This window comes from Magnolia sinica, chromosome 12 (assembly GCF_029962835.1).
Source record: "Magnolia sinica isolate HGM2019 chromosome 12, MsV1, whole genome shotgun sequence".
Classification (NCBI taxonomy): Eukaryota; Viridiplantae; Streptophyta; class Magnoliopsida; order Magnoliales; family Magnoliaceae; genus Magnolia; species Magnolia sinica.
The window spans coordinates 49,483,134-49,627,312 of NC_080584.1; the positions used below are offsets into that span (position 1 = coordinate 49,483,134).

Genomic DNA, 144,179 nt, shown 5'->3' on the forward strand with positions numbered 1-144,179 from the left:
AGGAGAGATGTAGATATGGAATCGACAGAAGCATTTTAAATCCCCTAGTTTTGAGGATGGACTGAAAGATTGTAAGAGCTTGGAATTAGTTACCCATATGCGAGCCCCAACTCTCTCTCTAGGCCGTTCATCATCATTTGATGAATTCCAAGTCCCACACTGGCTAAGGTTGAGCTCTTGGAACTCAGTACTGATATCATCCCAGTTGATTTTGCAATTTTGATTCATGTGTAGCATGTTTAGGCACCATAGAAGAGGTGCACTGGGCATACTCTAGGGCAGTGTTTTGAGTTTGGTACCTAAAAGATCAAGCACTTCAAGACTTGTGCGATTAGACAACAATACATGCTCTAAGATTTTGCAACCTTTCAAGGAAAGGTGTCGAAGGGCCTTGTTTCTGGAAATATAAAGCCCATGGAGTTTTGGTAGGATCACTACAAGAAATAGGGCTTTTATTGACGATATTTTTGCTGACGAAACTTTTTTAGTCGGTAAAAGTAGAGTTTTACCAACGAAAGTTTTTTTTTGTCACTAAAACAGTACTTTTACTGACGAAAAAAAAATTCGTCGATAAAACACTACTTTTAGCAATGAATTCTTTTTCGTCAGTAAAAGTTTTCACGACGGCTGAAAACTGTCCGTAATAATGTTTTTACCGACGTAAAATTTCGTCAGAAATAATGCTAGAATTTTTAAGATAGAAAATTTTCGCGCCATCTTAAAAACTTTCATGGTAGAAGTTTTACTGACGAACCAAAATCGTCGAGAATATTATTTTTCTTTTTCATCTGTAAAAAACACTACTTTCATCGACGAAATTTTTTTCATCGATAAAAGTTTTCCCGATGGTTGAAAACCGTCGGTAATAAGTTTTTACCGATGAAAAATTTCATCAGGAAAAATGTTAAAATTTTTAAGATAGAAAATTTTCGTGTCATCTTGAAAACTTTCGCAGTAAAAGTTTTATCGGCAAACCAAAACAATCAGGAATAATGTTTTTCTTGACGAAAAAAATTTCGTCGATAAAACACTACTATCGAAGAATTTTTTTTTCGTCGGCAAAAGTTTTCCCGACAGCTGAAAACCATCAGTAATAATGTTTCTCTAGATGAAAATTTTCATCAAGAACAATGTTATTATTTTTAACATAGAAAAATTTCGCGGTAAAAGTTTTACCGACGAACCAAAACCGTCGGGAATAATGTTTTTACCAACGAAAAAAATTTCGATGAAAAAAAAATAATGCTTTTCTATGTTAAAAATTATAACACTATTTTCGAAGAATTCTTTTTTTACGTTGGTAAAACTTTTCCCAATGGCTGAAAACCATCAGTAATAATGTTTTTACCGACGAAAAATTTTTTCGGGAATAATGTCATAATTTTTAACATAGAAAACTTTTACGCCATTGTGGAAACTTTCGCAGTAAGAGTTTTACTGACAAACCAAAATGGTCGGGAATGATATTTTTACCGACAAACCAAAACGGTTGGGAATGATGTTTTTACCGACGAAAAAAAATTTCGTTGGTAAAACACTACTTTTACCGATGAAATTTTTTTCGTCGGTAAAAGTTTTCCCGACGGGTTGAAAACCGTCGGTAATAATGTTTTTAACGACGAAACATTTCGTCGGGAATAATGTTTTAATTTTTAACATAGAAAATTTTCGCGCTATCTTGAAAAAATTTCGCGGTAAGAGTTTTACCGATGAATCAAAACCGTCAGGAATAATGTTTTTCCCGACGAAAAAAAATTTCATCCGTAAAACACTTCTTTTACTGACGAATTTTTTTTCATCGGTAAAAGTTTTCCCGACAGCTGAAAACCATCGGTAATAATGTTTTTACCGACGAAAAATTTCGTTGGGAATAATGTTATAATTTTTAAGATTGAAAATTTTTGCATTATTTTGAAAACTTTTAATGGCTGGTGGTTGGTGCCTTGTGGGCCCTACCATGATGTATGTGTTTAATCTATGTCGTCTATCTATTTTTAAAGATCATCTTACGATTTAAGATCCAAAATGAGGCACATCCCAATATAAAATGGACCACATTACAGGAAACAATGTTGAATGAGCGTAAACCATTTAAAACATTTTGGGGGCCATAACAGTTTTAGATCGAGATGATTTTTGTTTTTCCCCTTCATCTAGGCCTGTATGACCTAATAAATAGATTGGATGTCAAGTAAACAGTACATTGGGCCGATGATTTTAATGATGGATATCCAATCACTATTATTTTCATGTGGTGTGGTCCACTTGATATTTATATACTCTCTCATTCTACCATGATGTATGTTTTATATCCACACCTTCCATCCATTTGGAGTGATCATTTTAGGGCAATATCCAAAGAACGAGTTAAATCGTAAGCTCCAGTGGACCCCAGCAGAGACAGTGGGACAATGACGCCCACCATTAAAAACTTCTAAAGGCCACAAAAGTTTAATATCAAGATGATATTTTTATTTTCCCTTATTTCATGTATTTTTTAAACTTTTCAACAGGTTGGATTTCAAATAAACATTACGATGGGCCTTAAGATAGTTCCAACGATGGGAATCACTCTCCCCGCTGTTTTCAATGGTGGGGTCAGATTTATATCTTCCTCATTCTTTAGCTCATGACGTAAAATGATATCTCAAAATGGATGGACAGTGTGGATATAACAAATACATCATAGTGGGGCCCACAGAAATTGTGAGGTGTACGTGAGTGAAAGTAGGGTGTCCAAGAGACGCCCTACAGATACGGAAATGGATTGGCTACCCACCTTGACACCAGCCAATGGCTGGTGGTCGATGCTACTCCCCCTGACACCAGCCATTTGTATTTTAATTTTTTTTGAAATATTTTATAATAAAAATGATATTTTATTAAAAGTTTTCAAAGAAAAATTAAGAGTAAAAAAATATACATTTTGAAAAAAAATTGTTATTTTTAAATGGAAATTGAAATTTTTCTGTGAAAAAAATTACTAAATTAATAGGCACATCCACTAATTGAACCTTTAATCATTTTTGGACAATATAATCAGTCCAGATTGAAGAGTAAATAACTTCAGATGATTAAATCAAATTTCACTGAAATTGTTGATCAATCTTGTATGCCTAATATCTTTCTCATATGTAGCTTGATTGAGGCTAGTAACTAGTCAAATTGAGGGTATTGATCAGTAAAATAGAGTGAATGGACCAGACATGTAAAATGGGCCAAATATTCTAGTCAAAATTGTGACCCAACTTACTGACCTTGTGAGAACCTAAGAATTGATGTTAGTAAGTTTTGTGGGCCCCATCATGATGTGTGTCGAACATCAACATCGTGGATTTGATGTGTCCCCTTTAGGTTATGAGATATCTCAAAAATCATTTGTATACGAGACTCAAGTGGGCCATACCATCTAAAACTATGTGAAGACATCTTAAAAAATATAAAAGCACTTGGTGGGGCCCACATGAGTTTTGGATGTGGCTGAAAATTGGTCTAACCCCTCATCCAAGTGGGACACACATAATGAGGGGGTTGGATATGTGAATCACATTTAGGCAGGCCCAATATATGATTATGAATGTTTTAAGGAAACCCCTCTCCATTATATTATGTGGTGTGGCCCACCCAAGTCATGGATTGACTTTATTCTTAAGCTCTTGGCCCACCTAAGTCATGGATTGACTTTCTCCATACCGTTCAACGCTTTTCTCGGATCATTTTAAGATATTAACCAAAAAATGGGGCGGGTTCAAAGCTTAAGTGGACTATAAAGTGGGGACTGAACGTCCATCATTAAAAATAACATTCATAGAAGTTTTGGATCAAGTTGATGTTTGTGTTCTCTTTATTTATATCTTTTTGATATTATGAACATGCTGGATCAACCCACACCGTTCATCCATTTTTCGAGATCATTTTATAGAATTATCTAAAAAATAAATCATATCCAAAGATTAAATGGACCACACCACAAATAAGGGGAACGGATTGGCTACTCCCCCTACACCATCCAATGGCTGGTGGTTGGTGCTGTGTGGGCCCCACCATAATGTATGTGTTTAATCCATGCTGTCCATCTATTTTTAAAGATCATCTTATGGCATGAGACCAAAAATGAGGCATATCATAATCTGAAATGAACCACATTACAGGAAACAATGTTGGATGAGCGTCAACCATTTAAAACATTTTGGGGGCCATAAAAGTTTTAGATCGAGATGATTTTTGTTTTTCCCCTTTATTTAGGCTTGTATGACCTAATAAACAGATTGGATGCCAAATAAACAGTATAGTGGGCCTTACGAGGATTTTAATGATGGATATCCCAATCACTATTGTTTTCATGTGGTGTGGTCCACCTGATAATTATATACCTCTCATTTTTGGGCCCCACCATGATGTATGTTTTATATCCACACCTTCCATCCATTTGGAGAGATCATTTTAGGGCAATATCCAAAGAACGAGTTAAATCCAAAGCTCCAGTGGACCCCGGCACAGAAAACAGTGGGACAGTCACGCTCACCATTAAAAACTTTTACAGGCAACAAAAGTTTGTTGGGCCCATTGTCAATTCATGTGGTATATCCACACTGTCCATCTATTTTTGTAGATCATTTTATGGGTTGAGCCCAAAATTGAAGTATAGTCAAGTAGACCATACTAAAGCAAACAGTGGAAGGATTGATTTCCACCATTGGAAACCTTTTTAAGGCACCTAGTGATGTTTATTTGTCATCCAAATTGTTCATAAGATCACATAGACATGGATGAAGGGAAAACACAAATATCATCTCAATATAAAACTTTTGTGGGCCCCCAAGAACTTTTCAACGGTAGACTTCAATTCACGCTGTTTCAAGTGGTGTGGTCTGCTTGAACTTTGAATATGATTAATTTTTAGTTTAAAACCCTAAAATTATATGATCAAATAGATGAACGGAGTTGATATAACTCATGAATGACAGTGGGCCCCACAGAGTTTACTTGGTACACTAACGTACTGAGTTACTCAGTATGCAATCCACTTCCGTCTAAGAGGCCCTACGCTACTCTCTCTCTCTCATTCTTCTCTCTGTCTCTCACACATCCTCTCCCTCCTCTCTCTCTTTCTCTCTCTTCCTCTCTCTCTGATCTCTCCACCTCCTCTCTCAGTCTCTCTCTCTCTCTCTCTCTCTCTCTCTCTCTCTCTCTCCCCCCTCTCTCTCTCCTCAGAGCTCGGAAACCTGATTGGAGATCCTACTCGTGATCTCGCATCTCAACGCTCTCAATTTGTCTCCTCAAAGCTTGAAAATTGGACTAGGGCTCCAACTCAAACCCTCCTCTCGTTCTCTTCCTCTCACCTCGAAAGGTAAAAACCCTAACCCATTTATAAGGTCAGTTTGCACATGTAGGGCCCTAATCCCATTTTGAATTTGGGAATTTTGGTACCCTAATCCCAAATCGAATTTGGTGGTTTTGAAATTAGGGATTTGGGTACCCAACTCCCACTTTGAATTTGGGGATTATGGTACCCTAATCACATTTCAAAATTGGGGGTTTTAAAATTGGGGATTTTGGTACACCTGGTCTGTTCCAATAGAGCGTGAGGCACACATTGCATGGCCCACCAATTCGTCCATCCTGTGTACAATTGGAAAAGATGTGGGCCCACTATGATGCGTGTATTTCATCCACACCCACCATGAGCGTGTATTTCAGCAATCCTAGCCTCTGCTTTGGGACACTTGATTGATGAATAAGATGGATGGCTGGATTTTTTATTTTTTATTTCGATGGGCAGAGAGTGCTGTAATGTTTTTTTTATTTTGTTGTGCCATTTTCGGGAATGCATTGCATGGATAGTAAGCTGTTGAAGTGTGTAAGTACTGGCAATTTCTATAGGGTCCATGCATTAGGGTTGGATTATTGGATGATCTGTAAGGCCCGTATCCTAGCTCCTATCATTCCTTAGACCTCCGCAGTCCTTCGGTCGAATTCTGGTGACCCACGATCTATTATCAGCGTTTGTGCGCGATCGTGAGTCATGTCCCGTATATCAGAGTCGACTCAACTAAATACTTGTATCCTTGCGACCGTACCGTCACCGCAGTTCCAACGTCGCGTATTATGCACCGATGTGATACCTAGGCCAGGAGATGTGGGCCCACGTTCAGTTCGAGCAAAACATTGCATGTTACGAATACCGAGAAAATCTCTACAACACATCACATTAATCCATCAATCATAAGTCCAGTACAACCCATCACTCCCCCATACCTCTCTCTTCACCAAGTCAACAACACCCATACCTAACCATTCCCTTCTTACCAAAAGTCAAAAGAAACAATATCCTCCATCCCATCTCCCTTACAACAACCCATCCTCTCTTTCATTTCTCACTCCATCACAAGCACCAAGGGAGAGCCAACGTCCAAGCCTCCTATGGGAGAGTCAAGGGTGGCCCACTCCCTACCACCTTCCTACCTCTCATCTCCACCATCCAAAGTTCATCTCGACCGTTGAAATGCATTACATGGAGCTATAGATCGCATTGGTGAAAGGAGTCCAAGATCTAAATGTGGGTGCTCATATCAAGTGGTGATATCTTCTTTCTTGTTAGATCCTTTATTCCTTCATGTGTGGGACATGTGGGACCCACCAATCCATGGTAGGGATCCCATTTGACCCCTTAGATATGGTCATCGGCCCATCTTTCATGCATGTGCTAGCCATGATGGGGCCATTCTCCATGGACCCCATCGTGATGTATTTTGTGATCTAATCCTTTCAAGGGTCATTTAGACCCATGTTTTCATGGTGGGGATGGCATCCCCACCTTAGATTTTGATTGTAGGGTCCATGCATTGCATGGGACCCTTGTGATGCTCATGTACGATTGGGATTTTTCCTTGAGGGATTTATAGTGGCGAAATCCCTCTTTGATTGGCCGATTCTTCTCCCTCTCTCTCTCTACTCTTCTCTCCCTAATTATCTGATGATTGTTGCCCACCTAATGTGCACGGCACATCCAACCGTCCAAGCTAGGTGGGACGTTTTGGAGTCCTAATTTCTAGATGTGTGAAAGCCCACCTTGCTGTCCTTTCTTACATGCAAGGTCCGGATCTAATATGAGGCACCTGTCCTGGATGTGTGTGGCCCTACCTTAATGTGTGGACGGTGTCCACACTATCCAGCCCGATAGGGGTAGCGGCCCAGCAGGCCCACAAATTTCATCCAGGTCATCCATTTGAATGACATCTAGCAGGCCTGGATGACTGGGGTAACACAAATATTAGATTGATGTAAAGCAAGTGAGCCATACGTGTGGACCCACTTGATGTATGCTCTTTATCCATGCTATCCACGTCCATTGGATGGACGGTGGAGCTTAACTTGATGATGTATTAGTTATCGTCACCGTCTAATCTGCTAAATGGTGGGACACCCCTATGATGCAAGTGATTTATCTAGACCATCCAGGTCACGAATGGTGGGCCACGTACATGTGGACCCACCTCTAATTTATGCGTTTCATCCAAGCCGTCCAAAGGTGGGGACCATCTTTGGGTTACATACAGCTGTGTGTAGGCATCATCAAGGTCTGTGGGTTCCATAAGATATGGGTTATATCAAATACCCTCAGCCATCTTCATTGCTACGTGGGACCCACCTACACGTGTTACACGTGTGGGGTGGGGCCCACCTTAATGCATGTATTCTGCATCCCCACCATCCAGAGATCTCTAGACGGTGCTGTAGGATCCCACCATAATGTATCTGTACGCCCATGCCGTCCACCTATTTGGGCAGGCCATGGGGCCCACCACATGGATCCACCTTGAAATATGTATTTTGTATCCACACCGTCCATCTGGATGGTGTGCTGGATGGAGCCCAACCATGATGTATCTGTTATTTCATGCCCGTCCACTGGGCAAGACGGTGGACCCCACCTCTGATGTATGTTTTATATCCACAACGTCCGTCCCCGGACAGTGTGCGTGGGACGCACCATGTTGTATGCTTTGTATCCCGCCGTCCATCCGTTTCTACTGGTGGAACCCACCTCCCATGATGGATGTGTTCCATCCATTTGGCAAGCTTGTTTTAAGGATTGAGACTAAAACTGAGGCAGATTCAAACTTCTGGTGGGCCACCATGATGTATTTATTTCATCCACACCATCCAGATTATGCTGGACGGTGCTGGACAATGTTTGGGCGGTGCTGCCCAATGTTTGGATGTGCATGGACAATGTTTGGACAGTGCTGATTTGCATGGGAAATGTTTGGGTGGTGCTGATCGTCATAATGCTTGGTGCACCCAATATAATGATAGTGTACAGTGAGACACATATTACACCTACAACTATTGAAATGATTTTTGCTGTGGTTCAAGCTTACTTGAGGTCCATTGGTGCGGCCCATCTATGAGGCCCATCATGATGTATATTTGAGGCCTATGTGACAGGGCTCACCTACCTTGTATTTAAGGCCCATATGATGGGGCCCACCTGCTTGAATCTGAGGCCCATGTGCATGGCCCATTGTGATGTATTTGAGGCCTATGGGCAAGGCCCATTGTGATATGTTTAGGCCCATGATACATGGCCCATTTAATGTATTCGAGGCCTAGATATGTGGCCCATTTGATGCATATGAGACTCATGTGTAGGGTACACATGTTATGCATTTGAGGCCCCTGAGCAGGGCCCATCTGTTGTGTATATGAGTTCCATTGGTGTGGCCCATTGATGTGGCTCACTTGTTGTATTTGAGGCCCATGGGTTGCGGCCCATCATGATGCGTATTAGGCCCATGTGATGTGGCCCACCGTAATGTGTATTAGGCCCATGTGGTGCGGCCCATTGTGACGTGTATTAGGACCATGTGATGCGACCCATAGTGATGTGTATGTAGCCGTTGTACGAGGCCCATTGTGATGTACATTAGGCCTTTGTATGAGGCCATGGGCCCACTTTATGTTTAGCTCTATGTGGGCCACTCCTTGAGAGCAATCTTGGTTAAATGTCCACATTGGTGGGCAATGATGGTTAAATGTCCACATTGTGACCTTCCATCGGGCCCTTTGTTAGGCCGATTACCGTTTCTGATTATCGAGGCTGATTCTGAGGCCAATTTCGATTATTGAGGCCGATTTTGATTGTCGAGGCCGATTTTGATTGTCGAGGCCAATTCCAATTATCGAAGTTGATTTTGATTGTCGAGACTGATTCCGATTGTCAATGCCAATTGTTGAGGCCGATTCCGATTGTCGAGGCTAGTTTCGATTGTCGAGGCTGATTTTGATTATTGAGGTCGATTCTGATTGTCGAGGCCTAATGTGATGTGTATGCGGTCCGTATTTAAGGCCCATTATGGTGCATTTAAGGGTCAGGTGATGGAGCCCATTGTGATGTATATTAGGCCCATGTGAGAGGCTCATCATGATGTGTATTAAGCTCTTGAGTAAGGCCCATGGTGTTATATATTAGGCCTTTGTACGAGGCCATGGGTCCATTATATGTTAGGCTTTATGTGGGACATTCCTTGGGGGCAATGTTGGTTAAATGTCCACATTGTCAAGGCCGATTGTTGATACTGGTTATTGATATCGATTATGAGTATGTGACAATATAGCATCATGATACATGCCCATAAGCATCATCTGCATGTTTGTTATGAGATGTGGTTGACCATTGCATATGTCATTGGGCAGGTTGTTATGAGACTCTCTAATAGGCAGAGGTTATCTCACATGAGCACACGATATGCGTAGGATTGATGCATGATTGGATTGTATGACTCATGCATCTTGCATCATGTGTTGTGATTACTGTACGCCCTAGCGACATCAGGGCTGTAGCCTCCACAAGCATATCATGGATGGCCAGATGGGACACTGACAATATATTATTAGCATCGGGCTGCCATAAATGGCCCTGGGTAAAAATCTCTAAACTTTCGAGCTAGGAGACGCCCCAACATCGAGACCGAGTAGATATATGAGCGCATGAGGGCCGTATACCAGTAAGACATGTCTCCCACTGTATTGAGGTCGATTAGGAGGGGGTGTGGCCTTACCTGTTTGAGGGTAAGGGGCATAACTAGGCTGAGTTTGACCAGCTCATGATTTGGTCTGTTATCGACGTGCCGGGTAGATATTGGCTGACTACTGGCCAGGTGGATAGTGAGGTCTCTTCCACTTGCATAGTTGCGTCTCTAGTAGGTGGCGATTGCATGTAGAGTGTACTAGACCCTGGTGATGATCCCAGAGATGTACAATACTGATTTGTGGAGCACGAGTTGCAAACTCATTCATTCATTCATTCACTATCCACTCGGGCTGGTGGTGCGTAACTATTTGTTACGTGTACCTTCGCAATGGCCAGGATTTTGGTTGGGGCATGCGACTAACCTAAGATCAGGAGTTTACCACATTGAGTCTGATTATCCAAATTAGGTATGTGACTGGTTTGGATAGAAGTCCCTTGTGATGGACCCCATAGCCTGCGATACTACGTACTATCATCCCGACTTCACACTCCAACGTGGTCATTCCATTCGCACTGCATATTGTATTACATCCGCGGCATATGGCATTTTGGGTTACTGTGTCTCTATATTTATATGGTCTAGATACGGCTGACGGTATTTGTGAACTCATCAGGAATTGTATATTGCATTGCATCCTCGGCATCTGGTATTTGACTCTTTATGACTCCTCATTTGCATAGCTGATCTATATTGCATACTCTGATATTGTTTGACTCATGGACTGGTCAGTATTTCCACTTACTCTGATATCATATGATTCATGATCTTACCAGTATTTTCGATATTGTATAATTATGGCATTGTATTGAATACTTGACACTTACCTTGTGCACACACTTACACTACCCCCTAAGCTTTCTATAAGCTTATACATGATAGATGCATGCAGGTGATGTTAGGTTGCAGCAGCGTAGAGCTTGGAGCATGTAGCTGACTTCTGGAGCTTTGATTTTGGCATATGTATTTCCCTTTTAGCATTGTATTCAAATGTTTATATTAGTGGATATGTGATGATGATGTTGCCTTTGTGATTTGGGTAAACTTGTGGTTATGCTTATTATGAGTAAATGTACATTAGAAAATCCTCCTTGTAAGATCCCAGGATTGGAATCTGGCATATGGACGTTAGGAGCCGAGAATGGGGTACTATGGAGGCTGTCGGCACCGGATTCAGTGATCAGAAAATTTGTGAGCCTGGTTTCTGAGTTTGGGGCATGACAAAGCCTGTACTGCGTATGTCGAGATTCTGACCCAACGTGCTTTGAAATGAATGAATTAATATGTTGGAGATTTACTGTCTACATCTATTATGTACTCCGTGATAATTTGAGCTGTTGTTTGCACAGAACCGATAATAGTGTCAGCATGGTGCTTTTTCGTTAACTATCACTGGTAGATCATAGCATTCCCCCTTTTGAAATCACGTTGAATTTCTTGACTGTTTAAATTAAAGTGAATCCCAACAGTTTACGATTTACATATCAAGTTTTTGGGTTGTTTGAACTGTGTACTTCTAAATTCTATTTCCTTTCAGATGAAATGTGTAGCCTTTGGTACCCCTGGTTTGATAGACATGCCTGCCTCCAAACAGATGTGAAGCATCTCTTAGTTTAAATGTAGGCAATGTCTTTATTGTTTTGGTTGGGTTTACAAGTGATGGAGTTTAAATTCAACTATTTCCTATAATGAAAGAGGATGACTTTGATACTTTCAGCAGACTTTGATGAATGATAGGAATGTATTTAAAAATTACTTAGGATTTGCATGCGTATTGGAAGGCAACCCAAATTAAACCGACTAAATTGTAAGTCTTAGTTTTGATGTATCACACTACAACAAAAGCCAGCTTAGCTGACAATGTGTGTCGCTGGTTTACTAGCACTAATTAAAATTAGGCGTCGGTCAATGATCGGGTATAAATACCATACTTACCAAAAACCTAACCCTTTTTTCTCCCCTCTCGATGCTCTCTCTCTCCGTCCCGACTCTCTCTCTCTCTCCTTGCCTCTCCCTCTCCACGCTCTTACTCTCCCTCTTGCTCTCCCTTTCCCTCTCCCTCCCTCTCTCGATCTCTCTCTGCCTCTCCCTCTCCGCTCTCTCTCTCTCTCTCTCTCTCTCTCTCTCCCTCTCTCTCTCTCTGCTTCTCCCTCTTTGCTCACTCTTCCTCTCTCTCTCTCTCTCTCTCTCTCTCTCTCTCTCTCTCTCCATCTTCTCGGCCCTCTGCTGCACTTCAGCCTTCTGCTGCTCATAAATCTTGGATTCTCAGGTATGATGTAAGGTTTTTCCCTTCTCGTTGTTGCTTTTTGCAATTTATAATACCTAATTAGGGATATGCATTATCGAATCCCTAATTAGAGATTTGTATAAGAAATCCCTAATTGGGGATGTGTACTGTCGAATCCCTAGTTGGGGATTTACATTGTCGAATCCCTTTTTAGGGATTTGTATTGTCAAATTCCTCATTAAGGATTTGTCTTGTCCAATCCCTAATTAGTTGGGGATTTTCTGATTTTACAAATTGGGGTTTTTAGGAATCGGGGATGTGAGGATTTTAAGATTAAAGAAAATAAGTTTTTAATCTTGGGTTTGAAGGTTAAGCATTGGCTAATTGATGTGGGTGTTTGACATAAATGGTTGGCCCCATTGTAGATATGGCATACTTCATTTGTTCCATTGTTTATTGGAGATGCAGTGGCTTAAGATTGGTAGCTAGAATTCTACCCACCTGCATAAGGTTGGCAACGGGTTGTGTCGACTCCTTGAAAATTTCAGGTTCAACACCATACCGCAAATTTCAGGTAACTCTTTAGAACATCTTACACTTGCACATCATATGTTTGATTAAATTCCTTAAAGAATGTTTAGTAGTATTTCTTACACGCATGCACATCCACTTGGGCACATGTATTGGGATGTGAGATCTTAGCTTGGCATCAAGTGATCTTTTGACATAAAAATCTGATTTGAGCTTGCCATCAATTGCAGAGTATGATGCTTGATATGTATGCATTCAAAGCTTGTACACGAGGCATGCATTAACTCGAAATAAACTGATTAAATAAGTGTAGTTTTTGGTTCACGGTGCATCTAAAATGCGACCTTACAATTTGGACTATTTCATTTGAAGTGCTTGCATGCCGCATGCAATGTCCAAGTATTTTCAAATAAGTTTTTGGTTCATGATGCATCCGCATTCTGAGCCGCAATCATATTCTGCCACATGTAGCCAAACACTGTGAGAAGGTTGTTGACCATGCCTTCTTTGAAACCTTCCATTTTTATGAATTATGTCTTGAGATGATGGCACATAGTTTGGGTATTTAAATAAACAATCATTGATGCACTCTTATGATGAAATTTTATCTGCATTTTGTTTACTTTCAGGCAATAGGAGGAGATGGACAAGTTAGAAATTCTTCTAGTTACTAGTCATTCTCTTTTAGACTCTTTTTCCTGCCCTTCGGCATTATGTGGCAAGACATTCTCTTGTTTTTTCTTTTTATATTGATATTATATATATATATATATATATATATACATAATGTAGTTTAGTTTTCCTCTGGCATTTGGGAACCTCTAAGCATCTAAAAGGGCATTTTTTTTCCTAGCACAGGCAGTTATAATCTTCATTGTATTGTCACCAACAGATAACGTTCTGGTTTTGCCCTTCATTACCATGGTCCCTTGCATTTGGGTGCAGTCAACTGAATCATGAAATACTCCAAAGGTTCTTTCTATCTACCAAGGTGTCATCTAGCTGATTATTTTACCAGGTATGGATGTTTTAACGAGTGGGGAATATCATGTTGCAGTGCCTAGAGGGCTTCAAGCATCTATTTGCTTTCCTGCTTAGGTGTTGTGATTTTACCAAAAAAAAAAACTGAAATTCAAAATCGGAATCGATTTTGATTTCACTATCTATGCCTTGAAATCCATTTTATTTTTGATTTGAGATTTCAATCGATTCCTCTCTCTCAGCTGGAAGAAGAAGAGCTACTAGCTTGGCTAGAAACATCAGATTCTTATCTACTTAGGCATCAGTTGATGAATTGCCCGGCTTTGCTTCCTAAATTCTTTTCCTTAAATTAATTCCTGTGAGTAATGTTGAGTGAGCTTTGCCCTGAATTAGGCAACTTGCATCAGTTTCCCTACATATAGGCAAATGGATTAAAAATTGGTTTTGACATACGTTATCACTCACCACCAAAACTCATGACAGTTGATATAGGGCTAATATAGAGTGAGCTCTGTTTAGTCCAAATCAGATAGTTAGGTTTTTTTTAATAACTGTTTTCTTAGAGATATGGTTCATCCTGCAAAAAGATGGTTCTGATGGCTGTATTTAAGTGCCTCATTTGAGATGGATGAATGTGAAACTCCTCTTCCATGTCATCAAGAGGGAGTTTAGGACCACTCGATTGGTGCCATTTAGAGTTATGTCACTAGTGTGAAAACTAGTGTAGGGAGTCAACCATTTCTTTGGCTCATTTAATAGACTTAGAGTGTGTTTGCAGAGACATTTGAAATAATATACAGTTTTATAGAGAAGGTTAGAGAATTGTAGAGTGGTCCACACTACATGGTAATATGCATAGCTTAGAATATTTTGAATGGTTGCAGAGTTCTGTAGTAAATTTTGTTCCTTAGGCCTAAGCCAAAGTAGAGCATTCAAATGGTTATAGAACTATCAAGTAACAATATGAGATCAATTCTATCCTTTGGTTTTCATAATCACCACCACCACCATTAGCCCTAATATATCAGAACTATAAGTAGGGATGCAGCATGGCATTCAGTTTCTGTTTGTGAATTTTATAGATGCTTTGTGGAGAGATTTTGTTTTGGGTAGTGGGCTGGCCTTTTTCGAGATTGTTTAGAGATATAATAGTAGTTAAAAACATTATGGCTCATGTGTTTTAAGTATGGGATCTTTTTTTCCAACTGCTAGATTGACGATTTATTCTTGATTTTTTTATCTTTGTTTGATCAATTAATAATGCATGGTTTTCTTTGTGAAGGAAATATAGGCAATGCTTAGCCAGCGATCATATGCACAGTTTCCAGTTTGTTCAAGTGCAGCCTAGGGGTTTAACTTTCTTGACCCTTGGACTATTAGGACAGATCATGGATGGGTCATGCCCTGTTTTGGCTCTACTAATTTTCATTTGATGCGCTCTTTAAAGAAAGCAACGCATCAATGGTAGAATTGAATGCAACATAAGTATGTGCACACTAAAGATTTGAGGCAGGGTGAATTATCAATCAGGTCCAACTATCTATTTTCTGTATATTAGGTGGCAGATTCAAAATACATCAATGCTAATGCTCATCAGGTAACTAGTGTAAAGCATTCCTTAATAGAATTGGTGGACAATTATTAGATGGTTAAATGAAGTTGTCCATGAGGTGGGTCCCACCATGTACATGCCTCGGCCTGAGAATAGGCCGGTCCAATCATCAGGCCGGTTATACTTTCTCTTAGCAATCAATTGGTTCTTTAAGCCATTTATCTTGTGGTGCGTTATACCCTATGCTTCATTGTCTTATTTCAATATATTCCTAGGTTGTGATTTGGAAACAGTTGATGCCACATACTATTAGCTGTGGTATATGCTTTCTAGTCATGTAGGTATCACTCTTACTAGGTCTTGCTATGCTTTTTCTATGTGGTATATTATTTATTTGATTGATATTTTTCTGTTTTATAACACGGACTCTTTTCAAGTGAAGTTTGGAGTAGCACCAATAGGTAGGTGGTTTGGCCATGTGCAATGGAGACAAACCTGTACATGTCAATAGATCAACCTACTAAACCTAAACCTTAAACCTAAACCTAAACTTGAACCCAAACCTGATCCAGAATTCCTAAACCTATAACCTATAATCTAAACCTAAACCTATAACCTATAACTTAAACCTAAACCTAAACCTAAAGTCAAACCCGAACTTGAATCCGAATCAGAATTCCTAAACCTATAACCTAAACCTAAACCCAAACCCAAACCTAAACCTAAACCTATAACCTAAACCTAAACTTATAACCTATAACCTAAACCTAAACCTATAACCTATAACTTAAACCTAAACCTAAACTCGAACCCGAACCCGAACCCGAACCAGAATTCCTAAACCTATAACCTAAACCTAAACCCAAACCAAAACCAAAACCTATAACCTAACCTATAACCCATAAGCTAAACCTATAACCTATAACCTAAACCTAAACCTATAACCTATAACTTAAACCTAAACTCGAACACGAACCCGAACCTGATCCAGAATTCCTAAACCTATAACCTATAACCTAAACCTAAACCTGAACCTATAACCTAAACCTAAACCTAAACCTATAACCTATAGCTATAACTATAACCTAAACTTATAATCTATAACCTATAACCTAAACCTAAACCTATAACCTATAACTTAAACCTAAACCTAAACTTGAACCCGAACCAGAATTCCTAAGCCTAAACCCAAACCTAAACCTAAACCTATAACCTAAACCTATAACCTATTACCTAACCTATAACCTACAACCTGTAAGTGCCATAGTTTATGGTCCTTTGTGTTGTCAAATTTGTGGTGCCAAAGACACTGTTATGAAGCTTGCATCTGTGAAGAACAATACTCTACTCAAAGATCAACTTAGGTTAACAAGCATTGTTCACAAGTCATGAATCTCAAGAAGCTTTCAAGTTCAACCTCAAGATCTCGAGAAGCTTTCAAGTTCAATCTCAAGATCTCAAAAAGCTCTCAAGTTTAAACGACATCAAGGCTTTAAGCTCTATTACTTTCAAAGGTCACTCGTCTCTAAAGTTTCAATGTCCTTACTTCACTATTGAGGTATGACTGACCTTTGGTTGACCTTTAGAGTAGGCCATTTTGGATACATAATTCATATGTTTTATATAAGTGAGTTTGGTTTGTTCTAAGACTAGTCCTGGACTTTGTTCGACTAGTCATAGCACTGCTTCGACTTGTCTAAACATTTCCTGGATTAGTCGTAAGTTTGTTATAAAAATCGATAATTTCCTATTAGGCTTTGACTAGTCCTGGAGACTATTCGACCAATCGTAGGAACAGTGTCGATTGCATCTTTGACGAGTCATAGACTTACGCCTCAAAGAATAGCGTTGAAATTCGGCCACCAATGACTAGTCGAAGGAAACCTACGACCAGTCGTGAAACTGCCAAATCTTATTGCGCCCGAATTTTCAAATATCTGTTGGTTCTACGACCAGTCGTAGAGGTCCTTATACCAGTCGAAGGCGTGATTTTCTCACCTATAAATAGAGCACGAATCTTAGAATTATATATGAAAATTAAAGAACTTCAAGCTAAATTAATTCGGCCTTCTGAGAGATAAATCGGTGCTCCATATAAGCTAAGTGTGCATATTTAATATTCTCTTTCTTTACCTTTCTTAATTGATTTTATTTCTTGTATTCCAATCTAATCTGAAAAGAGGAATTGTTGTTTTCCTTTTTCTGGAATCAAAATCAATTAGAACTAGCCCTTTTGTTTTAATTTAAAATCTATTAGAACCTAGAACCATTATAAAGTGAGTATTGGATATTGAACTTTGACATTCAAATACTCCGACTTGGTTCTTCTGGGCTGCTACAACGAAGGAAAAAATCAGGTATTTTACAATTTGTGTAATTTATATTATTTGGTTTTATTTGAGGTTAAGCTAGAAAAATCTCAAAATTGTTGGTTATCTGAGGAGAACCAGAAAACTCAGAAGTGAGGGTTTTTGAATTGTGTAAGCCCTTTGAAAAAGACACAATTGTGAAGGTTTTAGGTGAACCTGTGAAAACCTATTTGATAGTGAATGCTAATATCCCCTGTGTGAGGATATTAGGAGTGGAGTAGCATTCTGTGTGGCTATTGTTTAACAGTTGGTGAACACACAGGCAAACCACTATAATTCTTTGTGTTGTGGATGTGTGATTTATATTTCCTATCTTTTATCATTCAGAATTATGGAATGTATGTGTGGATGTGAATGTTGTAAATTTTACATTTCAAGCACAGTAGGGAATGTTGTAATAATTTAGATTTACATTTCAGCATTATATTTTTGCTATCTCTTTATTACTTTGAGCTTCAGTTTCTTTATTTGTTCTAGTAAGGTTGCCTTGCCATTTTTATGGTGCATGGCTGTCCTTAGAACAATCATTATTTTGAGCTAGCATTTAGCAGTGTGAATTGATTTATTTATTCAGTTATGTCTTTCAATATTTCTGCTGTATTTATCTTAAAATTTGGCATAGTCCTATTCACCCCCCCTCTAGGACATATAGCTTGGCCATTTCAAGTGGTATCAGAGCCTAATAGCTCGCTCTTATTGCTTTTTATTTGGATTTAATCTTGAGCTAACGATCTCAGCTATATAAAATATGTCAAATTTTGATAGCCTATCAGTCACTAGGCCTCCACCCTTTGATGGCTCCAACTATGCCTATTGGAAAGCCAGGATGAGGATCTTCCTCAAATCCATGGATGAAAGTGTGTGGCTATCCACAGTGAATGAATGGACCCCTCCTACCACTGAAGTAACCGGGATTGATGGTTCAAAATCTATGAAAATTACACCGTATTTCTCTTGGACCACACTTCAGAAAACTGAGAGTAGTGCAAATGCTAAAGCACTAAATGCAATTACTTGTTCACTATCACCGGATGAATTCAAAAGAATTATATCCTATAATTTTGCAAAACATGCTTGGGATATATTGGAAATGACACATGAGGGTACTTCAATTGTTAAGAAATCTAAGATACAAATCCTCACAACTAAATTTGAGGAAATACGTATGGAAGAAAATGAAATGTTCATGGACTTTTATACCAGATTACATGACATTGTAAACTCTATGTGGGGTCTAGGTGATAAAATTTCTGAAAGCAAGATATGTACTAAAATACTACGCTCACTTCCTGAACGGTTCAATTCTAAAGTAACCACAATCCAGGAACTTCGTGATACGGACAATATGAGGGTTGAGGAATTAGTTGGCTCATTACAGACTTATGAGTTAACCTTTAAAGCTCCAAAAGGTAAATCTATTGCTTTAAAAATTTCTAAAAATGGTTTTTATGAAAATGATTTAAACTCTGATTTAGAAAACTCTGAGGATGATATGGCTCTTTTGGCAAAGAGATTTTATAAAAATTTTAAAAGTAAAAAGAGGGTTGATTTTCAAAAAGTTTTGATAAAAAGAGACCTAAACCTAAAACTAGAAAATCATTAAAACATAGTCAATGTTACAACTGCCATGAGTATGGGCATTTGGCTAACAAATGTCCTAATAAGGGCAAGTCAAAAAAGAAAAGTATGATGTCTACTTGGGATGAGTCCTCTGATTCTGAAGTCTCTTCTGAATTAGAAGATTCTGAAACTGAGTCAGGGTGTGATGTTAAAGGCCCTTATGACTCTATCCAAATTCACTTTTTCAGATAATGATGACTCGACTAATGAAGAAAATATGAATAGTGAATATGAAAATGAACATGATCTTCAAGATGCTTACAATGTCCTATACAAGGAAAGTTGTAAAATTGCTGTGAAATTGAAACTTCAAAAAGGGAAATTTCTAAACTCAAAGAAATTTATGAATCTCTTGTTTTAGAAAAGTCCCATATTTCAGACTATTTTGAAAAGACAAAATGCAATTTAGATTTTAAAACCTCCTAGTTTGAAAATCTTAAATTTGAAAACGAACAACTAAAACATGAAGTCTCTCCTCTCTTGAGTTTAAAGGAAACCTGGAAATATGCCCAAGGTGATCCTAAATTAGAAAAACTCTTATCTGGATCAAGAAAATGTGGTGATCGATCTGGTCTAGGCTATAACAAGAGTGTTCCTCCTAAACCGAAGAATACTTCTCCCACGTTTGTAAAGGGCGAGATCTTAAACTCAAAAGGGAAAGATCAAATGTTTTCTAAAAACTTTAAATCTTTTCAAAAATCGAAAAGACATATCAACTATAAAAAGTAAAACCAAAGTCCTTTGCCAGAAAAGATAGTTGATTTACTTAAGGAGCTTCTAAAGTCTAACTCACTAGGTCATACTTATAACTCTTATAATCGAAAGAAAACCTGCTATCCTCCTAAACCCAAAATGGTTATGAAATGGGTTCCAAAGGTCACTTGCTTGGTTGCCCACACCGCTTTCAAAGCAACAAGCCATTCTAAGTGGTACCTAGATAGTGGATGCTCTAGGCATATGACAGGCGACAAGGCTTTATTCACCGATCTCAAAGACATGACTGACGGTTCAGTCACATTTGGTGATGGCAGCAACTGCAAGATTATGGGCCAAGGTACGGTTCAATTCTATAACCTTCCTTTGATTAAAAATGTGTTGTATGTTGAAGGACTGAAACATAATCTTCTAAGCATATCTCAGATTTGTGATAATAACCATAGTGTACGATTTTCTAATTAAAGCTGTGAGATTCTAAACAACAAGGGTTCAGTAATACTAACTGGACGTAGAACGTCTGAAAACTACTATATTGTTAGCGAATCCAGCTTATCTAATCAATCATGTTACATGGTCCAAACAGACGAGACTGATTTGTGGCACAAACGTCTTGGACATGTACACTACCGAAATTTACATAGATTGAGCAGATGGGAACTTATAAGAGGTCTACCCAAACTACAAAAATTAGATAAAATATGTGGTGAATTTCAGATTGGCAAACAAACAAGGAACTCACACAAAAAGGTGAATTCCAATACCACATCAAGACCACTCGAGCTTCTCCATATGGATCTAGTAGGACCTACCAGGACGGAAAGTCGAGGAGGCAAAAGATATATTTTGGTAATAGTAGATGATTTTATTAGATATACATGGGTTGTCTTCTTAAGGGACAAATCAAAAACCATTGAAGAAGTAAAAAAGGTTCTCAAAAGGATTCAAACTGAAAAAGATTCTCAAGTCAGTAAGATTCGTAGTGATCATGGATCTGAATTTGAGAATAGCGGTTTTGAGAAGTTCTGTAGTGACCAGGGAATATTACATGAATTCTCAGCGCCCAAAACTCCACAACAAAATGGTATAGTTGAAAGGAAAAATAGAGTGCTTCAAGAAATGACTAATGTCATGTTGAATAGTATGAAGCTCTCTAAGAATCTTTGGGCTGAAGCAGTCAATACAGCTTGCTATATTATTAACCGGGTTTACACAAGTAAAGGTAATAATAAAACGGCTTACGAAATGTAGTTCGATAAAAAGTCTACTGTCAAATACTATCGAGTTTTTGGCAGCAAGTGCTATATTTTACGAGATCATGAACATCTGGGAAAGTTTGATACGAAGAGTGATGAAGGGATCTTTTTAGGATACTCTTTAAACAGTCGAGCTTATAGGGTTCTGAACAAAAGGACCGGTGTGATACAAGAATCCATTAATGTGGTCATTGATGATCACTTAAACACACCAGTCTCAAATTCAGATAATGATGAGGTACTAGTAATTGATAAATCTGATATTTCATCTAATCAGACTGATTCTGAACTGAGGACTATTAAAGATCATCTAACCACACAGATTCTTGGAAACCCTCTCACTGGTGTTCGTATCCATAGACAACTTGAGGATATATGCAATTACATATGTTTCACATCCCAGATAGAACCATCTAACGTAAAAGAAGCTCTTGCTGATGAAAACTGGATTGTTGCAATGCAAGAAGAACTTAACCAATTTGTGAGAAATGATGTTTGGTATCTCGTACCTAGACCTAAAGATAAACACATCATTGGAACCAAATGGATTTTCAAAAATAAGTCTGACGAACTTGGCAATATAATTAGAAACAAGGCTAGACTAGTGGTACAAGGTTACACTCAAATTGAAGGTATTGACTATGATGAAACCTTTACACCAGTAGCACGTCTTAAATCAATCAGACTCTTTATATCCATTGCGTGTTTTAGAAAGTTTAAGTTTTACCAAATGGATGTGAAAAGTGCAATTTTAAATGGCGATCTGCTTGAGGAAGTTTATGTTGAACAACCAATGGGTTTTGAAGACCTCAAAAATGCTGATAATGTGTATCATCTTAAAAAGACACTTTATGATTTAAAACAAGCTCCTAGGGCATGGTATGAGAAACTAACAAAGTTTCTATTAAGCCATTATTTTCAAATGGGATGTGTTGATAAAACTCTATTTATTAAAAAACATAAGGATCACATCTTATTAGTACAAATCTATGTTGATGATATCATTTATGGATCTACCTGTACTGACATGACTATTGAGTTTACAAATTTGATGAAATCTCAGTTTGAAATGAGCTTGGTTGGGGAATTGAATTATTTCCTCGGGTTGCAAGTAAAACAAAAACCTGATAGAATGTTCATTTCTAAATCTAAATATGCTATGAACTTGATTAAGAGATTTGTATTTGAGAATGATAAGAACTTTGATACTCCTATGAGTACAACCTTGAAACTCTCAAAAGATTCTGCAGGTAAAAATGTGGATCCGAAATTATATCGGAGTATGATTGGTAGTCTATTGTATTTAATTGCTAGTAGACCGATATCACTCTAAGTGTTAGTATTTGTGCTAGATATCAGTCTGAACCTAAAGAGTCGCACTTGACTGCTATCAAGCGGATTATACGATATGTCGCAAGTACTGTTAATCTCGGTCTCTGGTATCCTCATGAGACTAGTGTTCAATTAGCTGGGTACTCGGATGTTGACGAGGCTAGTAATCATGATGATAGAAAATCAACCAGTGGTGGTTGCTTCTATATTGGAAACTGTTTAGTTTCTTGGTTTAGCAAGAAACAAAGTTTTATATCACTTTCAATAACTGAAGCTGAATATATCGCAGCTGGTAATGCGTGTACTCAGCTAGTTTAGATGAAACGTATGCTAAGTGATTATGGAATTAAACAGGATTCTATGTTATTATATTGTAATAATTCCAGTGCCATAAATATTTTGAAAAATCTAATTCAGCATTCTCGTACTAAGCACATTGATATTAGATTTCATTATATTTGGGAATTAGTTGAAGAAAGGGTTATATCTTTGGAATATATCCCTACCGAGAATCAACGTGCTGATATTTTCACTAAACCGCTCGACAAAAGTAGGTTTAACAAACATGTGCATTTTAAAATGATTAATTATGCCTATTTGTATCATATTGTATATATTTGTTAGTTTAGTTTTCAAATCTTGAAAAATATGCAAAAATCAGATTTTTTTGGCTTATACTCGACTAGTTGTGAGTATCCACGACCAGTCGTGTTATAACTGGTCGTGTATATCCACAACCAGTCATGAATCGCATGGATTCACTTAAAATTTAGGGGAAATCATCTTCTTCTTTATTTCAACTTTACTCTCCAACGAGCCGACACATGGCTAGTCGAACCCATCTTCCAAAATCTTCAAAGTTAGTGCTCCATTTGTATTTTTCTTATAGATTTGTGTCTAGATTGCTTCTACTTCTCTCTTGGAGTTGTCTATTTCGAATTTAGTTGAGATTTGGGGTTTTTCTTTTGAAAAATCTGATTTGAGAAAACCCTTTTCTTAATCCTTTGCAACTCTTTATATTCTTAAAATCCTTATTATATATGGCTTCTAGAGGAAGAAAATCAACGTCCCATGGTCTGTCTTCTTCTTCCAGATCGGCCCCTATCACTAAGCATTATCTTAGGGCTCTTGAGGACGATCCATCTTATGTTCGGGACATCAAATTGCGTAATATTATTGTTGAGCATCCAGTTGATATTAATCATGTTGCTCCTTTTGATATTTTTCCTATGCTCCAATCTGTAGGTTGGAATAACTTTTTGCTTTGGGGTGGGATAGCATACCAGTCCATTGCCCAATCCATGTTTGCATGCATATGTGCTTTCTCACTGGAAAATTTAACTTTTTCTATCTCCACAAGAGAAGGGTCATTTGAAGTTGATCGTCATTTGATTTCAGCCCTTATGGATATTCCAGTGAATGATAAGGGTATTCCCATCAATACTTTATCTGATAAACCCCCTGTCACTGAAAAATGTATGCTGACTAAGGACTTATGCAATTTGAATGTATAATGGACGTATATAGGGAATGTGCTTCCCTCAAGGTATTTGTTACCTAAATACAGAGTTCTTCACAAAATCTTTGTATCTAATTTGTATCCTCGGTCAAGTAATAAATATGAATTGACGTCCTTCATGGTTCGTATTCTTCATTCTGTTGTCAGAGGTGTTAACATTTGTTTACCATCCTTGATTTGTCACTTTATCATTCAGTTTCGACTCCATCCTGGTCACAGTGACATTCCTTTTGGATATTTGATGACTGTGTTAGCTACACATATGTCAGTCGACATATCGGTTGGAGAGGCCCCTATCCATCATTTGATATTTAACAATTCCAATACCAATAAGATGAAGCTGGATTTCCTTCCTAGCCAAGGTGATGGTGTTGGCAGTGCTGAAGCTGAACATGAGGAAGAAGCTAGTGATCTTCCTCCTGATGATATTAACATGGATGATATTTTTGAAAAACTTGAGTCTGATTCTATAAATGATCTAGATTATGAGCCTTTTTCATTTGATGCATGTCTGAGTGCATTGGAAGATAAAGTTGAGAATCTAAATGTTAAGATGGAAAACATGTCTGTTGCCCATGATTTACAGTTCAAACATATGCACAAATATCTTAGGCGCTTGAACAAAGGCATGCATCAACTTGATCCTTCCATTCCTGCTCCTTCATTTGGGTCAGATTAGTATTTTTAAGATTACTGGTTTGTAATAACTTTAGTACTTTTAACTAGTTTTGAGTTTGTCACTCTCTTTAACTTAGCATAGTCTATGAATTACGTGTGTTGCTTATGATATGTTCTAATATCTTGACTAGTTACGTGTGCTTCCTTTGTCCTATTGTGATAAAAAGGGGGAGTATGGATATGTTATGGATATTATGGATTTGTATATGGATATGGATGTTCTCATGAGGAGGGAGTAGCATTGTATTGTATGGTGTTTTATGAGTATGTTACTCAGGGGGAGTATGTTACTCAGGGGGAGTATGTGCAAAGGTGTGAGTAGAGGTGGACTGTATATTGAATAATATTGATTTACAAGTCTGCAAGATGCCGGTTGATAACAACTGGTGCATGATTCTTTAATCAGATATTCTGTGTTATGTAACATATCTTGAAAGTGTGTTTTGTCGCTAATTTGACAAAGGGAGAGATTGTAAGTGCCATAGTTTATAGCCCTTTGTGTTGTCAAATTTGTGGTGCCAAAGACACTGTTATGAAGCTTGCATCTGTGAAGAACAATGCTCTACTCAAAGATCAACTTAGGTTGACAAGCACTGTTCACAAGTCAAGAATCTCAAAAATCTTTCAAGTTCAACCTCAAGATCTTAAGAAACTTTCAAGTTCAATCTCAAGTTCTCAAAAAGCTCTTAAGTTTAAACGACATCAAGGCTTCAAGCTCCATTACTTTCAAAGGTCACTCGTCTCTAAAGTTTTAATGTCCTTACTTCACTATTGAGGTATGACTGACCTTAGGTTGACCTTTAGAGTAGGTCATTTTAGATACATAATTCATATATTTTATATAAGTGAGTTTGGTCTGTTCTAAGACTAGTCTCGGACTTTGTTCGACTAGTCCTAGCACTGCTTCGACCTGTCTAAACATTTCTTGGATCAGTCGTAAGTTTGTTACAAAAATCAGAAATTTTCTGTTAGGCTTCGACTAGTCCTTGAGACTGTTCGACCAGTCGTAGGAACAGTGTCGACTGCATCTTTGACAAGTTGTAAACCTACGACTCAAAGAACAACGTTAAAATTCAGCCACCTACAACCAGTCGAAGGGATCCTATGACCAGTCGAAGGGATCCTATGACCAGTCGAAGGAGACCTACGACCAGTTGAAGGAAACCTACGACCAGTCGTGAAACTGCCAAATCTTATCGCGCCTGAATTTTCAAATATCTGTTGGTTCTACGACCAGTTGTAGAGGTCCTTAGACCAGTCGAAAGCATGATTTTCTCACTTATAAATAGAGCACGAATCTCAGAATAAAAGAAGAACTTCAAGCTAAATTAATTCGGCCTTCTGAGAGATAAGTCGGTGCTCCATATAAGCTAAGTGTGCATATTTAATATTCTCTTTCTTTAACTTTCTTAATTGATTTTGTTTCTTGTATTCTAATCTAATCTGAAAAGAGGAATTGTTGTTTTCCTTTTTCTGGAATCAAAATCAATTAGAACTAGCCCTTTTATTTTAATTTAAAATCTATTAGAACCTAGAACCATTATAAAGTAAGTATTGGACATTGAACTTTGACATTCAAATACTCCGACTTGGTTCTTCTGGGCTGCTACAACGAAGGAGAAAATCAGGTATTTTACAATTTATGTAATTTACATTATTTGGTTTTATTTGAGGTTAAGCTAGAAAAATCTCAAAGTTGTTGGTTATCTGAGGAGAGCTAGAAAACTCAAAAGTGAGGGTTTTTGAATTGTGTAAGCCCTTTGAAAAAGACACAATTGTGAAGGTTTTGGGTGAACCTGTGAAAACCTATTTGATAGTGAATGCTAATATCCCCTATGTGAGGATATTAGGAGTGGAGTAGCATTCTGTGTGGCTGTTGTTTAACAGTTGGTGAACACACAGGCAAACCACTATAATTCTTTGTGTTGTGGATGTGTGATTTATATTTCCTATCTTTTATCATTCAGAATTGTGGAATGTATGTGTGGATGTGAATGTTGTAAATTTTACATTTCAAGCACAGTGGGGAATGTTGTAATAATTTAGATTTACATTTCAGCATTATATTTTTGCTATCTCTTTATTACTTTGAGCTTCTGTTTCTCTATTTGTTCTAGTAAGGTTGCCCTGTCATTTTTATGGTGCATGGTTGTCCTTAGAACAATAAATATTTTGAGCTAGCATTCAGCAATGTGAATTGATTTATTTATTCAGTTCTATCTTTCTGTATTTTCATTGTATTTATCTTAAAATTTGACATAGTCCTATTCACCCCCCCTCTAGGACATATAGCTTGGCCATCTCACAACCTATAACCTATAACCTAAACCTAAACTTAAACCTATAACCTATAACCTAAACCTAAACCCGAACCTCAAACTAAACCTATAACCTATAACCTAACCTAAACCTAAACCTAAACCTAAAACCTATAACCTAAACCTAAACTTATAACCTATAACTTAAACCTAAACCTAAAATCGAACCCAAACCCAAACCCGATCCAGAATTCCTAAACCTATAACCTATAACCTATAACCTATATCCTAAACCTAAACTCGAACCTAAACCTAAACCTATAACCTAAACTTATAACCTAAAACCTATAACTTAAACCTAAACCTAAACTCGAACCCAAACCCGAACCCAAACTAGAATTCCTAAACCTATACCCTAAACCTAAACCCAAACCCAAACCTAAACCTATAAATTAACCTATAACCTATAACCTAAACCTAAACCTATAACCTAAACCTATAACCTTAAACCTATAACCTAAACCTAAAACTAAACCTAAACCTAAACCTATAACCTTAAACCTATAACCTAAACCTAAACCTAAACCTAAACCTAAACCTATAACCTAACCTAAACCTAAACCTATAACCTGTAACCTAAACCTAAACCTAAACTCGAACCCGATCTAGAATTCCTAAACCTATAACCTAGAACCTAAACCTGAACCTATAACCTAAACCTAAACCTGAACCTATAACCTATAACCTATAACCTAAACCTAAACCTAAACCTAAACTTGAACCCGATCCAGAAATCTTAAACCTATAACCTATAACTTAAACCTAAACCTGAACCTATAACCTAAACCTATAACCTATAACTTAAACCTAAGCCTATAACTTAAACCTATAACTTAAACTAAACCTAAACCTAAACCTATAACCTATAATCTAAACCTGAACCCGAACTAGAATTCCTAAACCTATAACCTAAACCTAAACCTAAACCCAAACCTAAACATAAACTTATAACCTAAACCTATAACCTATAACCTAAACCTATAACCTATTACCTAACCTAAACCTAAACCTATAATCTATAACTTAAATTTATAACCTACAACCTATAACCTAAACCTAAACCTATAACATATAACCTATAACAGAATATTTGAGATGTTTCAGGCTCTTGCTGCACACTTACCCACCGATCCCCACTATCTCCGCCTTCATCTTTGTGATTTTTTGTATTTTATTTATGATGTTAAATTTATATGTATTTATGCATGGATGAATGTGATGTGGATAAGATTGTTTGTGTTTGGATAGATGTAGTTTATGTTTGTATGGATGTACATAGTTTGTGTTTAGATGGATGTGAATGTGAATATGATTAAATATATTATAACAGGTGTATATTAGGAAGAATATGATGAAATATATTGTAACAGGTGTATATCAAGAATTTTAGCCTGAATATTGAAAAAAAAAGAAGAGACTTTTACCTAGGAAATATTTCGCAGGTAGATGTTTTAGCCACGTTTTTTACCTATGAAAACTTTCGTAAGTAAAAGTGTCATCCACGTGTTTTACCTACGAAAACTTTTGTAGGTAAAAGATTTAACCACATTTTTACCTATGAAACATTTCATAAGCAAAGGTACAAAGTCGTACCACTACCGATGCAAACAAAACCCACAGTTTTTACCTACGAAAATTTTCGTAGGTAAAAGTTTTGTAAATATTTTTTACCTACGAAAACAATTGTTGGTAGAAGTTTCTTCTATAGTTTTCACCTACGAAAAAGGTTGTCGGTAAAAGTGAAAGTCTCTTTTACATTTTTACCCATGAAAAAAATCATCGGTAAAAGTTTCATCTTTAGTTTTTCCCTACGAAAAAATTCATCGGTAAAAGTCTTACCATTGCCGATGCCGACGAATTTATCAACGAAAACATTCATCGGTAAAACTAATTACCTATGAAAATTGAGCACTTACCGACGAAAATTTTCGTCGATAAAAGTGGAATTTCCTGTAGTGGATATCTCCAAGTGAATAAGTAATATCTTTGAGGGAACTGCATTCTGTGAGGTCAAGCACCTCAAGTGCTGAGAGTTTTTGCAAATGTGGCAACAACCTCATCTTGAAGGAAGAACCACCATCCAAAATGAGTTTCTTGAGGTTGACCAATTTGGAAAGTGATGATGGGAGAGATTCCTGCTTATCATTCTTTTGTAGGATGAGGACGCGAAGCTGTTTCAAATGCCCAAAGAATTCATCTAGGATTTGTATTGAATTTCTGGAGTGAGTTAACAAGAGTTGTCAGAGGTTGTGCAGCCTGGAAACTAAAGGAGGCAACGATGTGATTAGCATGCTACGGAGACTAAGATATTGAAGGTTGTTCATTTGCTGAAAGATGTTATCTGGTAATGACACCCATGAATCATAATAACTTGAAAGTTCTACTTGAGTTTATCAAATTTTTTAAAGGAAGAGACGAGAGACTCTAAACCACGGCCGTGTGTCAGTGATAAAACTCTGAGATTGTGCAAGCAGGAAGCTGATTTAGGTGGAGAAGGTTTCACTAGTCTTTGAAGACTGAGAACATAAAGGCCTTGAATTTGCTATAAGAATAAGGTGTCCGATATCTTAAAAGAAGAAAGAAATTCTTTACCTCCTCCAGAAAGAATTAAAGTGGTGAGTTTGAGGCATTTCGGAGGGAGAATTGAAATGTTTCTAATCATGCGTAATGCCATCCACTGAATGTCTTCCACCTCGCCATCCTTCCTCGGTGGTCATAACTTGTTTTCCATAATCTTTTTCTCTCACTCAATGTGAGAAGAGCTTCAGCTTTCCCATTTAACGGGTATGGTAGTGTCCATTGAGCAACCCAAACTTATGAGCCGAATACGGTGGTATGGGATACTATATTCGAGCCGTCGGCCTACGCTAAGGTGACGAGCCTTTCCGTAGTGACCTCGAGTATAAACTAGGCCTATGCTGAGGTGACGAGCCTCTTTGTAGTGACCTGAACTTGCCTATCCACTGCTTTTCAATCAGGGGTGATATTGCCCTATAACTTGCCTATCGTATGCAATTAACTATGATTGACGACCCTAGATGGATGATCGTTGGGGTAAATGATATAAAAGGAGGTACATTAGCTTCCAAACTAGTTGTACGAATAAGCTTAAATAAGAACTTAGCTAACACAATCATGCTATGCATTGCATGTGCTTTGGCGAGGAAGCACACGTTTAGCAGGAGTGTTGCATGTGTGATCGTGAGATGATGTCGCTGAGGGAGAACAGGTGAGGGAATGCATCATTATAACATATCATTCTTGCATTAACAAGAGTACTTAAGACATGATTGTTGTATTGCTTTATCATTACTACTTGATTAAATTGATAACATGTTAACCTTTGCCATATAGCTCCACTGAGTTGATCACTCACTCCCATTCTGGGACGGTATTTTAAAACACCAACTAGACCCTGTTTTAGTTTCAAATGATGGCGAGGCTTACGAGGTGGAGCCTGACTTTTATGATGACAAGCAGGAGTTCTCCTACATGCAACTCTCTGGCGGGTCTATGTAGACCTGAAGTTGCGTCAACGGGGTTACAGGGATACAGATTAGATGTCATTACATTGAATCATTTTGTAAATTTTAGAACTATACATGTAATTATTTAACCTGGTAACATGTTCATACTCTGGGGACTTACAACCACTTATATGCTTTATATATTTATCACAGTCTTCCGCTTGCGTAATCTAATTGTCTCTGGAGTATGATATGCTGATTTAGTGTAATCCTATTCATGTTTAATGCACTAATACGGACAACATTTAATCATCATTATCTATGTTGCATAAGTAATGCAATAGATCTCAGGAGTTGAGCCTTTGCTCGACCCTTGAAATTCGGGGCGTTACACATTCATTTCCTCATTAGATTTCATGGTGTTGGCTTCCCTAAAAGAACTATCTAAATCCTTCTTTCTCAACTTAGGATTCTGACAATTCTTTTTCATGAGCCATGACATGGCACAATTATAACACTTCAACTTATCTTTGTCCTTGGCTTGGACTTGGACCTCGATCACGATGATCTATTGTCCTGCTCAGAATTTCTCCCCCTCGTAACCAGTGCATCTGTAGAAGCACTCACATCACCAATGTTCTTTCTCATTGCCTTCAACTGAAGGGCTGAGATAATAATCTCGACACTAATGGTCGTTCTACTGGTGCACAAAGAGTCCTTGAATGGCTCATATGACGCCGGAGAGAATTTAACAGTATACACGCCTAATCCTCATCTTTCATCCTCTCTGCCACATCCAACAATTTGCAAATTAACCTATTGAAGTTAGTAATGCGAGCCTCAACGTCAACCCCCCTGTCATCTTCAGATTGAACAACCGTAGCTTCAAGTACAAACAATTCTCAATAGATTTCTTCGCATAGATGTTTAATAATTTCGCCCATATACTTGTTATAGTTTTCTCTCTCATAACATTATGGAGGATGCCCATCTGTTAATAACAATTGGATAAAGGTTCTCACTTTCTTATTCATCTTGTTCCATTCTTCTTCTATCTTATATTCGGGTCACTTTTTAAAGAGAGTTTGGCTAATCCTTGCTGAACTAGGATACCGTTCATCTTAACTTTCCATAGTTCAAAATTATTTTTACTAGAATATTTTTCTACATTGAACTTCGAGTTAGATGCCATTGATACCTTTCTTTCATATTCAATTTACTTCCTAAGGTTAGCTCTGATACTACTTGTTAGGGAACCGAGGAAGCACATGGAGATGAATCAAATAAAGTACATGCAATTGCAAAACCAAGTCCAAATAAGAACATTTTGAATTTTATGTGGAGAAACCCATGCAAGAAAAAACCATGACAAAAAGTGACAAGTAATGCACTATAAAAGCATAAATTATTAGAGTTAGAGTCTTACCGATTCGCACAAGCCTCGAATCTCCTTCATAAGCCCTATCTATGCCCTAAAACCCTTAGAAATGAATTAAAAAGCCCTAGAATGCCTCCTTTATACCCTAATCCTGATTACACCTAATACACACACACGCGCGCACGCACACACACACACACTATCACAACCAAAAAATGAAACACATTTCGCACTTCTGCAATTTTGTGCACATCTTCGATGGCATCGACGACTCGTCGAGAATCTGTCGATGGCATCGAACTTATTTCGATGACATCGAGTAGCAATATTAAAACGTTCTAGCAACCAACATAGATTTTTAAGATTTTTTTGATGGAATCGAACATTTATCGATGGCATCGAGTGATCTATCGATGGCATCAACAAACCCTGTTATCGACATATTTAAGATATCAACAACAAACATTACATTATGGGAGAGGATTAAGGGCATGTTTGGTCTTTACTTGGCAGAACGAGCAAGATAAGTAGAGGGGATGGGGGAGCTAATGATGTGTGGAGTGAAGAGGAAGAGAGAGAAAAGGTTGTGAGGATTAGTTTTCACACGTGATGGACACATGCAGTGTGCGCACACATGTGGAGCATACATAGGATGTATGTGTGTACGCCACTACAAAAAAATAGGCTTTACCAGCGGCCAAAACCGCCCCTAAATGTCCTAAAAACTGCCGCGGTATAAGAATTACCAGCGGTCGGACACATGCCACTAAAGGGGGGCGTTGCTGTATCTTTTACCAGCAGTTGTACCTTTTTACCGGCATTTTTATGGCCGCCGCTAATATAGGTACTTTTACCAGTGCTTCTGCTGACTGCCGGTAAAAACTGTATGAGGCGCTGGTAAAAACTGTAAAAACACCGGTAAAACATATGAGAAACACTGGTTAAAAGAAATGAGAAACGTCGGTAAAAACTGTAAAACACCAGTAAAAGATATGAGAAACACATGTAAAATTTGTAACAAACGCCGGTAAAGTTACAACAAACGCCGGTAAAAGTTGCAACAAGTGCCAATGATAGATTAAAAAACCCCGGTAAAAGCTTTAAAAAAACGCTGGCAAATCATTTACATTGTAAAAGAAAAGAAAAGAAATAATTAAAAATTTGCTAGGCTAAATCTTCTAGATCGAAAGACCTTTACGGGCTTAAATTAGCATTCAAACACAACCTGTAAATCATTTACAACCAGCCCCATTTACAGGCAGTCTGAGAATGAAAGGTTACATAATGGATAGAAAATTTACAGATTGAGACATAAGGAAAAGCAGGAGGAAAAAAAAAAAGCAACGGATTTCAGTGATGCCCGAGCACTACCAAAAAAATGGGCAAAGGATACAGACCACGTTAGTTTTTTGCTATGGATATAAACCTTAGCTATAGTTGCTATAGTTTTAATCCGTAGCTAAAAAGTTGACACACCATTAATAATTAATGGTGTTGTAAGGGGCTCTATGAGGCCTAGAAAAAACTATATGTTCTATCTAAGCCGTCTATATATTTGGAAATATTACTTTAGAGGATGGAAAAAAATAAATCAGCTAGATCAAAGGCTCAAGTGGACCACACGGTAGGAAACATGGATATTAAATTACTGTTGCTTCTTATGGTGTGGTCCACTTGGGCCTTCAATATGCCTGAAATTTCGTATCATAAGTTATAATAATTTATTAAAATTATGCATCGGAATGGATAAACCAAATACATCATGGTGGGCCCAACGGAGCTCCTATCTGGATGTCTTCGTCCGTCCGTGAGAAGATGCCCAAAATTTGGGCACACGCTCAAAACAGAGCCACGCTCAAAGATGGGTATTTCACACACACACACACACACACACACACACACACTCTCTCTCTCTCTCTCTCTCTCTCTCTCTCTCTCTCTCTCTCTGTTTCCTAATTAGAGCATTCCCAAAGCTTCTTTCCGTAATCCTCTCTCTCCCTCCCGATCTCTATTCCATCTCTCTCATTCTCCTCCCTCTCTCTCCAATGCATCAGCCGTGAACGCCCTCTCTCTCTCTCTCTCTCTCTCTCTCTCTCTCTCTCTCCCTTGCACCAGCCGTGAATCTCCTACCCGAAGAACACACGCCGTGAAGCTCCTCTCCATAGGTTTGATATCTTCTTCTATTTCTATCTCTTTTCCTGTCTTTTAGATTTGATATACGCTAACTGTTTGATGAAATGGCATGCTATCTGTTTGTTGAAATGGCGGGATGAGATTTTTTTTAATCTTCTGTAATTTTAGATATATGATAACGGTTATTCATGCTCTTAAAATCTTTTGTAATTTTTTTGTGCATGATCATTATTTTAGAGAATTTGAGATGATTTTCCTTTCCCCTAATTTCTAGAGAAGAGAAATACAAAATAAAAAGAAAAAAAAAAAGAAAATTATTAAGTAATGTGCTACAGATCATGTGTTAGGACCGCAAATATATACACTATCAGTCCATAATCACATGGGACAATTGGGACAAATTGACTCCATTAAAACAGTCAATTTCACATTTCCAGTAGTGAGTGGGCCAAGTTCCAAAATTCAGAGGGCCTGTTTGGCCAGTGTTATTAAGTTGTATTAAACGGGATTGCATTGCTAATCCCACCTCGAGATTGGAATGGCATGTTTAGAAGGAGTATGAGATGGGATTAAAATTAAATTTATAGGCTTTGGAAAATGAGCCTTGTGTTGGAAAGTGTGAGATGGGATTTTCAAATCCCATGGATGATGAATATTTCATTTACCCATGTGTAATTTGAAAGGAAATCCTGGGATTTACTTTTAATTGCATACGTTCCCAACATAGTATTAGAAAACATGGGGATATACCCAATCTAAAGACAATACCTTACACATGCATTTATTGTAACTTTTACAATTCCATCCACCTTAATCCCACCTAATGCAGTTGGCTAAATGGGGCAAGAATGTTTGGAAATTTTAGAAGACAAGCACGGACTGACATTAAGTAGGTAGAGGCCCATTTATTAAATAGTTTAGATAGTATAATTAGTTAGGGGCCAATCAAAGACAGTGTGCCCTTTGTGCCCTTGGATGGTCGAATGAAGTTTCAGCTGTAGTCAAAACTCAGGTGGGCCCCAACAACTAATTTTAGATATTTTAAGCATGATTTCACAGTGCTTCATATGGGGTAGCCCACTTGTGTTTCGGATATGTATATATGTATATATATGTCAGAAAAATCATAAAAAAAAATCAAGAGTCTATTTGTTCTCCATAGTTAAAGTCTAAAGCCTTTGCCAGAACATGAATGTTGGCCTGCCAAGCTCCAATAAGTATTCTTCAGAGATAATCCATAGAAATAAACTTCTAATCCATAGATTGAGTTATTTTTAGATCTGGAAGTCTAGCGGGACATTGAATTTGTTAATGGAACATTGGTTGTTTTTTCCCTTTTCTTAGTTTTTCTTTTAACCATCTCTAGTTAACCTTCATTGTAGAAGGAAAATGAACTCTCTGATGGAGAAAAGAATGAAAGAAGGCTGAAAGAAATTAGATTTGAAATACCAGAGGTGGATTTTCCACCGGTAAGGTGTCTACTCTAGCTACTTTGGTTAAATTTTGTACAGTTTCCATCATTTTGTTTGGTTAAATTAAAATGAACTCTCTACTTGCAATGGTTTGTTTAGTTTTCAAGAATAGAGTGTTTGCTTCTATGATGAAGAGGATGGACGAGTTCACTTTGAAATTCCAGACTTCGAAATTCTTGTGGTAAAATCTCTACTCCTTCAATGAAGATTCACACACGCACACACACATGGAGAGTTCTCTGAGCAACTTTTGTGGGAGTGCTATCTTATGCATTTCTTTCTCCTATTGGAAGAAATAGATTGCTAATGCCATTCTTTTTTTCAAAGAAATGTGTGACACCAAAAATTTCCAGTCGTAATTATATATAGCTTGATGGTTAGCACTGTTATTTACTTGCAAAGAGTCAGTCTCAATCCAAAAATCAACAGTAAAATAGAAAACTGCAATTTATGCAAGTAAAGAGAATCCTCAGAGCTTCACATTTATTTACCCAAGACTTAAAAAAGACTGTCAATTGGTTGACATCCTTTTAGTGGGTATTGCTACAATTCTCTATATGATGTTCTATCATTTTTGGTGCTCAATGGAGAGCAGAACTGAAAGTTGTTGTCCATATGTTAAATTTCCAAACAAATTTCCAAGTTCTATGTTATTATATTCTAGAATTTCTGTTGTAGATTTTTTTCCCCTTTTTAGATGAAATTCAACATGATCTTCCAAATTGTATATCTTTGATTCTTAGAACCAATACAAGCAATCTCTTCCTACATAGCTCTACAAAGTAAGTCAGAGGGTTTCTCTCCATCTGTCCGTGATGCCCCCAAAGAATCTAACTTCAAAACTTATTTAATCAATTCAACAAACTCAGAAGGATCCATACATTTTTGTCATTCTTTTGTTAGTCAATGGACCAAGGCAGATAAGCCAGTCGTGTCTTCTGAGCATTTTTGGACTATGACATGTCTTGCTTCTTAGTTGCCATTACAAAGTGAACAGTTGTACATCTCACAGATTCTCAACTAGATGGAATGATTACTAAGACTAGTTGTATAAATATTATTACTCCACATCTACTAACTACACACCACATTAAAATTATCCAGAAATAGGTCTGGCCAAAATGTCTTGTAAGATTTTGGCATTAGCGGAGTAAGCAGTTAGTATTAAACATTAATTTGAGTCCCTAAGTTCCCATCTTCATTGTAATATTTTTTTACTTAACAATATGGTGATTCTTGTGAACCTTGGTAGATTTTTAAAGGTTCTTCCTTAGTTAGTAACCCTGGATCTACAGATATTTTTTGAAGGTTCTTCCTTTGTTGCTTTTGCACTTGCAAGCCCTGGATTTATGGATATTTTTGTTATGTTTTTGTGCCGTATGTGTCTTGTTGTTTGAGATTGCATGTTTAGTTAACAGATTTTCTATTGTTGAATGGCACACTTTTTGGCTCATTTAAGCACAAAAGTGGTCAATAGAAATGTATTTACCACATTTTGTTTTCAGCTACAAATGAGCATACATTGCACTTGCTTATTTTGTTTTGCTTATTATTGAAGATTTATAACTTTCCTACATATTTTTCATACTTTAGTCTTCATAAAATTCTATAGGAGTTTTTTGGGGCTCATGTGGTGTGTGATTGGTAGCAATCTTACAAAGTACGAACTCAGGAATAATTTACCAAGGTGATAAATTGTGGTTTGCAAGAAACTAGGGAAATTTTTGGGAAGAATTTATTAAAAAATGGGATTTTTCTCCTCTAAAAAAAAGGTATAGAATATACGTTTATTGAGGTTTTCAAACATTCATTAGATAATTGAACATTTCATGAAATTTTTGCAATTAGTTTGCTTATTAATTTTAGATACTCTTATGTTATGAAGAATTCATGAATTATTTGGGAAGATTAATTTTTCTATAAAATTCGCTAATAGTTGGCAATTTTCTTTTTTCTTTTTCAAAAAGTTGGTGAATCTTGCTAGAAGTTGGTAATAGAACAAAATCCGTATGGGCTGTGTTGCCATCCACCTACCATTGGTCTCAGATTTTGTTAGTCTATGCATGTTCTAATAGCTCAATTAATGAGAAAAAGTCATTAAGTATCTTACTGTCTTAGATCAGTGGTTGATGATTAAAAAAGCACTATGGCCTCAAATAATCTTGATCTTGGCAAGAATGGCTGATAAACTTCGATTGACTAGAAGTCAATGAGCCAAATAAACCTATTCTTGAGACCAGTGAATCTTGGCTTGGAAAGATTTTGATGACTTCACACTTTGGTAGCACGTGATGTCATGCCCCAGACTCGGTAACCGAACTCATAAGGAACCCGATGGCCGGTTCTGGCCACAACAGCCACCGTAGTACCCCATTCTCGGCTCTTGAGGCAGGTTCTGGTCCTGAGATCCTACAAGGAGGATTCCATAATAGTATAATCATTTTACAATATGAGCATATCCAAGATCATAACAAGTACATCTGAGAATAACAAAGGCACACATCGCCAAATCCACTATGAATTTGAACTTTTACAAGTTTAGATCAGGTTCAAAAGAACATACATAAGGTAATAAGAAAAGAGAGAGAAATCAGCAACACTGGAGTCCTCACTGCTCAACTCTATCCCACGCTCTGCTGCTATGATGCCTGCCTAGAGTCTCCTGCACACATCAATCGTGCATAAGCTTATAGAAGCTTAGAGGGTGGTGAAAGTGTGTGACAATGGTGTACAGAAGAATAGTAGGAGATACAAGGAGAGAAGCATGATCAATGAGAATATCACTAGCCTTACCCAGGCTTACCATGAATATGATGCAATGAGTACTGGACGCCATACTAAGGCAATGCATGAAGGGGCTTGTACAGCCAATGCTAATGTGATGCAAGTAATGCCAGTGCTCATATCCAAACCACAAGTCAAGTACATTTCCAATCATAAGGAAATCACCGAGGTCCATTACACTGCTGAATGACTGCCGCTCTATAGACGAGCATAAGAGACCTTACTAACTACCTGTGGACAGCCAATCACCAACAAGACCTGACGGTAGCGGACCCATTTACGAGCTAATCAGACTCAGCCTAGCAATGCCTCCTCACTCCAGGCAGGTAAGGCCACACCCCTATCCAACCGACTACATAATAGTGGGAGTCGCGGCTTAACGGTATAAAGCCCTCGTGCGCTCATGTATTCCACCCAGTCATGGCGTTGGAGTAGATCCTTGGTACCATGGAAGTTTTAAGAATTTCACCCATGGGCATCCTATGCACCCAGTATGCACAACTAATATTTCTAGTGTCCACACATACGGCCATCCACGAATATCCGTGTAGAGGCAAGGCCCTGATGAAGCAAGGGCGGATATCCACATGCTATGCAAATGCTGGATGCATGAATCACACAACCACCCATGCATTAATCCCAAGCATCCATCGTACTCCAGAGGGAAAAACTCCACCCCTCGGGGAGATACCAACATATCCTACACAATGGCACAACCATGACCAATCATACCTCAACCAAGCATGCATATGATGCGTATGAGAGTAGGCCATGAAGATGATTAGGGGTGCCAATGAGGTGAAGATGAACTCTTTATCTAACTATGAAGGGTCTAGGTACTTAACCAATTCCTCATAAGGAATACAACCTCTAGTAGAGGCCCATTTACCTAGGGTAGCCCACGAGACTAAGGAGAATAATGGTATAGGCCTAAATAGATGAAACGGGCCTAGCAAGGGTTTATGGTGGGCCTTCAACCACATATAAAAGCCTATGGACCTACCTTAGGGCCACCAATGTAGACATCCAACCACAATTGGTCCTCAAGAGGTAACTCATCTCTAATTGATCACGGATCAAGGCCCAAAGCCTACGCAACATTAGAAATAAGAAATGGGCAGCCATAATCATACTACATACACTCATGTTGGGCTTTAGAAAGGCGGCCCAAGGCCTACCCAAAATATGGGTCCAAGGGAAATACACATAACCCAACCCATATATACCACTATGGGCCCATAGGGGAAAGGTTAGGGCCCAACAAAAAGGCCATTAATCCCTTATATTATGATGGCCTAGTGGGCAGCCCATTGCTTAAACCACATAGGCAAATGTCATGCTCTTAGTCAAGTAATATTGGGCCTACAACCTGGCCGAAGTATAAAGTTGATTTGGTGGGCAACCAAGGGCCCATCTACATGTATAATCTGGCCCACTAGCCTAACACAATAGTATTATAAAAATGGCCCAAGAGTTCAATGGGCCTATCCAGAAAGTTCCACCCTAATTGGGCCTAAAAAGTTCAACAACTAGCTACATTCATGGACCCAATTGAATCCAATTGTGGTGGGCCTCAAAAGTGCATTTATTAAGCCCAACATTTAAGGGACTAAAGGTATAAATTATTCCCTCTAAGATCCTCACAATAAGGTGGGATATACAACACATCTAGGTGGGCCCATAAGGCAGGCTGGAGGGCCAGCCAAGGCTGGATGCCCCAGCCTGGGAGTCCCTGCCTAGTGGGCCACTCCTAGCCACACCACGGCCAGATCAAATGCTTGTTGGGTCTAAACTTTTTTTAGCGTGACACCTAAATGTGTGTACCACACCTCCACAAAATTTCAGGATTTTCAGATTTTTCTAAGTATTTTAATTAATTTTAAAAAATAGTCTGTCCAGAAAAATCGGACAAACCTGGACGTCCCAATGTGGTGGGCCAGTCCGGCCCTCGCCACGGTGTGCATAGGGGTCCATTAGACCTGAAATTTAGTATATGGGTCCTAAAATGAGTAAAAAATAACTATACAAAATTTTATAATTTTTGGACATCTATAAATATTTTAATTAATTTAAATAAAATAATCTGTCCAGTGTGAAGTATTGTTGGAATGTAACTGGCCTGAATTTGGGCCATCCAATGGGTGGGCTTTTAGGCCTCCAAAATTCCTAAAATTTGGACCCAAGGTCCCTCATCAGGTATACAACAAGATGGAGTCTAGAAAGTGACCCACCATCATCAAAATAATATATGTATTTCAGTTTACAACAGTCTATGTTGCTGGACTGCACAGTAGAAAATCAGGCTGACCACCCCTCTTGGCCCACCCTTGTGGATAACCAAATGGAGTCAGATGGGGATGAAATTTGGCATGCTTATAGGTGGGGTCCACACCTTCAAGAAACATATATTACATGAGACCAAACACTACTCCAAATGTCCAAAAACCTGGCCTCAAGATGACCCAAAAATCTGTCCAGACAGTTCTGGACAGCAACATATAACTAAAAGCAAATAAATATAAAAACTATTTAAAAGGGGATTTAATCCAAGAAAATCATGGTATGGACCGCCCCAGTGGGCCCCATAAATATCCAGACCCTTTCCATTACAAAATACCCCTTGTATGTGCCCCATATAGGTAGATTAGGGGGCTCTAACGTCCAAGGGTGGACTGCCATGGACGTCCACCCTCCATGGATGGTATAGATATTTGTGGTCCACAAGGTGGGCCACACACTCATGATAAGAAATTTATCAACAAAGGAAAAATAAGGATTCATCCACAAGAGAAGGGTCTCTACCACATTGAGGCCCTTCCCCTCATCACTCATGCACACACATTCCACTATCACAAGATATATAAGATCTACATGATCATAGGATTTCTACTTAAGATATGTGGTGGAGATACAATCTCCACTAAGGATCAAGGGTTTAGATAACCCAAAGATCCCTGATCAATGAGAAAAAAATCTATGTAAGGGGTCCATGAAGAATGGCCCCTTGCATGGAACATGCATGCAAGTAAGATGGGCTATAAGCCCCATCCATGAAATCTTGGGGGCCACCACCATCATTTGATGGGCCGCCCCACAAGCTTCAATATGAAAGAAAAAGGATAAAATAAGTAAAAAAAATAAAAAAAATCTGAATTTGCAATTACATGCACACCCACCTATATAGTCTTCAAGCAAACACCTCCAAGATGGTCTTAAAGCTCCAAGGAAAGAGGTTTAATGGTCATGATGCTAGACTAAGGGCTGGATTATGGGATAGAAGGGAGGATGAAGGGCTGAAAAATGGGTGAAAAATTACTGGAGAAGAAGAGAAGAGAGAGGGAGAGAGAGAAAATGAGAGGTAAAAAGAGAGGGGATTTCAAGGCAAGCAATCATCTCTCTCTTGCCTTGGATAGAGAAGAGAAATCATAACAGTAGGGAGTTAGAAACAATGTTGTAGGGTCAGTAGGCTTGTTAGGTTAGTGGGTGGTGTTTTGAGGATGAGTGGTGTAGGGATAGGGCCTAGGTAGTGTGTATGTGTAGTGTGTGTTGGAGATAGTGCCAAGAGATGGGACCTGCCTAGAAATTCATGCACACCACCCCTAGGTAGCCACATGATCATGATCAAGTTCTAAGAAAATAAAATGCACACAGCTTATGATCTATACGCCGGATGGACGCACAAGACACGACGTCGAAACCGCAACGACGAAGCAGTTGCAATGGCATAGGTATCAACTCGATCCGAGTCGGGTCTTCACGACTGAACTTATGGATGACCGCAAACACTATCCAAGGGTCACGGGTCACCGGGACTCGACCGGTAGGACCGCAGGACCAAGGTGGATGGAATGCATACTTACACACACATGTACACATGCGAACTCAGGTCGGGTCTCACACGTGATACGCTAAAGGATTATTTTCACTTACTCCTTTTTTCCTCTTATATGGAGTGGAACATGATGGAGAAAATGTATCAAAATTAGCTAGTCCTGATACTTGATTTCATTTTATAAATAAATCTTGAAATAAAACTGAGTGAATCAATGACCAATATAACAAATCTTCATTTCATTTCCTTTTAGAATCAGTTTCCAATTGGAAAATAGATGCTTTTGACTTAGTTGTACTATGGTCTTATAAAACTGTACTCTTTCTTTTGAATGTTTAAGGCATTATCTATGAGGATTCAATATGGATTGGAATAAAAGATTGTTCTCCCGCGAGATTCGTATCTTCAGGTGGTGTACATATGCTCTTTCATGTCTTCTTTGAATCTGCAAGGCTGCTTTGTGGAACCATTGATGTACAATTCATGCGGGGTTATTTTGATAACGTTTCAGAGCATCTTAGAGTAGGACCACCAGTATATTTTGTTGTGAAGAACTTCAACTTTAGGAATTATGATAAATGTTATTTTACTCATCTGCCATTCTTTTGATTTCTAGATTTCCAATATGATGGCATTTCATGGGAATTTAGCATTAAGTACTGTCCAACAGTTGTGATATTAACACTTCTATTCTTTCTATTTATGTGAATCATCAAAATTAATTGATTCTATTGAGCATTCACTACAAGGGTTTTGGAAGAATTATGAGAATATTGATGCATACATAATCAGACCTATTGGATCATAACTAATTCTATTGAGCATTCACTACAATGCTGTCTTGGATAACTAATTCTTCTTTGACTTGGAAATCATCAAGTTGAACAAAAAAAATTATATAAAAAGGAAAAAATGAAAGAAAATGATTTGAACCTGGAAACACCAATATTCCCTCTCCTGTTGCACTCTATATCATCTCTTGCACGCAAATATTTACTAGTACCTAGCATCTAATTCTTAAAGGTCTCTCTTCCTATCATTTGCAGATTTGATTCGAGGGCGAGCATCTAAATATTTTCTCTAACCTTTGAGGTGTGTTTGGATACATAATCCATGCAGAAATGGAAATTTCTTTTCATTGGCTTTGCATTTTGTGCTGTTTTAGATGATGAATTATATGTTTGCAAGGTGTATTGCCTGATATTCATGCCATTCAGTTTGTTTGATGCTTTGCATCTTCATAGTTCCATGCTTAACTAGAAACTATATCCTTAGTGGTAATCCAAGTCTATATATCGTTTTTCTTTTTAGAAATGATATTAGTTTCTTTCTAAGGCATTCATGAATTTGATGAAAGAAACTATATCCTTAGTGGTAATCCAAGTCTACGCTCATGAATTTGATGAAAGGATTTAATTTTATGGAAGGATGATTATGTGGCGCCCGATGACGACGAATATGAGGAGAAGATGCAGAAAGAAACTATATCATTTTTCTTTTTAGAAATGTAAGTTAGAGTCTTTTTAGATTGGTTTAAACTCCTATTTCTCTTTATATATATATATATATATATATATATATATATATATATATATATATATATATATACAGATTTAAAATTCAGTTACGAGACCGTTATTATAATTTTTATCTGCTTCTTCAGTCACAATTTTGTAACTTATCTTTTGCTTATTCTATGAACTCTCAATCTGTACAAGATGCATTTGAATTTTTCATGTAGAGGAATGCTAATTGGTCAAACCAATTTACATTTCGATTTTATTTTTTATTGAGTTGCAGGCTTTTCGTTGACTCATGTGGGTGAGGTTATTAATGAACTCCTGACTAAAGACTATTCCTGCGATGTTGCTCTGCCATGTGTCCAGAAAAGGTGACATCTATTACACTTGATTAGTATGATTCTATCATCATATCTTTGACTTTGTCCCATTGGAAACATATATACTGTCTACATACTGCCACTAGACTACCCTTGTTATTTTTGGAACATAGGCTTTATGAAAACTTGTGACTTGGCACTTGTCAAGTAAGGACCCTTTGCAGTTTTTTTTTTATTTTTAAAAACCTCATAATGAATAGTACACATCAGAGTAGGAGAAACCTCCTTTCGGCAGCCCTTCATAGCAATGTACTAGCCATCTGTGGACCCTACCAACACCACATACAAATCACTTGATATAAAGCCAACTAGGAACCATATGAATGATCCAAAACTCATATTTAATCTCAGAAGTATCAATCCACATTGCACCTATTGTATGCAAATAATGCATCTCTTTACAAAACTGGCACCTCAAAACCCAAGACTTCAGTGTTGAAACATGCCCTGTCTACCACTAAGCTACGAGCTCCAACCCAAAATGAGAGAACGTCGTTTTGAAACCCTGACCTCTACAATGGACGCAAGGTCTCTACCAACGGATCACATGCTTATTTGTGGAACCCTATCCACATTGTTTCACAACAAAGACAATTCAGCAGTCTCTAGTGATATGTTATGGTTCCTTCTTTTTCCTTAAGGAGTTTGCAGGAAATCAACCGGATGGAGTAAATTCTCACTTATATGATCAAGAAATTACAAAAGCATGAGAAATATATGTGTCGATGAAAGAAACCGAGAAAACAAACTTCATATTCTTTAATGAAATATACCATTTATTTATGATGAATGCTGCCTGTGGTTAGTAACATGGAAGTGTAGCATCAATTTCATTAACATTGCTGCTTGACGTTGCTTATCTGGCACCAACATCCAGGGCTCTCATAGAAGATGCATTTGATGGGAGCTCGTTGTGCTTGTATTTGCCCTCCCATATAAGGGATATGTGTGTCCTATGGGCCTCAAACAAATTCATGGGACCGAGACAAGCACCGTCAACAGTGTTTTTGAGGTGGGGGCATCCTCCCTCATTGTTCCCTGTATTGTAGCTCACCTGATGCCCTTACACAGGTAATAATAAAATTTAAAAATTACAGTGAGATTCATGGTAATTATGAATTTTCTTTTAACTTAATTTGTAATGTTTTATAGTTGGTTGGTTCTGACAGTAGAGGGCGAATGCAGAGTCTAGGTTGCTCAATAACCAAGACAGGACTGAAGATGTCAGCCCATGCCCCGTTCAAAGGTAGAGAATTTGATAAAAGAAAGAGAGAGCCTAGTTTAAAATGGCCTATTTTTAAAATGCTTGATGGTTAATTTCAAGAGTTTTTCGGCTTCTTCTACTATCATTTGAGGACCTCAAAGGCCTAACTAACTTGAGATTTTTATATGCAGGCTGTTGTATTTTTAGTCCTATAGATCAATGTTGTCACTACAAGGTTCAATATTGAAATGGTAATGTTTTTAATTATTTATTTTATCTTTATTTTTTCCTGTTCTTTATAAATAATTTGATATCTTAGCCTCCTGTCATTACCAGCTAGTCTTGTCACTATTTGTACATATGTCATCTCATGAGTCTTACTTTTTGTAATTTTCTTACCCCTGTAGTGATTATCAGAAGCAATGAGCCATCATTGAAAGATTACCCTTGTAGTGAGTCCAATCAAGGTATGGATAATACATGGTTTTAGTTCATGAAAAATGGTACCTTTTACTGTGGATCACCTCTGGACCAAAGACCAGGTACCTTTTATTGTTATAAGTTCCTAATTAGTTTGTTTCTGTATTTGTGTCGGAGCTATTCGGATGTTGAGCGGGGGTCCTTAAAAGGTAGGAATCGCTGTTATGACCATGATGAAGCTATACATTTTCTATGAACAATAATATAGGTGGCCTGGCCATTTGGACAGGCCCGTGTTTATGTATTATCTCGAAATTGATGAAATAGATCCGGATGTGCATCGGAGCTATCTGGATGTTGAGCAGGGGTCTCTGGAAGGTGGGAACTGTTGATATTTATTTTTTCCCTTCATCACTGCCTGTGTGATCTTGTGAACAGGTTGGATGATAAATAAACATCACTACAGGCTCGAACCCGAACCTGAATTCTAAACCTATAACCTATAACCTCAATCTAAACCTATAACCTATAACCTATAAACTAAACCTATAACCTATAACCTAAACCTAAGCCTATTCTCAAATCCCTAAACCTAAACCCATAACCTATAACCTAAACCCAAACCTATAACCTATTCTCAAATCCCTAAACCTATAACCTTAACCTCAACCTAAACCCGAACCTAAATTCCTAAACCTATAACCTATAACCTCAATCTAAACATATAACATAAACCTATAACCTATAACCTAAACCTAAACCTAAACCTAAACCTAAACCTATAATCTATAACCTACCTATAACTTACACCTAAACCTATAAACTATAACCTATAACCTTAACCTAAAGCTAAGCCTATAAACTAAACCTATAACCTATAACCTAAACCTAAACCTAAACCTATTCTCAAATCCCTGAACCTAAACCTATTCTCAAATCCCTAAACCTGTAACCTATAACCTAAACCTAAACCTAAACCTAAAACCTATAACCTATAACCTCAATCTAAACCTATAACCTATAACCTAAACCTAAACCCAAACCTATAACCTATAACCTATAACCCACCTATAACCTACACCTAAACCTAAACCTAAACCTATAACCTAAAACCTAAACCTAAACCTATTTTCAAATCCCTAAACCTAAACCTCGACCTATAACCTATAACCTATAACCTATTCTCAAAACCCTAAACCTAAACCTATAACCTTAACCTTAACCTAAACCTAAACCTAAAGCCGAACCCGAACCCGAACCCGAATTCCTAAACCTATAACCTATAACCTCAATCTAAACCTATAACCTAAACCTATAACCTATAACCTAAACTTAAACCTAAACCTAAATCTAAACCTAAACCCAAACCCAAACCTAAACCTAAACCTATAACCTATAACCTGATATATATATATATATATATATATATATATATATATATATAAAACCTGAGAAACATTTTGGCCTGATTTTTCTCTCCTCTTTTTCTTACTCATGTCTTTCTCTCTTACTATGTAATGTTTCTACAAGTATGTTCTAATTTTGTTAGTTATATATGTAATAGCTTATTGAGGACATGTAGAAAGTAAAGGAAGAGATGCAAAAACTGAAAGGGGAGGCACAAGCCAACAAGGATCACATGCTACAGGTGGTTTGGATTTTTACTTGGATTTATTATCTGATACTCTTAAAGATTTAAATATTGTATGATATTTTTTCTTACAGTATAAAGAAATAGCACTAGTGAATGAAGTTGTATTGAAGCAAATTGAATCTGCTTATGAAAAATTCAAGGCTGAAGTACATCCCTGTATCTTGAACCTCATTTGTTTAAAAGTTGCAATCCTTATTTTCAGTGTTTTTTTTGTCTTTCTTTCTTTTTAGATGTGTACAAAGGCATGCTTGTTTGATTGTGTTTACAAATGTTGTTTTATACAGGCTGACAAGCTAAAGAAGTCACTGGAGGATGAAATTCACTTTCTTAAGGGAAGGGTTTCAGAACTTGAAAGTGATCTTTTGTCAAAGTCCACAGAAGTTACATCTGCAGTTTCAGGGAAAGAAGAAGCTCTATCTTCTTATGATAGGTTGAGCAAAGTGAAGTATTGTTTATTTAGAAATGTGAATGTAGGATGCAATGTATGATTTGATTGCTATTTGTAATAAATGCATCATTTTTTTTTCTAATTACATTTTATGTACTATTCCTATCAGCATTAAGCTTAGATAAGTTATCAATCACAACAGGTTCTTGCAATAGAAACAGGCACCATTATTATAAATTTTTTTTTAATTTTTCAAAAAATAGTTACGGATTTTAGCCGTAGCTATTGTTCTGAAAACCATAGCTATTGATAACTACAACATATTGCTATGGATTTCATTCCACTTTTAGCTACTGATATTATCCGTAGCTGTAGGTACATTTCGCTAAAGAAATTATAGCTACTGCTTTTTTTCATAGCTAGTGATATCTACTGCTACGGATGTGATCTATAGCCATACATATGTTTCGCTACAGATATTATAGCGATTGCCTTTATCTGTAGCTATTGATATCTATTGCTACGGATTCAATCTGTAGGCGTAGCTACATTTCGCTACGGAAATTCGACTTTTGTTTGTAGCGACTGATCTCTATTGCTACGGATTGAATCCGTAGCCATCAGTTTTTGGACCTCTAGCTACACCACCAATAGCTACGGACATGCTGCGGACTAGATCCGCAGCAAAAGGCCTTTAACTACGGTTTTTGTTCGTAGCCTTTGCCCGTTTTTCTTGTAGTGGAGGCGAGGCTTCTCAACCCAAGAACCAGAACCCATGCCATATAGAGGACCTTTGTCAGCAGCACCCTGCCATGCGTAGAGGTCAGCTAATAAAACAGTATGTACACTCATAATTTGAGTTACACTATCTAAAATTAAATTTTCAGTCACAAATATTTCCTGCAAAAACAACCACATACCAAATGAAGTCTATATCCATCCCCATATGAAGCAGCAAAGCCCCCCTCTAGGCTACCACATTTCACCCCAAATGCTCCACCTTCAGGGACCAATGCAGAGCGAAAAGTTTACAAAACAAAATAAAATAACCAAAAAACAAATTTGAAATAAAATAAAAGGAACCAATAAAAACCTGTAACTAGCAGATGGAGGAGAATGACTATGAAATTTTTTTATAAATATGTGGACAGATTTTTCTTCCCTTTTTCTTCTAGGATAAAACTGCATCATAAGCATCATAACATGCAACTCAATATGAGTCTTTTTATAAAAGCAATAACTAGCATGCAACTATCAATGATTAAGTATGCCTATCAATGACAATCCTACTGCAAGGCTCATGATTAAGTATGCGTATCAATGAAAATGGGACAAGCGAAGTTGGAGATGCAAAACCACTTGTAATATGGACAAGCATCATAACACTTATCATAGAGATCCGCTGTGGTGAATATTATTTTCAGAAATAAGGTTGCTTATATGAATTAAGATTTTCATATTATAAGCCTCATTGAGACAACCAGCCCTTCTTTAGATTGTAGGCCTCATTGAGAAAACCAACCCGCCCAAGGAGATCAACCATGCTAAAGCTCAACCCTTCTTTGTCTAGAATCTGGAATCTGGATTGCTCTGAAAACTATTGTTTCCTATCATATGTAATTACCAAATGCTTGACTAAACAAACTTAGTGAAATTCAAGACCAATGAATTATGGCACCATCAAGGGTTGGTTGTCACATCAATAAAGCAGAGAGATTAAAAAAAAATTAAATTTTTTTAAAAAAAAAAAAACCCTAAAAATTACAAACCTATAGCTCTTATGATCAATCAAGAAATTAATCAGAAGATCAAGTACTGACACCATCAAGGGTTGGGCCAATTATTAGATTCAAGGCCAGGCTCGAGCCTGTCCATTTTGGCTGGTCACAGACCCAGGTCGGTCTTGGATTGACCTTGGCCTAGTCTAAATCTAGCCTGTTGATAGCCCCAATAAGACCTAAATGTGCCACATTTAGGCAAATAAAGAGGTGTAGACCATAAAGATGATCCAAGGTAAGCAACTCGTACTTGAAAGGTGGCACCATCAAGGACAGTGTTAGGGGAACCAAAGTCTGAAAGCCAGTTTACAAACAGCTTGAAATATAGCCTTGGGTTGAAAGAGGACTTCTTCTCTGAAGCATCTTTTCAGATAACTCTCACAATCATAGATAGAATTTGCCAAATATCATGATGAGAACAGTGCAAGTAACACCAATGGCAACAAGAAAAGAAAAATTAAAAATAAAACACATTCTGTACCCCATATATTGTGATATAAACACATTTTTATTACCATTTTCCTGTGCAATCAATTTATCTGATGAGAAACATCTATCTGTATCCTTGTCATGGGAAACGCATATCTGCACCCTTGTCTTAGATTTTCAGAAACATCTCCATATCCCTGTCTATGCATCGCTGCGCATAGTTGTGAAAAGCATATGATACATGTGGTTTCTAGCGAACTCTCTATACACTACCTCTTATAGTAGGATCTAGTGCCCCATGATTTAGAGAGATGTAAGGTGAAGTATGGGTGGCAATGGGTTGGAGTTGGCCCTATCCCAGCTCTAATCTCTTAAACCTGGGGCCTAGTTGAAAAGGCCTTGGCCTTGGTTGGCTCTATAGGGAAAAGAGTCTGAGTGATCAAGAGGCCCAATTGCAGAATTTATTTATTTTTTTGGGATGTCCTTCATCCACAATAAATCCAATGATAAACAGTTTGGATCATTGAAACATGACCCCTGGTCCAATAATTATATGTAAACAACACATATATGAACCATTGACAAGTCTTTTTTAACCATTATAATGGTGGCCTACTTAGTTATTAGATCTGGCCAATTGGCTAGGCATTCATCATTGACCCCAGCCCTTGGGCTGAGTTAGGGACCCAAGCCTTGTCCCTATAAAGCCTTATTGCCTGCGTGGAACTGGCCAGCCCAGCCCATTATCAACCCTAGGTTTGAGTGATGTTTCATGAAAGGTGTATATGAATCTTGCTTTAGAGAATATGCTTCAGGTGAAGATTTGCTATCTTGATTAAGATTAATTTGATTAGGATTTTCTCAAGGTTAATCCTTGTGCTGTGAATCATCTACTATGCTAGGAATATCAATGAGTCAAATTCATTGCAATTGCTCAAGAAACCCTCTTTTGGCTTTGAGGGTCTCTTAGTTCAACCTCCTTTTTTACTAAAGAATTAGTGGACCTGCTTTGAGGGTCTCTTAGTTCAATCACCTTTAAGTAGCCGACTTTGCTGCAATTGTGAAATATAATGGGCATAAGATGCATCATTCATACCAAGAAGTTCACAAATCCGACACCAATCAGCGAACAGATGAGAAACTTGCAGCATTTTAATGGACATCATTGAGAAAAGCAACAAATATAACTATCAACTAGTTGCTTAGTGATTGTGCCCATAACAAATCATTTTGCAAATAAATGGACTGATTGTATCTTGTCCCTATATCAAGCACCAAAATTTTCATGTGTGGCATGATGAACTTCTTTAACAGTTTAGGATGTGTTGTTGTCTTCTATTCTACTTGAAAATCTCTATTTTTTTTTTGGAAAATTGTTAATGTAGCAGTCCCTTTGGCCACTATTTAAATATATGGGATTGTTTAGCACCACAGCCATACATTTGGCCCTTGAGTTACAAATCCACTCATCAGGCAAGTCACCGCATATGAGAACAACAGGCAGTTCAATATGGCCATTGAGTTATGTCCCATTTGCATATATCATCACCAACATTATATCTTCTATTGTAGGCAGAAGGATTATTTTACAGCTAAAGTGAACTTCATTTTCGATTTTAAAGTAATGAACACCTGCATTAACAACAGGTAGTTCAATATGGGATTGTTTAGCACCACAGCTGTACATTTGGCCATTGAGTTACAAATCCACTCATCAAGCAAGTCACCGCGTATGAGAACAACAGGCAGTTCAATATGGCCATTGAGTTATGTCCCATTTGCATACATCATCACCAACATTATATCTTCTGTTGTAGGCAGAAGGATTATTTTACAGCTAAAGTGAACTTCATTTTCTATTTTAAAGCAATGAACACAATAAAGAACTTCATTATGTGATCACTTTGCCAAGATGGACTGAGGATATAAGAAACACAGCACACATTCATAATCAATCTACTAACTAGAAAAATATAACATGGAATCAAAGAGAAGAAAAAGTTAATGGGAGAGGACAGATAATTGGCCTGACCTCTAAAATATCATGTCATATGAAAGTACATAGATCAATTTCACTTACAACTAAACAGAGTGTGGGCCATGCCGACTACGTCAAGTGACCTAAAAATTAGTCAAGTGACTTGAAAATTAGTCGAGTGACCTAAAGATTAACGTCGTATGTAAAATAAAATGGAAGAAAATAACACAACTCACCTTGACGCCCTTTTCCCCCCTCCTTTACCCGGGCTTAGGACTGGCAATGCAAGAAATTGTATTGGAGAAGTTAAAAAAAAGGGCTTAAGCTCCATTTGGCTTGAGAAAAAAATTATATTCATAAAGATTGATGTGAGGACCAAATGGAGCCTAAGACTTATATGCAAATTTACTAAAAGGTATGATAGGAACTCTTACACTACAAATATGATGGCCAAGTGACCACATGTAAAAAGAAAAGAAACAGAAGAGATTAAATTAAAGACATCCAAATGCAGAATTCAAATCACAAATCATAATCTTATAAAACTAAGATTAAATTAAAGAGTTTAGATGAGTTTAGATGTGCCCTCTATAATTAAACTAAGATAAAAATAAACCGTTTAGATGTGTCTAACTCAATCCAAAAGTCTGAAACCACGGATCCCTACTATCCCTACTTTTTTTAAAATTATTAAAAAAAAAATTTAAAAACAAAATATATCTTCATTGATAGCAAATTCTATAGTTACATAAACTGATTCAGGAGATCACGGGAGAAAAAGAACCCGAGGACTCCTATCATATCAAAATCGACAAAAAGACATGAAAATAATCTACAAAGTCTATCTACAGGCCGCGACTCTCTCTAACTGCTCCTAGGCCCGTCTTGTCAAGGAAAATCATCCCTCGGATCTTAGGGGGAATGTCTGGAAAATGCTCAAAAACCAATGATGACTGAGAGTCACTACCCTACCTGGCCGATGCGTTTGCAAGGGTGTTGCCTTCTCTTAAAATATGCACAAACTCAGCCCTTCATTTATTCTTTAACCTGTTTATGCGGTTTATCTAATAGCTCCATTTCCAAATTGCTTGAGACATCCCATTAAGAGTTTTCACCACGTGAAGCAAGTCAGATTCAATAATGATCTAGTTGAAGCCTCTGCCTAGGCCCAACTTAAGTCTCTCATAAACCACTCACCATTCAGAGTAAGAATTCCTATCGGCACTAAAACCAAAAGAGAAGGCAAAAAGGAATTGTCCCCTATCTCCTCTACAAATTCCCCTGCCTCCAGCTACCCTTGGATTATGCCTAGCAGAACCATCACATTTATCTTTACCCATTTAAAACATGGTCTAATCCACCTCACTATTTTAACCCTGGAAGGAGGAGAACGGTTGTAAGAGAATAACTATAGGGCTGAACTATTGGACGTTGATGGCCTTCCCAGCTGATGAGGGGCAGCAACCTCTGTCATCTGATAGGGGACCGAGCCAGTCTTCTCGGCAATGGATTTGATCCACTAATGGACACACCAAAGAATTCCATCAGAGCTGACATTTTTGCCTTCAAAATGACCCGCATTTTGCGACTTCCAAGTCTCCCACAACAGAAATCTCGTGGCGAGGTTGCTTAGGAGATTTGAATTCTGGCTCCCATGCAAAGCACCCCACCATTACATCAGCCTGGCTTTCACGAAAACTGCCGAGCAAACCCTAGGCAATGGATTTGATCCACTAATGGACACACCAAAGAATTCCATCAGAGCTGACATTTTTGCCTTCAAAATGACCAGCATTTTGCGACTTCCAAGTCTCCCACAACGGAAATCCCGTGGCGAGGTTGCTTAGGAGATTTGAATTTTGGCTCCCATGTAAAGCACCCCACCATTACATCAACCTGGCTTCCACGAAAACTACCGAGCAAACCCTGATATTGAATTTCTCTCCTAAGCAGCTCCAAATCCGGCTGGCCACCTCGCTGTCCAAAAACAGGTGCTTGATGGTTTTCACAGCTGGGCCAGCTGTCCCATTGTTGCTGCAACAGATACATTTGGATGTAAACTCGATCCCATGACGTTGGACAACTTCATCAACAGGGAGAGCTCTGTTCAGCAGTTTCTAGAGGAATACAGAAATTCTGGGTGGCATGAGCTTGTGCCACACCCAACGAGCCCATTCTTTGTGGGCTCTAATAGGCCTGCTAGCGGCCCACGCAGATTGAACAGAGAAGGCACCTGACATAGATAATAACTAGACCGGCATGTCTGGACCGTCAACTACACAGATTCCATGCTGGAAAACATGATCGATAACCTGTTGTGGCAGAAATTGAAACACGGTAGAGGGGGGAAGAGGCTTTGTTTTATTGAGAAAGTTACACACCTGTAGTAAGGAAATAACATCAAGACTTGATACAGAGATTAGGTTTTTGAAAGCGTCGAGTACCGTCCAGTTAACATTCCACAAGCTATATTCACCCTGGCCAAGGATCCCCTGAGTATTGGCGTCCACAAACGGCAGCTTAAAATGAATATTCTTCTAAAATGGGGAAGTAGCGTGCACAGTCCTATGGGTGGGGTTCTCCTCCAGATCACCCACATATTTTGCCGTCATAAATAGGCCCCAAAGGCTAGAACTCCCCCTGAACCGAGCTGTCCAAGCCATCTTGTTGCGGAATGCACTCACTGATTCCGAAAGACTACGGATGCCCAAGCCTCCCTCTAGCTTAGTTTGAGTCACCATCTTCCAGTTTCTCCAATGCAAATTCTTTTTGCCTTCTGACAAACCCCAGAAGAATTCCGTAAACCTTTTTTCCAATGAGTGTCGGACATGCAACGGAATATGAGATGCAGCTAGAGTATGAATTGGGATGCTCCCCAACATGTGCTTCAACAACACCATTCTTCTAGCTTCAAAAAGGCATTTAGTTTGCCACCCACCGATACGCCCTTCAATTTTGTCCAAGAGATGTTGAAAGGAAGAGGCCTTAATTCTACCCACTGTCATTGGAACTCCAAGGTACATTAAGAGGCTAGACGATATAGAGATTCCTAGCAGCCCTTCAATCATTCTGACTCTAGCAATGGACAGCTTAGAGGAGGCACAGAAAGAACTTTTGTTGAGATTAATGACTTGGCCCGAGTCCACTTGGAATCTATCAAGAAACTCCTTCACCCTACCGAGAGAGGCTTTGCCTCCATTAAGAAATAGTAACGTATCATCTGCATAAAGGAGGTGAGAAACCTAAGGGCACCCTATAGGGATCTTGTATGGGTGGAAAAGACCATGATCCACCAGATCCGAGAGTCCCCTGCTGAGGACCTCAGCCGCAATGATGAAAAGACTAGGTGAAAGAGGGTCACCCTGCCTTATACCCCTAGAAGACTTAAAGAAACCAGCTGTCTCTTCGTTCATAAGCACCGAAAACCAAACATTTGCCCAACAACCTTCCACCATTTGGATCCATCTAGAACTGAACCCGAATCAAGCTACAACTTGCTTGAGGAAGGTACATTCCACTCTATCATTTGCTTTCTCCATATTACGTTTTAGAACAATATTACCACTCATAACTTTCCTATTAATCTCTCTAAATAACTCTTGAGCAAGGGCGATACTTTCTGCTGAGGGGAGATAATGGAAGGAAGCACCTTACTGAGCCTTGCTGCAATAACACCGACCATGATTTTATAGAAGTAGTTACAAAAGCTTATCGGCCGAAAATCTGAGAATTTGGATGGGGCTTCCTTCTTAGGGATGAGATAGATCAGGGAGGCCGACACCACCCTTGGGATCTTCCCTCCTTGAAAGAGAAACCTGGTAGCCTTGAGCAGGTCTTTTCCCACAATCTTGCAACAAGAAATTAAAAAAAAAAAAAAAAACACCTAAGAAATTAACCGCCAGGCCTAGGGGCTGTGTCCGCTGGGATTGCCATGACCACCGACCTTACTTCCAGGAGGGAGGGAGGAGCTAGGAGGCTATCATTGGCCTCTTGTGAGATGAGGTGAGGAATATGGTTTAGTAAAGTAGAGTTGTTGTCGCAGGTTCCTGAAGTAAAGAGCTTAAAGAAGTGGCTGACTGTTGCATCCTTGATCTGGCTGCTCTGTTAAAATCTGGCCCGAATCCAAAATGATTTTATGAATACCAGCTTTCCTATGCCTCGCCGATGAAACCATATGAAAAAAGTCTATATTTCTGTCACCCTCATTCAACCAGTTAACTCTTGATTTCTGCTTCCAAAAAGTTTCCAAGCGGGTCTCCATGATGCGAAGATTTTCCACTGCTTTAGCAAGATTGGATTGAAGAGTCTCATCTGTGGCTGCATTACCCGCAACTGTCCTTTGAATCTCAAGTTCCGCCTCAGCTAAAGCTTCTTCAGCGAGCTTGACCTGGCTAAACATGTTTCCAAAGGTGTCTTTGATCCAAACAATTAAAGCCTATTTAACTGATTTTAATTTAACCACAACATTTAGAAAAGGGTGGCTAGAATTGACCTGGGCCCACACAGATCTGATAAGAGGGAAGAACGTCTCATCTTGAGTCCACATGCATTAAAACTTAAAAAGCTTTGGGCCACTGTACATCTATTGGGGGTTTTGCAGAAGCAATGGAGCATGGTCCGATGAGGATCTTGATAGATGAAGAACCTGAAATGCAGGGAAGCAGGTGGTCCATCTTGAATTAATAAGAACTCAATCCAAACGAGCCCACACTCTGGCCGTCCCTTGTTAATTATTACTCCACATGAAACGACTTCTCGAATAACCTGCATCAATCAGCTCTGCTGTGTTGATCGCAGTAGAAAATGGCTTAGCGCTAGCTCTGTCCACCTCCCTGCGGCCGCACCTTTCAAAGGCATTAATAATAGCATTGAAGTCCCCAAAAATTGCCCACATGCCCTGAATACTCAGAGAGGCTGTTGTCATCTCATTCCATAGCTCTCTCCTGACATATCGCACACAACTAGCATACACAAAGGATAAGAAGATGGGTAGATGGTTTGTCTGACCTGCTATCGCAATTGTGAGGATTTGACTGGTTGAATTTGTAACTGAGACATCTAAATGGTCTTTGTAGAAGATCCAAATTTTACCTCTAACAACACTGTTAGAGACCGAACGATGGTATCCCAGGGAGAGGCTTACCCCCACTCGACATTCGTCTTGAGCATTGGTTCAAGAATAGCAAGAACCCAGGGACTGTGATTCCTGACTAATTTCTTGCAGGATCTTCTTGACTGACTGTTTTCAATGTCTCGGACATTCCACACTAATGTCTTATCCATCAATTAAACGACCGGAGTTGACAGCCCTTCACTTTAGCCTTCGTAATCTCGATTCCCAATCTCCCCTAGAGTAGTGAATTCTTGGCCTTCTAAGAATTTTAGTCGCTGTTTTCTTCCGAGATGTGCATATGGTGGATTTGGTGGTGTTTCTTTCCACCGCTGGATCACATTCCTCCCTATTCAATCCGGTTTCCTATGGCTGCTGACTAACTTCATTTTTCGTAGGTAAATGGGGGCAACGAACATCCTCTACCTATTTTATCTGGTTGGCAAAGATTGGTGAACATTGAATACCTAGGCTATTTCGCAACATAGCTGGTCTGGGGCTGGGATTAAAGAAAGGAGATAGATCAATCTCCAATCCAGGCATGGGTGGGGTTGAGTTCTGAGTGCACTGGAAATGAATCATTCGAGGAGAATCTGCTGACATTTCCCTGATTAGTTCCTGCTGATAGCTACCCATGGTTCTAGTAGGGAGATCAACTGATTTAGCTCTGATCCTGGAGGTTCTTTCTTCCCCGAGCTCCAATTGGTGGTCTTCATCATAGATTCTCTGCACAGGCCAGCAGTGGACATTTCCTTGTGTTTCTGCTGAAAACAAATTGACTAGTGTGTTGCAGTGCTCCTAGTCCAGACATGGCCTGGGTTGCCAATGCGATGGGCTCTGTTCCGTCTGTTTGGCTTGCTATCTAGACGTATCTATCCTGGCATCTCTTGCATTTGTTCCCGTCTGCTGATGAGGTGAATTCTGTTCAAGCATCCTCTCTTGTTGATTACATTCTGTTTACATGACATTTCCTGGCATCGTCTCCATAAGCAATTGTTTATCGGGTGGCCTAGGCTGAATTTCCATAGCTACCATCTCCTTGTTACCTCCTCTATGCTTTATCTAATTCTGCTCTGCATTCTGGCAAACATCTGCAAAGCTTTCCTGTAGCCCAAACTCCTCTGCTTCTGTTGGGCTGCTATCTGGTTGTTGGGCCTATGGGTTGGTCCCAGCATTGTCACAAACATTTGCTAGGCCTAACTAGCCATCTGATACCTGATGCATCTCAAGTGTTTCTTTGTCTCCTTCACCCTTTCGATGTTCAAATCTCCTTTTAACCCACTACCGAGTACCTTCTTACTGCTTATTTGGCTTGGTGGTGCCGGCCGATTCTTGCTGGGGATGATGGAGTCCAGTTTCTTCTAGGACAGCATGAATGGGATAAGATTTATCCAGAACCTGGAATTTCAACACTTTTTGAAGTTTACCCCTGGATAGACTGTCACTTTTATCTTGGCAAACATTTGAAAGAAGCCATAACTGCTAATGGGATCAATCTAAATTATCAACCCGAAGTAGTTAGCTAGGTCAATCATCACCGCTTCCATCCAAGCATGAAAAGGGATCCCAAATAATCTGATCCATCTTTCTTCACTTTCCATAACATCCCCTGTAGACCATTTGGCCACCGACGACAGGCCCATATGTCTATGCAAGTCCGAATCCGCTAGAAAATCGACTAGAACGTCCTTAGATTTTAATGAAATCAGGAATTTGTCTACTGAAATCCTGGTTATGTCAATGGAGGAGCTTGTAAACCTGGAATTTCTGATACCTTTGTAGAGCTTTAGAAATGAGATGTGCGCCCCCTCTGCTTTTCCAACCAGAGCAAGCTACAACTCTTGCAACTAGATGAAAATTGCATCTGGGTCCACAACTATTTTGTTGTCTGACTCCTTTGTTTTCAAATGCTGAATTGGTTTCTTCTACAATGCTGCTGCAAATGAGATGTTTGGGCGCGATTTCGTCTGCACGGGAACTAAATTCGAGGCCTGAGATCTGGGCGATGGACGAGTTCTCAATTTCACCCATCTCACGGTCACCACTCTTTCGTCGATGCACTGATCGTTAAGGACATCCATGGCTGCTTTAGCATCTTGTTCGTATCTAAATTGGACGAACATGTAGCCACAGGGTTTTTGTAATCCTGGGAGAGTGGGGATGTACACATCTAGGACCCGTCCATATCTCTCAAAAATCTTCTGAGTCTCTAGTTCCGAATAGTCAAAAGGGAGGTTTCCCACAAATAGGGAAAACCCTAGATCTCTAGGGTATTTGAAAGAGCGAGGAGCAGATGAGATGTTTTCTCTGCTGGGTGGAGCAATTTTTGGGGCTGGGAGAGATGATCTACCTCTCGATCCTCTCTCCCGAGATCTACCTGGGCGAGCTGAGCTTCCTCTCTCCGTTCTCCTCATCTTCCTCTATCCGAGCTGACGAGAGTTCCCTACTACCCCCACTTACAAAAGATGTTTATAGTTCCAAATACTTAATAAAAACTTCTCCCATGTAGTCATCATCCATTTTTGTCTACAACTTATAAAAAATAACAAAAATAAATCAATTACTATTCACGATCTCATACAATAAGTTCTATTGCATATATATATATATATATATATATATATAACTTACCATACATAAAGTAGTGGGCCAATGAATACTCGTTCGAATTGCATCCCCAATTGTTTTATACCGTCCATGGGTCCTTATCAAATCCTCATCATGTACCATTGCCACTTGAACAAATACTTCCCAGAAACCAACTCCAAGTTTTTGCCCCCTACTTTTGTCAGTGGATCCGTGCTCAAAACGGTTCCTTTAGCTACAGTATCCCTAGGCCTTACAATACTCTTAAGAAGAACTTGAGTCACATTAGTGCAACTCATAAAATTCCCCTTATTAGCCAAGTCTCTCTACAAATGATAAATCAATGCCAATCATCGTATATAGCTCGAACTATGTATAATTGAAAACATATTACACGTAAAAATATACATGTGTATATTATAATTACTAGAGGGGTTGGAACCAAGTGGCTTGATGATGAGGAGGGTTGGTTCAAGTTGGGATTAGCTGAAACACCTAATAATGTAGCTAGATTAATGCTTGGATTCGCTATGGTAGCCATGAATGTCACCATAGTTTCTCTTAGTGAAGATATTTGAGCATCTCTATCAGCCATAGTTTCTGTTAGGGAAGATATTTCAGCATGCAATCCCTCATATTGCTCATCTCTCTTCTAAGCATTGGAGTCCATCCCTTGGGACTAGACACTGTGGGATGTCGTGCCCCATATATCAGAAGGAGAGGGACCTAACCCGTAAGTGTGGACACGGCTATGTCGTTCATCACTCATGACTTCCAAGAATATATCTTTCCTCGCAGTACTGTTCTATGAAGTCACTGGCTGCTGTAAAGTTCATTCATTTAATTGTTCCTACAATTAAAAATCACCAATTTAGATTGTATAATGCTAAAAGATTAAATAAAATAAGAAGATACATATACATACCATTGCTCTTGATGAGGCCTCATCCACAGGCATCCCATTCTGGTGTATATGTGTCAACAAGAATATATCTACTCGGGTCAAATCCTCCCCATTGACCATCTTCTTTTTCTATCATTATTTAAATAAGTTATATATCAGAAATAGATTAACATCAAATTATTAGGTGATTAATAAAAATTACCTCTTCATCACGTATTCGCACAAAGCTTTTCGTGCTTACAGCGTGTTCGATGCATTGTTTTCTTCGATTTTCTGTATTTATCTTATTACAAGCCTAAAATGTGACACATCAACAGAGTAATTTATGAAATTTCAATAAAACTCATCACATACCTTTCCCTCTTCAGAGTTCCAAAACTCAATGAGGGCCTTCCACTGATCCATATGAACATACTCATTGAGGTCTATCAGTCGCGCCTCATCATTATCATAAGGCAAGTAGTGGAATTCTTTAGTTCACACTTCTAATCCCTCCATTTTTTTACCAATCGACATCAACACCCAAGATTTAATCTCTTTGTTAAACTAAAACTTGGACTGCATCACATGAACAAAGTAGACAATCACATAATGAATAAAAAATAAATAATAAAATACATATTAAAAAAAATCACCATTACCATGACAAGTTCGTACATATCATCCTTCTTCTCGTTTGGCACTGCCCACCAATTAGAATATGTAAGGGGTACGTAATCCCCATTATGTGCTACTGTCCCCAAAAAGTTTGTCAGCTTGCTAACATTTTCATTAACAAGCTGCCCTAGATTGTTGGCGGTAATAAAAATGCGTTTCCCTTTACGCATATTCCAAACTTGATGGCATCGTGTGGGGCCTCGAGTCCTCTTCGTGAACGTCAAATCTGTTGAAAAAAAATGCACATAAATAATATGCAGACTTATATAGTTCATTAGCAAAAAATACATTAAAATTTTAAGGATATTATAACCAATACATAACATACCTCTAGAAGCATCCTCTAATGAATCAACTGTCTGGTGTGGATCCTGATGCAAACTCTAGGAGGGACCACTGTAGGTAGGGAAAGCTAGGGTTGGGAAGGACCCATTGTAGACTCGGGCAACAAAGGCTGGACTGGACCTGATGTAACCAGGGAAGCCTGATGCTAGGAGGGACCCGCTATAGGCAGGGGCAACTGAGGCTAGGAGGGACCCACATCAATCTCGGGTAGCTGAGGTTGATTGATGCCACCAGTCATAAGGCTTATCGGTCACCTAGTCGTGTGTTTAGAACGAGTATGTTTCATGTCTTAAGAAGAACCTAAGTCACATTAGTGAACAGATGTATGTTGATAAGACGATTCAATTTTGAATAAATAAATAATAGAACCATATCAAAAAAGACATTTTAATTTTTATTTCATACATTAGGAAAACATGGTACTTAAGAAATCAATTATTGTACAAAATGTCATCTCCAATGGGATCAGATAACTCAGTATCATCTATTTGGTCTTCTACCATTGGCTGGGTGGTGGTAAATATGTGAAAATTATTGTACCATCGACATCTGTCCTTTCCCAGCTAACAGTGTCATTACTCAGGTCCTCCAAGCATTGATCATCACAGGACAACATGCCTAAGAATGTATCAACATCATCTGCAGACTCTTGCCCATGCATCTCAAACAAGTCTCTAGGTTTCATCCTCACTACAACATGCCAATCCTTCTCGAAGAGGTCTTGTACATAAAACACCTGCTCAGCTTGAGATGCGAACACAAACAGTTCATCAGACAATTGTTGACCAGTATGGCATAATCGTTTCAAATTCACAAGCGTAAACACCAACCCATCCTTCTTAACACCCCTGCCTTGAGATAGAACATCAACCCAATCACACCTAAATAATACAACCTTCTGAGTACCACAATATTCCAGTTCTATGATGTCCGTCATTGGTACTTACATCTCCTGCAATAGGATTTCTGTCATTGGTACTTACGAAGCTTGATATCTTTGCAATCACAACAACTCCACTATGTTGAGTTTTTCTTTTTTTCTCACGATCTTTGGTGTGAAATCTGAAGCCGTTTACAATAAAACCCTTATATCTTCTTGTCATAATAGGACCCCGAGCTAGCCATCTAAGGTCTTCTGAAACCTGCTCATTCCTTTCATGACGCAACTGTTCAACCTATTTAGATACCGAAAATATTCATTCAAAAGCTCATGTTTTAATAATAATAAATAAAAAAAACATGCACATGTCCTTAAACTTATCAAATCGACTACTTACATGATCATTAAACTATTTATAAAATGTATCATTGTGAATGTGTTATATGTCCCTTGGCCGTGTGCGACGATTCATCCGCTTAAAAACATTCATATGTTCTCTGTAAAAGTCATTGGTTTTAACAAAAAACATGAGTAAATTTATCTATGTATAAATTAAGTCCTATAGTTGGCTTGCTCAAGAAATGGGCTAAGTTCATGGCAGTTAAACAGGACATATCGATGTGCCTGTGCAAATGTAACTTTATCCAGTACACAATCCTTAGACTTCCATAATGCACGACCTACTCATGGGAAAATAGAGGATTGTTCTTCAATAACAGTGTTACCATAGTCATCATTCCATATTGGTCGATTGAACCTTGTCTCTGTATCATGCAAGTACCTCGAGCAGAATGTTAAGCATTCCTCCGCCAAGTACCCTTCTGCAATTGATCCCGCAGGTCGACTTCTATTATGCACATACGACTTTAATGTGAACAAATATTTGTGATCACTAATATTAAAAAGTTTTAAAATATATGGTCAATTATCATGACTAGCATAGCATGTCAAATAATTTTAATTTCTAAGCATTAACACGCACCTCTCAATGGGGTACATCCATCGATATTGTATCGGTCTAACTATTTTTGCCTCGCCCGCTAAATGAATGGTCAAATGCACTATAATATCAAAAAAAGCTAGTGGAAAGATCTTTTCTAAATGGCAAAGTGTTAGCGCAATTCGAGATTCCAATCGGTCAAAGTCTCTAACTCGACCAACTTTGGAACATAATTCTCTAAAGAAACCACTCAATTCTAGTAAGATTGAGGTTACGTTCTTAGGCAATGTTGTTTGTATCACAATTGAAAATAGTTGTTGCATCATAATATGACTGTCGTGGCTCTTGAGTCCTGAAATTTTGCACTCTTTGAGATGCACATAACCTGAAATATTGGCTGCATAACCATCTGGAACTTTCACCCGCTTCAAGATTTTGCAAAAATTATCCTTCTCACTTGGTGACATAGTAAAGCATGCGGGTGGTAAATATGTCTTGTTACATGAAAGCTACTTTGAGTGTAATGTTTGTCTTATACCCATATCTTGTATTACACTATCCTTTGTTTTCCCTGCAATATTCAACAGCGTCCCAAGCACATTGTTACATATATTCTTTTCAATATGCATCACATCTAGATTATGACGCAATAGATTATGCCCCCACTTAGCAAATCAAAGAAAATGCTCTTCTTTTTCCAGTTATATCTTTCTTCCTCATTGTCTTCTCATCTTCTCTTATGCCCTTGACTACCTATAGTCTTCTTCCCAAAGGTGACATTAATTCCCTGCAACTAGGCCAATACATCAGAACCAAATAGTGGATTTGGCGCCTCGCCAAATTCTTCTATGACATCAAAGGATCTGCTATCAGTCTAAACCTATGGTCATGTTCTAAAAATCGACGATGACCCATATAACAAAACTTTCAACCATGTTTTAACTATTTAGACGAAGTGTCCTTATTACAACAAGGACAAGCAAGACGTCCTTCAGTGTTCCATCCAGATAGGTTTGCATATGCAGGGAAGTCATTAATAGTCCACAACAATGCCGCATGCAATCGAAACGTCTCATTGCTTGAGGCATCATAAGTGTCTGCATCAACCTCCCACAATTCCTTCAACTTATCTATCAAAGGTTGTAAATACATGTCAATGTCATTACCGAGTCGATAAAGGCCATGAATAAGTAAGGACAACATGAGATTAGGTTGCTTCATACACATCCATGGTGGCAAGTTATATGGTATCAGAATAACAGGTCATGTGCTGTGAGTAATACTCATTGTCCTGAATGGATTGAAACCGTCAGCTGCTAACCCAAGTCTAACATTATGACCATTCAAAAAAAAGCTTGGGTGATTGTGGTCAAAATTTTTCCACGCTGGGGAATTAGCAAGATGCCCTAATATTCCATCATCGGTGTGTCCTACTTCATGCCATTTCATAGAGGAAGCTATTTTTTATGACATAAATAACCTTTGAAGCCTTAGTTTCAAGGGAAAATGACGCGATATCTTAGCTGAAATTTTTCGATCCTTTACAGATGAAGAAGATCCCTCATCATTTGACTGATGTTCAGCCATTTTCCATTTGGAAGTACCACATATTGCACATGATTGCTCATTGATGGCCTCCTTCCAGTACGACATACAATCATTGAGACTTGCATCAATTTTGTTATATTTGAGGCCCAACTTCCCAATGATCTTCTTGGTTTCATAGAAAGACTTTGGCAACATTTCACCCTCGGGAAGAGCCTCCTTCAACAATTCAAGTAACATGGTGAATGATTTATCACTCCATCCACCAAGGCACTTTATATTTTTTATTTCCTTAGCAAAAGGCGATTTATCACTCTAGGCACCAAGGCACTTTATGTGATATAGTTTCACAACGAAAGAAAGCTTAGTGAATTTCTTGCAACCCGAGTACAATTCATGATCAGCATCTTCTACTAATTAGAAAATTTATTGTGCTTTAGTATTCTGCCCCTGTGTAGGTTCGTATGGCGTGTGGCCCGCATCACTCTCTTCACCATTTAGATTTGAAATATCGAACACATCATGTAACAATCCGTGCATATCATCGTGTGGATCTGGATTATCACCTACGATATTTGTGGTAGCAAGCATGGAAGAATACAACTTTCCCATGGAAATGCCAGTAGGTGTAACTTGTATTAAATCCATCACACACGATATGATCATATGCTACTTCTCGAGATGCCCAAAAGTTATTATTACAGTTCTTACATGGACATCGGATCCTCCCTCTATTACTTGTATTTGCAAATGCAAAATCTATGAATTTCACAGCTCCATTTAAGTATGTGTAGCTTACCCTAAATCATCCAATGAAATTGGAGGATATGTCAAAAGAATGCATCTTGACCACTAAGCCACAACAACTAAAATGAGAAGTTTCTAAATGGGTACCTTGGCAGATGAATCCAACTCTTATCCATAAGTATCTTCCTTAGCCACTCCGACGGGTTAGTGAAAGTACACTCTGGGTCTGACAAAACTTCCTAATATAATTTAAATAAGCCCCATTATCATCCATTCATTTAGCAAAGGAAGCCAAGTTACATGATGAATTTTTTTTTTTCAACAGGATTCTCCATGACAAACGAGATACCTACCTACATACTAATCAATGACACCCTACCCCCAAAATGACAATGATTTAGGCATCTTAAAGAATCACTAATGGTATATCTAACTAACTGACTAAATTAGTCACCCATCTAAGACTAGATAGATTTTAATGCTTTCAAGTTCCCATTTAAATGTGCACGTCAAAATTCCGATAGCATCTCCCCATGTCTCTCCAGATACGTTGATCTTGCATTTAATTCCCATGCCAATTATCCACACATTGTGAGGATATTTGATATTAGAAATAAATGTAAGAAATGTAACCAGAGAGAAATGGACAGATACAACCCAGAACAAGCATGTGCATTTAAATAATGGAACTGAAGCATTTTAATCTATTCAACCTTGAGTTGTCCATACATGGGACAATTTGAGAATTTCTATGCATTCCAAAGCACACTATATCTATGCTTGGCCACATAGAAACCCTCAAATGGGCAATTGATTATCCTATTCTTAAACAATTCCAATTCCATAATCAATCACAACAAATATTCATCATTTACCTAACTAATAACAGAATGTGTTTAAACTGAAAAAATAAATTTCAAATTTTGCACATGTAGAATTGAAATAATTAACCTAGTACTATCTAGTACATACTAGTAACATACAAGCAATACTAGGGCACCATACCATAGGCTACAATACATGTCCCCCTAAAAAATAAATCCCCCAGGGATAACATGTGTGTATGTGTGTGTGTGTGTGTGTGTGTGTGTATTGTAAGTTGTTTATTTCTATTCTCAATTAGAAGTATATTCATCATCCAACCAACTATAAATGAAATAATAAAAATATAATTAAGTAAGTTTAATGAACAATTATATTTTTAAACATGAGTTCTTATTACTAAACAACTAAAAAAAATTATTTTTGAACTAAAGCTAATTTGTAAAACAATAAATAAATGTAGAAATAGAAACTAGAGATATTTGCCATAGTAGGGCCCCAAATCTCAATGATTCAGACACTGTATGATGGGCCCCACTTCTACAAACTGAAAACAGTTATGGCATTGCATGATAAATTGTATGATACATGAAGATGTAAGGGACGAAAAAAAAAAAAGGCCATTCCAAAACTCTTGAGCCACAATATGTTTGTATACCATCCAACACATTCATCGGGCACACACTACCAGGATGAAGGGACACAAAAAATCAGACCATTCCAATACTCAAGTAGGCCCACCACATGAATTTAGAGGTTTTAGGCATGATTTCATGTTGTTCCCACCATGACTTGCTTATGATTTCAAAGAAGTATTTTGGTTTGATGATGATAACTATTCGATATGTGTGTATGCATGTCCATCATCGATGTGTCCAAGTTACATAGGCTTTGTCTCTTTCATATTTGCTCCTCATTCCATCTTTTTTCCAACAATAACAATACTGAAAATTTTAAGGTGCCAAGACTTTGGATAAAAGCTTTAAAAATAAAAATCAGAAGCATAAATCAAGTGTAAAAGAAGATAGAAAGGCATGTAAAGGAATATGAACCTAAAATCAATTGTGGTGCCTGAGAAAATTACCTCCTGCTGAAGCTTTTCTTTTAAAATTTTAAGATCTTCTGGTTTTATTGCTCACAAACTGCATGAATATATCAGTATTCATTTTGGTGGTAACATTAGTAGAAGGAAGTGGCCATGAGTAGAGAGCTTGTGATGGCAATAGGCTGGCTTTCCATTTCAGCTGGAGAGCCTCTCCTACTGTTGCAGATGATATGTTGCATGGGAAGAAAGAAAGGTTAGGAAAAAGAGGATAAAAGCAAGGGAGAGAGATTTATGTATGGCCATGGCTGTTGTTGCTTATGGTTTGTTACAAACTTACGATGGATATGGGTATTTATAGTAAAAGGTTGATGCTGCTAGATCAATTACTATGTCCATATTGTATTTGATACACATGCAGGCACACCATCTTGACTGCCTCAATTTCTGGACCCTAACTTAGATGAGGAGTAATAGGTAAAATCAGATCCGTTGGACCTATCTGGAATCTGTATGATGGGCATTTGTTCATTGTATGCAGCTCCTTTACACTTTGTAGAACACATGCATGCCACACCATCTAGACTGTCCTAGTTTTAGTAAGGATAGACATATTTTAGACGTTGATATGATAGACCATCCACAGTTTCCATCATTATTTTAATGGTTTGGATCACAACTATGTCCAGTAGCACAGAGGATTAACGTCTGACAGAGCATTCTCATTTTTTGGTTTTCTATCATCGCAGCGGTGCTCGTGTCACGGTAGTAATAGATAACATATTCAATGAAGGGAAAAGACCCAATCCACCTACATATATTTGGCACATGTATTGATAATCCGAGCCATTCATTCATCTTAAGGTCCACCAATCGACCATTTACCAATCATCATCCTGATCAAATAATCCTAGCCACTAACTATAGTTTAGTGATTTTATACACTACTTTTCACATGGTTAGAATTGTGCGGTCAGTGTAATTTTCAGCCTATGATCCATTCACGTTTGTCCACAATAAACCAATGGTTCGGTTCATCAAACACATGCCATATATGCAGTAAAATGAAAGGAATGGACTGAATCTTCTTAAAAAATCAAGCAAAAAACAGACCCAAATATCAAAATGCCAAGAGCCCATTTCTCAAGACAGAAAATTCAAAGGACCCGTCAAATAAATAAATTAATAAATAAAAGAAGAAGAAGAAGAAATCCTATCCATATATTCCAAAGCATAGATACGGATCAAATGGTGGAAAAAAAGAAACAAAGCAATGTATCGATACTCTATTGACCGCTCCAATGGTTGAGACAGCAGCATCTATGGCTTCTCAAGTTATGGCTTTTGGAGCTATGGCTTCCGTGGATTAGGCGATACAGAGAGAGAGAGAGAGAGAGAGAGAGAGAGAGAGAGAGAGAGAGAGAGAGAGAGAGAGGCGTGTTATGACGAGGAGGGCATGGCCGAGAGAGCAGCGTACTTCCTCTTGCGGGCCTTCTCGAACTCTGGCGTGTTCCGGTGAGAAGGACGGCAATAGCTGAGAGATCAGCGTCTTCAACCAGCAATAGAAATGGAAGCCAGATCAAGAGAGTCTGGAGTGGAAAATGGAGATCAAGTGACATTGGAGAGGGAAAGAGAAAGAGAGAGAGACTTTTTGGTAAGTTATTACAGGGAGGAGAGAAGAGGGGAGAAGGGTTTTGAGAGAAAAGAGGTGGGAGAAGAAGTGGCGCAATGGATTTGGGTATAGGCGCGTGTTTTGGATACATGGGGATAGGGCGCGCGTTTTGGATTCGGGGATAAGGCTTTTGGTTTTTTTTATAAAAAATTTAAAATCAGCGGCGGTGGCACGTTTTGTACACTGGCGGCCACATAAAAACGCCCCTCGTTTCTATCTACAGTGGCGGTTTGTTGTGGTTGCTTGTGATAAAAACGCCCCTAATAAATGTATTTTTTGTAGTGTGCATGTAAAGCGTATGTGTTTGAAGTATATACATGCGTGTGTAGTGTACGGGGCATGTTTACAAAAATGTGATTTATGTATATACATGCTGTGGATTCCATAATACAAGTGTATACAATGAATGGTAGACAATGCTAGCTCATCGTCACCTATCTAGGTATATGAACGAACAACAAATACTATACTTAACAGTTACATTGTAAGATAAACTGATGATCTAACGGATGAACAGTCAATTTAACAAATGAATGTGTAAATAGTTAGATGAATGGTTGGATGATCAGATGCATGGATGGATAGATAATTAGATGGATGAATTGACAAGTGGATGGATGGATGAACCGATAAATGGGTGAATGTTATGATAAACAGGTTGATTTGTTGGATGAATGGATGGATTAATGTAAAAATGCATGATTTACACCAATTGATATATGGTTAGATGCCTGGATGAGAAGACAAATGGTCCAGATGAAGTGATAAAGACGGAACTTAAATGTGTTCATAATGATGTTGAACACAACTACTGGAGTCATCTTTATCATGTTGTGGCCCACATGATGAATGGTCCACATCAAGGTGGGCCCACAAAATGCACGATCACATCAAATGTGAGCCCCACATAATGGATGGACCATAATCATCACAAAATCCTTCCTTTATTTGCCATTTTCATGTGGTGCACATCAAAGTGCGATCCCATATAATGGACTATTCACATCAAGCGGGCCCCACCTGATGAACAATCCAAATAGGTGAGAACCAAATAATGGATGGTTGACATTGGAGGTGGGACCACATGATGGAAGCCTAACGTCAAAGGTGGGCCCCACATGATGGATAGTCTATGACAAAGGAGGGACCCACATGATGGATGGTGGACATAAAAAGTGGGTCCCACATGATTGATGGCCCCATCAAAATGTGGCCCCACATGATGGACTATCCACATCAAGTGGGACCCACATGATGGATGGTGGACATAAAAGATGGGTCCCACATGATTGATGGCCCACATCAAAATGCGGCCCCGCATGATGGACTATCCACATCAAGTGGGCCACACATGATGGATGGTCCACATCAATGGTGGGACGACCCACACGATGGATGGAGAACATTAAAGGTGGGCTTGCATGATGAACAACCCATATTAAAGGTGAGGCCCCACATGATGAATGGTTCACATCAAGGTGGCCCACATAATGCACAGTTCACATCAAAAGTGGGCCCCACATGATGGATGGTCCACATGAAATGTAGCCCAACATGATCGACCATTCACATCAAGCGAGCCGCACTTGATGGAACGACCCACATCAAAGAGGAGCCTGTATGATGGATGATTGACATCAAAAGTGGCCCGACATGATGAATGACCCATATTGAAGTTGGAGCCCCACATAATGAATGGTCCACATCAAGGTGGGCCCACATAATGGATGGAGTGGACCTCACATGTTGGATGTCCCACATCAAAGTGTGTCCCTTGTGATGGACAGTCCATATCAAGTGGGCCCCACCTAATGGATGGTCCACATCCAAGGTCTCTCATGATGGACAACCATATCCAAAGTGGCCCAACATGATGGATGATCCACATAAAAGGTGAGCCCCATACGATGGATGGTGACATAAAAAATGGGCCCCACATGATGGACAACCCACTTCAAAGGTGGGGCTCACGAGATGGACACATCAAATGTGGACTCCATGTGATGGATAGTAGACATATATTGAGGGGCCCACATAAAGGGCAATTAGTATTGATGGTTGCCCCACATGATGGGTGACCTACATAAAGGTGGGCCCCACATAATGGACGGTCCACGTCAAAGGCTAGCCCCTAATGAAGAATAGTCCACATCCAAGATAGGCCTCGCATGATGGATGCCCCACTTTGAAAGTTTGCCTCACACAATGGACAATCTACATTAAAGGTATGATCCATATGATAGACAATCCACATCTAATGTTGGACATAATGGATGGCCCAAATGTCTTAGAAGATGAACATTATAGCCATTCATTCTCTTGCCATTGGGGGCACGGTTCATCTATGTTGAGATCCATCAAAATAACCATCTAGATTGCTCTTATAATGGCTTTAAAAATGACATCAATTATCCTTAGAAAAAGCTCTTTTCTGAATATTTTACCAAACATGCTTATTTTAAATTATAACTTTCTTCGAGTTTTAAAAAATAATTTAACCGAACAAGCTTATTTACAACAGGAGCTAGAACAAAAAAGACCTTATTAAAGTAGCTCTTATTTGAAAAGCTTCTATTGAATCAGAGTAGAGATACCAAATGAGCCCTAACAATTGTAATTCAATTCAATAATACATCCAAAGCATGCATAGGAGAAATTATTCTCTGATAAATGTAGCTGTTTCTTTTTCCATTCGTGTGTTGTACAAGCATACCGGCCGGCTTTGTATATGTTAGCTAGGCGCCAAAACCATTTTTCATCTTGTTGATACCATCGTTTAGAAACTCGACTTAACACCCTATTGTTTTGGATTAAGCCGAGTAACTCGATCTAAGTTTTTCCAGTCTTGAATCCCTCTAATTGGTAACATTTGATATTAAAATATATAAATTAATATCATAGAGTCTTGACATGTCAAGTCTGAGTTTTTTTTATGCTTTCGAAAGGTTTTTATAAGTTTCCCGAGTTCCGTTGAGTCAACTCAAATGGGTTATCTTGAACAAGTCACCAAGTTGAACAAAATTGTTTTTTAAATTCATTATTATATCTAGTCGACTCACTGAGACGAATTGAGGTTTTTGTGGTTTTTTTTTTATATGTAAAAAAAAAAAAACAAAAAAAACCCAACCTATGCTATCCATCCCTCTTAGTATAGAAAGTAAAAGAAATGTGGTCTTTTAATATATACTACTCAAGCATATGTTGCATGGAATCGAGCAATTGACCATCAATACATCTAGCATCAAATTTCAGGAGAATTGCATGACTACATTCGAGGAGGTCCTAGGTAATGCTAAGTATCATCTCACTAATATTTGTTTGTATTCTTAAATCTTTCAATCCCTGCCTAAAACAAATACAAACTTTCTCCAAGGCTTTTGCATTCTTGAGAAAAACTTTCAGAAACTCAATTTCATTCTCATGTCCACCAAAGTGCCTAATCTCAACCTTCTTAAGGTGATACATCATGCACTTGAACACCGACTGCCCGGATTCTATATACTCTCCCCAATTGAACATGCATGAGTATATACTAGCGATAAAGCGAAAAGCAGACCAAAAATAAAGTTAAACAATAGAAGTAATAGATTATCAAACTGTTAAATGAAAATTTCAAGAGGTTTTGACATGTAGCACCCTCTCTTTTAGTTCAAAGTAAAATAACACCCTCACCTTATATTTTCCCAATATAATAAAAAATCACCCTGCCCTTAATTTTTTGGATGGGAAAACTAAATTATGGTTACATTAGTGAGCTCTTTCTTAGAAATGAGCATTACGCATCTCCCAAATCCCTAAAATCTTGAAGTAGAGCAGGTTGCAGACACTTTCATGTCCAAGATGGACCAGAGAAGGCCTGATTGAGGCGGAAGTAATCAGGACTGTTAGAACCCCAAAGCAAGAATATCTCACAAGATGGAATGAGTTATTCGACGTACAATATATGATTTTGGGGCAAGAGAAGCAACTTTTGCCACCCAACCCGCTATGCCGGGTTGCCCACGCCGAATTTGTGAGATTCTATCAGATCGACATCAAAACTCTATTTTAATTTCATTTTTGCTATTTATAGTAAGTTTTAGTTCAATCATAACTCTTGATCCTTTGGGCTTTAGTAGTTTGCCCAACATGAAAAGAGCTTAGAAAAAATAGGAGAATAACATGGTAGGCCAAATCGGACACTTACTATTTTTGGCCGAAAACCAAGAAATCTAGAAGAAATCATGACCTTCTATAAATAGTAAGTTTACTATTTATGGTAAGTCACATTCTTTTAGGGAGTTTGAGTTGAATTTTGATTCTGAAACTTCTTCCTAGGTTTGATATCATTATTTTAAAGGATTGTAAATTCGTTTTTTTCTCATCAATCAATTTATTTCGAATTTATTAAAATTTATTTTGAGTTTTTATATTTCCTCATGGATTCGAGGAATCTCTATGAGGAGTCTAGAGAAGCTATGTGGATTTGGAGTAATTATCCCCTTGAGGAAGATGCTGGTCGACCTCATCACGTCCAACCTTGTCAAAGCCCAACCTTAATCCTAACAACTCGTCTCTCTTCTCCCAAACCTAAAATCTAACCAGGTGTAAAAGGGTTTTTGTCCTTAGTCAACAATTAACTATAACTTCTTACAAATATAGCAAAATATGATTTTTAACCAAATATAGAAAATGCAAGTTGTTATTGGGAAAAAAAAAAACACGAAGGAGGGTGTTATCTGTCTTTGAGCAAAGACAAAATGGAGGGTGACCATCTTACAAAATCTCTAATTATAAATACCAAATAATCAAAATGCCTATCCATTTGCACAGTATCTCCCTCGTATTTATCTTCTTTCCTTTTTTCCTTCTTGCAACACCTGGCAGCAGCAGCAATAAAGGTAAAAGCTCTGGATTTTTTCTCCGACCCGCTCCCTCGATTCTCTCAGAAAACCCTACTACCGATTTTACATCTCTATCTCTCTCTCTCTCTCTCACTTTAAATGCTGGAGGAGAGAGCTCTCCTTTGGATTCACAGATCTCAACGAGCTCACGTTTTCAAAGGCGGACCCGTTTGGTTATCGCGTTCGCATCGGATCTAGGGTTTCTTTTACTTTCTCGCTTCCCGTTTTATCGATTTAAGGTAAGAGCAAACGCAATCTTTTCGATCTCGTCTTCCCGCATTGTAAGGTTAGGGTTTCATCGACCTGCATTATGTTTTCTAGGGTTTTTTGAGTCACATTTGTGTTCTGCAACGATTTTTGGGGGTTTCTGGTGCTGCATTTTGATGTTGAGATCGTTTCATAGGATTTTTATTTTTATTTTTTAAAAATTTTGTCTGATGTTTTTCATTTGTGCTTTGATGATGTAGATCTTTTGAATATTAATTAATTTATTTTTAAAAATTTTCTTTTAATTGAGGGATTTGAAATTTCTGGGGAGGAGATCGTTTTTTGGTGTAGTTCTTTGATTGGGAGGAAAAACAGAGAAATTGAAAAAAGAAGGGAGTCATGTAGTGGTCTAAGCTAATAAATTTTTTCTTGAATGTTTTTCCCTTCTTTTTGGTTTTTTCATCACTGCATGTGACTGATGCCTATTGTGTGTTTTTCCCCTTGTGATTTGGTTGTTCGATGCATTTACTATGTAATATTTTTTTCACTTACGTCAGGTTTCTTGATTTCTCCTTCCCCTTTTTGGATGGATCAGTGCCTTTTTTTTGAATTAGATTGAGGACCAAACTGCCTTTTTTCTGCTCAACCAACTGTGCTTATTTGAATTAGATTGGGGACCAAACTGCATTCTTTCTGGTCAACCAACAGTAAAGGCGGGATTCAGCTTTTACTCGTGTGGATTGATCATCTCATTGGCTTCATAATGTATCTGTCCTAAGTGGGATTCTGTAGCAGAGACACTTGATGGTGGGCCAATTAGATTGACAGACAACAAAAAGGTTTCAAATGGCCTTTTTGCCCTATGGAGCCATCATATAGCTGCTTGGTTTCATCAATCAGATCTATTTCTGTTCAGCAGCTACTTCAGCAGTTGAAAATGATTGAAGCCAGTCTTGAATTGGGAGAGCTTTATGTGTGGTTGCTATTTCAAAAATAATAGAAAAGGCATTGTCTTTTATGTATTTTCTTTCTTTCTCTCGTTTTTCTCTGATGTGCTTAAAAACCTCTGTGCTTTTTTTTTTTTTTAATAACAGAACTATGTTTTCTAGATCTGGTTGCTATTGGTACTCAATATCCATTGAATTAAATGCTGACAATCCAATCAATGGATCATCTTATTGAAGGGCCTGGCCAGAATATTGCACCAATCAGATGATTCTTAATTCCTGCAGTCAATGGAATTTTATTTTGCCCCTAATTTTTCCTAGGCTGTCCGATAGTAGTTTTTTTTTTTTTTTCCTTGGATTGATATCTATAGGCTAGTAATCAGATGTGTAACATGACGTTTGTGCAACTTGATGTGATCATTGATTGAATGCTATGGATCTCTCAAACTTGTGAGTGTGGCTGCTAATCATTGTTCTTTAGTGTAACTTTTCCAAGCATTTATTCAAGACTGGTAAGTGGCACGTTCAGTGCCCAGCACTGTATGAAATTTACATGCAATGAGTGTTATGCATGCCCTTTTCATAAGTTTTCTAATTCTAATTTTGATAAAAACACAACAGTGATTAGGGAGGAAAAAATTACCTACCTTACCATGAAAAGATTGAAAGAGAAATAAATGATTACGGAGAGTGAAAAGATTGTAACATGTATCTCTTTAATAGAATCCTAAAATTTTTAGGAACATTTTAGAAAACAACAGCCATGTTTACTTGTGTTACTACAAGACCATTTTGAAAAGGAAACACAAAATTTATCAATTTTTCAACAAAATATTGAAATGAAAGAACAAAAGATAGAGGACTGGAAGAGTGCTAACCTTTCTGATACGGTTGGTTGCAAGCATTGAAACTATGAATCCAGAGAAATCATGTACTTGTATAAATTGAAGTTATAGGAATCAGGGAAACGGGATGTGTACAACATAGTAAATCGTGCCTTTTGGACCCTAGAGGGGGTGACAGTTTGAATTTTGGAACCTTATTTAAGGAAGACATTAACTCTTCCGAGTTTTTTTTTTTATTAGCATAGACCTCTATAGGTTAGTGACACTGCAAGAAAGTGGGCCATTACCGACTCTTTTTTTTGCCGATGACCAATACGAACTGCGGGCAAAGGTAAGAATCGTTGGGCTTCGTGTGGCTGCTGACGATAGAACTGAAATGCAGATGAACTGTTTGATCCTTGGCCCCAAGATATACAACATACTCATTTTTAGTTTGTGTAATGTTCTGTTATCTAGACCGTTTGTCAGCTAGGCCCCACTTTAGAAGGACCATTGCTTGAAAAATTCTCCTGGATAGGACCATCCTAAGTTCAATAATTTGGCCTACAAAGTGACAGTTTAGAAGTGAAATGCGGCAATGGTCCACATTCGGCTTTCAATCTGGGAGGGTTGGGAAGTGTGGTCCATCCATAGCAGGTCACATACCCAAGAATATATAAAGCATGCTTGAGTCTTCAAGTTAAGCTTCCTTTATTTCAGGTATCGTTAGATTTCAAGGAGTGGGGCCTAGGACTGGATATGAGCTCAAGTTTTTTGCTGATTTATTTGGGCTTATCAGGCCAAAATCTCTTTGAAATTCGCGTGTGTGTGTTTATCACCATCAATGTAGAGATTTAGTTTATGTGTGCGGTCTCTTTACCTTTATTTCCTGAAACCTTGGCTGAGGAGAAGTCATGTGCTCAACTATGGCTATTATGATTGGATCTGCTCATTTCTGGTTTTTCCTATGTAACAGGGGACTTCACTTCTTTATATTTTACTGCGTCGATGCTTGTCCATTTCTGTGCACCCAACAATCCTGTATGCGGCTCATATAAAGATGATTTTTTTTTTCTTTCTTTCTAATTGTTTAGCACATTTCATTTTGGTTAACTTGTCATCTGAAGCTTACAGTTCAAGTTCTGTGATATTCTTACATTTGCAACTTCTTTTACTTTGACTTCTTTATTACTTACATATGCAATTTCTTATTTTCATTTTTTTGATAAGTATTATTGTTTAACACATTTTTTTGAATCATCTTCTCCACTAAACTTTCCTTTAATTGAGTACTAATCCCCACCAAACTTTCCTTTATGTTCCTATCTCAGGCTAAAAGAAAAGAATGGCCAATTGAGAAGCTGAGGAAGTTTGAGGTCCCCAAAGCTCCAAAATATATTTTCCTATCATTTGTCTAATGGGACATGCACCAATACACTGCCAACACTCTTATGTAACCTGTCTTGCTGCAACAGAAAAAATGTAATTTCTATCTCAAAATCCTCAAGCAAATTTCATCTTTTATGTTAGTTTCATTTTATAGCATACGAAAGACACGTCTCTTCAATTTATACATTTTCTTGTGGAAGGTATTTTCTTGTTTAACAGGGAACTTTTTTAACACAAGGATCTCTAAAAACATGTTTTCCCAATCTGAGCTACAATCAGATTGTAGGACACTTTTTTTTGCCCTTATGTTTGTCATCCCCTGCTCAATGAATCGTTTTTTACATTAGAAGACTCACCAAATTGTAGTTATAAATGCAGTTGGAAAGACACTACGAGTGTGTGTATTCACCTTTTTTAAAAAAATAAAAAATCTGAAATGGGTCTCATTCATTTTCTCACAAATCCTCTCAAGAGTAAGCAAAACAGAGAAAAGACCCATTTTAGATTTTATTTTATTTTATTTTATTTTTTGAAACAAATGGTCTTTTTTTGGGTAAGAAGGCAACTTGTTGGTCTTTTCTATTATGCATCATCTCAAACAAAATTGCATTTACTTGATACATTGGTCTGGGTATCAACCTTGCCACTGCAGATGTTGTCATTCTCGATGAAAGTGATTGGTACATTTTCCATTCTGCTTTGCCATTAGCATTTTAAATTAGTATTTTTTACTGTCTAGCTTCATCTCTCTTATGTATATGCCAGTTTATCCAGGTTGAGAGAAAAATTAATTTGGTTTATGGTGGTGGAAGGAAGTGTAGGCTAATGGGTCTAATTTCTCATACTGTTTTTAATGGTGGATGCCATGCTCTTGGGTATATATGTTTTTTATTGATTTCCTTTTTTGTAGAAAAATAATGCTACCTGATGCCTAGCAGTGTTGATAGCAATCAGGTTGTAGACCTTTATCCACCACGCATGAATCTCTTGATGTTCAAAACCATTTATTTGTAGGTTACCACACACATCCTAACAATCCAATTATTTACTCGTTGTGAAGCTGATAGTAAGAGGCATAACATTGTTGTCATTTTTGAAAATAAGGGGTAGTCGTTCATACAGAAATCGTTTGCTGCAATCAAAATACAGAAATCGTCATCATCCTCCATGGCATGACCCATCCACCTCCAAATGGCATAAATGTATATATGGAGATTCTTACATGCAACCTGAACCATCCAAATCATGAGGACTCTTTTAAATCCTGGATTTCAAATCCTCAAAAGGGCCTCTTTTAAAATTCAAGAGGAGTGCAGAAAATCCTGAATTTTCAATCCTCTTCAACTGTCATCATTGAAGATTATTGTTGGTTCTTGTTTTAAGTATCTTCTCTTCTGAGTTTAAAGGATACATGGAGGTATGCCCAAGGAGATCCAAAGTTAGAAAAACTTTTTACAGTTTTAGTGCTCTTTTACACAATAAAACAATGTTAGTCTTTTTGTGAGTAAATCTCCGTATCCTTATAAATTTTTTGTGTTGGTTATTAGGTCTCACAATTTGTCATTCACGTATAAGGCTTGCATATTATGGATATAGTCGTCAATTTCTGCAGGTTGGGTTGTTTTCACATTTCATCTTGCTAGGGGATCTTTTTCCTTTTCATTTCATCAATTTCATTACTATATTTGTCTTATCTTTTTGCATTATCTCTGTTCTAATGTGCTTAATCATGTGATTGTTTGTCTTCAACATAATCACGTGCAAATGCAACCCAGATCTGAATAGTTGAATGTGGACTGCATTTCTAGATTTAAAGCCAAGGACTTCAAGAAAACCTCCACAGGTCAAGCAACTAAAAAAAAAAAACACTAAGGAATATATGATATGTGGTCTCTTCTACAACACAACTTGATACTCACCATCAACACATTGAAACAAATTTTCTCAGTGACAAAAAGTTGCTATACATGTTGTCTTCTCATATATCTTTTTGGTGATGCTTTTATTCTTCTTCATGTGTAATTTGTTAAATTTCATTTGTCAGTGCTTTTGTTTGACAGTTTGAAGCTATAGAGTGATTTTTTTTTTTCTTTTCTTTGGGTGTAGGATCATTTATGGAGATATTAGACAATTCATATGTGAAATGCAAGTTGGCTTTGGGATCTACAGTAAACGTGCATAACTGGGACCTACAGTAAATGTGCCACTATAAAGAAAACACCACAATCCATCTGATGCTTCTAAGCATACATGATTTAGAAAAGTATAGCAATGGCTCACATGCTCTACTTGTTGGCGGTTTCTTCTAGTTAATCACTATCTTTGGAGTGTTCAAATTTGAGAAACAATCTATTTAGCTAAGTGTATAGAAACCAACACATGTACATTGATGCATTTGGCATCCAAAGTCCCCCTATCTAGCTAATTAGTATTTGCTTCACTTTTGAGTTTCATCCAAATATTTTCTTTATGAAGGACCATAGAATGGAAGATTGTTGTGGCATGAATTGAAGAAAGGCGATTTCTATCATCTAATGGGAACTCCAAAGTCCTTTCACTTATCATCTAAGTCTTGTCATCCAACAATATGTACGGTTCATCATGTGCTTTCTCACTTTTAGCTTCCTTTCTCCTTTAAATATGTGAACTCTAGTGTAGCCAATAAATCAAACCTTTGGAATTTGTACTTACTATATCAAGTGACAACCTCTATTTCCCTATTAGATACATTTCATTGATGATCTTAGTAGATTTTCTTTTGGAATGCGCTTTCATTTTTAACTCATTTTTCTTTTCTTGTTTTGTTGGTGGCTGTGTTTCAGGATTCAAGCATTTGAAATTATGGCAATTGCTGTCATAGGGAACAACCTCATATGTTTGTCTTTTCAGCCTTCAGACTTTTACTGAATGTCTGTCTTCAATTAGTTGGGTTTCCGGTGGTGCTATGTAGCTTATAATTTTCTACTACCATTTCGAATTATCCGCCATAGTGTTCTTGCACCTGCCAGTTATGACAAAAATATGGAGAACAAAAGCCTTGTGAGCATACAAGTTTGGATGTTAAATCATTATTTGGATGCTCATTTCAGGTTTTGGTTTGTATCAGCATACAGGTTTGAAACGATTGTTTTGGTTGTTCATTATAGTTTCACATTTACATATGTATATTAAATTTATTTTTTTTGCTACTCATTTTAGGTTAAGGTTTGTAACATCTTACACGTTTGAGCTCGGACGATAATTGTTTGTTTTGCCTACTCATTTCAGGCTTTGGTATATAACAACTTAAAGATTTAGCTTAATCATCACAGGTTTAGTGTTAACTTTTTCCTCGCTAGGTCCCAGGTTTTGATTGCTTACAGGTTTTGATTTATCAACTATTTTCCTCGCTAGGTCCCAGGGCAGAATTCATGGGTTGTGGCCGCGAGCATGTTGTAAAGTTTAAGTGGTCTAGTATGGAAGTTCTTCTTCATCAAACTGATGCCCATGCCTCTGAAAGATTTGGATTTTAGGTACATGGAAAATGTTTGTATATGTCTGGACACTGATAGCATAGTAGTTAGAATTTACAAACCAAGTCAGTTTGCTTTGCCCCCAAACTTTGTAATGCCCTTTTGTTAATCTATCTTACAGGCGAAAACTATGAAAAAGATTGTGCTGAGGCTACAATGCCAGAGCTGCAAACATGTCTCCCAACACCCAATTAAGGTTGGCTTCCCATATTATTATTATCATTATTATTATTTTATTTATTTATTTGTTTCAGGCAAGCATTCAACATTCCATGCTAGGCATCACTTTAGGTGGTCTTCTTTTTTGTTTTTGTGTGTGTATGTAGTGTTTCTATTTGTCTTACAAATTCCCTACTTTATCTTCAAACAGGTGACATTGGCACACCTCCTTTTCTCTACCATTATTATATTATGTCAAGGTAAATTCAAGACGGATCTGTGTTTTACATGTCACAGCCACTCAGAACACAATGAATGGTGATTTGGAGTGTGAGGTAATTTTAACTGCTAGCTGGTGCTGATGCCTTTTACTGTTACGCAGCTCACCAAAGATCGACAAAAGAAACCAGTCCCTTGGAAACAATGGCAATCATTGGTAACAAGGAGATCATTGACATTAACCAAGGTATGTCACCTTTTCTTTTCTTTGTTTTTTTTTTATAACTTTTTGATAAGAAAGAATTTCACTGTGGCTACGGATTGTCAGTGGCCATGACCTCTATAGCTACGGATATAAACCGTAGTAATGTTTTCAAGAGCTAGGTGCCAATGGCTACGGTCGTTCTATTCTACGGATTTTAACCGTAGCTTCTGACTATGTAGCGGCGGCCAGCACAACTGTCAGCAAAGGTCCTGACTGCCGGTAAAGCCTTTACCAACTGAGGCTTTACAGGCTGTTAGCTGACCGCAGGCAAAGTATTTAACCAAATATAGAAAATGCAAGTTGTTATTGGGAAAAAAAAAAAAAACACGAAGGAGGGTGTTATCTGTCTTTGAGCAAAGACAAAATGGAGGGTGACCATCTTACAAAATCTCTAATTATAAATACCAAATAATCAAAATAGAAAGGGCATGGTGAGTACCTCAACAATATCTATGACCAGTGTTTCTAGGTTAGGACGGCTCTTAAGTAAGAAGATTATCACATGGATTTGGTCTTTGTTAGGCCGTATACTTAGCTTCAGGAACCTCAGATGAGAAAATGAAGTAGGCATACATTTCAATAAATCTTGCCCTGTTGACAGAAGCTTGGAACACGAAAGAATACGAATGAGTAATCCATAATCTACATTAAAGATCCATAATATTCATTTCAATAAGCTGATTCCCAAGATGGTCGTCCAAGGGCCCATCTGCAAAGATAGTTGACTAACCATCATGCCACTACAAGGTTTTCCTGAGTCGCACCGACTCAGTGTAAGGTTCCTCTTTTGACAAGACTAATAATCATTTATGGAAGACAATACGGTTGAGCCAAAGAAAGAGAGTCTGGTGGAGCCATCTCTCGACTCTTGGGGTGTTTTTGACCATCTGTCTTGTTGGCCCTATTGTGGATAGTAATGATTCAAAAGACATAGAGCAGATGATCTTCAACATCTAATCAATGGCTTTCAAAGTAATAGTAGGAAATGAAAGTTGTCAATAGCCAAACATCCAGTGCAGGGAAGTGAGAGGAAAGTTGATAGATTGGGTTGTCTAGTAAGTATATGAATTTTAAAACATGTGTTATCCAAAGTTGGGGCCCACTCGATGGACATGATTGGTAAGATACCGGCTGACAACACCAACCACAAATGCTATGTCTGGGCGTGTACACACCATAGCATATATCAAACTTCCTACCGCTAACGTGTAGGGTGTCTTCTGCATCTCATCCACCTCTGCCTTCATCTTGGGACACTGTCTGTCGCTCAATCTGAAGTGACCATCTAGTGGAGTACTGACCGGCTTTGCTGCATTCATATTGAATCGCTCTAGGACTTTCTCAATATACCACTCTTGTGACAGCTAAAGCTTCCTGCTGCTTCTATTATGTAGGCCTTCATCATCAATTGCCACCAAAGCCTAGGCCTAGGAAGACACACATGCTTTTTAGAGACTCCACTCACACATGAATGTAACCCAATGAATGGTAACAGCTATAGAACAGTAGAATAAACTTCCATGGGACTTTGACATTGTCATTTGTCAGTAACAACACCACAATATTTCACAATTGAAATAAAAGATAACATCTTACCGTTATATCCATTTGTGCTGATTGCTTCTGAAATTCTTGAATCACCTTCATTTGCTTTGCAGGTGCCATTTGCTGAAAATAAGTTCTAGATAGTTTAGTCAGGTGCAAGGAAAAAGGAGACACGAAAAAAACCAGATGAAGTTACAACTTTAGGCCAGATCTTTATGGTAACTGAAACCTAGACACCATGTACTCAGTTTTCCACCATCTTCTGTTGCAGAACATTTGCCAAAAGGATTGCAATTAGCAAATTAATAAAACAGAAAGAACAAAATTGTGATTCCCTTGCTCAACATTCGTACTGAGGATATGGATCTATACTGCAGTTATATTACTTTCAAGTTAGACATTCCCAACAAGTACATGACACCTGCTAACATGAAAATACAACAATATAAGCTACATTAGGTTGTAATCAATGCAAATAAGCTCCTAGACTAAACTACTCAAGACATTGAATTTCAACAATGAAAAAGCCATCTGGAAAAAAAAACTCCTGTCCGAAAGTTTTGAGTCCATGGTAATCTTGAAACAATGCATTTTTTCTAAAACTAGAGATCCCAATCCCCCAGTTAGATGCTTCTGGATGTTGTTCCAAATACTCTGTCAAATCTAATGAAACTTGTTCAAAAGATAAAACACAACATTTAATCCAAGGCCCAAGATTACAGCTACACATGTACTTACATTCATAGGGAAATAAAACTCCTTGATTTTAATCAATCATGTTATAGACTATTATAGTGTTTGTGGGAGTTTTGTGCTTTAATTGCTAGTTCCAAGGCCAGATAAAGGAAATAATTTCAAGGGAGTTGTTGAGTCATATAATCATTCTACTTTATAGCAAAGAAAATGGGCTTAGCAGCTATTCATCATCTTACTAGTAGTCTAGTACCAATGTATCCATGACAAGAAAATGCAAACAACCACCAAATGAATCTACTCCACTCTCCTATGCAGAAAGATGTTGTTCCATAATTTTCATGACATGGACAATACTAAAAAGTTTCAACTGGGCAACTCTATCAAATAAATAAATAAATAAATAAAATCTGTGTGATGGATCAGTCCTATCCTTTCAATTCTCGGCTTGCAAATAGATGGTTAATATAAGAAACAAGGCAATGGTCCACATTCAATGGAGAAAATCCCAAGTTGGGTGGCTAGAATCTTTCGATCAAGGAGATTTTTGGGGTATGTTCCATCTGCTTCTGGTTACATCAAAACACTAGTCCTAGTTAGAGCACATGTATGGACTGTAAAGAACATTGCAATTGCACTTGTAAATAAAATTCATTACCTGTTTAATGACATGCAATGGTTAAGAGCATGAGAAAATAATGATGGTGAATGCAGAGATATTATGAATGTGATTCTAGGAGGTGCATGTGGCTTGAGTAGCAGCATTATGTAGAACTGCCACATATATTATCGATAAAATAGGATGAATCCTTAAAATCTCGGGCTCTGGATTTCAAAAGAAAATATCAGCAGATATAATTGCGCATATGAAAAGAATAAAATTATGAAGTTCATGAATATTGCATCCAAACACAACCTAGTAATGGGGTGTGTTTGGATGTGAATCATGCATACCTTTGGGGAGAAAGTATCAGAATGACCAAATAAATATCCAGAGAGCTTCAAAACTCCCTTAGAAAAATTTACTTCATGTAGAGAACTAGACACCTCAGAAACATTTAGGGCAAGTGCATTTGCACTTTTGCTAATCCACACATGCTAGTTATAGCAGTTCAAAGGCAATGGGAATTGTCCATAAGTTTTGGGTAGCCTAGTTTTGCATAAATCAAGGGAATGGCTTGAATTTTAAAAGGGACACGTGTACACAACTTACCTGCATAGGGAAACTTTCTATTGGTGAGTCGATACATCAGTTTATTCTTTGGTGATTTCTTTCGGGCTGAAAATCGGTCGGTAGGCTTTCAATTTTCTGCAAACAAGCATGCCAAAATAAGAAACACAACAAGCATCCTTAATGGAATTCCAGTTCTTCATGAGTGCATAAAATGAAATCCCTCTGAAATCTTGAAGAGGCGTGGCCTAGTTAACAACCATGAATAGAATCTTTAGCTAGGCCATCCACCATAGAAATACCTTTTCTAAAGGAATGGGCTATCTTGAAATTTATGACTACTCTCAACCGTAAGATAGCCTCTACTTTGTATGGGCTGGTGTTAAGGATTTGAAATAACATTGGTAATTATTTTGGAATCTGATTCCACAATTTGAAAGCATCCATAGATGTGAAGCTTTCAGGGAAGCAACTTAGCCAGTTACCCCCAAGATCATCAACCCCATTCTCCTGTATGTCCAGCTCAGTCAAATTCTTGTAACCCATATCAAATTTCAAGATCTTCGACAAACAACATAACTAGCAAAAAAAAAAAAATCCTTATTGATTGTTTATTGGTTTTCCTAAAACACTTGCTAAGGAGTCAATTGTCCTTGTTTATGCATTGCATCTTATCGATTCCATTGGTAGATCCCTTCTATATTTTCTTTCATTATTTAATATGCCCATTAAAATATTTCTGAGAAAAATGCTAATCCATGTGCCAATGTGACATGCTAGTGGAAGCTTAAAGCCATCTTGAGACTCTTGACACTTAATAAATAAGCCCATGTAGCACACTAGGATGAAACTGAGGTTATCTATAAGGTGATTCCTAACATGTAGATGCCCTGGCTGAAAAGCACAACCAGTCCACTAATCAGGTGGACCAATCGTAGCCTCGATGAGTGGAATCAGATGAGATGGTAGCAACAGGTTTTGAGAACCACAAGTTTGTTTAGATTTTTTTACAACACAAGCAAATTTGAAACCAGCTCTAAGATCTTCATCTTCATCTTCATCTAAACACATGCATCTATGATCTTGATTTGAAACCAACTAAAACACCAAAGAGTTTTGAAATCTTATCTCAAGGATGGTAAGTAATGTAATGAAAGCACCACTTGATGTTAGCATTGGGATTTCTGTTGGCTGCTTTCATCCTGGGCATGTTTGGATACATGGAATCCATGAGGAAATGGAAATTGTTTTGCTTGACAAGATGAGCTGTTTAGATATATGGATTCAACACTTCAACCATTACTCTTATCCACAGTGAGAATCCTCTTCAAACAAGAAACAATATAAGGATTTTGTTTTTATCCAAACATATCCCCATTTTTTTAAATCTTTTTTTCTAGTACTAGTCAGGCAAGGATTGACCCTTGATATTATTCTTTTCTGTCTCCCTCGTCTATTTAATTTCATTGTGGGTGGGTGACTGGGTGTGTGAAGGAAACTAACATCAAACTGCAGGATTTTTACCAGGAGCTTCTCACCCTTTTTGTGAAGAACATAGGCAGCCCTCCAACACTTTCTTCAGCTTCTCAATAAATAGGCTTGTGTGTTCAGGCGACTGATCAATCCTATGTTTCTCCAAAGCCTGAAATAAGGAGAAAAGAAAAATAAATAAATAAATTTCAAAGGTAGTTAAAAAATAGATGTTATTACTATATGCATGTCCTAGCTCTAAAATTCAGCAACTCCACAAGATATCCAGCCACTACAAAAACACTAAGCCTCTCCTTCTATACAACTAAAGACATGAAAAGGGGAAAAAAAAAAAACTACAGGGTAGAGTAAGAAGACCCAATACGATCTGGGCCACCACATCCAGCCAGCACACTCTCAACTAGACAAGCCAAACTGAGAACAACAGGAGGATTTCAAATCCAGGGGTTTCAAACCTATGGCCAAAGCATTATGAGTAAAGTCTGTGGGCGTACATCTGTTTCAACCATTTAATGGTGAGGCGTTTTATCTAAAACACATACATAGGGGATTGAATATGATCCAATAGGGGATTGAACTCCCCAAACCAAACATTCATAAGGGCCACAGAAACCCTAAGAAGGTTTCAGTGGTTGCCATTTCCATCCTGACTGTCCCTCGGGGTGTGGCTCGATTCATGCTCAATGTCGCAAGCATTAGCACAACCCTAAATCTCTGAACCCCCTCAAACTCCCAATCAATCTAATCAATACCCCCTCAAACCTCAAATCCAATTCCACAAAAAAAAAGATAGAAATATGAATATTCAAAAGAGAAAGAAGAAAATAATCCATCTTGCATACCTAAAATGGACGCGGATTATGGCGTGAGAGAGGGGAGTCTTCTTGAGATCGAGAGAGAGGGGATGCTTAGGGAGAGAAGAGGGGTTTGTGAGAGGGGAGTATTCGTGAGGGAGGGTTCGGGAGATAGAGAGAGAAAAGGGACAGGCATATTTGGGTTTTTTACCCCGGAGTGGAGGGAGAGAGAAATTTTAGAAAATTCGTTTGAGGGGGAAGCAGAAAAAGGGTAGCATGCGGGCCAAGTTTTTGCATTTTTGCCTGCTATGGTTTTCGACTGTAGCTAAAAGCACTCTAGCCGTAGCCATTGTGCTATCCTTCACAGCCCCTCCGCGTACGCACATTTTTGGACGAACGGTCCAGTCAGGGGCTTTGTGGGGTCCATAATGATGCATTTGATATATCCACTCCGTCCATTAACTTTGTAATTTTTTTTATAGAGAATGACCCAAAAATATAGGCAAATTAAAAGTCTAATTGAACCGCACTATCGATCAATGGTACGTATATAATCTCCATTGTTTCCTACCGTGTGGTCCACTTGAGCCTTTGATCTACTTCCTTTTTTAGACTCTTGCCTTAAAATGATCTTTCAAATTGGATAGACGTATTAGATGGAGCACACACATTTTAATGGGCCCCGTAGAGTTCCTTATGGGGTTATCACATGTTGTAGGTATGTCTGGTGGCATTAGCTTTTAACTACAGTTTTCTTATTTTTAGTTACGGTTTTAAACCGTAGCAATAGAGCTACGGTTTATATCCGTAGCTAAAAACTAGCATGGTCCGTAGCCATTGGTCAATTTTTTAGTAGTGACTGCTATATGCATTGCTTCTCTCCAGAACGTCTTGGGTAATTTCGCATGGGATAACATGCATTTGATTCTCTCTACAATTGTGTGATTCATTCGCTCAGCCACACCATTATGTTGGCGGGTCTTGGGAACCGTTTGTTCATGCCGTGTACCCAGGGACTAACAATACTCATGAAAGTCACCAATGTATTCACCATCATTGTCAGTGCGGATGCACTTCAATGATCTACCTCTCTCTCTCTCGACCATAGCATGAAATAATTTAAACACACCAAAGACCTCTTAAATGCATAATTTATAAAAGTGACAAAATACAATGCCCCACTCAAGGTTTTTATCCTCATAAAACCACAAACATTAGAATAAACCAAATCTAATACATGCACTTTATTAACAAGAGAAGTAGATTTAACAAATGAAACTCTATACTGTTTCTCTGATAAACAATCAATACCGGTTTTGAGAGGTATATATATCACGTCTAGAAGGAGCCGCTTCCTCGCTAGTAGCTGAAGCCCTTTTTCACTCATGTGGCCTAGACGCCTGTGTCACATGTCAATAGCTGAATCTTCCGTTGCGTTCAACCCACCCTTGCACATACTGACACTTGCCTTGTAAAGGGTGCAACACTTCTTTCCTCTAACTGCGATCAACGAACCCTTGATGAGCTTCCAGTGCCCACCAGCAAAACGGCTTTCATAGCGATCATCATCCAGCCTTCCCGTCGACATCAAGTTGAGGCGAAGGTCTAGGATATGCCTCACATCCCTGAGAACCAATGTGCAGCCCATATCGGTCTTCACACAAATATCACCGACCCCTACGATCTTCGATATGTCAGAATTTCTCATCTTCACGGTCCCATAGTTACCTGACTGTAGCTTGTGAAGAAGTTCCTACGTGGAGTCGTATGAAAAGAAGCTCCCAAGTCAATCACCCAGTCAGTGTCCTGACTCGTAGCCGTGAGACAAACATTATGATCTGCTGAAAGAATAACTATAAAATCGCCATTTGAAGAGATCGCAGTGGAATCCGATTCATCTTCCTTCTCCTTTCCTTTTCCTTTATTGTCGTTCTTATTCTTACGACATTCATGCTTATAGTGGCCCTTCTTACCATAATTCTAGCATTCAACATCCTTCCTGGTACTCGACTTATCTCTTAATTTATCTCGGACCTTCCCGCCCTTTCTATTCTTTCCTCTCTCCCGTTCCTTTATCACAAGGGCCTCTTGCTGAGTAGATCCCTGAGACTTCCTCCTTGTCTCCTAATTGAAGAGATAGCTAGTTACCTATTCCATGGATACCTTTTCATCTGGCGTGGAGTTTCTTAGAGACACCACCAATGTCTCCCAACTATCAAGCAATGAGCTAAGCAATAGCAAAGCCTGTAATTCATCATCCAGGACCATCTTCATAGCGAAGAGTTGGTTCAATATATTACTGACCTCATTCATGTGCTCGGCCACAGAACCACCATCTTTGAACTTGAGATTCATAAGTCGTCATATCAAGAAAATCTTATTGCTGACTATCTTCCTCTCATATAGCCCTTGCAGTTTCAGCCTTATGCTAGCAGCTGAGGTCTCCGTAGACACATGGTGGAATAAGGAATCGTCTAACCATTGTCTAATAAACCCCACCATCTTCTGATCTAATTTCTTCCAATCATCATCTGACATATCCTTTGACTTTGCTGATATGCCTTGAATTAGAGAATATAAGTCCTTTCAATAAAGCAAGTCCTCCATCTTAGCCTTCCATATGGTCTAGTTAGAACCATTGAGACTGGTCATCCTTGATGAGTCACCTTCCATAATTCAGAACCGATCCCACTCCGTTAAATGAACTTAGCTCTGATACCACTTTGTTGGGGGCCTTGCACAAAACCTTAGGATCTAGCCTCCCAAATACACCAGAATTATGAGATAATAAAGCAATGAAAATAAATCAAAGCATAAACCACACGACACAAGAGATTTTTACGTGGAAAACCCTCAAAGAGGTAAAAACCATGGGACCTCGTCTAGATCAACAATCCACTATGAAGTAGAACATTACAACCAATCACAAGCACACACCACTTAGATCAAACCTTCTTTACTCACGCAAGAGTGGATAAACAATAAGAGAATAAAAGAAAAATGGAGAGATCTCACTGATTACGAGGACGTAGAAGCGCTGAGATATCAAGTGCACAGTAGATCACTTCTATGAGCAGAACCTCTCTTTCACAAGCTTCCTCTCTCTCTCTCACTCACCTTTGATAGCCCTAAACCCTATAGCAAACCCTTGTAAAGTTTTAGGAAACCCTCTCGCATTGCCTAAAAAAGCCTAAGGCACCCCTATTTATAGTTTAGGAAACTCCCTTTCGCACCTCTTGCGAAACCGCCTCAAATTTTCACAATCTGCACAGATCCAGACTCAAATCTGGGTAACCTCAATTGGTCGAGCAGGGTCCTCGACCGGTCGAGTGGCCCACTCGATCGATCGAGCGGCTCACTCGACCAATCAAGCACCTCCCTCTACTGGTCGAGCACCTCGGAGAAAATACATCAGATGGTCGCTGGACTTTGAGTTGAGCCCCACTCGACCGGTCGAGCAGCCCACTTGACCGATCTAGCAGCGCAGTAAAATACTCCGAATTTTCAACCCGCTGCACTGTCTCTCCTCTGAACTAAGGAAGAAAATCCCATCAAAAAGTAAATAACCAACAAGGCAATTTCAACGCTTCTCCTACTGGGAAGTCAAGATCAAGCTCCTGGACCTTGTGGCCCACCGCAAACCCAATCCATGCATTGAAACATGGGGTATATCTGCCACATAATCCAAATGAGAGAACTTTTCTATATTCAAACGGTTATGAAGAGAGGGCCTTGTCAACAAAATGCACAAATTGTTCTTGTGTGCGTCTATTTCTTGAGAAATGGGTGAAATTGAAGTCTAGAGTGGTGATGGATGACCAAACATGCCTCCAACTTCTTGATAAAAGCATTGTCATAACAGCATCTTCCATTTGAAGGAAAGAGACAATGTGTGTACAAATTCCTTCGAGTAAATTACTGATTCTATCTTCATTCTCAGGCATCGTCGCCTCATTCGAAGGAGAGTTTTCTTCCATTAGCATTGCCCTTATTTGTTGCGAGTATTCTATGCTCTTGTGTCTAAGTAACTTCTTACCATAAAACACTTGAATTTCCCTATCAGATACACAATTTGGTAGTAGAGAAGGTTTCTTCTTAGTCGAGCTTAGGCATGTTCTATACCCAAAAGGCCCGATAAAAATGGAGAGTTATTTGATACTCATAGTGTATGATGCTTGATATGCAAGTTGTCATGCCCCAAACTCGAAAACCGGGCCCACAAAATTCCTAATCGCTCAATCTAGTGCCGACAGCCTCCGTAGTACCCCATTCTCGGCTTCCAGTGCTATACACCAGATTCTGATCATGGGATCCTATAAGGAAGATTTTCAACGTACAATTATCTCATAAGAAGCATAACCACAAGTATACCCAAATCACAAGCGCAACATCATCATCACATATCTACTAATATAAACCTTTGAATACGATGTTGAAAGGGAAATACATATGTCAAAACCAAAGCTCCAGAAGTCTGTTGCACGCTTCAAGCTCAACGCTGCTGCAACCTGATGCCACCTGCACGCATCTATCGTGCATAAGCTTATAAAAAGCTTAGAGGGTGGTGAAAGTATGTGAGGTAAGTGCTAAGTATGCAATACAATGCCATAAATTATACAATATCGGAATAAGCGGAATACTAATAAGATCGTGAATCATACGATATCAGAGTAAGCGAAAATATACTAGTAAGTCCATGAATGTCATCAGTCGCACCAAGGCTATGCGATACAAGGCATGAATGCTAATGGCCATATTAAGGCTATGCGATGCAAGGAATGAATGCTAATGGCTATATCAAGGCTATGCGATGCAAGGAATGAATGCTAATGGTCATATCAAGGCTATGTGATGCAAAAACATAATAAGTTAATATCAGATGCTGAGAATGCAATGCAATATGCGGTGCGAATGGAATGACCAAGCTGAAGTGTAAAGTCGGGATGATAGTGCGTATTATCACAAGCTATAGGGTCTATCACAAAGGACTTTTATCCAAATCAGTCTTATACCTAAATTTGGATAGTCAGACTCAATGTGGTAGACTCCTGATCTCTAGTTAGTCATGCACCCAACCGAAATCTTAGTCATGCGAAGCTACACAATAATTAGTTGCGCACCACAGCCCGAGTGAATAGTGAATGAATGAATGAATGAATATGCAACTCCTACTCAATAAGTACGCATATCAGTATGGTTCCTCTCTGAAAAATCACCGGGGTCTAGTACACTCCAAACCAGATTGCCGCCACATTGCGTGCAAAAAGGTGAGTGGAAGAGACCTCACTATCTGCCTACCAATATCGAGCCCGGCTCGTCGATAGTGAACCCATTCCTCGAGCCGGTCAAACTCAGCCTAGCTTTGCCCTATCCTCTCGGGCAGATAAGGCCGCACCCCCTTCCAACCGACCACGACATAGTGGGAGATGCGGCCTAACGGTATACGACCCTCATGCACTTATGCATCCACTTAGTCTAGATGTTGGAGCAACCTCTGGAACCAAGAGGATCTAGGACTTTCACCTAAGGATATCTATAACACCCCATGTAGAACAGATTTTCGGTGTCCCATCTGGCCATCCACGGTATGTTTAGGGAGGCTACGGCCCTGATGTCGCTAGGGCGTACGGTAATCATAATCACAAAATGTGAGATGCATGAGTCACACAGTCCAATCATGCATCAATCCTGCGCATACCATGCGCTCATGTGGGATAACTCCACTTGTCTGGGAGTCCTATGAACAACCTGCCCTATGGCATAAGCAATGACTAACCATATCTCATAGTAAACATGCAGATGATGCGTATGGGTATGTATCATGATACTATGTTGTCACATACTTAAAATCGGTATCGATAACCGGCATCAATAATTAGCCTATCAAAGGGCCTAAGGGAAGGCCACAACGAGGACATTTAACCATCATTGCCCATCAATGTGCATATTTAACCAACATTACTCCCAATGAGTGGTCGATATAGAGCCAAATATATAATGGGCCCATGGCCTCACATAAGGACCTAATATACATCACAATGGGCCATAAATACATCACATCGGGCCTCATCAATAGCCAAAATTACATCACAATGGGCCCATACAATCTCAATGGGCCACATACAATCACAATGGACCACATAGAAGCCTCAATGGGCCTTACATAAGGGTCTCATACATCAAGCGGGGCGAATCGCATGGACCTTATACATCACATCGGGCCACATCACATGGGCTTAAAATAATCACTATGGGCCGCTCACATGGGCCTAATACACATCACTATGGGTTGCTCACACGGGCTTAATACACATCAATATAGGCTACATCACATGGGCCTAACACACACCACTATGGGTCGCTCACATGGGCCTAATACTCATCACTATGGGTCACATCACATGGGCCTAATACACACCACTATGGGCCATATCACATGGGCCTAATACACATCACTATGGGCCACTCACATGAGCCTAATACACATAACTATGGGCCGCTCACATGGGCCCAACACACATTGCTATGGGGCGCATCACATGGGCCTAACACACATCGCTATGGGCTACTCACATGGGCCTAACACACGCCACTATGGGTTGCTCACATGGGCTTAACACACATCACTATGGGCCACATCACATGGGCCTAACCCACATCACTATGGGCCACTCACACGGGCCTAATACACATCGCTATGGGCCGCATCACATGGGCCTAACACACATCGTTATGGGCTACTCACATGGGCCTAACACTCATCACTATGGGCCACATCACATGGGCCTAACACACGCCACTATGGGTTGCTCACATGGGCTTAACACACATCACTATGGGCCACATCACATTGGCCTAACCCACATCGCTATGGGCCGCATCACATGGGCCTAACAAACACCGTTATGAACCGCTCACATGGGCCTAACACACATCACTATGGGCCACATCACATGGCCCTAAACCAAATCACTATGGGCCACTTGCACAGGCCTAATACACATCACTATGGGCCACACACACGAGCTCAATACACATCGCTATGGGCCGCATCACATGGGCCTAACACACACCCTTATGGGCCACTCACATTGGCCTAACACACATCACTATGGGCCACATCACATGAGCCTACCCACATCACTATGGGCCCCTCACACGGGTCTAATACACATCACTATGGGCCACTCACACGGGCCCAATACACATCGCTATGGACCGTATCACATGGGCCTAACACACACCGCTATGGGCCGCTCACATGGGCCTAACACTCATCACTATGGGCCGCTCACATGGGTCTAATACACATCATTATGAGCCGCTCACAAGGGCCTAATACACATCACTATGAGTCGCATCACATGGGCCTAACATACACCACTATGGGTTGCTTACATGGGCCTAGCACACATCACTATGGGCCTCATCATATAGGCCTAACCCACATCACTATGGACTGCTCACACGGGCCTAATACACGTCACTATGGGCCACTCACACAGGCCCAATACACATCACTATGGGCCGCATCACATGGGCCTTGCCCATAAGCCACGAATACATCACAATGGGCCTTGCCCATAATCCACGAATACATCACAATGGACCTTGCCCATAGGCCACGAATACATGACAATGGGCCTTGCCCATAGGCCACGAATACATCACAATGAGCCTTGCCCATAGGCCACAAATACATCACAATGGGCCTTGCCCATGGGCCTCAGATTCAAGCAAGTGGGCCCTATCACATGGGCCTTAAATATACATCATGATGGGCCTCATGGATGGGCCGCACCAATGGGCCTCAAGTGGACTTGGACCACACTAAAAATCATTTCAATGATTGTAGGTGTAACATGTGTATCACTGTACACTATCATTCCATGGGGCACATGGCCCACTAACGGTGATCAGCACTGTCCAAACATTGTTCAGGTAAATCAGCACCATCCAAACATTGTATATGTAAATCAGCATCATCTAAACATGGCATATGTAAATCAGCACCATCCAAAAATTATTTATGTAAATCAGCACCATCCAAACATTATCCAGCACCGTCCAGATATGTGGACAGTGTGGATGAGATGCATAGAACATGGTGGGGTCCCACAGAACTGTCCAGGTACGGATGGCCTGGAATATAAACATACATCATGGTGGGGGGTCCACTTGCTGGCTACAATACAACAGCACTAGATAAACCGTTTTATAGAGGCGGGTCCCACGTGGGGCCCACCAAATATATTATATCTATATTATTATTATTATTATTATTATCATTATTATATCAACCAGCATCCAGCGTCCAGCGTCCAGCAATGGACAGATGGCTGGATGTGCAAATTGATAGGTGGACTCCCATCGTTAATGGGCGGTGTGGATCAAACCCACATGTGCGGCTGCTATGCAGCAGGGATATAACACATATATCATGTGTGGCCCACCGTCCAGCCATCTGGATGGTGGGGATTGCAAAATAGATGGACGGCGTAGGTTAAAACAGATGGGCAGCATTGATCAAACGCATGCATCTCATGGAGTTCACATACACGTGGGTCCCACGGGACTTGCTGATGTCAATACATCAACTATATAGATGTGCAAAAACACCAACCAATCCGTTTCTAAATAGGGTGGGGTCCCACGTAGGGCCCACCTTAATAATATAATATATTATATTATTATAATAGTTTTTTTTTATAATTATTATTATACTACATCCAGTCCAGCGTCCAGACGCTGGACGTTTGGATGGACGGTATGGCTATAACATATGCATTATGGTGGGGTCCACACACGTGCCACCAACTAATGGATGGTATGGATGAAGCAAATACATCATGTGGCCCTATGGTGGATGGATGGTATGGATCCAACATATACCATACGTGGGACCCACAGAACTTGCTGATGTCATTCCAGCAATGGGTCCCATTATCTGGATGGCTTGGATATAACATATACATCATGTAAGACCCACAGAACTTGCTGATGTCAATCAGCAGATGGGTCCCACCATCTGAATCCAAGGGCATCATTTAGGTCTGTAACACCATCTAATCACGAAAATACCCTTTTCAAATTAAAAACATATTAGCATCAATCCAAGGGCATCATAGTCATTCAACTGGTTTCTAAATTCACCAACCGATCAAACAAAAAAGAGAGGGAAAGAGAGGGAGAGAGAGAGAGAGGGAAAGAGAGAGGGAGAGAGAGAAAGAGAGAGAGAGAGAGAGAGAGAGAGAGAGAGAGAGAGAGAGAGAGAGACGAACGTGAGAGGGGAGGGACCGCCACTATGGGCCCTCCCTATACATTGCATATATCAAGAGGGGTCCCACCATATGTGGGCCCTTAAATCACAAAAAAAGTAAAATAAAGATTACCCACCTCAAGATCTCTTCTTCCTTCTTCCACCAACGAGTTCTAAAGCTCCAAGGAAATAAGATTCAACAATTAAGATTGATTTTGGAGGGTGGGATTGGATGGTAGGGAGTGGGCCACACAAAGCTTTTCTCCTCTCATGGAGCTTGGATGATTTCTTACTTGGAGAATGAGAGAAAGAGAGGTGATGGGAGAGAGGGATGATGAGTGATGGATGAGTGTACTTGGTTGTAAGAGAGAGTTGACTTTAGGGGAAGGGTGGTTGTACTTGGGGATGGGGGTATAAGGTGATGTGTACTTGACATGAGATGTGATTGATGGGACATCTTATGGGATTTGCAACGCGCAGCATTTTTCCTCAAACTGAACCTCGAGCCCACATCTCCTGGCCTAGGTATCGCCTCGGCGCGTAATACGCGGCATCGGAACCGCAGCGACGGCACGGTCGCTAGAGTACAAGTATCAAGTTAAGCCGACTCTAGAATACGGGATACGACTTAGGGTCATGCGCAAACGTCGATAACAGATCGTGGGTCGTCGGAATTCGACCGGGAGGACTGTGGAAACCTACAGAATAGTACGATCTAGGATACGGGTCTTACACAAGTACTCTGAAATGATACATTAGCTCACACTCAATGGGACACTCGAACCCATGACCTTAATTAATGTTGAAACACACTCTATCTACCACTGAGCCATGGGTTGAAACTGCAAAGTCAGATTGGTTAATCAATCCAAATCTTGGATTGGTTAATCAATTCAAAACTATGATTTGTGGCACTTGTTAGTGAAATAGAACCATTAGATATTTTCCATTGGAAACAATCAAATAAATTTCCACCATTACAGTAAGCAGTTAATTAAAAAGCATAACTATTAGTTCTTGATACGCCAAAACGTGGACCATTAATTTTGGATAGTTATTTATATTTAATTGTATGCCACATGCAATCTCTTAATTAGTAGTTTTTTGAGTGTTTGTGTATTGTCTACAGCACTGCCGGGTGATGTTGGTGTCTTACAAAATAGATAAGTATGCTTAGTAAACATACTTATTTTAACATAAGCATATCTGAGAATTAGAAAGGGTATGGCATCGGTGGATCCCTGACTGTGGGGCCCACTGTGATGTATGTGCCTTAAATCCATTCCATCTATGCTTTTTGAAAGCTTATTTTAGGTATGATCCCAAAAATGAAACAGATAATAAGATTAGGTGGACCACACCAAAGGAAATAGTGGTATTTAACCATTAAAAACCACATGTGGGTCACAAAAGTTTTGGATCGAGCTGATATTTGTGTGGTCCCTTCATCTAGGTCTTCATGTCCTTATCAACAGGTTGATGGCAAATATACATTCCGGTGGCCACCAAGAAGATTTTAAAGGTGGATATTCAATCTCTACTATTTCCTATGGTGGGGTCCACCTAAGATTGGACATGCTTCATTTTTTGGGATCGTCACATAAAATGAGCTATCAAAATGGATGGACAGTGTGAATGTAAGTAACAGGCCCCACAGTCAAGGATCCATCCACATCGATTCCACCAAAGCCGCGCCTATTTAGAAAGGCCTAACATGTAAGGGTGGATAAAAAAATTGATTTTGTTAGGCGTGCTTGCCAAATATGCATACTTTCTTCACACAATTCTCAATTAGTAGTTCCAAAAAAGTTATTTAGTGTTATAATCAATACACTTCCTAAACGCATCACCAAACTGGCCCTAATGGAAAGGTAAAAACACATAGGTGATCTTAATTAAATAAATTGTTAAAGTACAATAACTATATTACAGTAACTATAACTTATTTATTTCACTGAAAATAATAGAAATATATATAAGAAATGAAAGATACGTAGAGATTTAGAGAGATCTCAAGATATACATATCTTTAATAAAATAAGAAAATATACTACCCCTAGAAGATTAATCTACTCTAATATTAATTAAAAGAATAGCATACCTCTTTTCTCTTCTCCTTGTTCTTCTCATACGCTAAACGAGTAGATAAGAAATTCAAAAGCCCTTTCTCCAATTTATGCATTTTCCAATCCATGTCAAGATATGCTTAAACTTTTGGTAATGATAAATGACTTTGGGTTGACATGCTTCCGCTTAGTTAAATATTAGGAGGGTTATTTGATGGTCTGGCAGGGTATGATGCTTGATACACTGGCATTTAAAATATTTAAAATTTGAACATGGCATATATTAATTACCTCAAAGTAAACCATGTAAATTGTGGAGCCAACCCTAACTAAGTCATGCTATTAGAATTAGATTGGTGGAAGAATACTGACCTCTGATCTATAAATAAATGACCATTGGATAATTTCATCTCAACCATTCAATAAATGAGCACCAATCCGATAGGTATCAAATAAGTATCGTTTTTTGATTTTGATACATCCAAACTGGCACTCATAATTTGGACAGTTAAATTTAGATTATTTGTACAGTTTTTCAATGCCTGCTCTGACAGAGTACGATATCAAGGGACTTGTCACTACCAATATCTTATATTACAATTGTTTAGTAATCAGGCCGGCATCAACGTATATTTTGTGCACGTAGGTTATCTATGCCCGAATCCTGACCGTCCAAGTAGTTGGCCTCACTGTAGATGGGGCATAGCAACAGAGGATCCCTCAGGATCTCCCACATCCTTAGGGAAGCCAATGGTCCGGCTGATAGCTTGGCAAAGGAGGGCAGTAAAATGCAAAACGATAGGTACTTCAGCGAGACATCTTCTCTGCCTCATCTGGTTAAGGGCTGCTACCAGCTGCTAGATGGAACTGGTCTAGGCTCTATTAGGGAATGTGGAGGTACATCCTCTATAGAGGATATGATAGGTGAGGCAGGTTTTTGCGTCTCCCACCCGAAGGACTTAGACCGTAAATTTGCAATATTAAATGAAATGCTCCTTTTGAAAAAAAATAAAATTGGGGCATAGCCTCAAGAACCAAAATGCTTTGGATGATCATGATCTCTGATTAATGTACTTTTTTTGGTGAATTCCTGTGTGCATTTTAGCCATCTATTGGATGTTCACCGTTCATCTGGTTAAGATCATGTATTCAGCTTCATGTATGAGCTACCAATGTGGGGGTTGATGATTGTTTGGAGGACGTCAATGCCATGTGCACAATGGTACTGTGCATGTCTATAGACAGCAGCGAGACACTCATCCAGACCATGCACCAAGGCTTTCTCCTTACCACTAAAGTGCCTCATGCCACGTACGCCGTTGATTTCTTTGTTTTAGATCTAGATCTAGATTGCATCATGGACCATTCCGTGTAGTAATTGGGCCTTTAGAAATTTTCAATGTCCTCTTCATCAGAAAATGATGTAACCGTTCATCACGACCATCTAACACATAGTTGTGGCTCGTTGGAATAGAGCCTGTAACGACCTTTTTTTAAAAATTTTAATTTTATTTATTTATTTATTTATTTTTTTTCTTTGGTAGGACACATTTATCTTCACGTGAACTATTAAAATTGGGTTTAGATTTATAGTTTTATCTTTAAAAAACAAAATAAATAGTTGGAGGGAGAACACTTGGAGAAACAACATATTCAAGTTGGTATTTGCTTTTCTTTCTTTTATTTTTAGAAATTTAATTAATTCCACCTATCTACACAATGAACGATTCGGATTAATCATACGTCATTGCCTAGACATATGTGGCATATGCGGTAAAAAGATTCAAATTTCTGCGTAATTGCTTTTGTCTTTTGGCATAGGGAATTATGTAATGCCACCTGATGTGTGAGATTAGATCCACATGGACCATCCAATTTTTGAGGTCGAAAAACATTGGGACTTCAAATATCAGCTTGATCTGGCCATCGGATGGACCACACTGATCAGACAATGATTGTTAACAAATCATGTAATTGATAAACTGTATGCGTCACAGGAGATTCAAATCAAATCAATTCATCGATTCTTTAGCCTTACTGTAGACAGGCCAATGATCAGTTTGGATCTGACATGTGTACCTCAAGCGGACCATAGATTTAGATAAAGAAATATCCATAAATTTTAATTTGGTTTGTCCGATTGCAGTTGAGTCATGGAGTCTGTTGGTCTCGGTCCGACCTAGAGGATCATTGGTCTGACCAACAAAGAGATACTAACTAAAATTTGACAGGCTATATACTTTGTTGGCTTAGGTCAGTCCGACCTATAGACTATAGGTTTGACTTGTAGGTCCAACCTGCAAGTTGTAGGTTTGACTTGTGGGACCAACCTACATATTTTAGGTTCTATCGACAGAAGGTAATACCGATTGATTTCATTACGATTTTTTAAATCTAATTTATTAAATTATTTAACTTATGACTCATAATTAATATTAATTAATGAGCTATTTAAATAACAAGCTAATGGTGCAGACCACTTTGATCGATCGAACAAGTTACACTTGAGATTAGGATTTTTTTTATCTGCTTCCAGCGTATACCAAACTACAGCCCAATGGACCCCATGACCATTTGGTAAGGCCTTAAATCTATTCACTTCATTCTAGCGTCAGTAAACCTCAAAATATCCAACATTTTACTCATGCCTTAACTAAGATGAGGAGTGGTGGATGGCCCAATTCCAGATACCTGAGTAGAGCTGATCTACCCACCCCTATTGGCGGTCTCCTCACTCTAGATAATATGGGTTTGGAGGGGTTAGAGAGGGTTACTTCTTGTATAGGTTATATGATGGGTGAGGCCGTCGTCCTATTTTGCTGTGACGCCCACCGAATTATATATTTTTTTTTCATATGAATCAATAAAGTTTTCTTCTTAAAAAATGAGTGGAATAATTCGATGGCATATCCACTTGAAGGTCGACCTGGCCCAAAAACCACACATCTCCAGTGCTGGGCGACTCTAATGGATAGCTTGGCTTCCTTATACACACGTGTGGGCTTAGGCACATTGTAAAATAAGCTTAATTTTTAATTCTCCATCCTTGGACCTACAATCAGATAGCTACAATTGCCTGATGGGGGATTCTCACGCAGCATGTGCACCGCTGAGATGCGGTTGGAATTGGATTTCAGCCGGAATTAGAGAGAGGGGCATGGGTTTTTAGTTGAGAGAGGGAGAGGGCCGTGTAGAACAGGAAAAAGTTTCTTTTTTCTTTTTTCTTTGTATATTACACACACACAAACAACAAAATAAAAAATAAAAAATAAAAATAAAACAGACCCTACCTGACGATTGGTGACATATCTCCAAGTATTAGCTTTTAGCTAACTATTCTGGAAGTTGGTTGGTTGGACGCGGGTTGCCTGTGCGCAAGAGGATGTTCCCGTCATTGAAAGCTACATGGGGTCTACATAGATTTCTAAGAAATCCACTCTGTTCATCAACTTCTTAAGACCATAATAGAATGGTGGTCCAAAAATTGTACATATTCAGAATTCAGGTGGGCCACACGACATGAAAAAGGAAGAATGAAAACATCCACGGTTAAAATTTTCTAAAGCCAGCCGTGATATTTATATCCCATCCAAACAGTTCATTGCTTTATTACCATTGGATAAATTCCAGGCAGAAAGTCCCAATGGTGAGTTTGATTACCACTATTTCCTGTCATGTGGCCCACCTGAGTTTTAGATCAATCTAAGGGCCTGTTTGTTGATGCTGAATTTTTGTACTTAACACGGAATTTGGAAAATGTTATTAAAAAAAAAAACCAGACCCTACCTGACGATTGGTGACACATATCTCCAAGTATTAGCTTTTAGCTAACTATTCCGCATGTTGGTTGGTTGGACGCAAGTTGCCTATGCGCAAGAGGATGTTCCCGTCGTTGAAAGCTATGTGGGGTCTACATAGATTTCTAAGAAATCCACTCTATTCATCAACTTCTGAAGACCATAATAGGATGGTGCTCCAAAAATTGTACAGATTAAAAATTCAGGTGGGCCACACGACATGAAAATGGAAGAATGAAAACATCCACGGTTAAAATTTTCTAAAGCCAGCCGTGATATTTATATTCCATCTAAACGATTCATTGTTTTATTACCATTGGATAAATTCCAGGCAGAAAGTCCCAATAGTGAGCTTTGATTACCACTATTTCCTGTCATGTGGCCCACCTGAGTTTTAGATCAATCTAAGGGCCTGTTTGTTAACGCTGAATTTTTGTTCTTAACGCGGAATTTGGAAAATGTTCCATATTTAGTGGTGTTTGTTAACGTGGAAGAAGGAAAGCCCTCCACCATTTTATGCAAAAAAAATATATATTGTAAGAGTCTAGCTTAATGGAGAATAAAGAATGCGCTCCATGATTTTTTATTTTTTATTTTTAATTTGAAATTGTTCTTTGCTACGAAGATTACTCCTATTGTTGATGTTTGTAACGCCCTGAAATTCGGGGGTCGAGCATAACTCGGCTCCCGAGTTCCAAAACATCACTTATGCAACATATTTAATGATGGATGTATGTTGTGTATTAGTGCATAAAACATGGAATAGATTAAGCCAAAACACAGATATGATTCAAGGATAAGTGAATAAAGCAAGCGGAAGACTTATAGAAAAATATGTGTACAAGTGTAAATCCTTGAAGTACATATACAAACCAGTCGTATGAAAGTGTTATTTAACAAAATTGTAAGTATCAAGTTACATCATTTAAGTTCCCAAAAATAATCCCATAATCCCGCACATCGACCGAGGCTCGCTAGAACCCGTCTCGAAAACCGCATATAGGAGAAGGTATCCTCATCATCATCCGGATCTCGCTCGCCTCGAAGTCGCATCCACATCTCGCAACATTAGAGCCTAAGACAGTCCGGTGGGTGTTTAACACCGCCTGAAACGTGGGAGTGAGTGATCAACTCAGTGGAACAATAAGGCACTGGTTAACATGTTATCAGTTCAATCAAACAGTAATGATAAAGCAAGACAATTAAATAAATCCTAAGTACTCTTGTTAATGCAAGGATGTATGCAATATGATGCGTGCCCTCACGCGTACACCCTCAGCGTCTTCATCTTACGTTACGCATGACATCGCCTCAAAGTGCGCCACATCTACAAAGCACATGCAAATGCGGTGCATGGATATGATTACCAAGTTGTTATTAGTTCATTTCACACAGCAGGATTGGGAAGCTAAGATACCTTCCTCATATCACCATCCAAACAGTGATCCATACTAGGGTCGTCAATCCTAGACATCTCATACAATCATATGTTTGAGGTCGTAGCAAAGGGCTCGTCACCAATCAATGCACGCCTTTCATGCCCTTACTACCACAGTTCGGCTCATCACCTCAATGCGGTATCCAGGTATGCTCGAGGTCACTACAAAGGGTTCGTCACCAATTAATGTAGGCCGACAGTACGAATATAGTGTCCCATACCACCATAATAGGCTCACGAGTTTAGTTGCTCACTGATCACTACGGGGAAGCTCGTCACCCCAGCGTAGGCCGACGGCTCGACCACGGTGTCTCATACCACCATGTCCGGCTCATGAGTCTTAGCGGATCAAGTACCATAGTTAATAGGATTTCACTGGTAAGTTCGGTACCCTAGATTCAAGCAATAGCGTCCATACATGGTGAACATACATCGGACAATCGGGTTACTTGACGAACTCGACTAGCACGAGCGCACGTTGAGTTGAGCGACATAGAGTGCGCAAACACTCCGCGTGGCCAAACCACTGCCGACAACTCTAATACGACTCGGGTTCGTCTAATACGTCCTACGTGGCGAAAGCAATCTCAGCCACGAACATAGGGTCAATTACCGATTTCCTGGACTAAGGCATAGTCCCAAACAACTTACACTACAACAGATATTCATGTTGAATGTAAAACAGTAATGGAATAACAACTTAAATCATGGTACATGCGCATCTGAAGAATATCAACTTAACATAAATGTAAGCATAGGTAATGCTTGAATTTAAATAACATGGAATGTAACTTGCATAAAGGAAATCATGCGCATCAATAGGAGTGTTGAGAATCACTTCTCAACGCCCGCAATTAGTGTAAGAAATTACACTGATCATTCATGCATTTCTACAAACACTTAGCATACATGGAACAACATACATGACGTATGTTGAAATACATGCATTTTGACAATTCCTTTTACCAAGGAGTTGTCATACATGCATCTAGCATACATACATGACAAATAATCATGGCAAACATAAGTGCATATTTTATACGTATATGGTACTTTATAAATACACATAGAATACACAAATCTCAATATAACACATGCATATCAGGAAAGCAACGTAAACACGACATTTGGCATGTGAAATCTCATCCATAACAAGAATAAATCACTAACTGGCATTGAAAGCCTTGAAAACTATAACCTATACACTTAAAGTCCGCACCTTAAGCAAGGAAAGGAAACCGAACTGATTTAGACGAGTTGTCTTCGTCAACGGTGATAGGATACCCTAAAACAAGAATAGAAATGAGATACAAAACACCAAGACTAATCTAAGCTCTAACACAAGTTAGGGTTAGGTTAAGTTACCCCAAAATGAACTCAGAACTGTCAGAAGAACGATTCAAAGTGAAGGTTCAAAGATGAAGAAGAACAAGGAAGAATCCAAGATGATTCACCAACTTATCTCTCACTTTCTCTCTCTTTTCCACTCTCTTTCCAAGCTAGGGTTAGAGAAAATTCGAATGGAAAAGAGAGCTAGGGTTTAAGGACTATAAATAGGCCTATTATTGATGAAAATAACCCCAAGGTCAAGGTATACTTAGGTTATAACCAAAGTATGCCTTTCTCGATCCAACGAAGCACTTCGGTGGGCCTATAACCACGAAAGGTCGGACTTAAGCTCACCGACCATGGATCTAGGTCGCGAGTTTTCGTATGACCGGCTCTTCAGATCAGCGTGGCGGACCACACTCAATTCAACGGTCACGGAATCTCGATCAGTCCACAAGCACTAGGATATGCCAGGGCCAACTTCCCTGATCGGAGGGTGAAATTGGGTCAGAATCCAACGGTCAGATAGCTTAAAATCGTCGTGTAAGCGACACGACTCAGATTTTCATAAAAAGTTATTAAATTCCAACCGTTCTCACACTCTTCACTCCGAGCTCAAACAAATCGACCGAACATTAGATGGACTTGATTTTCGAGGTGATGGTCAAGCCCAACTCGGTGACCGCAATGACTAAGATCATCGCCATCGGACTTTCGACGCGTGGTCAGTCCGATCCAGATCTTCCAAAAATTCCCCAGAACAATTGGATTTAGTGATGGATCCCAGGTTTCAGAGTAACGTAGCGCTAACTAATCTACAAGTTTTGAGCCATGCAGATACAATTTAAAGTGATTAATGCGAATTTCACAAGCAATCGAGTATAGCGCTAATTACCCCAAAACAACTACTTAAGGAAAGATTAGCACAAAAATTCCAAGGTCGTTACAATCTACCCCCCTTAAAGAAAATTCCATCCTCGAAATTCATACCTTCATATAATCCTCAAGGATCAGAGGGTAGGTCTTTCTGACTTCAGCTTCAGATTCCCAAGTAGCCTCTTCCACACCATGATGCGTCCATAGCACCTTCACAAGAGGGATAACCTTGCTACGCAATACCTGCTCTTTCCTATCGAGAATACGCATCGGTCACAGTACATAAGTGGCATCCTCACTCAACTGCACTTGCTCCCAACTGATAAAATGCGAAGGATCAGGAACGTACTTCTTTAGCATAGAAACATGAAATACGTTATGCACGCCCGCAAGAGGTGTGGGCAAAGCAAGGCGGTATGCTACCGCTCCCACTCGATCCAGAACTTGAAATGGACCAATAAATCTCGCGTCGCTTCCCTTCTTACCGAACCGCGAGAACTCCCTTCATAGGAGAGACCTTCAAAAACATGGTCTCCCACCTCAAACTCAAGCGGCGACGCCTCGTATCAGCATAACTCTTCTGCGCTGCTCGAAGTCGACGTCGAATGATGTCAACTTTCTCTCAAGTCGCCTGCACCAACTTCGGGCTAAGCAAACTACGCTCACCAATTTACGCCCAACAATGTAGTGCTCGACATGGCGACCATACAACGCCTCATAGGGAGCCATGCCGATACTCTCCTGGAAACTATTATTATACGCGAACTCTGCATACTGAAGACAATAATCCCAACTGTCCTTGAAATTCAAAACACAAGCTCGCAACATATCTTTCAGGACTTGATTCACGCGCTCCGTCTACCCATCTGTTTGCGGATGAAACGCGGTGCTGAACTTCAGTTTCACACCCATTGCTTCCTGGATACGAGTATAAAAGATAGATGTAAAACGCGTATCACTATCAGACACAATCTCCAAGGGAACTCCATGCAGACGCACTATCTCCTTGATATACAACCTAGCCAACTCGTCTGCAGAGTAAGTGACTCTGATCGGTAAGAAATGCGTCGACTTCGTTAATCGGTCGACGATCACCCAGATAGAGTCATATCCCTTCCTCGTCCTCGGCAACCCATAAATAAAATCCATAGAGATGAAATCCCACTTCCATTCAGCTATAGGCATGGGCTGCAGTAATCCAGGAGGTCGGCGATGCTCTGCCTTGACCTGCTGGCACGTGAGACAACGAGAAACAAATTCAGCAATCTGGACCTTCATATTGTCCAACTAATAAGACCTCTTCATATCCTGATACATCTTCGTGCTACCTGGATGCATCGCAAGTTTAGAACTATGGGCTAACTCGAGAAACTCCCGTCTCAAGTCAGGGATGTCAGGAACACATAACCGGCCACGAAAACGTAGGCCCCCATCAGAACTAACACTCCAGTTGGAGTTCTCATCTGTACCAACCCGCTGCCTCATCTTTACCAAAAGCTCATCATCTGCCTGAGCTGCAACGATCCTCTCGTCGATAAGGGGCTGTACACGAATGTATGTGAGAACCTCATACGGCTCAACCACCGTAAGCTTCTACTCAAAATCGCGCACGAACTCCAACATATCCCACTCTGCTATCATCAGCGGAGCCACAAACTCAATAGCCTTCTTGCGACTCAACGCATCTCGCCACAAGGTTCACCTTGCCGGATGGTAAGAAACATCAAACTTGAAGTCCTTCAATGTTTCCATCCATCTGCGCTGCCTCATATTCAAATCACGCTGCGTGAAAATATACTTAAGGCTCTTGTGGTCGCAAAGAGCTCGAACTCCTCACCATAGAGGTAATGTCTCCAAAGCTTTAATGCGAATATGACATCTGCTACTCCATGTCGTGCGTAGGGTAATTCTCTTCGTGTTTCCTCAATCGACGCGAAGCATAAGCAATCACCCCGTCCTTCCGCATAAGGACACAACCCATCTACTACGAGAGGTATCGGTATATATAATATACTTAACCCCTTGCTTTGGCAATACTAGCACAGGGGGGACGTCAACTTGTCCTTCACCTCCTGAAAAGCTAACTCCGCCGCTCATTCCAAGCAAACTTCAAATCTTTCCGTGTCACCTGCGACACGGTCTCGCAATCTTCGAGAAGTCCTGAATAAAGCGTCGATAATAGCCTGCAAAACCCGAAAACTCCTTACCTCAGTAATCGCCAGGCCGCTTCCAGTCCTGCACTGCACCTACCTTGGCAAGGTCGACGGCCATTCCTTCCTTGGACACCATATGTCCCGGGAACTTGACTTTCTCTTTCCAGGAAATCACACTTCTTGAATTGTGCGAAAAGCTGATGCTTCTTAAGAGTATCCAAAACCGCTCTTAAGTGCTCCTTGTGATCTGCCCGGCTCGAATAAATCAAGATGTCATCGATAAAGACAATGACGAATCGAAACAGAATGGCCGAAACACCATGTTCATCGATCCATGAACACGGCCGGTGCGTTCGTCGACCGAACGACATCACAAGGAACTCATAATGACCAAAGCCGGTCCTAAAAGCGGTCTTCGCACGTCCCCATCCTTGACGCGCAATTGATGATACCCTGACTGGAGATCAACCTTCGAAAAGTACCGTGCCCCCTTCAATCGATCAAACAGATCATCAATCCCGGGCAAAGGGTACTTATTCTTCACGATTACCAAATTCAACCTACGATAATCAATACACAATCACAAGGAACCATCCTTCTTCTTCACAAACAAAACAGTGCTCCCCAAGGAGACACACTGGGCCGAATAAAATCCAATTCCAACAAACCATCTATCCTGCTTCCTCAACTCCTCCATTTCACTCGAAGGCATACGATAGGTGGGTAAAGAAATGGGTGCCGCACTAGGGCATAAAATCGATAGCAAAATCAATCTCACGCCGAAGAGGTAATCCAGAATCGACTCAAACATATCTTCAAACTCCCGAACTACGGCGTACTAACCAACGCCGATTCGGCCAAACTCTCCAACAGAAAGAATAAAAATCAATACGAAGAGGGTAACGGACAACCGGGAAAGTAATAGTCTCGCCCTCAGTCCATGGATCATCACCGATCTAGCTTCACAATCAATCTCACCGCATCCTCGTGAGCCAATCCATACCCATAATAACATCGTAGTGATAAAGCGGTGCGACTAACAAATCAACATGCATTCCATTAAACAAAATCGTCGCAATACAAGTAGTGCAGCATTACATGAATCACGACTAGGAAAGCATGAGAACCACAACATCTAACAATTCAAACAACCTCCAACTACAAAGCCAACAATGGCTACACACAGAAAGAAAACAACAAACAAAGCAAAGGACGACTACAACGACAACTACTCATTGGAATCAGGAGATGGAGGCGGGGCACCCTTATCCTGCAAGCAACATGGAGGCGGAGCACCCTTATCCTCGCAAGCAACACAGAATAGACTTCGAGTTCGAGTCACCTTCTTAAACTTATGTTTAACAAGGCCTCGAAGATCAACAATATCCTGGCATAAAACACTGCCCTTCTTCAAGCCGTGTAAGACGGGCATCTTTGGCAGTCCGCTCTGCGCCACTCTGGTGCCACAAGAGGAGAGCTATCACTCGAATCTTGTGCCTCATCTCCTTCCTCGTCTTGCTCTTCTTTCTTCCTCAATCTCCGCACCACCTTCAAGGATAACTCTCTTCATCACCGCTCTCGGCTCACCTCACTCTCGAGGCATGCCGACGTAACCAATCTCCATCGCTAAGAGTCCTCGATTGATATGACGAACAGAACCGGCTTCTCGGCTCCAAGCCTATAGCCAAACTCATGTGCAATCTTGCAAATGAGGCGGCCAAATGGAAGCGACTCGGTCCTTCTACTCGAACGAGCGATGAGAATAATCGGGCGCAGGACGTACGTCGGCATACACAACTTCGCTTCCTGCCCCACCGGATAAAGGAAATCCACCATCAGGCGTACACTCACTGCGGTTACTCCACCTTGGGTATACGTTGAACGTAAAGATGTGGTGAAGCAAACGGAAGTCGTCCATCATGTAGGTAGCCGAAGACTCCTATTCGGCTACCATTCGACTGCACGACCACACAAGGATCGGGTGCGACGATCCTCTCTCGCACACTGTCCACATTCTTCTCGCTGGCATGCACTTCACCAAGTGGCACCTTCAGGAGTCAGGATATCAAAGCAACATTGACAATACCCACTCGACCGCTACCACAAGGAATCTTGAACTGCAGAGGCTCCAGCGAAGGATCAAGAATATTTATATAAAAGGCTCGAACAGTGCTAGCATTCACACAATACTCGCCTTCGAACAAGGGACCCCAACCAGCCCCTTCTAGGCGCTCCAACAACATAAACTCACTAAACAGCCACGAATCAACATGAGCCTCAAAAAGGACTCTACGGCCTTCATAGACTCCATGCGACAACTCCGCCAACAAGGTCATACTAACGGGAGCTTGAGGATCAAGGTCCCGCTTGGTCTGGAATTCACAAGTGGCGGACGTGCTCGCGGCGGCACCTCTTGGCCTCCGTGCACAGGTTGGGCGGCTAGGCCCGGCTTCATCCACGGGCGCTCTCTTCTTCCCCATCAAGGAAAGAAGGGAAGAAATGGAAAAGATGGCCATCACAATCTCAAAGAGGGCCATGAGAAATGAGAGAAAGAGAGAAATAGGAAGATGGTGAAGCTTCCACACAACTAGAAGCCAAAATGGGAATGCAAGGGCTCAAATGAGAAGGAAAGAAAGAGAAATCAGTAATGGAAGGGAGGATTTAGAGATGGGGTGATGGGTTTGCACGAAAAATGGAGGAAGAAGAAGATTAGGGAGAGATTTGAGAGGATTTGGAGAGGGTTTTGAAGAAAGGGAGAGCTTGGGAGAGGGCTTTGTGAAGGAAATAGGTTAAAGAAAAAGGTTTTAAGGAAAAACCGTGGAGAGGTGGGCCACACTAGGCCTAGAAGTGATCGGCCTGCGTCGGCCCGCCCGGTGTGGCCCGCTGACCGGCGATCCCTCGCCGAACCGGCGATGGCATCGCCGGTCTCTGGACATCCCGGCGATGCCTCGCCGTTTTGGCGAGGCCCTCCTGGTCCCCCATGGTCCAAAACATGTGGTTCCCCCCTGGGCCCCACAGAAAATGTCCCGATTGGCCCCTTGCATAGTTTGACGCCTATCGGGTCATTCTGGCAGAAATCTGATTCAAATAACGATTTCTTGAAGGTTTAAAGGTGAAAAAGGGAAGATAGACCGTCTAAACTCCTTAATAGAGGGTCTAGGAAAGGTGTCGGGTCGCTGTGTGTGATCAGGTAAGAGTACAGACTCAATCTCGGCGAAGGTTTTCAGGAAACTTTCGCCGATAGAAACTACGGAGCACAAACACCAAATCGATGATAGACCCGCACCCAAATACACTAAAGTGGCGACAACGTGCGGTGTGTGACCATAACCCAGGTCCGGTTTAATCCAGATCATGCTCTGATACCAACTTGTAACGCCCTGAAATTCGGGGGTCGAGCATAACTCAGCTCCCGAGTTCCAAAACATCACTTATGCAACATATTTAATGATGGATGTATGTTGACTGTATTAGTGCATAAAACATGGAATAGATTAAGCCAAAACACAGATATGATTCAGGGATAAGTGAATAAAGCAAGCGGAAGACTTATAGAAAAATATGTGTACAAGTGTAAATCCTTGAAGTACATATACAAACCAGGTCGTATGAAAGTGTTATTTAACAAAATTATAAGTATCAAGTTACATCATTTAAGTTCCCAAAAATAATCCCGTAATCCCGCGCATCGACCGAGGCTCGCTAGAACCCGTCTCAAAACCGCATATAGGAGAAGGGCCTCATCATCATCCAGATCCGCTCGCCTCGAAGTCGCATCCACATCTCGCAACATCGAGCCTAAGAGCAGTCCGGTGGGTGTTTAACACCGCCCCGAAATGTGGGAGTGAGTGATCAACTCGGTGGAACAATAAGGCACTGGTTAACCTGTTATCAGTTCAATCAACCAGTAATGATAAAGCAGGACAATTAAATAAATCCTAAGTACTCTTGTTAATGCAAGAATGTATGCAATATGATGCGTGCCCTCACGCGTACACTCTCAGCGTCTTCATCTTACGTTACGCATGACATCGCCTCAAAGTGCGCCACATCTACAAAGCACATACAAATGCAGTGCATGGATATGATTACCAAGTTGTTATTAGTCCATTTCATACAGCAGGATTGGGAAGCTAAGATACCTTCCTCATATCACCATCCAAACAATGATCCATACTAGGGTCGTCAATCCTAGACATCTCATACAATCATATGTTTGAGGTCGTAGCAAAGGGCTCGTCACCAATCATTTCATGCCTTTCTTGCCCTTTCTACCACAGTCGGCTCGTCACCTCCTTGCGGTATCCGGTATGCTCGAGGTCACTACAAAGGGCTCGTCACCAATCAATGTAGGCCGACAAAGACGAATATAGTGTCCCATACCACCATAATCGGCTCACGAGTTTAGTTGCTCACCGATCACTACGGGAGGCTCGTCACCCCAGGGTACGACACCTCGACCACGGTGTCCCATACTACCATGTCCGACTCATGAGTCTTAGCGGATCAAGTACCATAGTTAATAGGATTTCACTAGTAAGTTCGGTACCCTAGATTCAAGCAATAGCGTCCATACAAGGTTAACATACATCGGACAATCGGGTTACTTGACGAACTCGACTAGCACGAGCGCATGTTGAGTTGAGAGACATAGAGTGTGCAAACACTCCGCGTGGCCAAACCACTCGCCGACAACTTTAATACGACTGGGTTCGTCTAATACGTCCCTACGTGGCGAAAGCAATCTCAACCACGAACATAGGGTCAATTACCGATTTTCTTGGACTAAGGCATAGTCTCAAACACCTTACACTACAACAGATACTCATATGGATTGTAGAACAGGAATGAAACAACAACTCAAATCATGGTACATACGCATCCGAAGAATCTCAACTTAACATAAATGTAAGCATAAGTAATGCTTGAATTTAAATAACATGGAATGTAACTTGCATAAAGGAAATCATGCACATCAATAGGAGTGTTGAGAATCACTTCTCAACGCCCGCAATTTGTGTAAGATATTACACTTTGGATCTTTCATGCTTTTCTACATACACTTAGCATACATGGAAGATCTTAGATGACGTATGTTGAAATACATGCATTTTGATAATTCCTTTTTCCAAGGTGTTGTCTTACATGCATCTAGCATACATACATGACAAATAATCATGGCAAACATAAGTGCATATTTTATACGTATACGGTACTTTATAAATACACATAGAGTACACAAATCTCAATATAGCACATGCATATCGGAAAGCAAGTAAACACAACATTTGGCATGCAGAATCTCATCCATAACAAGAATAAATCATTAACTGGGATTGAAAGCCTTGAAAACCATAACCTATACACTTAAAGTCCGCACCTTAAGCAAGGAAAGAACACCGAACTGATTTAGACGAGTTGTCTTCGTCAACGGCGATAGGATACCCTAAAACAAGGATAGAAATGAGATACAACAACACCAAGACTAATCTAAGCTCTAACACAGATTAGGGTTAGATTAACTTACCCCAAAAGAACTCAGAACCGTCAGAATAACGATTCAAAGTGAAGGTTCAAAGATGAAGAAGAACAAGGAAGAATCCAAGATGATTCACCAACTTATCTCTCTCACTTTCTCTCTCTTTTCCACTCTCTTTCCAAGCTAGGGTTAGAGAAAATTCGTATGGAAAAGAGAGCTAGGGTTTAAGGACTATAAATAGGCCTCAAATTGATGAAAATAACCCCAGGGTCAAGGTATACTTAGGTTATAACCAAAGCATGCCTTTCTCGATCCAACGAAGCACTTCTGGTGGGCCTATAACCACGAAAGGTCGGACTTAAGCTCACTGACCATGGATCTAGGTCAAGCTGAGTTTTCATACCGACCGGCTCTTCAGATCAGCCGTGGCGGACCACACTCAATTCAATGGTCACGGAATCTCGATCAGGTCCACAAGCACTAGGATATGCCTGGGCCACCTTCCCTGATCAGAGGGTGAAATTGGGTCAGAATCCAACGGTCAGATAGCTTAAAATCGTCGCGCAAGCGACACGACTCAGATTTCATAAAAACTTATTAAATTCCAACCGTTCTCACACTCTTCACTCTGAGCTCAAACAAATCGACCTAACATTAGATGGACTTGATTTTCGAGGTGATGGTCAAGCCCAACTTGGTGACCGCAATAGAGCCTAAGATCATCGCCATCCGACTTTCGACGCGGTCCAGTCCGATCCAGATCTTCCAAAAATTTCCCGTAACAACCGAATTTAGCGATGGATCCCGGTTTCGGAGCAACATAGCGCTAACTAATCTACAGGTTTTGAGCCATGCAGATACAATTTAAAGTGATTGATGCGAATTTCACAAGCAATCGAGTATAGTGCTAATTACCCCAAAAACAACTACTTAAGGAAAGATTAGCACAAAATTTTCAAGGTCGTTACACGTGCAGCCCACCCATTCCCAACATGGGGCACTTATCTGAGCCCACCATGATTTGTGTTAGATCCACACCGTCTATCCACTTTTCTATATCATTCTAAAGCATTATCCGAAAAAAGATGCACATCCAAAGCTCAAGTCAACGACACCACATAAAGTATTGGGATAGGAACGACTACCGTTAAAACTTTCATGATGTCCACCATGAAGCTTATTTTCCATTAAATCTCTTTATAAGGTCACATAGACCTGGATGAAGGATAAACACAAAAATCAGCTTGATAAGAGCCTTATGTAGCCCCAAGAAATTTTCAATAATAGGCACCCAAGTCCCACAGTTTCTTGTAGTGTGGCCCACTTAAGCCTTAGATTTGCCTTATTTTTTTATCTTAATTTCTAAAATAATATATATAAAAAATGAGTGGACGATATGGATAAAACATATATATCATGCTAGGCCCCACAAAGCCCTTAATTGTCCATATTTAGGTAAATCTTAGTGGGGTAGTACTCAATCCTCTTCCAGATTTGGGGTGCAAATTATGTGCAAATACCTTCTGTAAGAAGTTCCTGGGTTGGAATCTTAGGTGAAGCCCACCGTTATGTTTGTGATAAATCTAATATGTACATCCGTGTTTTGAGATCATTTTAGGACTTGAGACAAAAAATGAGGAGGATACAAGACGTAAGTGAGCCGCACTAAAGGAAAAGATGAGTAGTAAAATTCCTATTGTTAAAGGTAGGGATTTAGTCACAATTATTTAATATGGGTAAATGTGTCAAATTATTATATTTCAAACATTTCAGACGTTAGTTAACAAACAAGTTATTCTAAATTCACTATTAGTTTTTCGACTTCAGATTCAGATTTCAGATTCAGACTTTGGATTTCAAATTTAACAAACGGCCCTAAGTTTTGAAATGGTATCCTATTACAAGCTTTGGAAACTGATGGACAGATTGGATTTCTCACTGAAGTCTATGTTAGGACCACATAACTTCTGACCATGGTAACTTACAATAGTGAAATGAAAATCTCCAAACCTAGTCTCAGATCTGACAGTGAACCCTCTTATACTCTCGTTAGTGCTAGAAAAGCTTAGTGAGATCTTACATGATGTTTGCTAGTACTAACAAAATGCCTATACAAGGAAGGATGCGACCATAAGAAACAGGCCTGGCCGAACATTTACCAGGAGTGGATTAGGGTAGCCCCGGCCTCACCTAGATGACGCAGCCCTTACCATGGGGCCTGCCTTGATGTATTTATTGTATACCATGCCATCCATCTATTTTGAGTCTTTTGATAGATCTACTTATGGCATGAGCCCAAAAATGAAGTAGATCTAATCTCAGGTGAAGCATATATACAGCAGGAAAGAGCACTAATGGGTCAGATAAGTTTTTAATGGTTAAATTTATGATCAATCCAATATTTTTTTCCCCCTCATCTAGGTTTTTGTGAAAATAAGCATTACAATGGGCATTAGTAAGTTTTTTAATGGTGGAAGGTTCAATCACCACTGTTTCTTCTAGTATGGTCTACCTGAGATTTTGATATGCTTATTTTTTGGGCTCATGCGCTAAACCGGTCTAGCAAAATCGGTGGATGGCATGGATATAAAATACATACATCAATGTGGGCCGACGGTAAGGACCACACATGTCTTGGGTAAGGCTGGACCCAATGAAGAATCACTCTACACAAAACTACACAGAACCCAAACAACTACATGAACTAACAAATAGATATAAGAGGACACCACCAAACCAACCCACAGAATTCCATTAAGGGACTGAAAGGGAGCAAAGAATTTAGGGAACTTTGAAAACAGCTGGAGGTTGACTAGCAACTGAAACATACTAGAAAACATAAGTCCAAGCACCAACAACCTTTCTCAACAGGCACTTCTGAAACAAATTGAAAACCAAGCACCCAAGCATCCAATGGGAGACAACCGGATATCCAACCAAGATTGAAGGCCAGAGAAATAAAGACCCTCTGCTCCAGCCTAGAGGCGATACACCATGCCAGAGTAGAATCCCTACTAGCTAGAGTAAAGCAAACATCCCAAAACAGTAACACCCATGTCAAAGCAGTAATAAATTACCTTACAATAGATAAAACCACATCAACAAATGCATTTTATTTGGACAATCAAGGTTCATAGAGCTTTAGAAGGAAAGGGACAACAATCTGGTGGGACTCAGTACAAATGCATATTATCTGGAGAATCAAGGTTCATTCAATCGAAGATAATTTTCAGACTAGAGGTGAAGCATCCATGCTGCTCATTTTGGGCGGGAATTAGTTCCATTCAATAGCATTCTCAAGATGACCAAACTCAGGCTAAATGCCTTAGACTTCCTAACCCTGCCTTATTTCTGACTAAACAATTATTATTTACTACTCATTTCATTCTATCCATATTAGCTTTTAGTTTAAAAATCATTTCTTAGAAAGATAATATCTTACAATATAATTCTTTAATACAATGCTGAAAAACTAAGTAGAACACTTGATGCAACTTACTATACACTACATATATATCTTCCATCCTTATCCACCCGAAATATGTCAAGATTTACCAAGAAAAGACGAACCTTGGCCCCTCAATCGTGGCTGTCTTAATGGATCCCGAACCCAATATATAAATCCCTGATTGCATGCATTTCCACAACAATATCTCTCATGTTCATTCGTTCGCTTGGAGATTCCACAGAACACGCTACACCAATTTTAACTATACAAACCAAGCACTCTTGCAGTTTACTCGGGGAAGTGTTGCATTGTTTCTTGTTGCTTGGAGCTGGAACTTCTTCTGAGAGTAGTCGTCGGTCTACAATCCTCATCACTTGATCAGGCAAAGCCATTTTAGCAAGTTCATGAAGGCTCAGGCCGTCTTTAAATAAGTCATCAGTTGGTCTCTTCCCCATGAACATCTCCAAAAGAAGGATCCCATAACTGTAGACATCTCCATGTGTAGACGCTTTTTCGCCCATTCCATACTCTGTCATTCATGCATCTTGAATTTTTTAGATATTAAGGTTTCATTCCAACAATTAAATAACAATGGAAGATAGTTTTGGACCAGAAGAAGTAGCAATCATTGAAAGCATAGGAAACAATTATCTTATTAATTTTAAACTTTTGAAGCATCAACTTGTAAAGGTACTTTGTAAGCTAATATAGACTTCTATTAAGAAATTAAGAAGAACTTTGAAGAGAATAGGAGAGTGTTGATTTTCTTATTGTATTGCTTCTTCGTACTAAAAATGAATTACACACATATTTGTAGGCTTTTACGTACATTTAACAAATAAAAGCTACGTAATAGGTGCATCAAAAAACTAAAAGTCATGTGCCTTTTCAACTAAGAGACATGGACCTTTACACAAATTTCTAGGCATAAATACATCCATATTCAAAACCATTAGCATTATTCTCATGCATGTATTGGGGCAAATACATGTATTCCATAATGTACATGTATTAAAACAAATATGTGTATCTCATAAAGTACATGTATTGGAGCTAATACATGTACCTCTTAAGTGAATTAATTTACCACTTCCCTTTAATGTACTTTCTGAATTAATTCCTACATCTCTTGAAGTTAACAAAACCTTTCTTTTGAGAGTGCCTTAGTGGATGTCAGCCATTTGTTATTTCATCTCGCAAGACTTCAAATCAATCTCGTCACTCTTAACAACTTCACGAATGAAGTGATTCTTGATTGTAATATGCTTTGTCTTGTTACAATATTCTAGATTTTTTGCAATTGAGATGGTTGACATATTGTTATAATATATAGCTGTTCCCTTCTTTTTCTTTTCACCCATATTTCCACAAATTCGTTGTAGCCATATTGCTTGAGAAACCACAAGAGACGCCACCACATACTTTTCTTCTTCTGTAGATAGAGCAAATGCACTTTGTTTCTTTGACGCCAAAGAAAATATGTTGGATCCAAGAGATAAAGTGTATGCCAATGTACTTTTCATATCATCTAGGGATCCCGCCCATTCGCTATCTGTATATCCTAATAACTTTCAGTGTGGGATAGGAGTATACACGATTCTAAAGTCCAACGTTCCTTGGATGTATTGCAACACCCATTAGGCAACTCTCAAGTTTGTTTTGGATAATTCATGAATCTCAAGAGTAAACTGGTAGCAAATATAATATCAAGCCATGTAGTAATAAGATACAAGAGGCTTCCAATGATACTTCTATACAATGATTCATCCACTTTGTTTGAACCATCATCTTTCATCAACTTTTTAAAAATACCCTTGTTTGTCAATATACACAAATGGTGAGTTTGTCTTTCACGTGAGCCCCAAATTAAAGATCACAAGTTCAAGACTCATCAAGATAAAGATGTAAAAAGGCGCTTAATAGGTAAACTAAGCCTCGTCTCCCTAAACCAAACTCTATCAGGTATATGCCCCAAAATAAAATGAACATATATATCTTACCCAAAAATATATTTGCAAACTCTGTGGTAAGCTTAGATTAAAGATATCTTAGAGTTGGTAGAGAAATAAATCAAACAGGTAAAACTCATATATTGATGATTGCATCAAGCTGCAATCGAGGAAAGTTTTAATGCAATTGAACAATGTTCGATGGAATCGAAATCCATGCATAATTGTCTGGCAACATCTGTAAAATTAAGATGGAATTATCGATTGCACTGAAGGAGGTTCGATGACATCGAACTTTCTTCAATTGCATTGACCTTGGCCACTTACTCTATCAACTTTGATTTTTCTCCAAGTGTTATTCGATGTAATCGAAATCCTTTCAATGGCATCGAATTAAGTTATCGATGGCATCAAAAGCAGATCGACCCCATCGAAATATGGACCAATTTATCTAGCAAGCTTTCAAAGAAAATGTAATATTTTCGATTGCATCGTAGACGGTTCGATGGCATTGAAAGTCTGATCGATTGTATCGAAATATGAGACAAATCTTTCCAGCAACCAAAGTGAATTTTGCAAAAAAAATTAATCTCAATGGCATCGAATAGAATCTATCCCACACCTATTTGAAAAACCTTAGTGCATGAAATCGATGGCATCGAAAACCTTTCGATGGCATCAACAAAAACATAATTTTGTCCAGTTTTTTACCATTGGGATTCAACTTTATATAAACTCTTAGGTTGCTTCTTAGAAAAATTAGAAAGAATTGAAGAGAGCTTGAGAGAGTTATTGTAATAGTTAATACCCTCATCCTCAAGCCCTCTTTCCCATAAGAGTTTATCATTCAATCCATTGCTTAAGAATTTATTATCATATTCATTGCTTAAATTGAATTATGAACTCTGGCATTTATTAAGTTTCCATCAGCACTCTTTAATTGTAAATCATTGTGCTGGAATCTTTGAATGCTTAACTCATGGGATTCTTCTCTAATCTCGAAAGAAAATTTATTTATTAAAGAATATCAGACAAAACCCTATACCAACAACATCGGAACATTGATTAGAGCATCAATAAACGGTTGCGGTTTTAGGGAGCTAAAGACTCTTCATCAACAGGAAGCTCTACACCAACATGTGCTGACAAGGGGCTCACTCACTTACGAGTAATAGAGTCCATAGAGTCTGAAGTCCCTTTGTTGTATAGGATTGGGATTCAGAGTTTGTTCATAAACTTATTAAGACCTTTCATAGGCCTCCGACGGGAGAATACGTATAGTGTCCTTGTGTAAGACTTATTGTCTTGTGTAGGCATGTATATTTGCGTTGTGTAGGTATATGAACTTGCCTTATTCTACAATAATCCAAGGGTTGAAATTTGACGTGTATGGCTAATTTATGATACATAGTCATGGTGTAAAATTTCACATTAAATGGATCGTGAGAACCACATGATCTAGAATTCAGTAGTATAGGTTAATGACATTTTCATAATTATTACTAATCTGTGAGTTTTGAGAAATTTAATGGCTCCACATAGGCACATTTTTGAGCAATTCTTACGAAAGAATATATATCTAATTCATTATGAATAGGGAGTTATTCGTTATGTTATTCATGGTAAAGTACTTACGTCAAATCACGTGATAGATGGTCTTATCTTGAAATTAATGGTCAGATGGTTAGATATATTGAATGGAGGTAATTTCCAACGGTTAGATTTGTGTCAAGAATGTATGATTAGGATAGTTGGATTGGTATTGTATGCACGTATATATTATGTTGAATCTTATGATAACGCTCGAGAATTTTCAATGCTCAGGTATCGAAAAGTGGGCCTTCGACTAGTCGAGGGTAGCTTGACTAGAAGTTCAGCAACTGAATCAGTTCAGATTTCTATCACCCTCGACCAGTCGAGAAGAGCCTTCGACCAGTCGAAGATCTGTTATATCTTATCGCGCTCAAATTTTGAAAATTTGTTAGAACTTAGACAAGTCAAAAACTGTCTTAGACGAGTCGAAGCAACGACTTTTTTTGCTTATAAATTGAGGCTTTCTCTCAATCCAAAAATAGAATTCAAGTCCATCAAATACTTCATCAAGTGAAAGAAAAGCCCATGTTATATTCAAGTTATTGCACGGTATTTATTAAATATTTTTAATAGCTTTTTGTTTAATTCTTTGATCTATTAGTCTGTCAATTTTATTTTATAAAGATCGTAAAGACTCTTCTTTGAGATCTTAAAGGAATTCAAGCAAGTAATCATTGGTTTGAATCTATTTAAAATCAATCTAATACCTTGAACTCTTGTCTATATGACTGAGCATTGAATGATTTATATTCAAGAGAAGTGGTTTTACGGGTACATCGACAGATACGTCTTCAAGATAAAGATAAGTATATAATTCTTTTGTGTTTCAATTTTATTCAGATAGTCAGAAAATCTCATTTGTTGGTTTTCCTGAGATATCCAGAATATCTCAGTGAGTGGTATTTTTATTTGTGATAGCCCTCTAAATTCACAACTGTATCAGGTTTTAAGGTGCTCCTGTAAAAATCTTATTTATAGTAAAAGTCAATAACAGGCGGAGAGTGATTATTGGGAGTGAAGTAGGTGTGGTTGTTTGAGAACAGTTGGTTGACATACCGAACGACTATAATTTTTGGTGTTGTGGTGAATGCATTTATTGTTTATGTGGTGAATGGTTGTAATCCATTTTAGATTAAATGGTGAATGCTTATAATATATTAGCTTTTATTTACTCTTGCTTAATTTGGAATATTGATTCTGATAAGTTTCGTGAAATAAGGTTGTCCTACCTAAACTTGTTTGGGTGAAGGTTGTCTTACGAATTAGTTTGAATCAACATTTCAATACTAGTGCAATTGAGATCTATGATTTATTTATTATTTCTGCACTTTATTGAATTATTTGGCAAAGTCCTTTTCTTCCCCCCACCCCCTGTTTGCTCTCATTTTCAAAAACTAATCTATAAACACAGAAAAAGTTAAACCTAATCCTATGCTAATTCTAATACTAATGTATTTCAAAAAATTGCAACCAAAGTTCCTGACAATGGTGCCAAAAACTTGTTGACAAACCTAAGTGCAGGGCTATGATGTAGTAATAACTCAGTGAGACCGAGGTTGTACCCACAAGGACTTGCTTTTGTGAAATTTTTAGAATACTTTAGAATTAGAACTAGAATCTAAACTAACTACAAAAATTAGATTTAAAAGAGTAATGGTGTAAGAAACTGTTAGAGATAAAACACTAGAGTGCCAAGGATCAATTTATAACTTCTTTAATATTAATTTATTTGATTTAATTCGATCACACAACTAGAATTGAAGTCCTATCCTATCCAACCGGATAATGGAGCAATTAAATCATTATCCATATACTTCAAAACAGATTTGAACATTCATTGAATTGGTTCCCTCATAAAGCATCAATGTATTAATCTTAGAAAATTCAAAGCACCTATCATGCTCAGAGTTAATGATAGATCAATGGATTTTACTGACCAAACAATTGCAAAATATGTAAGAAAAAACTTAGTCTTCCTAAGCAGGTAGACTACTCCGTACTGCAAGTATTTGGTTGTGATGCTTACTATCATATGCAGTCAATTAAGAGAAATTAGTTGGACTAAAGGGCTAAAAAGTACATCTTTATCCGTTATGGTGTTTATGTAAAGACACACAAAAAACTATCCTTAGTTGTGACGTTAAATTCGACGACGGATCCTTGTTCCATAAGGATGAGCACAAGGATATCGAAAGTTAGTTGTGGACATTTAGATAAACTCAAATGAGACAACCTGATACTAAGATGTAGTAGAGCTACAAGAGCAGTTGGAGCAGTCACCTGTGAGAAAGAATCTGTTAAGGGATCGTAGGTTACTGGTAATATATAGGTATGACTCGAATGTTGCATTTGCCCACATTACTGATGAGAAGGATCCGTCTACTTTTCAAGAGACTCTTGATGATTTAAATGCCCAAAAGTGAAAAATGACAATGAATGACGAGATGAACTCTTTATACGAAAATAAGACATAAGAAATGGTAGAGCTTTCCGTTGGCCGTAAACCAATCGGGTACAAGTGGATCTTCAAGAAGAAATATAATAGGTACAAAGGAAGATTGGTAGCAAAGGGATACACTCAGAGAGAAGGCATAAACTTTACTAAGATTTTCACACCTGTGGTGAAGCAAGTATTTATCAGATTCGTGTTGGCACTAGTTGCCTAATACGATCTCGAGTTGGAACAGATGGATATGAAGACTGCTTTTTTGCATAAAAAATTGGAGAAACAGATTTACATAAAGCAATCAGAAGATTTTGAAATAGAAGGGATAGAGAACAAGGTTTGCAGGTTAAAGAGGTCGTTATATGACCTGAAATATTCGTCTAAGTAGTGGTACAGGAATTTTAATTCTTTCATGACGAGTCAGAGGTTTACGAATAATGAATATGATCATTATGTCTATTACAAGATACTAGTGATATGAAGTTCATTATATCGGTATTGTATATTAATAACATGCTTATCGCCAGTCATAACATGTCTAAGATCAATAAAGTAAAGGCTCAACTATCAGGGACATTTGAGATGAAAGATTTACGGGCTGCAAAAAGGGTTCTTGACATTAACATACATAGAAACATAAAAATGAGCAGGCTATGGTTATCTCAAGAGAAATAATTTGAGAAGGTATTGGTGAAGTGTGGGATAGACAAGGCAAAACCGGTTAGCATTCTCCATGCGACTCATTTTAAGCTTTCTTATAAAAAATATCCTGGAACATATGAAGAAAAACAGGTTATGTCTCGTGTACCTTATTCAAGTGCAATTGGGACTTAATGTATCCCATGGTCTGTACAAGACCAGATATTTAACATATGTTGGGTGTTGTTAGCAAATAAATGTATAACCCTGGTAAGCAACACTAGGAGACAATGAAATGGCTACTTTGATATATTCAAGGTATGCAGGACTACGTCTTGACATTTGAAAATCAGATGACAAGTTAATATACTATGTGGATTCAAATTACATTGGCAGTAAGATAATAGAAGGTTGACATCTGTTTACTCGTTTTTACTAATGGGTGGAGCGATTAGTTTAATATTGAAGTTTCAATCTATGGTGACTCTTTTCACAATCAAAGTTGAGTATATGATAGTAACGGAAACATTTAAGGAAGCGGTTCAATTGAGAGGAATGATAAATCAGTTGGGGCTTTAGCAGGAAGTTGTGCCAGTTACTTGTGACAGCGAAAGCGCAATCAATCTAGCTAAAAACTTTATTTATCACTCACGTACTAAAATATATTGATATGCCTCATAATTTTATCGAATAAGTGCTTGAGAAAGGATGAGTAACTCTAAAGAAGATTTTCACAAGCGTGAATCTCGTTGACATGCTTATAAAGGTGATTCCCACAGATAAGTTCAAGTTGTGTGCAACTTCTCTAGACTTGGCAAAGCCGAAATGAGGATAGAGTGTGCATGAGAAGTAACGATGAAGCTTTGATGAAAGACAATTAGAGATAGTGGTGATAAAGGGCTATGGACAGTGAAGATTGAAGATATGGTGGAGATTGTTATTGACGTTTTAAATCTGTATGTAAGATCTCTTCGAGAAGATGTTGATGCCATCGACAGTCTGCCCGATCCCATCAAGAAAATCTAAAAAAATCCTATTTGCTTGTTGGAAAGTTTTAGAAGTTGTTACTCGATGGCATCGAAGGATCTTCGATGTCATCAATGAGGCTTCGATGTCTGTTGATGCCATCAAAGGTCCTATTGAGCGCATGCGTAAAATTTCTTAAGTGCAGGATTTATTTCTTATTTTAGTTGGGTAGTATATATATCAAGTGTAATCGGGATTAGGGAGGGACTAAGAGGTGTATTAGGGTTTTCTAAAACGTTACTAAGGGTTCAAGGGCATAGCTAGGGTTTGAAGGAGATTCAAAGCTTGTTCAAATCAGTAAGATCATCTATTCGAGGATTGTTTGGATTGGTAAGATCATCTATCTCTTGTAATTCTACTTTTATAGTGTATTACTTGTCACTTTGTGTCGTGATTTTTCCCACAAGCATTCTTCCACATAATAGTTGGATTATTTTTGTTTGGCCAGCTTACCCTAGGTGCACTTTGCTTGATTTCACTTTATATACTTCCAGGGTTCCTAACATGATATACCATGAAATGTGTGCTACAACAACAGCCATATCTGATTGATGGATTGATTGGATTGTCCACATGTACTGAAGCAACTAGAGGCATCATGACTTGTGTTGTTGCGTGTGAACTAGTAACAATTGCAACGACAATAGCACCAACACAAACGATGGAGACAAATTTTGCTAAATTTGCAACGGTTGGTCTAGCTAGGTGGGGAGCCCCTCTCAACGTCGACCGGTATTTCGTTCTATGGGAGACTCCCTTCTCCACCTGTTCTTCCATTTTTCCTTGTCGGGGTTGGGTTGCGGAAGTTGAATTGCATACTGAGTTATTCATTTACGCTCTTATTGTACTAAGTAAACTCCATTGTGCCAACTGTGAATGCACGTGGTTTATCCATGCCGTCCAACTGTTTTTCCTGATCACACGATTACACAGACATGGATGAAGGAAAAACACAAATATCAGCTTGATCTGAAACTTCTGTGGCTCCCAAGAACATTTCCACAATAGACATTCTATTTACACTGTTTACGGTGGTGTGGTCCACTTGGGCTTTGGATATGCTTCATTTTTGTGATAAAGCCCAAAAATTATCTGGTTAAATGAATGTACGGAGTGATAAAATGCATAAATGTCGGTGGGCCCCACAGAGTTTACTCAGTACCCTTAGCATACTGAGTTACTCAGTACGTTCTGTATAGCCCTTTCTTGAATATAAATAAAGGTATTTTAGTCTTTTTATTTTTTTTAAAGAACATAAGTGACAATAGCAGTAGCATTAAGAGCTGGAGAATCTGTGAGTTCTAGCTAGATATCTCAAAACTTTTACAAAGCATTTATAAAAAGATAAAAGAACAAAGAAAAACCAAGAAATTATTACCTGGAGGAACATAGCCAACGGATCCCTTTATCCCAGATGACCTGGTTTGATCTTGAGAGGTATTAGCAGCAGCACTAGAAAGGAATCCTGCTATTCCAAAATCACCCACATGGGCGTGCATGTCATCATCCAGTAGAACATTGCTTGGTTTTAGATCACGATGAATGACCCGCATGTGGCAATGGTGATGAAGATACTCCAATGCAGAAGCAACATCAATGGCTATATCTAGCCTTTGAATAAGGTTCAAGCTCCACAACTCTTGCTTCCCATGTACACTTGGATGCAACCACTTCTCTAGACTCCCATTAGGCATGTACTCAAATACTAGAGCTTTGAATTCATTGCCTTCAAAATCAATGCTTGAGCAAGCAGTTATGATTTTAACTAGATTCCGATGCCGGATATTTCTCAAGGCTTCACATTCGACCATGAAACTCCTAGAAGCACCACTTTGTTGTAGATTGAAAACTTTGACTGCAACACATGTTTGATCTTGATCTAGAAGTCCTTTGTATACAGAACCATAACTTCCCACACCAATCAAATTATCCAAAGAGAACCCACCGGTCGCTTTAAAGAGATCCGCATAAGAAACATTTAAAAATTGGCCCTCTAAGTAAAAGGCAGGCAAGGGCCTCTCGTTTGCCTTTCTTCTCACCCGAAAAAGTGTAGCAAAGAGAAATGATGAAAGAATCAAACCCAAAACTACACTGACCATGGAGATTATTACTCTTAGAGAGATCGACATTCCATGTTTCTTAGGAGCTTTCTCTGGGCATGCTGGCAGCCGTAATTGTGGGACACCTCCACAAAGCTCCTTGTTTCTAAGCACTGAAAATTTGCTTGAATTTTTGAAAACCCCTTGAGTTGGGACTGGGCCATTGAGATTATTGGATGACAAGTCCAAGTACTCCAGAATTGGAAATTTCTCTAGAGCTACTGGAATATGCCCAGACAAGTTATTATGAGAAAAATCTAGCAGTTTAATACCTGTTAAGTTTCTCAAACCCGGAGGAATGGCTCCTTGAAATAAGTTATTGCTCAAATTAAGGATTTCAAGGCTCAGACAATTGTTTATCTCACTAGGAATTTCACCCATCAATTTGTTGTGAGCAGAAAACAAATATTGAAGTAGTTCCAACTTACCAATGACCGGTGGTAGAGATCCAACCAAAGAATTCTGGCCTATATCAAGTGTGACCAGGGAAGGAATACTTAAAATTTCTTTGGGTATGCTTCCATTCAGCTTGTTTCTATGAAGACCTAATGTTTGAAGATGACGACAGTTTCCAAGACTCGAAGGGATACTTCCTTGCAAACGATTTTCATCTAAATTGAGTTCAACTAACTGAGTGATGTTGCCAATGGAGGATGGGATTTGTCCTGAAAGTCTGTTGCTGTACAAATACAATCCCTGCAAATTTTGAAGCTTCCCAAAACCGATAGGAATAATACCCATCACAAAGCACCTATATACACCAAACCTATTTAAGTTGAAGAGATTACTAATATCTGTTGGGATGCTTCCGGATATCGGGTTTTCTCCTAACTCTAGTATTTTTAGGTGGATAGAGAGATTGACAATGCTGGCAGGAAGTTCTCCTCTCAGTCGATTGGAATGGAGATGTACTACTTCCAAATGACTGCAATTGGTCAAAGAAGTGAGGAAACTCAAGTCATGATCTCCTTCTCCACCTCCAAGATGATTACCAAGTCCAAATAGGATATGGAGATCCTGCAATCTTCCCAAATTTCCAGGAACAGGTCCGCTAAAATTATTATTAGCAAAACTAATAACAGCAAGTTTTGAAGCATTGGGTAATGAAACTGGTATTGGCCCGGTAAATGCATTTTCTGAAAGGTGAAGATGTTTGAGATTGGGAAGGGTGAGACCGAGATTGGCTGGAACCTTTCCATGAAGTCGGTTAGATGTCACACAGAACTCAACGATGGATGAAAGGTTGTAAAGCGATGGTGGGATGAGACCAGACAGGTTATTTGAATATATATCAAGATTTTGTAACTTCACTAGCCGTCCTAGCTCATTTGGGATGCTTCCTTCCACACCATTATAATATAGATAGAGAGTAACAAGAGACGAGAGGTTCCCGAGTGGCGGTGGGATGTTGCCGGTGAGATTGTTGCGGCCAAGATTCAATGTCATGAGCTTTGGCAGTGAGCTAAGCTCGACTGGAATTCTCCCCGCGAGCTCGTTTTTATCGAAAATGATAGATCTGAGTTCCGAGCAGTTGGACAGATTGTCGGGGATTCCTCCTTGCAGCATATTATAACTCAGATTAAGATCTCGAAGCCGGAAGAGCCTGCCCATTTCTCGTGGGATTTCACCATGGAAGCTGTTGCTCGAGAGGTTGATACTTCTCAGGAAGGTGAGGTTTGCTAGGTGAGGTGATATGAGCCCCACCAATCTGTGGGACCCAAGATTCAAGGAAGTGACCCTTTGAGGATGCCAGCGACTGCATGTGACTCCTTCCCACTTGCAGAAATGGAGGGAATCGTTCCATGAGTTGAAGACCTGGAAAGGATCGTAGGATATCCGATCCTTGAATGCGATCAAGGCGAATCGATCCGTCTCATTTCCCAAGGCGGGGGAATCAATTCCTATGCAGTTCATGCATGGGAGAAGGAAGGCAAGGAGGAGTGATGACCAAAATCTGCTCTGAGGTACAAATCCAAGCTCCATTCTTCTACTTGAGATGTTCCGATATTGGAATGGTCCATGTTCCAGATACTCGGCTACCTAAGCTGTTACATTAAAGTCAACATTTCAGTGATAATAGTAAGCTCTTATTTTCTAGAGTTGAATACAATACATTGAAAATTCTCTTTTCATTGTATTGTTCAAAATTCAATGATACTAACATTTTAATTTTCAGAGATGATACTAACCCTTTTATTATCCAATAATTCACACATATTAAAATCAGAAAGAACATGGAATGTTTTTGTTGCTACTGAGTTGCATCATGGTGCAGCGCAGCGGGTGTATGGTTCTGCTGAATGTCTTGACTTGCTTCATGCCTCTGTTCAAACAGGATTGTTTAGCTTACATTTGGAAGTAATGTTATCTTGTCCATGGCTTTTGCTTTCTGTCTATAAAGAAAATAGCAATTTTTTCCATATAGTTGTCTATCTTTTCATTTTAAACTATTTCCCAAAATCTGTTTATAGTTTTCGTCGTCCCTAATCTTATCCATTCTTGTGGCCCACTTCAGCTTTTTTATCCGCTTTATTTTTTGGCCATCCTGAAATGAGCTATAAAACTAGATGAATAGGGTGTATTTGTTACGAATATCATGGACGCGGATTAACTACCGGCAGGTTGAGTAGGAAGACTCGTTACTTAAGTGACATCAACAAGTTCTGGGGGGCTCACCATGAAGTATATATTGCATCCACACCGTCCATACATTTGGAGAGATAATTCTAGGGCATGATCCAGAGAATAAGACAGATACAAGGCTGGAGTGGACTCCACCATAGAAAAGAGAGGAGAGGGTGACGCTGACTGTTCAAACCTTTCCAAAGGTCCATGATGTTTATTTGAGATCCAAACTGTTCATGTGTTAACACCAATATGAAAGAAGGGAAAACACAAATATCAGGTTGATCGAAAACTGGCAGATTGAGTGGAGATATCTCGTTTCAACACTTGAGGTCGGGGCATTGATCCCTAGTGGGGGTGGCTAACATGGAGTGTGTGTACTGACATGGGTGTGTACTAACAAGCTAACCCGAAAAAAAAAAAAAACAAAAAAGTTTGATAGAAAACTTTTGCAGCCCTTGGGAACTTTTTGATGGTGGGGTCACTCTCTCACTTTTTCCTGTGGTGGGGTCCACTCAAGTTTTTGATCTAACTCATTCCTTGAATCATGCCCTAATATATGACATCTCCAGATGGTCGACTGTGTGCATACAAACCATACGTCATGGTAGGGCCCTAGAACTTGGCGTCACCTAAGTAGCGATTCTGGCTGCTCAACCTGTCAGCGGCTGGTCCGCATCCGCCTCGAATATCATGGTCGACTGACGTACGTTCCAGGGTGATTGAATAGGGAGACTCGCTGCTTAAGTAACGTCACTAGTTCTGTGAGACCCACCATGATGTATGTGTTGCATCCACACTGGCCATCCATTTAAAGATATTGATTTAGGGCATTAGCCAAAGAACGAGTCTGATCCAAAGCTAGAGAGGATCCTACCACAGAAAACAGTGGAGTGAGTGACGCCCACTGTTAAAATTTTATAAGGACCACAAAAGTTTTCTATCAACATGATATTTGTGTTTTCCCTTCTTTCATGTCTTTCGTAACTTATGAACACGTTGGATATAAACATCTTAATGGACCTTAGGAAGGTTTCAACAGTGGGCGTCACTCCTCCCAATGTTTTCTGTGGTGGGTCTACTCTAGATTTGGATCTCACTCATTCTCTGTCGCATGCTCTAAAATGATCTCTCCAAACGGATGAATGGTGTGGATACAATACATACATCATGGTGGGTCCCGTATAACTTAGTGACGTCACTTCAGTAGGAGTCCCACTAATCAACCTGTCAGTATCTAATCCGCGTCCGTTCGAGTGAGGGTTGCACCATAATCAACGCGATTAGATGCGTTAAGGGCGGTTGTTGAGGTGGAGTTGCCCAGCAATCAACATCAGGTGTTCAAATGGGTTGGTGGACATTTAAGTCAAGGGCGGTGGTTACCTGGCCATATCCGAGGTTACCATGATATTTGTGACAAATTCACCCATCTATCTGTTTTACCAGCTCATTTTAGGGCATGGCCCCAAAAAAGAGCCAGATTCAAAGTGAAAATTTTCAATGGCCAGCTTTCTTTCCTACTATTTCCTGTTGCATGGTATAGCCTAGCTGAGGTTCAAATCTGCCTCAGTTTTTGGCCCATGCCCTAAAGCTAGATTAAAAAATTAAATTGATGGAGTGGCTTTTTCACAAACAATTTATGACCCCACCTATATTTCATCCGTGGGCATTCAATCCCCATCTTTCCTGTTCTTGTACCCACTTGATTTTTTTACCGGCTCTATTTTTAGACCCATACCTTAAAATGAGCTGGAAAAGCAGAGGAACAGGGTGGATTTGTCTCGAACATCATGGTGGGCCCTGTGTACGGTTGAGTGAGGGTTGCACGGCAATCAACATTTAATTAAAGGTGTTGAGAGAAGTAGTTGGGGGTGGGTTGTACAGCAATCAAGGCCAACCTAGTCTTCAAATGGTTGTTGGACATTAAGGGTGTGTTTAGTAAAACTTAATTTCAGCACTTATTATTGAAATTTCTATTTTGTGATTTTTACTCATTCAAATTATTTTGTAAATTAAAAATTTTAAGTGCATAATTTGAATTTTTATTAAAAAAATGAATTTATTTTTAAGCTTTTCTCTTCGGACTGAACAAATAACACAGAATGCCACAAGTGATTTTGAGTTGAAATATTTTCTAAATGACAACTCTATTATCGTTGAACTCCCAGTTGAAGGTTTTAAGGCTAATTGCGAGGCTGCTGTGTTCATGTCGCAAAGTTTTTTGGGCCGCATCAATATGTATGTGTTATATATATCCACCCGATCCATCCTTTGTCATCTCATTTTAGGGTATGAGAAAAATACATAAGGCAGACTCAAAGCTCAAGTGGACCACACCACAAAAAATTTGTGGGAACAATGACACCCACTTTTGAAACCTTCCTAAGGCCCACCTTCATATTTATTTTCCATCCGATATGTTGAAACAAAAATTCGAGCTTAATCCAAAACTTTTGTGCCCCACTGAGTTTTCAAGAACATGTGTTCAATTCCCGCCATGTGGTTCACTTGAGCTTTGGATCTACCACATTTTTTACCTTATGATCTGAAATAATATTTTAAAAAAAATATATAGGCGACGTGAATCTAATATATATATATATATATGGAAAAGGTTCTACATTGTCAAGCTCATGGGAACTCCCCATGAGGTCAAGTTGTGTGGGCCGCACCATGATGTGTGTCGAACATTTACCCCATCAATCAAATGCACCATTCCATGGTGGGCCCAAGGCTTAAAAATCAAGTCAATCCGTGACTTGTGCCGGCCACACCACATACAAAGGTTGAGAGGGTTACCCTCCATTAAAACATTCATAATCATTTTTTAGGCCAATCGACATGTGGTTCACAAATCCAGCCCATCCATTATGTGTGTCCCACTTGGATGAGGGGTCAGAGCAATTTTCAGACACATCCAAATTTCAGGTGAGCCCCACCAAGTGCTTTTAATGTTTTAGACATGTCTTCACATGATTTTAGATGGTATGGCTCACCGGAGCTCCGTATGCGGCTGATTTTTGGGATATCCCATAATTTAAAGGGGACCCATCAAATGCACGGTGTTGATGTTCGACACACATCATGGTGGGGCCCACATGGCTCAACCTCATGGGGAATTCCCATGAGCTCGACCGTATAGAACCTTTTCCCATATATATATATATATATATATATATATATATATATATATATATATATATATATATATATATATGGGATAAGGTACCTTCCATAAGGTCGAGTGTTGGTAGCACGTTATTGGTTCGGATGGTGAAAATTTTAAACGAATGAGAAGATTTTATAGTGGGCCTAGGTCTCAAAAATCAAGTCAATCCATGACTTGTGTGGGCCACACCACATACAGAAGTAGGGAGGGGCCGTGTACCATTAAAACATTCATAATCAATTTTTTGGGCCCATCGAGATGTGGTTTGCAAATCCAGCCCATCCATTATGTGTGTCACACTTGCATGAGGGTTCAGACCAAGTTTCAGCAACATTCAAAACTCAGGTGGGCCCCACCAAGTGCTTTTATATGTTTTAACGGTGTTTCACATGATTTTAGATGGTATGGCCCACCTGAGTTCCGTATACGGCTGATTTTTGGGTTATCCCATAATTTAGAGGGTACCCATCAAATGCACGGTGTTGATGGTCGACACGCATCATGGTGGGGCCCACACAGCTCGACCTCACGGGAGCTAATCGTGAGGTCGAGCGCATAGTACCTTTTCCATATATATATATATATATATATATATAGTGAGACCCGCAAAACTTTACCACATGAACTCAGTGCCTGCAGAGGTAGAGCTGGGCAGAATCGGGACCGATCCGATGGATCCGAACCGATCCGATCCAAACTAAAGGCCAGGATCGAGCTGAATTGAGTTGGCCCAGTTAGATCCGATCGTTCATCGAATTGAGTTTGGATCAATGTCAATCCGGACTGATCCGATTCGGATGGGGTCTATTAATAAGTATATATACCTCATTTTTTTGTTTAATACCATAAAATGATCCAAAAAAATAGATGGACGGCATAGATGAAATAAATACATCATGGTGGGGTCCACAGAACACCGACTACAAGCCATTGGCTAGTGATAGGGGAGTAGCCAACCCGTCCTCTCAGCACATGGCTCTAGGTCCGCATCAAGCATCGAGCTTTGACCATCTGATGCAAGGAGAAGTGGACTGGGTAGTGAGTAACTCACTATGGTTACCGTATTAGGTAAACTCGATCTGTGAGGCCCACCATGATATATTTATTTTATCCGCTCCGTCAATCCATTTTAATAGATAAATTTAGGTGTTGATCCCAAAAATGAGGAATATCCAATGTTCAAATGGACCACACCATAGGAAACAATTAAATTAAATGTCTACCGTTGAAAAATTCTTAGGGGCCACAGAAGTTTTGGATCAAGCTTTTTTTTCCCTTTATCCATGTATGTATGATCTAATGAACAGTTTGGATGACAAAAAAATCACTTTGGGGCCTATTAAGGTTTCAATAGTGGAAATCATTATCCCCACTATTTCCTATGGTATGATGCACTTAATCTTTGTATATGCTTCAAGTTTGGGCTCAACCCCTTAAATTAGATGGAAAAATGCATGGATGGAGTGGATAGACCACATACATTTAAGGTGGGCCCAGCTGAGTTTACTCAGTACGATAAGAGCGTCTTGCAACAATCCGATTTCCTGACCCAGAAAGATGAAGAGGCAGATTGGCAGGTGTACCACGCACGAGGTATTGATGTATTGACATTAGCAAGTTCTGTGGGTCCCATCATGAGGTATGTGTTATATCCAAACCGTCCATCCATTTGGCGAGCTCGTTTCAAGGCTTGAGCCGAAGAATAAGACAAATATAAAGATCAAGTGGACCACACTGCAAAAAGCATTGGGGGTTAAACATCTACCATTGAAACTCTTTTAGGGGTCACAAAAGTTTCGGATCAATATGAAATTTGTTTTTCCTCTTCATCCACGTAGTTGTGACCTTATTAACAAATTGGATGGAAAATAAACATTATGGTGGGCCTTACGAATTTTTTAATGGTAAAAATCATATTTTTTATTAATTTTTTTTTTCAAAAGATTGATCCGAACTGTACCCAACACGATCCGAATCGGTTTTTCTGACCGAGTCAAACTCTGTTCGGGTAAGGCTAGCAGTGCAACGGATCAGATCAAGTCAGAGGACCCGGACTCGGTCCTAGATCGGATAAAGTTTGGTCCGTGCATTGAAAATTTCGGACCGAATCGAGTTGGACCCGATCCGATCCGACTCAACTCGATCCCCACCTGTACATGGAGGTACCATGTTTTGTCTAGAGAATCTCGTTTCGCTTAGGTGGATTGGACCCAATTAGGTGTTACGAGAGGGCGTTACCCTCACCGTGTGGGGCCCACCTTGATGAATGTGTTGATCCATGCGGCTCATTCGTTTTTTCAGCTTCTTTTAGCACCTTATCCCTAAACATAAATAGATGCAAATCTCAAGTAAGCCACACTACTAGAAAAGTGAAAAATCACTATTAAAATGTTTTTGTGGCCACAAAAGTTTTGGATTAAGCTGATATTTGTATTTTACCTTCATCAAGGTCTTTTTGACTTTATCCACGGGTTGGATGGCAAAACAATCAGCCTACGAAAGTTTTTAACGGTGGGCATTCAATCACAACATGTGAAGCTAGTGCCAAATCAAGAGTAACTTTGCTATCGTGATCAACTACTTTACCTTTTGGGTGATTATCTATCTATGCAGTGGCAGAATTGTTAAAGGGCTTCGGCAGTGGCTTTCCTCTCCTGCTCCGCCTCCCTTTTTCTGCAGCAGATGTCTAAGTCCCAGGCTTTGTAGCAGTAGTTGGTGCTTGCGATGGCCTCCCTTCTATCGACTTGCTTCGTGTCTCTGTTAAAATAGGATCTTTCAGCTTAGATTCGAAGGTAGTATTGTCTTCTGGAGTGGACACTTTGTTGATGTTTTATAGGCGCTGATGGACGCGGATTAGCTGCTGACGTAGCCAATTTGGCTACTTATGTGATGTCACCAAGTTTTGTGGCTCTACCATGATGGATGTGTTGTATCTACACAGTCCATCCATTTGGATAGATCTTTTTGAGCGGTGCATGAGCCAGAGAATGAGTCAGATCCAATGCTCAAGTGGAATATACCGTAGAAAATAGTGGGGACAGTCACGCCTACCATGAAACCTTTCTACGCACACTGTAATTTTATTTTAGATCCAACCGTCTATAAGTTAACACAGACATAGGCGAAAACATAAATATCAGCATGATTGGAAACTTCTTTGGCCCCAATAATTTTCAATGATAGGCGTTCATGAATCCCCACTGTTTTCTGTGATGGTATACACCAGAGTTTTGAATTTGCCTCGTTCTTTCGCTCATGCCCTAAAATCATCACTCTAAATGGATGGACGATGTGACACAACATACACCTTATGATGGGCTCACAGAACTTGGTGACGTCACTTCAATAGCTAGTCCGCGTATGCAGATGCTGGGTTGCACTGTACTTTGGCATTGGCATCCCTGCACGGGAAGGGGATTGCCTGTGACCCAGGTTACAAATACCTGATGATGGATCCACATAACTTGGTGACGTCACTTCAGTAGCTAGTCGGCGTACGAAGATGCTGGGTTCACTCTACTTTGGCATTGGCATCCCTGCACGGGAAGCGGATTGCCTGTGACCCAGGTTAGATATACCTTATGATGGGCCCACAGAACTTGTTGACGTCACTTCAGTAGCTAGTCCGCGTATGCGGATGCTGGGTTGCACTACACCTTGGCATTGGCATTCCTGCACGGGAAGCGGATTGCCTGTGACCCAGGTTACATAGATATGCTTGTGTCCTGGATGTGTGGGGCCACAGAGATGTCCGTGACAAATCCACTCCATCCATCTATTTTTAAAGACCGTACAGTAGGATAGGATTCTAAAAATCATACAACTCCAAAACTGAGGTGGGTTGCACAAACGAAACATTAGAATGGAAATGTCATACTTCAAACCTTCTTAGAGCTGACCATGATGTTTATATGCCATCCAAACCGTTCATAGGGTTACTAACCAATAATATAAACTGTAGGAATAAATATCATCCTGATACAAAACTTTCGTAGAGGGCGGGGGCATTCGATCCCCACTATTTCATGTGGTATGGCCCACATAAGTTTTGGATCTGTCTAATTTTTAGAATTTTGTCTTATTATGATCCATCAAAACAGATGGACGGAGGAGATTTGCCACAAACATCTCTGTGTACCTCAGATATCACCTTGGAGAGGACTGTCTGTGTGCCCTGGTCAGTAGAGGTGTACACGAACTGAGCTAGCTCGGTTAGCTCACTCGACTCGACTCGAAAAAGCTCAATTCAACTCGGTTTGAAGCTGAGTTCGAGTCGAGTTGAGCTAATTTTTTTAGCTCAAAAATGAGTTCGAGCTGGCCCCAGCTCGACTCAACTCGACTCGGATCGAACCCAGCTCGAATCAAACTCGGATCGAACTAGTTCGATGATTTAGTTACTTTGATATTGATGTTGCTTACCAAGTGTTTGATGAAATGACTCAAAGAAGTGTGGCCGATGGCAATGGAGGTATGTATATGAAACCAACACCCTTTTTTCTTGATTTTTATGTTGCTTAGAAGGTGTTTGATAAAATACCTGTAAAATCATTGTCGTTCTTTGAAATACAGTGAGATTTTGAAGGTGCGGTCCAAGTGTTTACGAAAATGCTGCAATGGTGAACTCAACTCGATCTTGGCTGGAACTAGCCCAAGCTACTGACCGAACAGAGCCGAGCTGGCCAGTCAAGCATGAAGACCGAGCTGAGCCGAGTTCGAGCTGAGGTCACCTAGTGGCCGAGCTAAGGCCAGCTCGACTCGGTTCAACTTGATGTACACCCCTACTGGTCAATGAAAATCTACTTTCCACTGCCAAGTGTTTTGCTTTACATGTATACAATTTTTTATGCCTGCATATAAGAAAATTGAAGTTGTTGGCCCGACTCGTGATGCTGTTTTTGGAAGCAGAAACGCTGGATCCATCGAAGTGGGTGGGACTCTGACTGTGGGATTCAAAGTGATGCATGTGTTTTAAATCCACACCGTACAACCATTTTCAACGCTTATTGTAGGGTATTATCCAAAAAATAAAGCAAGCCCAAATCTTAGGTTTACCACACCACAGAAAACAGTCGTAATTAAACCCCCTTTATTACAAAAAATAATCATGGAGTCCACTGGAATGTTTATTTGCCATCCAAGCTATTGATATGGTCACAATGACCTATAGCAAAATATACAAATATCACCTTGATCTAAAGTTTTTATTGTCCACACTAAATTTTTAATAGTCAATTACCACTCTTTCATATACTGTGATCCATCTGAGATTTAGATCTGCTTCATTTTTTAATCATGCTCTAAAATGAATTTTCAATATAAATGGATGGTGTGGATTTAGTCACATACGTGAAGGTGGGCCCATAGTTAGGGGTCCCAAGGCGGCGCGGTGGATTTAGGAATCCACCGAAACCGCGCCTGTTGTTTTATAAGCGCGGATTAGGTACTACCCCGCCTGTTATGAGTTTGGAGAGGCGGAGGCTCCGATGGCCCTAAGGTGCCACACTGATGTATGAATCTCATCAACAATAGTCCATCCCTCTTTTTATTGCATTCTATGGTACTGGACCAAAAATAAGAGGCATATCCAAGGCTCAAGGAGACCACACCATAGGAAGCAACGGTGCTAAGGACGCCCACCGTTGAAACCTTCTTAAGCCCATTGTGTCATTTATTTTCCATTCAATCCCTTAATGTAGTCATGTAGACCTCCATGAAGTGAAAAAACAAATATAATCTTGATCTAAAACTTTTGTGGTCCCTAAGAATTTTTCAATGGTAGAAATTAATTACTACCTTATTGCCCTTTTGAGATTTGGATATTCTCTATTTTTAGAATAATGTTCTAAAATAGTACGAAAAAAATGAATAAATGGTGCGAATAAAGTTCATAAATCACGTGGCCGTCAGTGGCCATCAGAGCCTCGTGCGCAAGGATGCTGGGTGGGGCTTACTGACATGTTTTTGATAAATGCAATCCATCCATCCGTTTTTCGAGATCATTTAAGGACTTGAGATAAAAAATTAGGTGTATATAGAACTACAGTGGGACACATGAAAGGAAACAATCATCATTCAGTGAGCACTGTTGAAGCATTCTTATGCCCAAAAAATTATTGTATCAGTCTATATTTTTGGTTTTTTCACTTCATCCCATTGACAATGAAACACCACCTTGGAAGATACGGAAGTGGATTGCGCAGTGGTGCCAACATAGGTTGCGTGTTGCAGGGGCAAAGTTCCTAGGTTTCTATCGTGATTTTGGTGGATTGCGCAACGGTGCTTACATCGGTTGCGTGTTGCAGTGGCAAAGTTCTGAGGGTTCTATCATAATTTTGGTGTTATATTCACCCTGTCGATACATTATGTGATATCATTTTAACAGCTTGTTTGGGAGCGTGGATTTGGAACCCCTGCATTTGGAACCCCATTGGATTTGAAATCCTTCCACTGTATTTAGCACCTTGGATTGGAATCAACTTTAATCCAAAAGTAGCTATGCAGGATATATTTACATAAGTTTGAATTTAATTATTAAATCAACTTTAATATCTCTAATTAGTGACATCTGTAATGTTTGACACAATGGTTGTAATAAGCCATTGTCAGGGAAGAAACAACTTGAAGATTAAAACTACCACCAACATTGACCTGGGTTCTTATTGGGATTACAACAATAGCCATGTATACATTTCAGATTTCATGTAAGGTATGGCATACCATGGAACTGGAGTTGTTGGAACAACATGTCAAGACAGGGTGCATGTTCTATCTCTGAGTTTCAATTTATCTAGTTCAGCAACACTAAAAAAGATGCTTCAAGCAGGTTCCAAGCTAAAGACAGTATCACTTAATACAAATTTTCTAGTCAAATTCATTTCATAAAATTAGCTTATTGTGCGACATTGAAGGATGTTTCGCATACCAAGTAGCATTATTGTAACGTCTCCAAAATATCTGTACAAAGACCCGAGGACCACCTCAGGCAAAGATCACTAAGGACCAAATCCTTTAGAAATTAGACGAGAATTAACTAAGTGTTAAACTAGATTATCTGTGAAATTAGCTCTAACTACTTTAAATATGAACTGCAAGACCCAACACTAGCAGAACCGTTAACGCTATATTACCTAAAAACCTAGGATCAATCTCTAAACCTCATTGCTCTCGGGAGCATCACGAAACTCCGTATCGGACTTGGACCGCGGTTAAAAGTCCAATTACTGCGAAATCATACGGTTATGACCGCTTTAATGGGCTTGACTACCACCTCGGAAATCAAATGTAGATAGTATCCTGAAACGCACAACTTGAGCCCGGATTAAAGTGTGTGAGAAACACGAATACCTTTAGAAAATGAACTGAAACTTAAGTGAATTGAGTCGTTCTCTTGCAGGTCAAATCTAAGTTTCAGACCATCAGATTCTGACCCAACTACACCCTCGGATTAGGAAAAATTTTCAACACAGGTTAGTGCATTTGTGACCCTGATCGAGTAACGGTAACCATTGAACTGAAACTAATCCTCCGCGATCGATCTGTAAATCCGATCGGACCGAAAACCTAACTTGGCTAAATCCATCGTCAGGGAACTTATCCCAGACTGTACGTAAAAAAGGGGCCTCCAGATGTGCTTCGTTAGACCGAAACAGCCACCTTTTAGCTATAACCTAAGTATACCATGGCCCTGGGGCCATTTTCATCAGTTCTGGGCCTATATAAGGACCTAAACCCACCCCTCTCTCATTTCATATGAATTTCAAACCCTAGGAGAGAAAAGAGAGGAAAAGAGAGAAGAAAAGAGAGAGAAAGTGAGAGAGAAAGTGGGAGATAGTTGCTGGGATTTGTCCTTGCCGCTCCACATGCCTAATCATCCTTCCCGTATCCCTATTCCGGCGATTCCGATTCCATTCTTGGGTAAGAAATTCTAACCCTAATCTGTTTTAGGGATCCAAATAGAGGAAATGATGAAATAACTAACCTATTTCATACTATAGGTTGTTGTTGTGCCGTAGACGAAGAGTTAGTGTTCACCTGAGTTCGTTACAAGTCTACCGGCGAAAGGTGCGGACTATAAACATTTAGGTTATGGTTTTCAAGGCTTTCAATGTTAGTAATGATTTATGACTGTCTTGATTGCTATCACATATGCTTAGATTCGATGTTTCCCGTATATTTCAAATATATGTAAACTATGTTGATTTTAAATGCATATGTGTTTGTTGAAATGTCCGAATGAATATGGAATTATGATTTGTGCTTGTTATGATGGATGTTTGGGAACACATGATGGTTGTATGTGTGGAAACTCCTATGTGGAAGGATTTTCTATAATATGCGTTTTAACTAATTTATCACATGTATGTAATATGTGTAGTCTAAGTATTTGATAAAAAGCCTAAATGAGAAAATGTTGGATGTGATATACTTAATGAGGGTGTTGAGATAGGATTCTCAATTCCCTTATACATAGTTACAGTTTTCTTTATGTAACCTATCTTATTACTATGTGATTTACAGATGAAATGCCTATGTATGATGACTTGTGTAGTATGTGTTTGTTGAAATGGTCGAATGAGATTTATGTTTAGATTTGGTTATCACATGCTTTCTTGGATTGTCACATGCAAATGTTATTGGTTGAAGTATGGTTGGGGCTACGATGTAGTCCAGGTAATCGGTAATGGTTTACGATCGGTGGCCTAACTATTTAGCCACGACAGATACCTCCGATGAATCCGAGTCGTACGGTGATTATCGACAGTGGTTAGGCCACACGGAATGTTTAAGCACTCCATGTCGATCAATTCAACGTGCGCTCGTACCAGTCGAGCTTGTCAAGTGACCTGATTGGCCTAATGTGTGTTCACCATGTAAGGACTCTACTACTTGAATCTAAGGTACCAACTTACCAGTGTAAAGTCCGTTTAACCTTGGTACCTCGATCTGCTAAGACTCATAAGCCGGGCATGGTGGTATGGGATACCGTGGTCGAGCTGTCGTCCTACGCTAGGTGACGAGCCTCCCCGTAGTGACCAGTGGGCAACCCAAACTCGTGAGCCGAATACGGTAGTATGGGACACTGTATTCGAGCTGTCGGCCTATGCTAAGGTGACGAGCCTTTCCCGTAGTGACCTCGAGTATACACTAAGACTACGTTAAGGTGACGAGCCTTTCCATAGTGACCTTGCATATAAATCAGGCCTGCGCTGAGGTGACGAGCCTCTCCATAATGACCTGAAGCTGCCTATTGTATCAGACTAACTAGGATTAACGATCTTAGATGGATCATTATTTGGGAAATGATATAAGGGAGGTACTTTAGGTTCCCAATCCTACTGTATGAAAGGGTCTAAATAAGAACTTGGTTAACATGATCATGCATCCCCATTGCACGGTGTTTTGGTGAGGAAGCGCATGTTTACCAGGAGTGTAGCATGTGCGATCGTGAGATAATATCGCTGAGGGAGTGTAGGCGAGGGCATACATCATTTTTGCATACCATTCTTTCATTAACAAGAGTACTTAGGACATGTTGATAACATGTTAACCTTTGCCTTATAACTACACTGAGTTGATCACTCACTCCCACTTTGGGACGGTGTTTTAAAACACCAATCAGACTCTGGTTTAGTTGCAGATGATGGAGATGCTTATGAGGCAGAGCCTGATTTTTATGATGACGAGGAGGAGTTCTCCTACATGCAGTTATCAGGCGGGTCTATGTAGGCCATGTTCTGATCGTCGGGGATTACTGGGATGCTAACTAGATGACATTACACATTTTGTATATTTTGAAAATTTACATGTAATTAATTGACGTGGTAACATGATCATACTCAGGAGACTTACAATCACTTATATGTTCTATATACTTATAACAGTCTTCCGCTTGTGTAATCTAACTGTCTCTGGAGTATGATATGCTGTTTTGGTATAATCCCACTCATGTTTAATGCACTAATATGGATAACATTTAATCATCATTATCTATGTTGCAAAAGTGATGTGTTGGAACTTGGGAGTTGGGCTGCTACTTGACCCTCGATTTTCAGGGCATTACAAGTTGGTATCAGAGCATGATTTGGATTAAACTGGACCTGAGTTATGGTCACACGATGTACATTGACGTATTTGGACTTAGGTGGGGGCGATAAAACGTAGAAACAATCCTACGATTCCAAGTTTCGCTCGTCGATGAAATGGACCGAATCTGACCATTGAATTTCACCCCATATGCGTATAAGATCATATAAAAATGATCCAAACCCCTTTCTAAACCGTCAATCAATAAGTTTAGGCGAGAATTAGACATATTCCACAATCAAACAAATTGAAAAGTACAAATATACGCTAGATGGAACCCGAAACCACTGAACAGTACAAATCGGGGGGGACTCAAAGTGGACTCTCCACCTTTCCAGCACCCCGGGAGGGGGATGCCATCGCCGGAGGGGCGAGCCATCACCGGATTGACCAGAGACCAGCAATGTCATCGCCGGATCGGCAAGCCCTCACCGCCCAGACGGACCAGGCCTGTTGGGCCGACGCGGACCGGTTGGGCCGGCTCGTGTACAAAGCTGTGGGCCCCACAAAATTGTGTGGGGACCCCTATTTTATCCTCATTTGCTTCATTTCTCTCCTTCTTACCCCTTCAAACTTTCCAAACTCTCAAAAGCCCCTTTTTCCATCTCAAAACCCCCTCCATTCTACCATCTTCCTTATTTGTTTCTTCACTCCTACCCATTTTCACCATCCCCTCCAAAACTCATCCCCTACACTTCCCATTTTCCTTACTTTCTTACTCATTTGAGCACAAAGTCCATAACTTTGTGTCTCATATTTCCAAGACTTCTAAATCCCCCATATTCCTAGGTTTTTTTCTATCTTCCATGGCTCTTCTTGAGCTTATAGTGGCTATTTTCTCCATTTTCACATTTCTTTCTCTCATGGGGAAGAAGAGGGCTCCTACGGATGAAGCCGGGCCTAGCCGCCCTACCGGTTCAAGGAGGCAAAAAGGCGCCGAGGCTAGTACAAGCGTTGATCGGGAGATAAGGACAAAGCGGGACCTCGATCCCCAGGCTCCTCTTGAAAGAGCTCTACTAATGGACTTGTCACACAGAAGATTTCAAGGCCGTAGGGTTCTCTTAGAAGCACATGTAGATGAGAGGCTATTCGGGCTTTATCTGTTGATGGACCGCCTGTCTGATGCTGGATGGGGGCCCATATTTGAAGGCAAGTCACGGGCGACTGCGAACACTGTCCAAGCCTTCTACGCCCATATACGAGACCCATCACTGGAGCCTCTATAATTCAAGATCCCCATGGCAAGGCGGGAAGCGGTTGTAGACGTCCGTCTGATATCTCAGCTCATGGGAATACCGTGTGGTGAGGTACATGTCAGTGAGGATTATTTTAGGAGTGAGGGTGAAAGAGACCGCCGCACGTAATTCCTTTGTGGCCAACTAGCCCACTGGCAAACCGTACCCTCTTA

At 39.3% G+C, this 144,179-nt stretch overlaps 2 protein-coding genes and 5 long non-coding RNA genes across 9 annotated transcripts; 4 read left to right on the forward strand and 3 right to left on the reverse strand.

Annotated features, from left to right (window-relative positions):
- The first annotated feature begins 42,332 nt into the window (after positions 1–42,332).
- Positions 42,333–44,224, forward strand: LOC131220489 (uncharacterized). Its single transcript, XR_009158621.1, has 4 exons — positions 42,333–42,606; positions 43,244–43,289; positions 43,625–43,704; positions 43,998–44,224. It is a non-coding gene; the product is annotated as an uncharacterized LOC131220489 (long non-coding RNA).
- Positions 44,225–45,663: 1,439 nt separating this feature from the next.
- On the forward strand, positions 45,664–47,893 carry LOC131220490 (nuclear-pore anchor-like). Its single transcript, XM_058215379.1, has 4 exons — positions 45,664–45,768; positions 47,304–47,369; positions 47,447–47,521; positions 47,660–47,893. The coding sequence occupies exons 2-4, from the start codon at positions 47,319–47,321 to the stop codon at positions 47,861–47,863; spliced, it is 330 nt and encodes a 109-aa protein (XP_058071362.1). The 5' UTR covers positions 45,664–45,768; positions 47,304–47,318; the 3' UTR covers positions 47,864–47,893.
- Positions 47,894–48,518: 625 nt separating this feature from the next.
- LOC131220491 (uncharacterized) lies at positions 48,519–48,983 on the reverse strand. The gene is made up of 3 exons (XR_009158622.1): positions 48,857–48,983; positions 48,684–48,763; positions 48,519–48,570 (listed from the first exon to the last, which is right to left on the reverse strand). It is a non-coding gene; the product is annotated as an uncharacterized LOC131220491 (long non-coding RNA).
- A 29,141-nt stretch (positions 48,984–78,124) lies between these two features.
- LOC131220492 (uncharacterized) lies at positions 78,125–80,330 on the forward strand. 2 transcript variants are annotated; one of them, XR_009158624.1, is made up of 3 exons: positions 78,125–78,323; positions 78,996–79,060; positions 79,555–80,136. It is a non-coding gene; the product is annotated as an uncharacterized LOC131220492 (long non-coding RNA). The 2 variants fall into 2 exon arrangements; XR_009158623.1 differs by lacking the exon at positions 78,125–78,323 and adding an exon at positions 80,271–80,330 and having other exon boundaries at positions 78,903–79,060; positions 79,555–80,037.
- A 141-nt stretch (positions 80,331–80,471) lies between these two features.
- Positions 80,472–81,038, forward strand: LOC131220493 (uncharacterized). The gene is made up of 3 exons (XR_009158625.1): positions 80,472–80,499; positions 80,716–80,759; positions 80,842–81,038. It is a non-coding gene; the product is annotated as an uncharacterized LOC131220493 (long non-coding RNA).
- Positions 81,039–83,069: 2,031 nt separating this feature from the next.
- LOC131221346 (uncharacterized) lies at positions 83,070–87,494 on the reverse strand. Of its 2 annotated transcripts, none has more exons than XR_009159198.1 (4): positions 87,346–87,494; positions 86,516–86,654; positions 85,055–85,150; positions 83,070–83,802 (listed from the first exon to the last, which is right to left on the reverse strand). It is a non-coding gene; the product is annotated as an uncharacterized LOC131221346 (long non-coding RNA). The 2 variants fall into 2 exon arrangements; XR_009159199.1 differs by having other exon boundaries at positions 83,079–83,802; positions 86,551–86,654.
- Positions 87,495–125,488: 37,994 nt separating this feature from the next.
- Positions 125,489–128,887, reverse strand: LOC131221347 (probable LRR receptor-like serine/threonine-protein kinase At3g47570). The gene has a single exon (XM_058216582.1). The coding sequence runs from the start codon at positions 128,875–128,877 to the stop codon at positions 126,130–126,132; it is 2,748 nt and encodes a 915-aa protein (XP_058072565.1). The 5' UTR covers positions 128,878–128,887; the 3' UTR covers positions 125,489–126,129.
- Between the last annotated feature and the right edge of the window lie 15,292 nt (positions 128,888–144,179).

Coding starts and splice junctions, on each gene's coding strand:
- LOC131221347 (XM_058216582.1), bottom strand. CDS start 128,877: ATGGAGCTTGGATTTGTACCTCAGAGCAGATTTTGGTCATCACTCCTC.
- LOC131220490 (XM_058215379.1), top strand. CDS start 47,319: ATGCAAAAACTGAAAGGGGAGGCACAAGCCAACAAGGATCACATGCTA. Junction 47,370..47,446: donor ACAAGGATCACATGCTACAG/GTGGTTTGGATT, acceptor TTTTTCTTACAG/TATAAAGAAATAGCACTAGT. Junction 47,522..47,659: donor ATGAAAAATTCAAGGCTGAA/GTACATCCCTGT, acceptor TGTTTTATACAG/GCTGACAAGCTAAAGAAGTC.